Genomic DNA, 123016 nt, shown 5'->3' with positions numbered 1-123016 from the left:
ACTCTGAGATCCCGGAAGAAAGGCAGATACAAATTTTAACAAATGAATAAATCATGGATAAATGTCAAAAATGCTGAGAAGAATGGTGAGCCGAAGAGGGTGTGCTTTATCACAGAACAGTAATGCTTTACCTCATAAAGTATTAAACTGAGAAAAATAAAGTTCCAGCCAATTGTAGAAGAAATGATAAAAGTCCTTCCCTTTCAAAGTCATTTTTTAAAAATATTTTTATTACTGTTTAAAAATACAAAGATAAAAATCCTAATAAAAATGTTTTAAAAAATAAAAGTACAGAGGAAAAAGGAAGAGAAAAATATAATGAAAAAAGAAATATGAAGAAATAGCTTCCTCCTCCAAGACAAATGCAAACAATTTCAGTATCACTGCCTCTTGACATTTCAATCAAAAAAATCTCTTCATCCCATGTCTTTAATCTACTAGCAAACAATAAAGTGCTTTTAAAGCCTTTTAATGGCTGTGAGTCATGCCAATATTATATTTTGGTTTCTAAACCTGTGTTTTTATTTTTTTATAAATGAAGACTGCCTGGTGCAATCCATTACAGAATTGGTTTGTATTATATTAATGGGCACTATCAATGTCATTTATTTCTCTTTCATTAGTAGGATTCATGTATTTAACTTTCTTTTTCTTTTTACAACACTGTCATCCCTTAATTCAGGGGAGAGTCGGGGTGACTGAATGAAGCTGAGAGTTTACTGGCCGGATGCCCTTCCTGACACCTATGCTGAGTTCACAGCAGATATTTTCTCTTTGTGCCCTGAGATAGAAACATCTGCTGCTCCTAGGATCAAACTCTCAACATCCTGAATAGAAGATGAGGGTCTTCACTACTAGGCCACCATACCTCTCATTATTCACATATTTAACAATGAAAATATCAAACTCCAGCAATCTCTCTCTCCATCTCTCTCTCTCTCTCTCTCTCTCTTTCCCTCCCTCCCTCCCTCCCTCCTAGAATAAAATCAGCAGATGTCTAAACGTAAAAAATACCTGGCAGAGGGGAAAAACCCATTTGCTGGCACAGGGAGAACCATGTTTGCATAAACAGAGCATCCAAGTTGGTAACATAGTGTTTCTAAAACAGCTGTGCCACATCTGGTGCCCTCCGGATGGAAGTGGAATTTCCAATTCCTGCCTTTCTGCCTGTAGGCAGAACTGAACTCTTCAAAGATACTTGTAGGAGATCAGACTGGGGAGGCCAGCAAAGATATTACTGAGGTAATATTCTGTGGCAGATTGGAAGATGTGTAATTCTTTGTTTTCATGCAAGGGCAGGTAAGCAGGATCGTGTCCAATTTTTTTAAACCTCCTTGTTTCTGTCAAGATGGAATTTCTTAGATTACTGCAAGAGATTATTTCAATATGCAAAAGGATGAGCAATACCAAGCCCATCATCTTGGATATGATGACACCTACACCTACACCCCAGCTGATCTGTAGTTTGTGGAGCAGGTGCTCAAGGAAGGGAAGAAGTAATGTGTAAGGAAAGATTCTGAATGCCGATATTCTCTGGTTAGATTTAGGAATCATTTAACATAACATAATAACAGAGTTGGAAGGGACCTTGGAGGTCTTCTAGTCCAACCCCCTGCCCAGGCAGGAAACCCTACACCATTTCAGACAAATGGCTATCCAACATTTTCTTAAAAATTTCCAGTGTTGGAGCATTCACAACATCTGCAGGCAAGTTGTTCCACTTATTGATTGTTCTAACTGTCAGGAAATTTCTCCTTAGTTCTAAGTTGCTTCTCCTTGATTAGTTTCCACCCACTGCTTCTTGTCCTGCCTTCAGGTGCTTTGGAGAACAGCCCGACTCCCTCTTCTTTGTGGCAGCCCCTGAGATATTGGAAGACTGCTATCATGTCTCCCCTAGTCCTTCTTTTCATTAAACTAGACATACCCAGTTCCTGCAACCGTTCTTCATATGTTTTATTCTCCAGTCCCCTAATCATCTTTGTTGCTCTTCTCTGCACTCTTTCTAGAGTCTCAACATCTTTTTTACATTGTGGTGACCAAAATTAATGCAATATTCCAAGTGTGGCCTTACCAAGGCATTATAAAGTGGTATTCTATCCCTCTGTTTATGCAGCCCAGAACTGTGTTGGCTTTTTTGGCAGCTGCTGCACACTGCTGGCTCATATCTAAATGGTTGTCCACTAGGACTCCAAGATCCCTCTCACAGGTACTACTATTGAGCAAAATACCACAAATACGGTACCTGTGCATTTTGGTGTTGTTTTTTTTTTTGCCTAAATATAGAACCTTACTTTTTTCACTGTTGAATTTCATTTTGTTAGATAGCGCCCAATGTTCAAGTCTGTCAAGATCCTTCTGTATCTTGAGCCTATCTTCTGGAGTGTTGGCTATTCCTGCCAGCTTGGTGTCATCTGCAAATTTGATGAGTTCCCCATCTATCCCTTTGTCCAAGTCATTGATGAAGATGTTGAATAGTTCTGGGCCTAAAATAGAGCCTTGGGGTACTCCACTTCCCTCCATGTGGACGAGTTCACATGGAGGACCACACGTTGAGTGCGGTTGGTCAGCCAGTTATGAATCCATCTGGTGATGGTGCTGTCTAACCCACATTTTTCGACTTTATCTAGTAGTAGGTTATGGTCTACTTTATCAAATGCTTTATTGAAGTCCAAGTAAATTATATCAACAGCATTCTTCTGGTCCACTAATTTTGTCATTTTGTCAAAGAATGCAATGAGATTAGTCTGGCATGATCTGTTTTTGACAAACCCATGTTGGCTTTTGGTTATTACTTGTTTGCTTCTAGGTGTTCAATGATTCGTTGATTATCTTTTCCAGAATCTTCCTTGGTATAGAGGTCAGGCTGATAGGTCTGTAGTTTCCTGGATCTGTTTCCCCCCCCCTTTTTTTGAAGATGGGAACTACATCAACTCTTTTCCAGTCCTCTGGCAGCTCCCCTGTGCTCCAGGATCTTTGAAAGATATAGTTCAGTGGTTCTGAGATCTCATCTGCCAGTTCCTTCAGAACCTTGGGGTATAATCCATCCGGTCCTGGTGATTTGAACTCGTCTAGGGTAGACAGGTGTTCACTTACCATTTTTTCCCCTATTTTAACTTGTGTTCCTAATCTGTTTTCTGTGGTGCTGTTTTTGATAGGTTGGATTGTTTTTTCCTTTTGTGTAAAGACAGATGCAAAAAATGAGTTAAGTAGATCTGCTTTCTCTTGGTTGTTTGTCACCTTCTTGCCACTTTCTTCCAGCAATGGGCCAATTGTTTCCTTGACTTTTTTCTTGTTTTTAACATGTTTTGATCAAAGGGACTTTCCAAGGAGAATCGCCTTGGCATATCTGGCCAACCCATATCCTTTCAGCATGGCTTGTGATCACCCACATGCTTCAAATGCAGAGAACACCAACTTCTTTTTAGCTGACAATAAGAAAGCATTAAAAAATTGAAGAACTTGTCTTCATTCTCAACTCATGTTGGCTGGGTTTTCCCAAACTCTGTCTTACACATTGGCAAAAAGAACCAGAACACAAAATACAAGCTGAGTGGACACGACCTTGTAGATGACCCTTACTCTGTCAAGGACCTTGGAGTACTCATAACTATGATCTAAATGCCAAAGCCCACTGTAACAACATTGCCAAAAAGGCATTAGGTGTTGGAAATATAATCTTACATAGCTTCTTCTCCAGTAATATCACACTACTAACCAGAGCATACAAAACATTTCTAGACCAATTCTCAAATATAGCTCATCTGTCTGGAACCCGCACTGCATATTGGATATTAATACAATTGAACATGTCCAGAAATATTTCACAAGAAGAGTCCTCCACTCCTCTGCTCGCAACAAAATACCTTATGCCACCAGACTCAAAATTCTGGGCTTAGAAAACTTAGAACTACTCCGCCTTTGGTATGACCTAAGCGTAGCTCATAAAATTATCTGCTACAATGTCCTACCTGTCAATGACTACTTCAGCTTCAACCACAACAATACATGAGCACACAATAGATACAAACTTAAAGTGAACCTCTCCAAACTCAATTGCAGAAAATATGACTTCAGCAACAGAGTGGTCAATGCCTAAAATGCACTACCTGACTCTGTGGTTTCATCCCAAAACTGCCCAAATTTTAACCTCAGACTATCTACTGTTGACCTCACCCTATTCCTAAGAGAACTGTAAGGGGCATGCATAAGAGCACCAACGTGCCTACCGTTCCTGTCCTAATGTTTCTCTATTTGTATCTATTTTATGTTTTCAATTCATGCTTATATATATTACCTAATACATTCTTGACAAATAAATAAATACAAATAAATACAAACTGGAATGAGACTGTTCTGACCCAGCTCCCTGAGCACGACAAACCCTCTGAAGTGAACTCAAAGATTTCTTTAATTAGGAGTGCCAGCAGCCCAGCAAAAAGTTTCTCTCTCATAACAGGCTAACAAATCTGTCCGACTGGAAGATGAATAGTTGTCTGCTACATCTATTCATCTCCACCCCCTGCCTTTTATCCCCAGAGCTAGGGTGGGGCTTCACTAGCAGCAGGGGCTCTTCCATCCCAAGGATCAGCCCATAGATTTCCACTGCTGTCCTCTCCTCTGCCTTCTGCGCATCTGCGGGTCAGGCACTGGACCCAGCTGTTCCTCCTCTTCTTCATCAGCCATCTCCAGATCTGGAGACTGAGGGCTGACAGACGGTCCAGGCTGTGCCTCTGCCTCTGTCTCTCTCTCTCTGCCAGCTCCGTTCCCTCTTCCCCCTCGGAGCTCTCAGGCTGCCCTGCTGCTGAACCTAACTCCCACTCCCATACTACCTCCTCGGATTCAGCAGCTGGAGGGGCCGGTGGCCGATAGGCCGTAACAGAGACAACGTGCCACAGCCAACTTGCTGTGAGATAACTCACTGCGGTGAGATAACTCACTGTAGCCAACTCGCTGTGGAACAACCAACCTGTCAGCTTTGGAAGCCATACTAGGCCGAAGGCTCCCACACTGCCACATTCTAATGTGTGGGAAAGTAGGATGGGGGAGGAGGTTGGCACAAAGGGCCATTAGACATAATAACATTCTTGTTGTGCCTCGCCCGCCCCCCTCTCCTCAGCCGGGCCCCTCCCATCTCCTGTTATCTGAGCCAGAGACTGATAGTGAAGAAGAATGGCCTGGCATGCCTCCAGCCCACAGCCTTGGCACCATGCCCAGACAGATTGAACAAATAAACCTCCCTCCTACAGCGTGTGAGCAAGAAGCCAGCCACGAGCTAGAATTGCCGGCAGCTGAGCAGGAGGATAAAACGTGGACAGATCCCCGCTTCTGGAGAATGGAGAGGCGACGTCAGCAAAAGGAAGAGAGGGGCAGGCCTGGATAAGTGCTGAGTCATGGAGCCACACCCCATGGCCTATATAAAGGATCTGCTTTTTGGCATTCCTTGAGTCAGGCAAAGTCTCATCTGGTTGCTGAAGTCACACCTTGGATTCCTGCCTGCCCTGAGAACTCTGCAGAGAGTTCTGCAGAGGCTTCATGGCCACGCTTGATACAGACTTCCCAGACCCGGCTGTCAGAGGAGGAGTGGGACACGACAATTCTTCCTGGCGGTCAAGGACAGGGCGAGCCTACATCTGGAGAAGGGGTGGCCGGGGTGATGTCTCGGGATGGGACGGTTGGTGATTGGAGCACGTGATCGGCAGAGGGATCAAGAGGGTGGGGATTTTGGAGTTTGTCTTCCTGAGGAAAAACCCAGATCCCCAGATTCGGATTATATCCAGTTGTGCCAGGTTACCTATGCTAGTAAAAGAACTTTGAAAGATGTTTGCTTCGGAATCTTTTCTGCAGGAAGGGGTTTTCTGGAACGCTGATACAACCGTTCAATTGAATTATTTAAAAATAATGTTTAAATATTTTAGTTTCGACATTGACATTTCATTTTGTCCTTTTGCATCCTTTCCAGGTACCACCTATTCTATACCTGTGCATTTGCTTTTTTTCTTGCCTATTTGAAGGGACCTTACTTTTCTCATCCCTGAATTGCATTGTTTCCCCAGCTTCGCTAGCCTGAGTTTTGAAATTTGGGATTTACCATTGTAGATGACTGTGGTTTGAGTGCCTGGCCTGTTTTACCCAAGACAAGGTGATAGCCTGTATTTTCTTTGCAATGTGCTAATGAAGTCTATGCATTTTGTGAGTTCCAGCTTCAGAGCAAGTTAAATATGGTAGCAATGATTCCCAGAACATCTTTGAGCTTGGAGATTGAGAGATACATCTTCTCGGTTGTGATCATGGTTGGATTTTTGAGGACAAGACTGAGAAGAAGGAAAAGACCATTTGTTGTGTCTGCCCACCTGAGCTGGGCCCCCTGCCAGAAAGTGACTTGGAAAGTGAGGGGGAAGGGCCATCAGGACTTACCTCGGGAGCACCGGCTTCCCTGGTTCAGCTCCAGGAGCCAGAAGCAGGCCAGGTGGAGGAGATAACGAGGCCTCCATCCCCTGACTCTTTCGCCCCCAGGCCATGCCTCCAGACCCAGCTGATGGCAATCAGGCCTGGCTGGACCCTAGGTTTCATAGGCAGGAGAGGCGGGAACAACAGAAGCAGGGGTGGGGCAGGCCTAGGAAGTGCATGGAACCACATCCCACAGGATATAAAAGCAGCAAGAGCTGCTATGCCTCTTCATAGCAGGCAAATCAACTACTTGACTAGAGCTGAAGTGCTGTTTGTTGACTCATCGGCATCAAGGGAGATAACAGAGACACTTGGCAGATGCTCCCTGGTTTGCTGCCAGAGCTGATAGTGCTGGCTAATTAAGCCATCGCTCGGACTGAGGCGAGGGGGACAGAACACCATTCTTTTCAGACAAATTGGATCCAGGGGTGGGATTCTATTGGTTTGGACCGGTTTGGATGAATTGGTAGTTCCGACGATCAGCTGGGAGCAAACTGGTTCACTCTGACGATCAGCTGGGCCCACCCTCCTGCCCCTGCAGTTTACTTACCTTTATCTTCACAGCTGATTAGCGAAGCAGAGCAGATTGCCGCACCTCAGCTGTTATAATTCCCAAGCACTAACGCGGAAGGTGATTTTTTGTTGAACTGCGCACACGCATGCAGCGAAGCGCGCGATCATCGAACCGGTTGCTAAACCAGAAGGATCCCACCGCTGATTGGATCTTTATAAAACCAAAAATATAGACTCTTCCCTTATCTAGAATCTATAAGAGTGGCTAAGGATTTCTCAGGAGCCTAACGAAGCTACTCTTTGGTCACTTTATATCCTGTGGGATGGCATAAGAAAAATGATTTTAAAAGGTCAGGGGTGCACTTTTAAAACTACTGTTTTGGTGTGGTTAAGAAGAAATAAATAACATTATCTCCAGTCCAAAGCAAACATATTTTTTCCATTTCTTCATTTCCTTTCCTCTCCTCTGAAGTTGGTGCAACATAATACAAAGTTCATATCAGGATACAGTTGTTGTTGTTTAAAAAAATGTATTTCTTCCAACTCTTAAATTGGAACGGTCTTAATATGCTTACTTAGGTGAAGAGCCCTTTTTTGTTTTTGTTTTTGCAAATAGTTGCCTTGCCAGTTTGCATTTATATCTAGAGCAAGATAAGAATGTTTGTTAGAAGACCTCATTTTGACTTCTTCTTGAAATACTGGTACAATTTTAGGTGCTCTAACACTGGAGATTTTTAAGAAGACCATTTGTCTGAAATGGCATAGGGTCTCCTGCTTGAGTAAGAAACAATGGTTGGAAGCTAATCAAGGAGAGGAGCAACCTGGAATTAAGGAGAAACTTCCTAACAGTGAGGACAATTGATCATTGGAACAGCTTGCCTTCAGAAGTTGTAGGTGCTTCATCACGGGAGGTCTTTAAGAAGAGACTGGACAGTCACTTGTCTGAAATGGTTTAGGGTCTCCTGCTTGGGATTGGCCTAGAAGACCTCCAAGTTCCCTTCCAGCTCTATTCTGATTGATATTTAGGGCTGAATCTCTCCTAGGTTCTGCTGCTTGATCAGGGGGCTGGACTAGAAGACCTCCAAGGTCCCTTCCAGATTCTATTCTATCAGTGGTGGGTTTCAAAATGTTTTACTACCAGTTCTGTGGGCGTGGCTTGGTGGGCGTGGCTTGGTGGGCGTGGCAAGGGAAGGATACTGTAAAATCTCCATATCCTCTCCACTCCAGGGGAAGGATACTGTAAAACCTCCATTCCCACCCCACTCCAGGGGAAGGTTACTGCAAAATCCCCATTTCTTCCTGATCAGCTGGGACTCAGGAGGCAGAGAATAGATGGAGGTGGGGCCAGTCAGAAGTGGTATTTGCCGGTTCTCTGAACTACTCAAAATTTCTGCTACCGGTTCTCCAGAACTAGTCAGAGCCTGCTGAAACCCACCTCACTATTCTATTCTATTCTATTCTATTCTATTCTATTCTATTCTATTCTATTCTATTCTATTCTATTCTATTCTATTCTATTCTATTCTATTCTATTCTATTCTATTCTATTCTACTCTACTCTAAAGGAGTTAGACTAGAAGCCCTATAAGGTCCTTCCAACTATGTTATTCTGTTATTCTGTTTTGTAGGGAAAAAAATATTCAATCCCTTCTAGATTTTTTTTAAAAAAAATTCTCTGTCATGGGCCATGATCAGAATTTTCTTAGTTTTGGGTGATCTATAAAAGCAGTCTGTGAACCAACAGCTAGTTGCTATTAGACACTGGTTTCCCTTAAGTATTTCAACGTACCATGTGCAAATTCAGTCCATCCAGTTCACAAGATAATTAAGACCAGTTAATTAAACAGTCAGGGAAGATTTGGGACCTGCGTATCTTCCTTTATTATATTAACATTCTCTCCAAGTAGTTTCTATAAGAATGTCATTCCCTATTCAATTTTTTTTTCCTGAAGGCTCCTGTAAAATAGTTGTTGGTACCTATCCAGCTGGAAACTATTATAAAACTCTGTCTAAATCATTGAGGTTGTATCATCCCAGAGACTTGAAAAGATTTTGGAGAATATTGAATCTTGTCAACTGTAGCTATTATTGAAGGAAAGGTTTCAATATTCAATTGGATCAGGTGGGTTATTAGAGATTCTGGAAAGTCAACTTTTTTTTTAATTTAGGAAGATCGTTTCTGAGATTCAAATTTTGTTGGATGGATAAGGTTTTTTTTGTTGGATGGATAAGGTTTTTTTAAAAAATTCATTTCTCTGCTGTCTCCAAGCACATATAAATATTTGCACATGCATTCTGCTTGGATTCACACTTCTTGCTAAGTCATAATGTTTGTTCATTCTGTACTGAAGAAACCAATCACCGGAGTTAGTAAACTGCAATGATTTTGTGTATTGAATACATTAAGCCACTGTTTCTTAAAATATAGTCCAAGAACCTCTGGGAATCCCTGGAGAACTTCTCAGGGGGTCTGTGAAATCAAATTTATTTCCAGCCTATTAATAATACAAGATTAAAATCCCATCAAACAACCCTGAGATGAAACAGCAAATGTGCCAATTTTAATTTTCAGTATGGTAAATGTTGATCTACAAACAAAAGTTGTTTTGGGATCCTCTATATTTTTTTAAAGTAGGAAGTGGTCCTGAGTGATTTTTTTAAAAAAAAGAAAAACGCATTAAAGCAGGAGTGTCAAACTGGATTTCATTGAGGGCCGCAGCAGAGTTGTGTTTGACCTTGGGGGGGGAGTGGGTGTGACCAGAGTGGGTGTGGCCAGCTTGACATCACTCGAATCGGGGGAACCTGTGGTGGGCCGAGCGCTCTGCCAGAGAAAACTGTTTCCTGAGCTCCGTTTTCAGCTGCAACGGCTTCCTGCAACTGTCTGCCAGTGAAAATGGAGGTCTGGGGAGGGAGGGGGCTGCGTGTGGCCCTCCCGAGCTCCATTTTCACTGGCAAAGGCACCGCCGGCCAGTCTTTCAGGGTTTCCAATGCAGCCTCCCCAGACAAGATCTAAGCACCCCGTGGACTGGATTCAGTCCCCCGGGCCTTGAGTTTGACACTCCTGCATTAAAGCAATAGTGCATTACATCAATACCAACCCAACAATAAACCATGTAGCAGGTTAGTAGACTAAAAGGTAAAGGTTCCCTTCACACATACATGCTAGTCGTTGCCGATTCTAGGGAGCGGTGCTCATCTCCGTTTTAAAGCTGAAGAGCCAGCACTATCCAAAGACATCTCTGTGGTCATGTGGCTGGCATAACTCAACACCAAAGGCGCACGGAACGCTGTTCCCTTCCCACCAAAGGTGGTCCCTACTTTTTCTACTTGCATTTTTACGTGCTTTCGAAACTGCTAGGTTGGCAGAAGCTGGGACAAGTAGACTAGGTGAAGCCAAAGGAACTAAATAGCTTTGTTAAAATGACTTTGGAATGAAAATACAGGTAGTCATCAACTTACAACCAATGGTGGGATTCAGCCAGTTCACACCATTTCGGGAGAACCGGTTGTTAACTTTCTGAGCAGTTTGGCAAACTGGTTGTTGGAAGAAATCATTAGGGCAGAGAACCGGTTGTTAAATTACTTGAATCCCACCACTGCTTACCACCATTCGTTTAGTGACAATTCAAAGTTATCACGGTGCTGAAAAAAGCAACTTACAGTGAGTCCTCACACTTATGACTCTTGTAGCATCCCCATGGTGGCTTAATCAAGATTTGGGTGCTTGGCAACTGCCCTTATTTATGACGGTTGCAGCATCCCATGGTCATGTGATAGCTGCTTATGACCTTCCCAGGATGCATTTAACAATTGCATAATTGACTTGATGACTGTGGCAAAAAAAAGTTTTGTCAAATTGGCCATGACTCACTGAACGACGGCCTTACCTAGTGACAGGAATTCTGGGCCTAATTTGTGGTCATAAGTCAAGGATAGGAGGTGAATGTGGAGTCAGTATGAATCATGTTCTTTCTTTCCCATCACCAATCTCTTTCCACTTATGACTGTATGACTATAACTTGTTGCTGGCAATCCTTATGATTTATATTGATATATTGATCATCAATTGTGTTTCTTTTATGTACACTGAGAGCATATGCACCAAGACAAATTCCTTGTGTGTCCAATCACACTTGGCCAATAAAAATTCTATTCTATTCTATTCTATTCTATTTTAAGCATTGTTTCCCTGTCTTCAAATATTTTTAGGAAGTAAAACCTGTTTTAAGTCTAGATTGGTCTTGTGCTTTTCTTTCTTTGCTTTGCTCTCTTCCCTGTGACAAAATATTTGCCAGGTCCATTCCTCTCTACAACTTGAAACCATTCTGGAGGTTGTTTTCTCTGCCTGTGACTGTTTTTGCTCCTTTTCTTTGACCCTGACCCTTCGTATCTTTGGCCTTATTAAACATCCAAAGCTGGACATAATGTTCTAGATGAGATCTGACTAGTGACATTACTTATTCATTTCAACATATGCCTTGATCAGGCTGCTTGCAAGTACAGTATTTTGTGTTGTCTTCTCTTTGATCCTTCAGTATATTCATTTATAGTCACTTTCTGCTTCGTTGGCGAGCCAATTATAGGCACAGTTTGTAGATAAGTCACAAATGCTTGGTTTCACACCCTGTGCTAAGATACCCACTATGGTTTACAGAGGCTGGGGTTGTTGATCTACCTGGTTAGATCATTAGATGGCCGTTTTGCTTTAAAATGTTAGGCCAGTGGAGCAGATTAAATCTTTGATCTTGATCTGATTAACCGATTGAGTTGGAAGGGACCTTATAGGTCATCTAGTCCAACCCCCCGCCCAAGCAGGAGACCCCTACACCATTTCTGACAGATGGCAGTCCAGTCTCTTCTTGAAAGCCTCCAGGGATGGAGCTCCCACAACTTCCGAAGGCAACTTCTGTTCCATTGGTTGATTGTTTTCAGTGTCAGAAAATTTCTCCTTATTTCCAGGTTGAATCTCTCCTTGTTCAATTTGGTAAGGCCACACTTGGAATACTGCATCCAGTTTTGGTCACCACATTATTAAAAAAAAAAAAGATGCTGAAATTCTGGAAAAAGTGCAGGGAAGAGCAAAAACGTTATTAGGGGGCTGTAAGGTAAAGGTAAAGGTTCCCCTCGCACATACGTGTTAGTCGTTGCCGACTCTAGGGGGCAGTGCTCATCTCTGTTTCAAAGCCGAAGAGCCAGTGCTGTCCAAAGACGTCTCCGTGCTCATGTGGCCAGCATGACTAAATGCCAAAGGCACACGGAACGCTGTTGCCTTCCCACCAAAGGTGGCCTCTATTTTTTCTACTTGCATTTTTACATGCTTTTGAAACTGCTAGGTTGGCAGAAGCTGGGACAAGTAATGGGAGCTCACCCCGTTACACTGCAGCATTAGGGATTCGAACCGCTGAACTGCCGACCTTTCGATCGACAAGCTCAACGTCCTAGCCCCTGAGCCACCTACTGGCCGTAGGCTAAAACATATGAACAGTTGCAGGAATTGGGTATGTCTTGTCTAGTGAAAAGAAGGCCTAGGGATGACATGGTACCAGTTTTCCAGTATTTGAGGGGCTGCCATCAAGAACTGGGTGATCAGCCTACTTCTCCAAAGCACCAGAAGTCAGATCAAGAAGTAACGGATGGAAACTAATCAAGGAGAGAACCAACTGAGAAATTAGGAGAAATTTCCTGACAGTTAGAACAATTAAGCATTCTAAATGCTTGCCTTTAGAAGTTGCTCCATCACTGGTGATTTGCAAGAAGACATTGGACAGAATGGTATGAGGTCTTCTGCTTGTGCAGGGGGTTGGACTAGAACAGGGGTCTCCAACCTTGGTCCCTTTAAGACTTGTGGACTTCAACTCCCAGAGTTCCTCAGCCAGCTTTGCTGGCTGAGGGACTCTGGGAGTTGAAGTCCACAAGTCTTAAAGGGACCAAGGTTGGAGACCCCTGGACTAGAAGATCTCCAAGATCCCTTCCAACTTGGTTATTCTGTTCGGTTATAAAATAGCTGAGCTGGAGACAATCCCATCGGTAGCAAAAAAATGTCTTCCTATTGTGAGAAGGGCTGTTTTTGTCCCAGTGTGCAATGTTTCTTTTATCTAAGATTTCAAGAGTTCACAGCGGTGCCTAAAATAAAGTGCTCTCGTTGAGAATGATTTAATGCACAGGCTTGCTAGGCAATTCAGCAAAACAAAAATCACCTCACATTCAATTTAGCAGCCCGTCTGGAAGCAAAAATTAAACAACAAAGGAAAAGAGCAATATTGTGAATGCCAAGCTAGACCTATGAAATGAAGGACTAATGGTTATCAAAAGCCCTCCTCTGAATATTGCTGCAGGATTCAGGCTATTAATTGCTCCCCAAAATATATCGCAGAGAGGAATTCAAAGGAATGCTATAAATGTAAGCATCCAAGAGGGAAAACAACAGAATAACAGAGTTGGAAGGGACCTTGGAGGTCTTCTAGTTCAATCCTCTGCTCAGGCAGAAGACCTTATACCGCTTCAGACAAATGATTCTCCAGTCCCCTCTTAAAAGCCTCTAGTGTTGGAACACCCAAAACTTCTGAAGGCAATTGTTCCACTGTTCTCACTGTTCTCACTGTCAGGAAATTTCCACTTAGCTCTCAGTTGGATCCCTCTTGGATGATCTTCCATCCATTTCTTCTTGTCTTGCCTTCTGGTACTTTGGAGAATAGGTTGAGCCCCCTCTTCTTTGTGGCAGCCCCTCAAATATTGGAACACTATCATGTCACCCCATAGTTCTTCTTTTCACTAGACTAGACAATTTCTGCAAACCTTCATATGTTTTAGCCTTTAGCTCCGCCCCCCTCCAATCATCTTTGTCGCCTTTCTCTTCACTCTTGTCAGAGTCGTGATGGATTGGAAATAAAAATACTTTGAGCATCCTGGGAAATTGTGAGCTGCACATGTGGAGTAGTGGTGGGTTTCAAAAATGTTCGCTATTGGTTCGGTGGGTGTGGCTAGGTGGGAGGCATGAGACTGAGTGGGCGTTGCCAACTTGATGTCACTCACAGCCACGCCCACTCAGTCACATGAATCCCCCACCTAGCCACGCCCACAGAAAAAGGTAAAAAAAATTGGAATTTCCACCTATCTACCCCCACCCCCACTTCGCCAGTCACCCCCATTTCCTCTCCTTTAGCGCCCCCTGCCCTACCCCTGCTTCCTCCCCCACCACCGCCTCTTTCTTCAGGCTGCTTACCTTCCACAGCGGCTAATCCAAAGTCCAGAAGGCAAGCTGACCAGAGTTTTGGACGGTCCCCAGCCGCAGGCCGCCAAAAGGTACCAGAGGTCACATAAAAAGCTGCTACCGTCACCATGTTCTTTGTGCATGCACATCCCGTTGGACTTGCATGAACATGGTGGGTGGGGCGAGCAAGCGGTGACCGGAGGACTGGTTCGGGGGCATGACCAGCCAGCCGTCGCTACCGGTTCGGCAACCTTGGCCAAATTTCTGTCAACAATTCACGCGAACTGGTGTGAACCGGCTGAATGCCACCTCTGAAGTGGAGGGTATAATGAGAGAACTCTGTATGGATGTTGTTGTTTTTTACACAGAGGCTCTATGGCTGGACAAAATGTGTGGATGAAGATGGCTTCTTTGCCAAGCAATAAGAATTCCCTCATTTTTACTTCACCACAGAGAAAACAAGAAGAGCGAATCCAGAAATTACAGAGGGAAGACTTTGTTAATTGTGGCTCAGAAGTCATTTGGCTGAATTCCAAGAGGGTACAAGAGGTGAAAAGGAAAAAAAATAGAAAGTGCTTTATGCAAAAAATATTTAAGATGCAAATATTAAGGAAACTAGAAGCTTTTCTTTTTGGTATGATGGACAAGCCAATTGAAAAACAATTTGGAGTGCTATCCCTTCGCATGGAGACAGCTGCGAGGACTGACCTGAGATCGAGCAACAAGAATTCAAGTACAAAATTAAGAACATGAAAATATAGAAACATACAATAAAATGAAATATACCCATAATGACAACATAGCAAGACCTGTAGATAGCAGATTAAATAATATGAATACTTTAGAATTTTTATTTTTCCAAATTGCCTATTCTTATTTATGGTATAGGAAGGATAAATACAAGAGCATTAGATGTATTGTAGTAAGGGCTTGTTACTTGTTACTTGTCCCAGCTTCTGCTAACCTAGCAGTTTCGAAAGCATGTAAAAATGCAAGTAGGAAAAATAGGGACCACCTTTGGTGGGAAGGGAACAGCGTTCTGTGCGCCTTTGGCGTTGAGTCATGCCGGCCACATGACCACGGAGACATCTTCGGACAGCGCTGGCTCTTCGGCTTTGAAACGGAGATGAGTACCGCCCCCCTAGAGTCAGGAACGACTAGCACATATGTGCGAGGGGAACCTCTACCTTTACTTTTAGTAAGGGCTATAAATAGTTAATGTCCTAATAAAAATAATAATAATTGCACTGATGAAGTTGGCTATCTTCCTAGATATTCCAGAATCTGTGTCAGCCAAGAGAATTTAAGTGAGGGGTGTCCAATCTTGACCTGAAGATCTGTGAACTTCAACTCCCAGAATTCCCTAGCCAGTGCTAGATAGGGAATTCTGGGGGTTGAAGCCTAGGTGGATGGGGAATTCCACATGCTGGATGGGGAATTCTAGGAGCTGAAATCCACGGGGTAAAGTTGACAGTCCTCACTTAGGTTTGCTCCTGATTAGCAATAACCACCTTAACTACCAAGGCTTTATCAAATCAGAAGGTGTGGCAGCTGCTTCTTCTAAGTTCTGAAATTGTTTCATTGAAATTGAAATTGTTTCATTCAACTGCAGAAAAAAACAATTACTACCAACCTGCCTTCCATTGAGCACCTGCACAAGTCAAAAAGAGGGCTATGAAAATATTTATAGACCCCTTGCATCCTGGACATAAATTGTTTCAACTCCTACCCTCAAAATGACGCTATAGATCAGGGGTCCCCAACCTTTTGGACCTCAGGGACCACTAAATTTATAATTTTAAATCCTGCGGACCACTAATATGATCTGCCTGATGACTGGCTGGGTGAGCATGGCTAGGTGGGCATGTGAGTGGGTGGGCATGGCCAGCCTCTCTACTCATCCCTCCCCTCCCAGCCATTCCTTGCCTCCCCGCTTGGGCCCCAACAGGAAGCAGTTGTTGGAACTAAGCAGCCACCATGAGTAAGAGTTGGCAAAACAGCTCAGTTCAAATTGGATCTGACCGAGGAAGCTCAGCAGAAGCACCTCACTGAGGACTAGGAGCATAGGCTTTCCAAGCAGAGGGAAGACCTGCAGGAGTGCAAGGCCAGGTACAGGCGCCTGGAGGCTCAACGGGCTGAGATGGTCAACCAGTTCCAGGCCATAATGCAGTCCCACTGGAATGAGGTCCTCCAGCTCTTCCCCACCAGCGGCACTTCCCTCCAGACGTCGCCCAAGCCCCGCACCAGGAGGCTGAAGCAGACCCCAAGTCAGAATTTCTGTCCCCCTCTGACCCACACAAGAAGACCCCAAAGGGAGAGACTCTCTGCAGCAACACAAATGTTCATTGCACGTATCTGTCCCAAGGGCTGTAGTTTGAGGACCCCTGATTTAGTGCAATATAAAAAATGCAAATAATTTTTCTGGGGGCCACCAAAATTTTCTCACAGACCACTAGTGGTCTACAGACCACCTGTTGGTGATCGCTGCTATAGAGCTCTGCACCCAGAACAACTAGACACAAGTATAGTTTTTTCCCAAATGCCATCTCTATGCTGAAAAAATAATTCCCTGAACACTGTCAAAATATTCACTAAATCTGCATTACTATTACTATTGATCTTCTCATTGTTGCTATCACCCATCTCCTCCCTCATATGACTGCATGACTAACTTGTTGCTGTATCCTTACGATTTATATTGATTGTTTCCTAGTATGAGATGATTGCTTATTTGTACCCTATGACTATCATGAAGGGTTGTACTTTATGATTCTTGATGAATGTATCTTTTCTTTTTATGTACACTGAGAGTGTATGCACCAAAGAAAAAATCCTTGTGCGTCCAATCACACTTGGCCAATAAAGAATCCTAAATCTAACCACTTCCTCAGCAGGAATTCAATGCAACCACCACATGTGTATTGCCTTTTAAACTATCCTAGTCTGGAATCATGTCCACTGACTGTATTTACTGCTATCCAGCATTGCAGTTCCATCTGGTTTCTTCCCAGTTCCTTCCAGCTGACAAATGTCATGGAGGTGCCTGTGAAGTTAGCTGACTAATCCCTGCTGGTTTGCTTTGTCGGGTCAATGAGTAACTATACCGGTTCAGAAACTATACCGCTTTGAAGGTGTCTAGCATCTAAGACAGAAAGCAAACACAAGAGCGGTAATCCTCACCAACAGACATAAGACAAAAGGAGGAAGAAGGCCCATTACAAAATGTGACATGCGGTATTACATAGCAAAGAGGAGTCATTCACCAGCTTGAGTTAATGTTAATAGAAAATGGCTAAACCTGAGGACCACGATCCCTCGTGGTCTGCTCCCTTCAATGACCGCTTGAAAAAGTCCGTTAATTCCAGCAACTATTACAACAGGTTGATTCCTTCCAGGTAAGTAGCATTTACTGCTTTGAGGTTTTTTTTTCTGAGCAAGGATTTGTCAATTTTCCTAACAAATATACGCTCACTTGCAAATAAGATGGATGAAATACTCCTCTTAAACAAATACTATTACCATCAATTGTGTTGTAAATGTTGTACCTTGATGAAGGTATCTTTTCTTTTATGTACACTGAGAGCATATGTACCAAGACAAATTCCTTGTGTGTCCAATCACACTTGGCCAATAAAAAATTCTATTCTATTCTATTCTATTCTATTCTATTCTATTCTATTCTATTCTATTCTATTCTATTCTATTCTATTCTATCCCATACCTTGATGAATGTTATCTTTTCTTTTATGTACACTGAGAGCTTATGCACCAAAGACAAATTCCTTGTGTGTCCAATCACACTTGGACAATAAAGAATTCTATTCTATTCTATTCTATTCTATTCTATTCTATTCTATTCTATTCTATTCTATTCTATTCTATATATTATTCTATTCTAAATATTATTCTATTCTATTCTATTCTATTCTATTCTATTCTATCCCATACCTTGATGAACGTTATCTTTTCTTTTATGTACACTGAGAGCTTATGCACCAAAGACAAATTCCTTGTGTGTCCAATCACACTTGGACAATAAAAAATTCTATTCTATTCTATTCTATTCTATTCTATTCTATTCTATTCTATTCTATTCTATAAGAGTCTATGCCAGCGATGGCGAACCTTTTCAGCACCAAGTGCCCAAACCCGAACGCATGTGCATGGGCGTGCATGTATGCCCACTGGAGTGCTAGAGACCCAAAGACCAGTTGGATGGCACACACATGCCTGTTTTCAGACCATTTTTCGGGCCATTTTCAGACTGTTTTTCAGGCCATTTTTGGACATTTTTTGGGCTGTTTTTCAGAAACCAGAAGAGCAGCTGGCGATGGTATGCATGCCCACAGAGAGGGCTCTGCGTGCCATCTCTGGGACAAGTTCCATAGGTTCGCCATCACGGGTCTATGAGGCTGGTGACATCATCATTGGAGGCGTCTTTCCAAGGCCTTTAAGACAAAAAAAAAAGAAGAGGTGACAATGAAAGGCAGTCCTCAATTTACAACCAGAATTGGGTCCAAAATTTTCATTGCTGGGCAAGTCACATATACAAAACTGTTTTTCACACTTTACGACCGTTGCAGCATCCCCAGGGTCACGTGACCAAAATTTGGATGCTTGGCAGCCGACTCATATTTATGCAGCATCCTATGGTCAAGTCATCCCCTTTTGAGACTTCCTTGATCAGCAAAGTCAATGGGAAAACCAGATTCACTTAACAACCAGGTTACCAACTTATCAACTGCAGTGATTCACTTAGCAAGTGTAGCCCTGGTAAAACGCGGCTAAATTCACTTAAAAACTCCTTATAATCCCTTAATTTGGGGGTAGAGCTGGTGCGACTGTTTAATTTTGAGCTCAACTGTGATCCTAAATTGAAGACTACCGTCTATCAGTTCCCAAACCATAATGGACTTGACTTAGGTTTGTGGCTTCCCATCCATGTCAGCTACTTTGCAAAACATGGCTTAACACAAGCAGGATCCTGGTGCATTATGAGAGATATCCCAAAGATGCTTTTTCAGCAGGCAACTGGACTTTCTTGTTTTTTTTCCTTTTGAAGACTTTCGCTTCTCATCCAAGAAGCAAAGCCTTCTCCTCCATTAGGAGAGATCATTTGCTGCTGTCGCTTGGCAAACCACAGGCTCAGTATAGTCCCCGAGCGCAGCCAGGCTGCTGCAGAAACCATCATAGTGGTGTGTGGTGCGACCGGAACAATCTGGAACTGAACACACTCAAAACCGTAGAAATGGTGGTAGACTTTAGGAGAAACCCTTCCTTACTTCCACCTCTCACAATACTAGACAACACAGTATCAACAATAGAGACTTCCCAAGGAGCTGCTGATCCAGTTCTACAGAGGAATGATTGAGTCTGTCATTTGCACCTCTATAACTGTCTGGTTTGGTTCTGCAACCCAACAAGAAAGACACAGACTTCAGAGGATAATTAGAACTGCAGAAAAAATAATTGCTACCAACCTGCCTTCCATTGAGGACCTGTATACTGCACGAATCAAGAAGAGGGCTGTGAAAATATTTACAGATCCCTCACATCCTGGACATAAACTGTTTCAACTCCTACCCTCAAAACGACGCTATAGAGCACTGCACACCAGAACACAAAAACAGTTTTTTTCCCCCGAACGCCCTCACTCTGCTAAACAAATAATTCCCTCAACACTGTCAAACTATTCACTAAATCTGCACTACTTCTTCTATCTTCTCATCATGACTGCATGACTGTAACTTTGTTGCTTGTATCCTTAGATTTATATTGATATTGTTTCCTGATGGCTTATTTGTATCCTATGTGTAATGTATCTTTAAATGGTTTTGGCGGGAAACAAGCACGTTGCTGATTGGTTAAAGCCGCCGGTTGAACTGTATATAAGGAGAGGTTTTTCCCCAGCCCGGTTGCTGGGTTCACCATATATTTTCTGTTCTGTTCTGTTCTGTTCTGTTCTGTTCTATTCTATTCTATTCTATTCTATCATTCGGGGCTTAAGGGAGCAACCTGGTTTATTGCCCAAACCAACCAATCCAGGCTACCCACCCCTCACCTCCCGCTGCTGCCAGGCGATCTGAAGGCCACGCGTGGCCGCAGCCACCTCCATCCCCGCTCGGCTAATCTCCGCTCAGACAAACCAGCGTCCAGCGGAGACAAAGCGCTTCCCCGCTGCAAGCAGGGGCGGGGCTCGGGGGGGGGGACGGGGCACGCCCCCACCGGGGGGGGGGAAGGCGGAGCCAGCGGGGCTGTCCGGCTGGGCGGAAAAAAAAGGAAGGCAGCGGGCAAGGCGCCGCCGCTGTTACTTTGCCGCCCGGCGTCGGTGGCGGCAGGTCGGAGGCGGATTAGCCGGCCGGCCGTCCTGGAGGGCGGCTGGCTGGCTGGAGGGAGGGAGGCGCCGACGCCGCCGGAGCAGCAACAGCAGCAGCAGCAGCAGCATCCCTCGGGAGCCGGGAGGTGAGGACACCGGCCAGGTGCGGGGATGGGTGGATGGATGGATTCCGGGCTAAATGTCCCCTTGGCTGGTTTGGCCAATAAACCTGGCTTGTTCCTTTAAAGCCCCGAATGATGGTTTCATGCAGCAGCCTGCCTGCCTGCCTGCCTGGGCTCCGGTACAACGCAGAGGCTGCCGTTTGCAAAGAGACAAGAGCAAAGGATCCCTCTGGCCTTCCTCTCTCCCAACCCGGCGGGCTCAGCTCCGTCCGTGGCCCCGGAGAGGGGAGGGGCAGCGCCGGGCCGGCCTTGGGCAGGGCGGAGGGTGAGGGAGCGCCCGGGGGTCCCCTAAGCCAGCGGTGGGCGGAACGGGCGGTGGTTGTCTCGGTGCAAGGAGGGGCTTCGCGGTGGTCGCCGACCCTGGAAAGGGGCCTCCTGCTTCTGCCTTTTTTTTGGGTGCTTCGGATTGTTGCAGTCCCCCCCAAATCACTGCGAGTTGAGAGATCGGAGTTGGGGGGGGCTTAGGCAGGAGAGCTGTGCCTGGTTTTGGGGGTTCCTGCAGTTAAAAGTCACCCAGAGCATCGCCTTGCAAAGGGGGAGCAGTTCAAGACTGCCCTGATTTTTTCAATACACACACCCCTCTGGTTGGGGAGGGGGGGGAAGATTTTTTGCCTTCTCTTCCTGCTCTTGGTGCCTTTTGCACCACAATGCCCATCCTCCCCTGCCGGACCAAACTTCGCCTCCCCCTGCCTTTCAGAGGAAGGCTTGAGAGCTTTTTGAGAGGTCATCATTTCTTGTTTACTCTTGTTGTTTGTGGGGGGGGAAAAAGTTCGGGGATTTCCCCCCTAGACTGCCCTTTGAAATCATCGCTGTGTTTGATTGCTGTGACTTTTTAACTTTTCTGAAAGGTGGTTTTTTATTATAATTTTTTTTTTATTTTCTTTTAAGACAAAACAAACACAAAAACATTTTCAATCCCAATATTGTGTATTGGCAGGGTGATTACAAATCTCTTGTGCCTTCATAATTTACAAATATCCTTAATTTATCTAAATTTATATCATCATCATCTTGTATCCAGAACTTTAAATTAACCAATGGCTATAACCTTGAAAGGTGGTTTTATGGCTGGCTTAGCTGTTGTTTTTAAAAAAGTTGTGAATTGCTTTGGGAACCTTGTGGTAGCAAATCATAAATAAAAGGGCTTCTTCATTTTTGCTGTGAGAGAGTAGAAACATACATGAGCCTTGGATTTTTAGTGGCTTTGTTTGCAACTGAGGACTTACATTACTCCTTTTAGTATTTCAGGTGGATATGGGAAAAGTCTTGTGGGGGGGATGAGGGTGGAAATCGGTTCTCTTAGTAGGAGCAGTTTGGTCTAATGGTTAAGGCACCAGGCTAGAAACCAGAATGTCGTGAGTTCTGGTCTTCCAGTATTTGATGCGCTGTCCCACAGAGAAGAAGGGATTGGTGTATTCTCCAAGGCACCTGAAGGCAGGACAAGAAGCAATGGGTGGAAGATCATTAATGAGAGAGACAACCTAGAACAGTGATGGTGAACCTTTTTTGGCACCAAGTGCCCAAACCAGAATGTGTGTGCGCTGGAGCTCCAGAAACTTGAAGGCCAACTGTGCGCCGGCCAGCTGGTCTTGGTGCGTGCTAGAGTCATGGAAACTTGAAGACCAGCTGGCTGGTGCAAATGCACATGCCAGCCACTTGATTTTCGGGTTTCTGGCACATGCATGCTAGAGCCCCGGAAACACGAAAGCCAGCTGGTCTTTGGGTTTCCGGGGCTCTGGTACATGCAAAGATCAGCTGGCTGGTGTGCATGCGCGTGCCAGCAACTGGAAGAGTAGCTGGCAACAGCGCGCGTGCCCACAGAGAAAGCTCTGTGTTCCACCTCTGGCACACGTGGCATAGGTTTGCCATCACAGACCTAGAACTAAGGAGAAATTTCCTGATAGTGAGACAATTAATCAGTGGAATGGCTTGCCTTCAGAAGTTGCGGGTGCTCCATCACTCACAAAAAGAGACTAGACAGCCATTTGTCTGGAACTGTATAGGATCTTCTTGAGTAGCGGGTTGGACTAGAATAGGGGTCTCCAACCTTGGCAATTTTAAGCCTGGAGGACTTCTACTTCCAGAATTCCCCAGCCAGCAAAGGTCCTTTCCAACCTTCTTGGGCTAGTCATTCTCTCAGCCTTAGAAAGATGATTACGGCAAAGCACTTCTTAACTCTTGCCACAAACAGGCAGTTGCCAGGAATTGAACAATGACTCAAAGCCACTAAAAAGTTGCCTTTTACTAAATCAGCATTTAAATCTCCCTTGTTTGAATGTGTCATGCTGTAATGAATGACACAGCATGACAATTTTCTCAGCTATTTAAAGATGCTGGTACCCTTCATTTGCAAAACGTCTAGACCAGCTTTTTGGTATTTTAGATCTTGGCAGCTTTAAGATGTGGGGACTTCAACTCCCAGAATTCCCCTGAATGCCCAACAGGGAGTTTTTGGCAAAACAGGGAGTTTTGGGCATTGAAGTCCATCCATCGTAATCAAGGTTAAGAATCACTGGTCTAAGTCATGGTTTGCATAACCAGAGTTGTTAAAATAAAATCCAAGTAGTTGGATTCGCATAACCTATTCAAACAAACCTTGCTTCCAGTTTATTTATTTTTGAAAAAAAAAATTATATGGCTGCCCCCTCACTCTCAATGACTCTGGACGGCTTTCAATTAATACATGCCTTATTAAGCAATGTTAAGAATTCCCTTAATAATTATTAAGGGTTCAGCACACAGCCAGATGTTCAGATAGGAGTTAACCTTTTTATCCACCTCTCAAGTTCTTCGCAAGGAGCTGAGATTGGCAGATGTTGATGTTTTATGGTGTTGGAGGTGCCATCGGATGATGTAAGCCAGGAGTGTCAAACTCACGTCACCACAGCGTTGTCACGTGATATATCAAGACTTTTCTCCCCTTTGCTAAACTGGGCGTGGGTCAGGAGTTTTGACAGCCCTGACGTAAGCTATTCTGAATAAAGCTACCTTTTGCAATAATATTAAGAGAATTCTGGGAGTTGAAGTAGCAGTGTTTAAGATTTAAATGATGCCAAGTTTGAGAAACACTGATTGTCCCGAGTCTCGCCCTCTTTTCAGAGCAAACATTGCTGGGTGCCCATAGGTGCTCTTTCGATTCAGCTGCATGAGTTTGTCAGGAATTCTGGGAGTTGAAGTCCATACCCCTTAAAGCTGCCAAGGTTAAGATTGGTCTAGATTGGCTGTACCTAATGCTTACCTTAGTCTCTTTGTAACGAAGTTTTAGAACAAGTTAACTAAACTTACTGAGGAAATACTGTATTTTTCAGAGTATAAGATGCACCAGAGTGTAAGACGCACCTTAGTTTTTGGGGAGGAAAAGAGGTGGGGGAAATTTGGTTTACCAGGTGTTTATCTGACTAGTCCCAGCACATTAGTTCGCTTGCTGGTTTTGAGGTTGGGGCTGGTTGGGGCTGTGCTTCTAAAGCACAGCTGATTGTTGGAGGGAGCAGCAATTAGAAAAGCAGGCAAAGCGCGGAAGATCACTTTCGCTTTCGTTGGGGCTGAAAAACAGCTTCAAAAGCACAGCTGATCCTCAAAGGAAGCTCCAGTGACTAAAGCAGGCAAAGCGCAGAAGGGGTAAGAGAAGGCAGTAGCTGTTCCAGGTAGACATTTTGGGCAACTGCGTGGGATTACGTTTGAATTATAAGATGCACCCAAATTTTCAGCCTCTTTTAGGAGGGAAAAAGGGGCGTCTTATACTCCCAAAAATACATTACATAATTTGGATCCGATGGGATGTGTGTTGAGTTCTCGGAAGAGGACGGTGTTTGTGATGTCACAATCACTCTTAATACAGGTAGTCCTCGAGTTATGACCACAATTGAGCCCAACATTTCTGTTGTTAACCGAGAAATTTGTTAAGTGAGTTTTGTCCCATTTCATGACTTTTCTTGCCAAAGTTAAGCCAATCACTGCAGCCATTAAGTTAGTCACCCAGTTGTTAAGTGAATCTGGCTTCCCCTTTGACTTTGCTTGTCAGGAGGTCGCGAAAGGGGATCACCTGACCCCAGGACGCTGCAACCGTCATAAGTATGAACCAGTTGCCAAGCATCTGAATTTTGATCACATGATTGTCGGAATGCTGCATCGGTCATAAGTGTGAAAAACGCTCATAAGCTGCTTCTTTCAGTGCCGTTGTAAGTTTGAATGGTCACTAAATGAACTGTTGTAAGTCGAGGACTCTGTATACATTCAGCAGCAGAGGGCCTGTTTCTTTAAAGCTCACCTAGGATCCTTATTTTCAGGTTTTGTTCCTGTTACATCTTAACTCTCCCATGGCCTATTTTTCTTTCAAATATTTAAAAAAGGAATATGAGAATTCCTGTAATTCTGGCCCTTTGAAAAAGGTTATATTGATTGGTAGAGGGTGAGGCTAAGTAACCAGCTCAGCTCTTGTTACTTAATAGATAAACACTTCCTTAAAAAGCAAATACTTTCTTACCCTCCAGCATTTCCTTTTGCATGACTGGTTTAAAAAAAGAACAATGCGGTGTTAACTTATTTGTCTGGAACTGCTCTTTGTTATTGTTAACAAAGCCAAGTTTTTAAAGAAGCAGTCAAAAACAATTTTTTCTTAAGCTAGGCCCAGAAAAAGATCTTCAAGTTGTTTCCAATGTCTTACTTGCAAAATTTCTGGGAAACTGAAGAATTAAAGTTTATAGAATGCACTTAAAATTAAACACGGTATGTAGGTAATTCTCGATTTACAACAATTCGGTTAGTGACCGTTCAAAGTTACGGCCCTCTTTTAAAATGAGGGATAGTCCTCATTTTATGGTTGGAGTGGAGATATGCCATGGTGTGTTCGGGGGGGAGGAACACCCCCCCGCAAGATTTTATGAATATTGATTAAAGTTGAGTCCTAAGTATCAGTCAGAATAGAGTTGGAAGGGACCTTGGCGGTCTTCTAATCCAGCCCCCTGCTCTGGCAGGAGACCCTACATCATTTCAGACAAGTGATTGCCCAGTCTCTTCTTAAAAACCTCCAGTGACCTACAACTTCTGAAGGCAAAGCTGTTGCACTGGTTAATTATCCTCACTATTAGGAAGTTTAGGACTCCAGAGGATGGTAGAGGACAGGAAGGCCTGGAGGAATATTGTACATGGGGTCGCGATGGGTCGGACACGACTTCGCAACTAACAACAACATTAGGAAGTTTCTCTTTAATTCCAGATTGCTTCTCTCTTTGATTAGTTTCCATCCCTTGTTTCTTGTCTTTCCTTCTGGTGCCTTGGAAAATAAGTTGACCCCCTCTTCTTTCTGGCAGCCGCTCAAATATTGGAATAATGCTGTCATGTCGTATCATGAAACATTGCATCTGGTGCAAGGAGCAAGCTGTTTTCTCTTGTATTCCTCAATAATTTTCTTTTCTATAAGAAAAGAGCCATTTGGATCCATTTCCCACAGAAAAGAAAACACCGGGAGCCACAAAACCTGGGTGGGCGTGGCCAACTCCACATCACTCACTTCCACCAGTCATATGACGCCCCCCAGCCATGCCTACCCAACTGGTCATTAGGGCAGAGAACCACTTGTTAAAAAACACCGGGAACCACAAAACCCTTTTGACATTTCTCTCTCTCCCTCCCTCTCCCCTCTCTCTGTATGTCTCTATGTCTCTCTCTCTTCACCGCTCTCTGTATCTCTCTGTCTCTGCCCTGGCTGCTTCTCCATCCCCCGCCATCACTCTTACCTTCTCAGGCCAGGTGAGGAATAATTGGGAGGAAAGGGCAGGGCCAGCCAGTGGTGGGATCACCTGACAGCCACAGCAGAGAGGCCAAAGAGCTACATGCAGCTCTGGAGCCGCAGGTTGCTGACACCCACCCTAGGTCTTCCTACTAAAGTAGAACCATTGTGAGGTTTTGCAAAGTTCTCTTACCAGGGACAGAAGATCTGTGGTCCTGTCCTATTCAATCTAATTCTTCACACACATGGTTCCTCAGCACTCAAAAATCCCGCCTAATCTATCCGTGATGGGGATTGTCTTCATAAGGTGGTACAAACCTTGTTGGTGTGGTTTTGCACATCAACAGTTATGATTCATGCAGTGGACTTAGCCAGCTGCATTCGGAAATCATGATTAAGCAAATCCCAGTTTAGCATGATATTTTGACAAGCAATTGCCTCCCTTGGAGATTAAGTGAGAGTTGATTATTTCCTACTGTTTAAGAAAAAGACCAGACAGCAATTGGATCCCAAACAATAACTGCCTGGTTTCTTGTCTGAAAAAATATATATGATAGGAACAACTTCCGTTGTTGCAAATTGTGTAGGCATTGTTATGTTTGGGACATAATTTCCCCCAGCCTGGTAATCTCTAGATTTGTTGGATTAAAACAGTGTCATCCTTCTTAAGCTCTTCCAATGGAAGTTTTACACCAGGGTCCAAATTTAACAACTTTTTTAAAAAGTTTTTTTTTTTACAAACATATCAATGCATGAACAGTGGCACCTAAGTGACATACAATCTAATATGAATAAAACTAGTAAAGTTAATCAGAGTTATTACATTCAATCAACTTATATATTTCTATTAATAATACACATTTGGTAAGTTGCAGTCTATCATCCAATTATTCCTTGTTTTTTTCATTATTGCTTTTATTTTATTATATAAAAGTGTGTACACTAATATTCCCACTTCTCTTATTTCTATCTCTTATTCTAACTTTTAATCATGTCACCCTTATATTAAAAAACATCTCCTTTCTATCCTACTTAACTTCTAGTCATGTCACCTACCAGCAAAAGAAAAGAAAAGAAAAAGAAAAGCAAATCAGAACCACAACATAAAAGAGAAATTATCTATCCATCATCTCTTGCCCACTTCAATACTTTAATTGCTATTCTTTTTTTTTCTTGCTTCCCATATTCCTCTCTTGGATCTTTATCTCTGTCTGCATCTACTTCTTGGCTGTTCAATCTAGATATATTAAAAGACGTTTTCTTTCTATCCTACCTAACTTCTAGTTGTGTCATCTACCTAAAAAAAGAAGAAAATGAACGAGAAAAGGGAAGGCAAGCTTAGCAACTTTAAGACTTGTGAAATTCAACTCCCAGAACTGGGAGCATGGCTGGCTGAGGAATTCCTGGAGTTGAATTCCACCAGTCTTGAAATTGCCAAGTTTGGAGACCCCTGTTTCACACTGAAACATCCCCAGATCAGAACAGGCAGTGATAGTTTGCTATACGATAACCATTGCAGAATTTGCTTGCTATAAAATAAATAACTGGTTTTTGTTTATGTATCCATCCATAGCATTTGCTGAATATGAGTGGCTCTACCTGTTGGCATTTTTTCACCTAACAGTATCTCCTCTGTGTTTTTTGACAAATCTGTGCTGTAGGGCTAAATTATACTTGGCTGCATTTGCACACATTAAACTGTTAAACTATGTTTATGAGATACAGTATTTATGTAATATATAAAGCTGGAGCTTTTGTGGTTTGCGATTTATGGGATATATTACTTCAGTCAACAATGGTTACGAAGCTAAATTCAGGATTTCTTTCTCCCTCGTTTTAAACTTAAGTAGAAGGCTGACCCATTTCCAAGAAACTCAAGATGCTATAATTGGAATATTGTGTTTTTCTTATAGTTTTATTTATATAAGAACACTGCGTAGGTTAAGGCGAGAGTGAACTGCTTGTACAAAACCATCTAATCAGTTTCATTGCAAGGTGCACTCAGTGAAAGAATTCCCAAGACAGAGGCTGGTATTAAATAATTGATGTAGAGTACATGAAGTTCCTTTTGAGTTAGGGTGGTGCTTCCCGGAATGGAGTCCCAATTTTCTGAGAAATCTCCCTTAAAATATTCCTGTAAAGAATAAAAACATGTTTGAACACTGAAAAGTTTTGGCTTAGAAGTGAATTTTTGTAAAACACAAAATATTTGGCTATAAAACAATGAAAATCCTTGGAAAAACATGAACAGCATAAATTTTTAGATTTGCTGAGTGATCATTCAGGATAAAAGCAGTAAGTTGTGTTTGAAAATAGTTCTTGCTTCTTCTATATTTCTCTTTAATAACCTAATGATTCCTTCCGTCAATATAATTATTTGGCTCACAAAGGAAATACAGATTTTAATATAGATATTTGTCTTTCCTCCCCCAGTTTCTGAGCCTCAGATGGTGTAGGTATACTCTTCCAGCCATTAAACTAGTCTAAAAAATAAGAAAGAAACCAGAAGTAAAATAAATTGTAACAGATGAACTGTCAACTACTATTATTTAGTATTGAGGAAGGTGGTTATTTATTTATATTCAGCAGTGAGTTCAAACAATATTATTACTACTATACTTTAAACAAGCTTAATTAAACCAGGTTGTTCCTGTTCCTAGTGAATACATTTTTTGCTATTTAATAACAGAATAAGAGAGTTGGAAGGGACCTTGGAGGTCTTCTAGTCGAGCCCCCTGCCTAAGCAGGAAACCCTATACCATTCTGGACAAATGCCTATCCAGTCTCTTCTTGAAAACCTTCTGTTTTCACAACTTCTGAAGGCAAACTGTTCTAACTGGTGAATTGTTCTCACTGTCAGGAAATTTCTCCTTTGTTCTAGGCTACTTTTCTCCTTAATGGGTTTCTATCCATTCTTTCTTATCTTGGCTTCTGGTGCTTTGGAGAACAGTTTGAGGCAGTCCCCCCCCCCCAAAATATTGGAATACTGCTATTGTGTCACCCTAATCCTTTTCACTAGACTAAAGGTAAAGGTTCCTCTCGCACATATGTGCTAGTCGTTCCCGACTCTAGGGGGCGGCGCTCATCTCCGTTTCAAAGCCGAAGAGCCAGCACTGTCTGAAGACATTTCCATGGTCATGTGGCCGGCATGACTCAACGCCAAAGGCGCACGGAACGCTGTTACCTTCCCACCAAAGGTGGTACCTATTTTTCTACTTGTGTTTTTTACTTGCTTTCAAACTGCTAGGTTTAGCAGAAGTTCACTAGACTAGATATACCCAATTCCTGTAACTGTTCTTCATACATTTTAGCCTCCAGCTCCCTAATTGTCTTTGTTCCTCTTCTCTGCACTCTTTCCAGAGTCTCAACAACTTTTTTATATTGTGGCAACCAAAACCAGATGCAATATTTCAAGTGTGGTCTTACCAAGGGCCTTATAAAGCAGTCTTAATGCTTCATGTGATCTTAATTCTATCCCTTTGTTAATGCAGCCTAGGATTGCATTGGGGTTGGTGTTTTTTTATTTTTGTTTGCTTTTTAATAGAAATTGGCAACACTCTACAGGATTGGTTTTCTGGTCAGCTAAAACAAGATTTGGAAACAAGATTCGGTAGTGTTTGATATTGAGGTGGTAAAGATTTTAATAGGTTTATGCTCTTGGTAAGATTGACAGTGAAGAAGCCCATGGCCTGTTGTTTTATTTTGAGGCATTGCATATAAATTAACTGTGTCCTTAATAAAAAAAAACATTTTTTACTGGTATAATTCATCTTATTTACGTATTGTATGTAAATCATATTCCTCTGTTTCGGTTCCTTAAAATGTAAATAGTAAAAAAGTTTGAAGTGCCTGGGCTAAAACTGGGCTAAAGGTAAAGATAAATACACCCTTGAGTTAAAGTTTGTGACTTCATGCCTGGCTCTATGCAATTTCCCTGGCAGTATGGCAAGGATGAGCTATTGTTTTTAACTTCAATTTCCTTGTTTACTCTTTAGCCTGAGCTTACCTGCTCCTATTCAAACCTGGCACTGCTTAGCTTTGCAACACAACTAAACTTGGCCAGGTATTGTTTCCCAGGGAGATCTAGGTAAACTTCTTGCTCTAATGAACTTGTTTTGTTGCAATAGAAATATCCATGACCACCAGTCCAGGGCAGGTTATCAATCTGTAGAATTTATTGTATTTGTAGTTAGCAGTGCATTGGTTGTCTGGAATGTGGCAAAAAGAAAAATAAGAAGGTAGGTATTCATGACCTGACTATTTAATGTAGAGACCTTGGCTCTCTGAGCTTTGTTGATTGCTTACAGAGTTTTTATGGCCCAACTAGGGAACATCATCTGTGCAAATGAGTAGGGATTGTTCCCTGTTTATTATAGGTAGGTTTTTTTTTTAATTTCATTTTGTCACAACAGTATACACAAACATCGACATAAAACAACAACACATCATAAAAGAAATATATATATATAAGCAAAAGTATACAATAACTATGTTAATTTGATATAATGAAAGGGAACAATAGGACAGGAACGGTAGGCACATTTGTGCTCTTATGCACGCCCCTTATAGTCCTTTTAGGACTATAACGTATGACCGTAATTGAGCCTTAGAATGACAGCTGTAGGTTGTGCTGGTTGTTAAACAGGTTATCTTGTGACTGATCTGATTTTACAACATTTTTTTTGTGGCAATTGTTAAGTAAATCATGATATTGTCAAATGAACCCATTGTCCATAATGTTTCTGCCAGGCACTGTAAGTAAACACCACTTTCTAGCAAAAAAACTCCCATCATAAATTGTAGCCCTATGATTGCTGGACCCTGCAAACGGTTTTAAATATGGGCCAGTTGCTGAACAACCAAAAAGCAATTACACAGATGTGGAGGCATTTTTGGAATTTCAAATCTGGCTCATATGGATCTTTTTTTTGGGTCCGTTATAACTTTGAATTGTTACAAACCAACCAGTCATAAGTCGAGGAGTTATAAGCCCTCTCAGTGTTGGTGGGTTTATGGTTTTCTCCATGTCGTTATGTAATGTAGCCTGAAATGAATAGATTGCAAAAGAGTTTACGTTGTAGTCAGGGCTGTCAAACTGCAAAGGAACATTCTAAAAATCTGTGAAATATAATTAAATAGGTTGTTCGTTATGCTTTTTTTTTTTTTGCTGCCTTTTGCTACTCCAGAACATACCAACTTATGCAGATATGAGCAGATAAATTAATTCCTCTCCTGTTGTTTTGTGCATGCATGCTACTATAATTAAATAAATGTTTTTTCCCCAAATGACAATATTGGCAATGACATTTCCCCTCCTGAGATGATGACTGTGTCAGAAGGAGTTATGTAGTTCATGCCTCCTTGAGATGCTACTGTGTGACATGGTGTTCATAAGTTTTTTAGGACCCATTAATGTCTATTCTGATTAGCAGTGACTTTCCAAGTTGCTGGATTAGAATTCTTGGGATTCTTTAATAAAGCATCTCTGAATGAAACTAGTACAGGAATTAAATTCAAAATAGTAGCTTTCTAACTAACTAACTAGCTAACTAGCTAACTAACTAACTTAACTAACATCAGCTGTGGCCTTGGCCAGGTCTTACCTTGAAGCAAGCTTTTGCTTAACATGGACATGATTGTAACTTCAAGTTACTCTACTAAAACAATTTATTCAGTTCAATCATGTCCAATTCTCAGATGCTGCCTGGAAAAGTCCCTCCGGTTTTCTTGGCAAAGTTTTTTTCAGAAGTGGTTTGTCATTGCCTCCTTCCTAGGGCTGAGAGAAAATGACTGGCCCAAGGTCACTTTGTGCCTTAGGCAGGACTAGAACTCATGGTTTTCCAGTTTCTAGTAGATGTCTTCACCTCCACACCAAAACAGGCTCCTCTACTAAGATTTACTATGACTTGTTGTAATTATATTCAATTTCTAATACAAAATTGTACTTATTTTTCTAAAACATAACATCCCACAAAGACAGTAAATGCACCATGAATATAAGGGTTGGACCCTGAGTAACATCTATAGATTTTCTTATACCAATTGGAAATATTCCCAGATCCATCCACTTATCAACATATGTTCCAAAGAAAAAGCATGCACTCGTAAGATCCATTCAATCTGCTGCAGAGCATCTATGGAGATTCTCCATCATCCAAGTCATGGTTGTCCCAAAGGTGCTTTTTCAAGAGGCAACTGGGCTTTCTGGTTTCTCTTTGAAGACGTTTAGCTTCTCATCCGAGAAGCTTCTTCAGATCTGACTAGATGGCGGGGAATGGAAGAGCTGAAGAAGCTTCTTGGATGAGAAGCAAAACTGAAGTACTAATAATACCACTCTATAAAGCCTTAGTAAGACCACACCTAGAATACTGCATCCAGTTTTAGTCACCACACTATAAAAAAGATGTTGAGACTCTAGAAAAAGTTCAGAGAAGAGCAACCAGAATGATTAGGGTACTGGAGGCTAAAACATATGAAGAACAATTACGGGAACTGGGCCTGGCTAGTCTAGTGAAGAAAAGAACCAGAGGAGACACGATAGCAGTCTTCCAATATTTGAGGGGCTGCCACAGAGAGGAGAGGGTCAAGCTATTTTCCAAAGCACTGGAAGACCTCCCAGCTGGCTCCATATCTGCCTCCGATGCAGAGCCCTCGTCCGAGCCTTCCCCAGACTCCAGGACTGGCCCATGTTCCTCCCAGCCTCCTCACTGTCCAACTCTGCTGCCAGCTCCGCAGGCCGCTGGCAGACCACAACAGCTAGAACAAGGAATTAATGGATGGAAATCGATCAAGGAGAGATTCAACCTGGAAATAAGGAAAATATTCCTGACAGTGAGAGCAACCCACCAATGGAACAGAAGTTGCCTTTGGAAGTTGTGGGAGCTTCATCACTGGAGGTTTTCAAGAAGAGACTGGACAGCCATCTCTCAGAAATGGTGTAGGGTTTCCTGCTTGGACGGGAGGGGGGGTTGGACTAGATGACGTACAAGGTCCCTTCCAGTCCAGTTGCCTCTTGAAAAAGCACCTTTGGGACAACCATGACCTGGATGACCGAGAATCTCCATAGACACTCTCCACCACCATCATTTTAAATCAAAAACTTGATTTCAGTCCTTACGGAAAATGACAGATAAACACATACACATGTGGAGATACTAGCCTACTTGTCCATGCTTCTTAGCTATGTCATATTAGAGCTGAATAGCTCTGTCTCTGCACTAGCTGTGTTCACACATTATACAAAGTCATAATGAGACAAGTGAGCTTTTCTGTGGCTTTCAACTTGTTTAGTGTGATAGGAGAATCTATTCTGCATGCATTGAAGTAAGCTTGCATCCTGACATCAAGTAAATCTCCTTGTAGAGGCGATCCATTTTAACTGTGGACACCTCCATGCCAACGAGATTCTCAGAATGTTCTACGCTGTAAGTGGGAAATCAAAGGAAAAGTTATTTAACATGTATTTAAATCAGAGCTCACTAGCCAGATCCCACTCGTGTATTTATTATTAACTTTGAACCAGGAATAGATCTATTGAAATGGTTTGTTCCCAGCACAGAAATCTTTAAGTACCACCTTCATAAAAACAGTGCAGCTTTAAATAAGGCTCCCTTAACATTTACGTAGCTTTTAGACATCTTGAAAATTGATGCAAGCTTTGGTGTGGAGATTTCCTGAATTAGCTCCTAGGGTTAATGGACACAATAATATGTATATTCCATTTTGTTCCATTTCTTACATTTAAAATATAACTGAGAAAATTAGTCTCCCTCTAATTCAATGTTTGTCAACTTTGGCAGCTTTAAGATGTGTGGACTTTAACTCCCCGGATGAGTGATGCTAAACCGGCTGGAGAATTCTGGGAGTTGAAGTCTATATGTCTTAAAGTTGTTAAGGCTGTGACCAATACTTCACTGGAATACTTGCCCAATGTTTTAGTCGCAGTTGAATTTCACCTTTCACATTAGTAACCTGTGTGGTGAGAAACTGTCAGGCAGGCTGCAAGGAAGAGTCAAGCAGGGAATTAGCCTTGTGCAGCCATGAGAGATATAAGCCAGACTTCAGCTCCGCCACCCTTGAGATCCATGAAGCTTTTTCTGCTTTCTCCCTGGAGAAGGAAAGCAGTCTTGGGAGATTCTTGTAGTGCAGGAAGAGGTTAATAAAGTTGCTTATTCAAGCTATTCACGAGAGGCTCTAGTTGCTTGAACCTGACATCGTATGTCTAAAATATCCATCCTTAATCCTGCTTTCTTTTTGACTTTAGTTTGGCATCGGCATTGGCAGAGGGCACCTTGTGGATGTCACCATGGAGAAGAAGGAGAACTTTCCACCTCTTAATTCCCTGAATGAGTACCAGCCAATCGTGACAGCTGATAAAACTGATCAGAGCGGTGACGCTCAAAAGAATGGTGGAAACCAAAGAACCATGCAGCTGAAAAAGGAAATCTCCCTCCTTAACGGCATTTGCCTAATTGTAGGAAATATGATTGGATCCGGGATATTCGTGTCTCCCAAAGGAGTACTTAACTACAGTTCATCCTATGGATTGTCCCTAGTCATTTGGGCCTTGGGGGGGATGTTCTCCGTGATCGGAGCTCTCTGCTACGCTGAACTGGGCACCACCATCACCAAGTCAGGAGCCAGTTATGCATATATCTTGGAGGCCTTTGGAGGCTTCATTGCCTTTATACGTCTGTGGACATCGTTGTTGATCATTGAACCAACTAGCCAGGCTATCATCGCAATAACGTTTGCCAACTATATCGTGCAGCCAGTCTTCCCTTCTTGCCAGCCTCCGTACATTGCTTGCCGACTTATCGCCGCTGCTTGTGTATGTGAGTATTCCCCACAGATCCTCAGGACTGAATTTGCTTCCATCAGAGCTGAGGTGGGGGGGGGAAAGGAGAGTCAGAAGTGGATGTCCTGTGTTGTGGTCTGCTGTGCCTTTAAAAATTGGATTTGCTTAGCAGCTAGTGTGGAAGCAGAGTGCATATGGTAGCGATACAAGAGGTATCTTCGTTTTTGCACAGAGAAGGGTGTAAAGCAAGTGTGCACTGTGGTTCTACAATGGGACGCGGAGGCTCAGTGGCTAAGCTTGTCGATCAAAAGGTCGGCAATTCAGCGGTTCGAATCCCTATTGCCATGTAACAGGGTGAGCTCCCGTTACTTGTCCCAGATTCTACCAACCTAGCAATTCGAAAGCACGTAAAAAATGCAAGTAGAAAAATAGGGACCACCTTTGGGGGGAAGGTAACAGCATTCCATGCACCTTTGGCATTTAATCATGCTGGCCACATGACCACAGAGACGTCTTCGGACAGCGCTGGCAATTAGCACATATGTGTGAAGGGACATTTTACCTTTACCTTACTATGGATCTACTGAAGTGAGGGACAAGTCTATCCTTCAGAAGCTTAAGGTGGGATCCATGGTGGTCCTTGACCTTCTGGAGTAAACTCAGACCAGAGTCAACCAGAAAGTTTCATGATTGATTATGGACTTGAACTTGGGTCTCCTAGCTGCTTGTTCAATGACTTGAACCATCACACTATGTTGCCTCTCTAAGATTCAGTTCTTATGGCTTGAAAAGACAGATTTAACATTATTCTGGGTTTTTTTTCTGGAGAAGCATGCACAAAAATAGCTGTCTACACAGTGTAAATACATAGCTGGTCCTTGACTCATGATCGTAATTGAAACCAACATTTCATTATTGCTAAATCAGACATTTGTTAAGTGAATTTCACCCCATTTTACAACCTTTCCGGCCACATTTGTTAAGTGAATCATTGCCATTGTTAAGTTAGTCACACGGTTGTTAAGTGAATCCAACTTCCCAATTGATTTTGTTCATCAGAAGGGTCTCAAAAGGGGATCATGTGATCATGGGACACTGCAACGGTCATAAATATGAACCGGTTGCCAAGTGGCTGAATTTTGATCATGTGACCATGGAGATGGTGCCATGGTCATAAGTGTGAAAAAAAAACACACCAGTGCTGTTGTAACTTTGAACAGTCACTAAAGAAAGGTTGTAAATTGATGACTTACCTGTGTAATAATTTATGACTTAATAGAGCATTTTGGAGCACAGGAGATAAATGGACACTCTGGGTGTTTTGCTTGAAGACGCCTTGATCTTTCCACTTTCCATCCACCCTTGGACAAGAGGCAGGAGGAAAAGGTGTCGCAGACATGGAATTTGCACACTCCAAAGCTTCCTTTTCAAGATTAAAAAGAAGGCACCACGGAGCCATAGCGAGCAGTCCATTTCCTGTTTTTACAAACTTGACTGAATGCAGGATAATCGGAAGTCGTCCTAGGGTGCGTTTCCAGACTGATAAGATTCATCTGGTGGCCGTCCAATGGAAGCCTTTCTCTGTGGCAGTGTTTCTCAACCTTGGCAACTTGAGGACCTGTGGACTTCAACTCCCAGAAGTCCCCAGCCAGCATGCTTGGCTGGGGAACTCTGGGAGTTGAAATCCACATATCTTAAAAAGAGGTGAAATCAGTGATGGGATTCAGCCAGTTCGCACCACTCCGGGAGAACCGGTTGTTAACTTTCTGAGCAGTTTGGCAAACTGGTTGTTGGAAGAAATCATTAGGGCAGAGAACCGGTTGTTAAATTAGTTGAATCCCACCACTGGGTGAAATTCACTTACATTTTTTTTTTGTTTACATTTATACCCCGCCCTTCTCTGAAGACTCAGGGCGGCTTACAATGTATAAGGCAATAGTCTCATTCTATTTGTATATTTTTTACAAAGTCAACTTATTGCCCCCCCAACAATCTGGGTCCTCATTTTACCTACCTTATAAAGGGTGGAAGGCTGAGTCAACCTTGGGCCGGGCTCGAACCTGCAGTAATTGCAGGCTTTGTGTTCTAATAACAGGCTTCTCTATTGCCTGAGCTATCCCGGCCCCTTACCGGTTCGCAAATGTATGCGTGCAAAGCCTTCTGCGCGTGCGCAGAGGCTGAAAATCATTGCAAAAAAGGGACTTCATGACGTCCATGCGGGTGAACGGGGCTTTGCACAATTGGCCCTACCGTATTGCGCGATCCGGATAGAACCGGCTGAATTTCACCCCTGATCTTAAAGTTGAGAAACACTGCTCTATGGATTTCCTCCATGCTAACAGTGGTCACCGCCAGGAATCCCCAAAGGCCTGAAATCTTGTAGGCATCTGTTACAAATATTTCTTCTTTCCTATAAAAAGGCTCAATGTTTGGTTTGTTTTTTCGTCTCTCTCTCTCTCTCCCACCTCCCAACCGAGAATGTGTTTTTACACTGTTTTGATTTATTGTTTCCATGATTGCATGTTAATAGCTGTTGTTTTTATTAAACAGTTCACAATTCAACTCTATGGGAATCATACGGAAACGTATTCATTAAGCCGGTGTTTCTCAGTAAGGGATCAAAGGAAAAGAGACTTACTAATTGGAAACTTACAAAAAATTATTGAGACATTCTAGAGAGAGGGCAAAGCTTGTTTATGACTATGTTGAGCCAAAAGATCTGCTCCTCATTGATGAGTACAATAATAAACCAGACTATTATTCATCCTGGGTGGATACTCTTGGGGTGTGTAAAGACCTTTTCTTTTAGGGTAATAATAAGTTATCTCAGCAGAGATAATTGGGTTACAGCTGCAATAGATGGAAACATTACGCAACAGCCACCAGACAAAATACCCTGTGAGTCTATGGAGGAAAAGGGATTTCATCACATTTGTGTTTACCGAGCAGGGTCCTTGAGTGGCTCAGACTGCTAAAACAGTCTGTTATTAACAGCAGCTGCTTGCAATTACTGCAGGTTCAAGCCCCACTAGGCCCAAGGTTGACTCAGCCTTCCATCCTTTTATCCTAGGTAAAATGAGGACCCAGATTGTTGGGGGCAATAAGTTGACTTTGTATATAATATACAAATGGATGAAGACTATTGCTTGACATAGTGTAAGCCGCCCTGAGTCTTCGGAGAAGGGTGGGATATAAATGCAAATTTAAAAAAAAAAGGGTCCTGACAAGATACTGAGTTTCATCGCGAGCTTAAAACGCATTTATTCATCTGCGCAGGACTGGGTTAGTTTTTTAAATTTATGGGTTTTAATTGGGGGTTTTAAATGGGGTTTTAAATTGTATCTAAATTTTTAGGCCGTTATTGAATCAGTTTTTTATATAGTTTTTAATTTGTATTCTATGTATTGTGTTTTTTATTGGCTGTGAACCGCCCTGAGTCCTTCGGGAGAAGGGCGGTATACAAATATAAATAATAATAATAATAATAATAATAAGTTTGAGTCTAGTGGGTTGAGTTGCTGTGGGTGAAGAGAAACAACTTCTGCATTATGGAAGGACAGTAGTTAAGTAACTTTTGAAAAGGTTATTAAGCTGGGGTGCCCTTTGAGAAACTGATGCGGAAAAGCAAACTGAAAAGCATGAGGGGTCAAATTATTATCCAAAGCACCAGAGGGCAGGGCAAGAAAACAATAATCAAAGAGCGAAGCAACCTGCAGAATTAAGGAGAAACTACCTAACAGTGAGAACAATTCGCCAGTGGAACAGCTTGCCACCAGAAATTGTGGGTGCTCCATCACTGGAGGTTTTCAGGAAGAGACTGGACAGCATTTTGTCTGAAATGGTATAGGTCAGGGGTCTGCAAATTTGGCTCTTTTAAGACTTGTGGACTTCAACTCAGAGTTCCTCAGCCAGAGCCAAGTTTGTAGACCCCGGTGTAGGTTCTCCTGCTTGAGCAGGGGGCTAGATGTGATGTATGAATCTACTCACTGTTATCTCCAAATCATGGTTTATTCCATATAGATGTGACACAGGCTACTATGATATTTAGCAACCTATGGTTTCATATATATAAATCCTACCTATTTACTGATTTTACACTGCAGATTTTTATAAGAAATTCTTTAGAAATATATAAATATATATATTTATATATGTTTTCTGAGGTTTTCGCGGGTGTTTGTATGTAGGTCTTTGGTTTTTCGGGTTTTCTCCCGCGTAAAATTGGAAGTGTCTTGGTGACGTTTCAACGAAGTCTCATTCGTCATCTTCAGGCTTCAGCTTCGTGCTTCTGGGAGCAATGTGTGATTGCAGCTGTTTCTTCCTTTTTAACTGCTAGTGGGGGTTTAAACTGATTGGGTGGGAGCTTGGCTGTGCTCTGATTGGATGGGGTTTTTTTTTATTGGGTGGGGGCTTGTGCACAACCAAGCCCCCACCCAAACAGGACACACCCCCATCCAATCAGCGCACAAAAAAACCCAGGAGTGGGATGGGAATGGGGATTTTGCAGTATCCTTCCCCTGCCAAGCCCACCAAGCCACGCTCACCAAGCCAAGCCAAGCCCAGCCCACCAAGCCAAGCCCACAGAACCAGTATTAAAAAAAATTGAATTTTACCACTGGGTTAAACCAATTTTGTTGTATACATGATGTACAGTGACAATAAAGGCTTTGACTTGACTTAACACAATCTTCTTAGCTCGTTTACTAATATGGCGTTTTGACCATTAACTTTGGCATGGAAGACTTCACATCAGGGCTTGCTTTAATACAACCAATGTCACCATCGCTTTCTAATGTCTTCCTTTGCTTCCCTTTTTTGTCTTGTAGGTCTTCTAACGTTTATAAATTGTGCCTATGTTAAATGGGGAACAAGGGTGCAGGATGCATTCACCTATGCCAAAGTCATTGCTCTAATTGTCATCATCGTTACAGGAATTGTTAAACTATGCCAGGGTAAGATGAATAGCTGAACATACAGAGGTTTGTATCGATTGTTTTGCATTGAGAGCCAGTTGGGTTCTAGTGATTAAAAGGCACCAGGTTAAAATCTGGGAGTTCTAGTACTGTCTTGGGCATGAAGCAGGGTGCTATTCAGCAAGTCTTTTCCAAAAACTCTACACTACTAACCAGAGCATACAAAACATTTGCCAGACCTATTCTTGAATACAGCTCATCCGTCTGGAACCCATACCACATCTCTGACATTAATACTATCGAACGCGTCCAGAAATATTTTACTAGAAGAGTTCTTCGCTCCTCCGAAAACAACAAAATACCTTATACCACCAGGCTTGAAACCCTGGGATTAGAAAACTTAGAACTCCGCCGACTCCGACATGATCTGTGTTTAACACACAGAATCATCTATTGTAATATCCTTCCTGTAAAAGACTACTTCAACTTCAATCGCAACAATACAAGAGCAAACAATAGATTCAAACTTAATGTCAACCGATTCAAACTTGATTGCAGAAAATATGACTTTTGTAACAGAGTTGTTAACGCTTGGAGCTCACTACCTGACTCTATAGTCTCTACTCAAAACCCCAAAATCTTCAACCAAAAACTGTCTACTATTGACCTCACCCCATTCCTAAGAGGACTATAAGGGGTGTGCATAAGAACACAAAAGTGCCTACGGTTCCTGTCCTATTGTTCCCTTCATCATATCAAATTAACATAGTTGTTGCATACTTTTACTTATATATACTTTTTTTCCTCTCATGATGGGTTATTGTTTATGTTGATGATTGTATATACTGTTGTGACAAAATTAAATAATAATAAAAAAAGTTCTGATAGGTTGTGGCTGTAAACCGCCCTGAGTCCTTCGGGAGAAGGGCGGTATACAAATTAAAATATTATTATTATTATTATTATTATTATTATTATTATTATTATTATTATTATTATTATTATTATTATTATTATTATTATTATTATTATTATTATTGAGAACCGGTAGTGTAAATTTTGCGTAATTCGGAGAACCGGCAAATACCACCTCTGGCTGACCCCAGAGTGGGGTGGAAATGGAGATTTTGCAATATCCTTCTCCCAGGAGTGGGGTGGGAATGGAGATTTTGCCGTATTCTTCCCCTGCTATGCCCACCAAGCCACACCATGCCCACTAAGCCACGCCCACAGAACCAGTAGTAAAAAAAATTGAATTCCACCACAGGCATGAAGCCAGCAGGAAGGTGACCTTGGTCCAGTATTTCTTTCTGGGAAGAAGAAGAAGAAGGGAACCAATCAACTTATGCAGCAACTTATTCATGTAGTCAATCAGGAGTCAAGACTAACTAAAATAAGAGTTTGATGTAGTGGTGAAGACATCAGGCTAGAAACCGGGAGACTGGGAATTCTAATCCTGCCTTAGGTGCAAAGCCAGCTGGGGGACTTTGGGCTAGTCCTTCTCTCTCAACTCTAACAAGGAGACAATGGCAAATCATTTTGAAAATCTTTGCGAAGAAAACAGCAGGAACTAGTCTAGGCAAACACCAGGAGTCAATACTGCACGAAGCACAAAACAATAAAGATAAAAATTGAGCAGCAAAACCATATGTTGAGCAAGCATCCATTTGGGTTATTTTTCATAAGAAGGTATAACACTTGTTGGTCCCCTCAGTAGCTGGGCTGACCCAAGAGGATATGTTAAAGAAGTGGTCCCCAACCTTTGCGCCTTGGTGGCCCTACTGGGGAGGGGGGTTAGGAAGTGTGGAACCGGGCCGCGGGAGTGTTGGGCTGACATGCGCGCACGTGCACAGCTCAACTTGCACAAATTGAGCTTTGTGCATGTTTGGGCCAGCGAATTGCTCATGTCAGTTGAGTTACTCACGCGGACCAGTTTTGAATAGACCATGGTGTGGTAGTGGGTCGCAGCCCAGAAGTTGGGGATCCCTATGTTCAAGAGGTCCCTAACGTGAACAATTTCTCTTTATGAAAAATAGATCTTTTCATCTCAATGAATTTCTGGGTAGGTGTGAATGAGAAATTGTGATATAAGCTGAACTGGAACTAAAAGGTTTAGTGTTATTTTCAATAGATTTAACGGAGAGAAAAGGTCTGACTGAGCTACAGCATTAATCCGTTTAGCAATGCATGGATTTATGCTATACCCAACAAATATTTTAAGAACATTCACTACTTAATTAGCACTGCCAAGCTCTTCCACAATTCATTTTCCTCTTATCCCCCTTGTAAACATTTTTGTAGTTGCGTGTATGCTGTTCTTTTGGGAAACTGCTCCCTGAGTTGGGTAAAAGGAACTGTAATCCACAAAAGTTTACCGTATTCCATAGTAAATTGGTTACCTTTAATCCTTGATTTATGACCATAATGAAGCCCAGAATTGCTGTCATGTGTAAGGCAGTGCACCCACGTTACAGATCCAATTTTATGACTTTTTTTTTTGTGGTGGTCCTAAAACATGCTGCAGTCGTTAAGCAAACCCATAGAATGCAATGGGCATTTTTTTTTTGGCCAGGAACTGGAAGTAAATGCCCCTAATGTCCCTAGCAAAAAAAAATCAAAAGAAAAGGTCATTTAGCCACAGGATACTGCAAACAGCTGTAAAGCCAGTCCATTGCCGAGTGCCCCCAAATGCAATCATGTGACCAGGAAGGTAGCTGTCAGAACTTTGAATCCAGGTTGTTTAGGGGAGATCCATCACAACTTTGGATGATTGCTAAGCAATCTGGGCCTCTGGTGGCTCAACAGGCTAATGCAGCCTGTTATTAACATCAGCTGCTTGCAATTATTGCAGGTTCAAGTCCCACCAGGCCCAAGGTTGACTCAGCCTTCCATCCTTTATAAGGTAGGTAAAATGAGGACCCAGATTGTTGGGGGCAATAAGTTGACTCTGTATATAATATACAAATGGATGAAGACTATTGCTTGACATAGTGTAAGCCGCCCTGAGTCTTCGGAGAAGGGCGGGATATAAATGCAAATAAAAAACAAACAAACAAAAAACCCAGTCATAAATAGAAGAATAACCGCACAACTTTGCCTTCCTGCAGGAGATATAAATGACCTCCTCTTTGGAATACCTTTACAAAGTAATGTGAAGCTGTGAGCAAGCTGTGAGCTTGTGAATATTGTGATCTGAGCTGAAATTTTCTTGGGAAAAGGGGGAGATAAGGCTGTCTGAGGAATCAGTTTACCCTGAAGGGATTAGCCCACCCCACCCATGGGGCAAAGGGACCTTCTGTGGACCCTGTCAGCCAAGGAAGTTTGACTGGTGAGGTCCAGGAGAAGAGACTTTTCTGCTGTGGCTCCTGCTCTGTGGAACACCTTGTCCCCCCAAAGGTCAGATCTGTTCCCATTCTTTTGGCCTCTAAAATGCCTTGAAGACATGACTGTGCCAACTAGCCTGAGTTCCCAATGGGTATGTGGTACGTTGGGAGTGGCTGATGGAGTAGAGCAGGGGTCTCCAACCTTGGTCCCTTTAAGACTTGTGGACTTCAACTCCCAGAGTCCCTCAGCCAGCAAAGCTGGCTGAGGAACTCTGGGAGTTGAAGTCCACAAGTCTTAAAGGGACCAAGGTTGGAGACCCCTGGAGTAGAGAACACCCTACCTCCTCCCTATGGGCACTTTGCTCCCTCCCTCTCCATCCTGCTTATTTTAATTTTAATTGAACTTTAAAATAAGACCTTTATTGTTTTAATGTTTTATACTGCATTTTATTCAACGCCTGTAAGCCACCTAGAGCAGCAAAGCTGGTTGAGGAACTCTGGGAGTTGAAGTCCACAAGCCTTAAAGTTATTAAGGTTGGAGACCCCTGACCTAGACTCTCCTTTTCCTTCCTTCCTTCCTTCCTTCCTTCCTTCCTTCCTTCCTTCCTTCCTTCCTTCCCACCCCTCTCACCATGAAGCAACTCTGAGTGATTATTATATTTCTTAAGAGCCTAAATGAAGACTTCACATATATCTGGATCGATAAATCAGTTTCCTTCAAGTTTGGGAACTTCATAATAAAGCCGTGACTTCTTCATGGCTTTTCAAATCTTGCAGAGTCACTTATGGATTTACTTTAATATCTACTGTAGATGATGTCTTGTTCAAACTTCTCCGCAATGGGTGTTCACATGGATAAGAGCCTGTTATTAACTCATCCAGTTAATACCACATTTTAATTTGATGCAGAAATTTGTAATGTACTTAAATTATATTACTGTTTGAACATACTTTTGGCCTATAAACCAATAATGGAAATGACCTTAAAAAGCTGTTTTGCTAACCCTTGTGTGCATATTGCTGACAAGGTTGCTTGTATTTTGAAGCCAAGATCTCCCGAGTCTCTTTCCTTTAGTCATTTGTGTGTTTTTCCTTTGTTATTTGTCTATTTTCAGTTTCGGCCACCTGGCCTTGCTAATCTGTTTTTCTTATGAGCTGCAGTATCTGAGCTGTGGTAGGTTTATCACAATACTCAGTTTAAAAAAACCTCACTTCTTTATTCCTGTTTGGCTTGGAAATTTCAATCATACACTAGTACGAGAAAAAGTAGGAAGTCTGTACTTCCATTGTGCTGAAAATGCATTTATACCTTCAGTACATTGTTTATTCACCAATGGGGCCTATGAAGAATCATGCATTATCATAATAAGGCATGTGTATCCTTTCTCATATTACGTTAGCCACCATCCTTTCTTCCTTAGGAGGCAAGATGTGGAAATTGTTTTAAGGTGATTTAGATAGTTTTGTATTCATCACTTTAAACATTGCAGAGGATTCTAGATAAGCGTCTATAAAACAACTTTGCAGTTTGTTTTCTAAGTGACACTGAATAAAAACAACTACTGGTTGTAATTTTATTTTATTTTTAAATTTACAATTTATCCACTGTTCAAAAAACAAAACAAAACTCCAACAACTTGGAAAAATAGTGTGTGTGCTGAACGATGAAGAATGGGCATGGCTTAGTAAAAATGACACTCTTTTCAGTATACCTGAAATTAAAGCTGGTTCTACAGCTTTAACATTAAGCCGTGTCCTTTTCTTTGTTTAACATCCAGCTGGATGAAACTTCAAAATAGATTTTAAGTTGCTAGTGTTTTGCTGAACGATTGAGGGAACACAGTATTTCCAGTCTAACAAAGAGAAGTACTAGAGGTAATATTGCATTCAGTTTTGGTTGCCACAATGTAAAAAAGATATTGAGACTCTAGAAAGAGTGCCGAGAAGAGCAACAAAGACGATTAGGGCACTGGGGGCTAAAACATATGAAGAACAGCTGCAGGAATTGGGTATGTCTAGTTTGATGAAAAGAGGGACTAGAGGGGTGATGTGATAGCAGTGTTCCAATATCTCAGGGGTTGCCACAAAGAAGAAGGAGTCAACCTATTCTCCAAAGCACCTGAAGGCAATACAATAATGGATGGAAAGTAATCAAGGAGAGAAGCAACCTAGAACTAAGGAGAAATTTCCTGACAGTTAAAACCATAAGTGGAACAATTTGCCTCCAGAAGTTGTAAATGCTCCAACACTGGAAGTTTTTAAGAGATTAGATAACCATTTGTCTGAAGTGGTGTAGGGTTACCTTCTTCTCTTCTCTTCTCTTCTCTTCTCTTCTCTTCTCTTCTCTTCTCTTCTTTCTAGAGGAAATGGCACATGGGTTTAAAAATTTTCGTAGGAGGGTTTATTTTCAGGGGAGGTCTTATTTTTTGGGGAAACACAGTAACAGTTGCTCTAGTAATGGACAATTTGATCTCATTGGAGTAGCTTCAAAATTATTTCCCAGGGGCTGAGGCTAAATAAAGAAATAAGAGTAAGTCTTGATAGCTACATGTACTTTTGAAACTTCTTCCCTAAATGGTGTCTATTGGGTGGTTTAATATGTGCTTGGTCTAAAATGTTTATTTTTGTACAGACCCCAAATAAGGGAGGTAGCACTTGAAAGAGAAGACATCTACAATCCTAGCACTGATAGGGACATTTAAGACATGAATCTGAAATTAAGACACTTACTCCAAACTCCCCTGCTCTAGATTAAAGCAAAGAGGGTGTTGTTTTTTTTTGCATTTCCCCTCCAAAAAAAGAGAGAGATGAAAACGGGTGCTTAAAGAATGGGCATTTTGAATTTCTGGGAATTGCTGAGAACATAGATGTCTTTGAGTTGATGTTTTATGGAATCAAGCTTCAACAGCAACCAGTTTGTGCTTCTTGCTATGATTTAATATGGAATCTTCCTAAATTTCTGGTGGGATTACCAAACGTTTGCCAGATTCAGCAATCTTGTTGTCAGTTCAGCGATTCGAATCCCTAGTGCCACGTAACAGGGTGAGCTCCCATTACTTGTCCCAGCTTCTGCCAACCTAGCAGTTCAAAAGTATGTAAAAAATGCAAGTAGAAAAATAGGGACCACCTTTGGTGGGAAGGGAACAGCGTTTCAGGTGCCTTTGGCATTGAGTCATGCCGGCCACATGACCACAGAGACATCTTGGCACAGTGCTGGCTCTTTGGCTTTGAAACTGAGATGAGCACTGCCCCCTAGAGTCGGAAACGGCTAGCACATATGTGCGAGGGGAACCTTTACCTTTACCTAGATATCAGAGGTTCTGTATAGTTGACATTTTTCTTATTATGTTGTTCTAAAAAAACAACTGCTTCATTGTGTATTTTCCAAGGTTGCATTTATTTCTGTATTTTTCTTTTATATCCAGGATACTCAGAACATTTTCAGGACTCTTTTGAGGGGTCATCTTGGAACCTCGGAGGAATTTCTCTTGCACTTTATTCTGCCTTGTTCTCATACTCAGGTTGGGACACCCTGAATTTTGTAACTGAAGAAATAAAAAATCCAGAAAGGTAAGAGCTTCTTGGAGCTTTTATTTTTAACGACAAGTAAAAACCCTCACAAAGTTTAAAAGACCCTCACCTAGTTTTAAAACTGACAAGGAGTTTGATCCCATAGAATAGAATAGAATTTTTATTGGCCAAGTGTGATTGGAAACACAAGGAATTTGTCTTGGTGCATATGCTCTCAGTCTATATAAAAGAAAAGATACATTTGTCAAGAATCATAAGGTATAACACTTAATGATAGTCATAGGAAAATTAGAATATAGAATAGAATAGAATAGAATTCATTATTGGCCAAGTGTGATAGGACACACAAGGAATTTGTCTTGGTGCATATGCTCTCAGTGTACATAAAAGAAAAGATACCTTTATCAAGGTACAACCCTTACAATATTTAATGTAATAGGGTACAAATTTAATACTTAATGATACAACACTTAATGATAGTGATAGGGTACAAATAAGCAATCGGGAGACAATCAATATCAATATAAATCCTAAGGATACAAGCAACAAAGTTACAGTCATACAGTTATAAGTCATAAACGAAGGAAAAAGTTTGCATTAATATCAGTATTTTTGAATCCGGCAAATAGAAGGGGAAAAGGAAAGAATTATGGAGTTGATGAGATTCCTTAAAGCAAATTTTGTTTGCTGTAGACAACATAGAACGTTGCTTGGTGAATTGATTCAATTGAGCATACCTGCTTTTTACAGGTTTGAATTCCATGTCTTGGAGGAAGAAGTTTCAATCTAATTTTTTGTTGTTGATATATTGACTTTTGAGGGGTCCTTAGTGCTCACTGAGCTTGGTTATTTTCCTTGCAAACATTTCATTACCCAAACTGGATAATATCATCAGTAGTGCTTCTAGCTTCTAGCACTGATAAAGTTACTTAGTTGGGTAATGAAAACCACCAAACTCAGAGAGCCCCAAGGAGCTCACCTTTCAGCCCTGTGAAATATTTTCCTTTTTCGATGTGTGGACTTTTCATATACGGTGACTGGGAAGGAATACAGAATGTGAGTTTCTGATCTGATCCTCCCATCATGTGAACCTCTGCTGTGCTATAATCCGGACGCATTTACAGCCTCTGGAACAGATGGGGTGCCAGGATAATGTAAATAAAGCACTTTTTGAAAAACCTAATGTGCTTTAATGCATTTCTTAAACTTTCCCATGGTTCTCTAATCACTGCAAATATGAACAGACGATATTCCAGGTTTCAAGCTGGTGTTTGTCAGGGGGTGGAAAAAAGGTTCCTACAGTGACTCATACTGAAGTATTTTCTTTTCGTTTGGTTTGACCAGGAATTTGCCTCTCGCTATTGCGATTTCTATGCCGATTGTGACAATTATCTACATCTTGACCAATATAGCTTACTATACCGTGCTGGATATTAATGCTATCCTTTCCAGCGATGCGGTTGCGGTGGTAAGTCTGTCCTTGCTATTTTATTTTATTTTATTTTATTTTATTTTATTTTATTTTATTTTATTTTATTTTATTTTATTTTATTATTTTATTTTATTTTATTTTATTTTATTTTATTTTATTTTATTTATTGTTAGATTTGGCTCTTGAGTCCCTGCTTCCGCCTGAAAAAAAAATTATATTGGACTAGGGTTGCAATGACCTCATTTCTATTTTTTTTCCCCCAGTTGTTAATAGCTCGATAACTGTTTGACTTTTCCGCTTGAAAGAAGAGAGAAGGCCGAGTTATGCCTTTTATCCCCGAGTGATTTGGCAGTCATTCAAGGTTTAGAAATATTGTTGGAGCTTCATATACCTGGTGACTAATCGGTGAAATTGCATTTCCTCTGGATTTGATGTTAATCAGGAGGCCGAGTTGAAATACGTACTAAACTAAGTGAAGATTTATTGGATTAAATCATCAGTTACCCTTAGCTGTGATTTATTAATATAAAGCCCTTTTGATTTTGAAAGGAGGAAAATGGAATTAATGTAATTTGGATGTTGTTCTCCCCATAGGTGATTTCCGCCTGAGAGGCTGGGGAACTGTTAGGAACTACTTTCCTAACACCTCAGGATAGCTTAGCGATCCGAGAACCTTAAAAATGTGGCTAAAATTGCAGTGAAATGAGGAGTGTTTCTGCTTTTAGCAGGCTGGAAGTGATCTCTGTGGGTTCGTTGCTGATGAGCCCTTGTAAAGAGCAAAAATGAACATTTCATGTTTCATCTTAGACTCATGGGGCTAGAAGGGACCCTGGAGGTCTTCTAGCCTGACTCCCTGATTGAGCACAAAGTAAAGCAGGACAAAAAAAAATAATGCTGAAAAATTACAGATAGACTTCACTTAAGCGTTGTATCCCCGAGGACTCTACAGGGCGCATGGGGGGCATTGCATTATAGCTGTGGCCGCACGTGGCCCCGTCCTTCTCCCGTTTTTGGCACGTGATGGCAAAAAGGTTAGCCATTACTGCCCAACACTATTTCTGACATACAAGCCATTCATTCCACCAACGAACTATCATTTTCCTGTTCTTATTTTAACTTCTGAATTTCTTCTGTTTTTAAGGATAAAACTGTGTCATTAGAAGCCGGCTTGTTTCTCTGTTCGAAAGCATGTAAATAATTTTTTTTTCTCGTAATGTTTAATTACAAGCTGAAACTGGAAATGAGATGAGTTTTGAGCAAGATTCCACTTGCATGCGTTGTGTTTATTTGGCTGAGAAATCTTGGCCAAGCTTAATGCGGAAACAAATAAGCCAAGCAATTTCAGTGTACAAGTTACAATCTGATAAACAAGTAATTGCTTTGCTTACTCATCTACATTTGCTTCACTGGGCAAGCCTGTAGTTGTGATATATTAATACATTTATGGTTCTGCAATAACGGTACTGTTGAATCTGTTTCTTAAGCTTGTGGCTTCCTCTGAGCTACACCTTTAAATTCCATGTTGAGGAATTTAATATTAATGTATTAAGAAGTATTCATTTCTATTTTGAGTCTCCCTTTTTTTACTCCCGGACAAGGGAGCAGAGAGGCTTTGGTAACCGTCAAAAATTAGAATTTGTATTTCGATATGAAATGCGTCTCATGCAGAATAAAATTGGTCAGCTTGACTGCTCAAAGGCATTGGATGAACAAAAGTTTCCTGAAAAAGATAGAGGTTACAAGCAGCTAACTTTTTAGTATGATAAATAAAGAATAACAGTGTTGGGAAGGGACCTTGGAGGTCTTCTAATCCAACCCCTCTAACCCTCTAACGTTCCAGACAAATGGATATCCAGTCTCTTCTTTAAAAAAATCTCCAATGATGGAGCACCCACAACTTCAGAAGGCACCTCGTTCCACTGGTTAATTATTCTCACTGTCAGGAAATTCCTCCTTATTTCCAAGTTGGATCTCTCTTTGATGTTCTTCCATCCATTACATTTTATCCTGTCCTCAGTTGCCTTGGAGATTAAATTGACACCCTCTTTTCTGTGTCAGCCCCTCAAGTACTGGAAGACCACTATCATGTGACACACACCTCCTTCGTTCTTCTCTTCATTAGACTAGACATTCCCAGTTCCTGCAACCGTTCATCCTAGGGTTTAGCCTCCAGTCACCACCATGAAAATTGGAATAGCAATATCACTTAGACTTATGTACTGCTTCACAGTGCTTCACAGCCCTCTCTGAGCAGTTCACAGAGTCAGCCTCTTGCCCCCGACAATCTGGGTCCACATTTTACCAAAGGATGGAAGGCTGAGTCAACCTTGAGCCAGTCAGGATCAAACTCCTGGCCTGTGGGCAGATTTAGCCTGCAATACTGCATTCTAACCACTGCAAATCATGGATGTATGGATGTAAGGATGGACGGATGGACGGATGGAAGGAAGGAAGGAAGGAAGGAAGGAAGGAAGGAAGGAAGGAAGGAAGGAAAATAACACTAGCATTTAGACTTATATACTGCTTTACAGTGCTTTACAGCAGGGGTCTGAGGAACTCTGGGAGTTGAAGTCCACAAGTCTTAAAGGGACCAAGATTGGAGACCCCTGCTTTACAGTCCTCTCTAAGCGGTTTATAGAGTCAGTCTATTGCCCCCAACAATTTTGGATCCTCGTTTTACCCACCTCGGAAGGACAAAAGGCTGCGTCAACCTTGAGCCTGGTGAGATTGAAACTGCCAAATTGCAGGCAGCCGGCAGGCAGCAGAAGTCGCCTGCGGTACTGCACTCTAACCACAGGTCCTACAGATATGGAGACCCATCTGTCATACTGCCAACGGATAGGCCTCTGATCAGCACCAATGTATTATTTACCGCACCTAAGAATTCTTCGTAGGTTATCAGTGATTCATCTACCTGCAGGAAAAAACAAACAAACCCAAAGCCTGCGTGGGTGGAACAGCTGTGGGAGAGATGGCCAGGTGCTGATTACGAGCTCAGAAAGGTTTAGATCACGGATGATAGCATTCATCTCCACCCTGTGGCCACTCCTAGTTCTGAATAGAATAGAATAGAATAGAATTTTTATTGGCCAAGTGTGATTGGACACACAAGTTTTAGTTTAGTTTTTAGTTTTATTAAATTTTTATACCGCCCTTCTCCCGAGGGACTCAGGGCGGTGCACAGCCAAAGGATAAAAAATATAAAAAATATACAATTAAAACAACAATTTAAAACCGAGCAAATTAGAGTCTCCGAAGACTCAGGGCGGCTTACACTATGTCAAGCAATAGTCTTCATCCATTTGTATATTATATACAAAGTCAACTTATTGCCCCCAACAATCTGGGTCCTCATTTTACCTACCTTATAAAGGATGGAAGGCTGAGTCAACCTTGGGCCTGGTGGGACTCGAACCTGCAGTAATTGCAAGCAGCTGCTGTTAATAACAGACTGTCTTAGCAGTCTGAGCCAGCAGAGGCCCTTTGTTTGCGGCGGTCATTAAGTGAATGCTGCAGTTAAGCGACCCCACAGTCGTTAAGCAAACCCATTGTTTGCTATGGGCCGGGGTTTTGCCAGAAACCCAAAATAAAGGCTGACTTCTGGCAAAACATCATAAATTGTGGTCACATGACCACAAACGGCTGCAAGCAATCACATTGATACTGTGTGTGTGTGTGTGTGTGTGTGACACTTGGAATTTTGAAACCGGGTTATAAATTCCATTTGGGGGATCCATCATAACTTCAAACAGTTGCTCAGCAACGAGTTGTAAGTGAAGGATACTACCTGCAGTTTTCTCTATATACATTGTTATTCTAGGACAGTATTTTCTGTAATTCTCTCCATTTAATTTAGCAAGAGCCACGTGTTTTCAGTAATTCACTGAATACTTCTTGTTTTGTGGGTTCTGGTATGTACATATTTTGCCCATTCATACATTGAGATGGGGGAGGGGGAGCACAATGGCTCGGTGGTTAAAGACTCTGAGCTTGTCAGCTAGAGATCTAACAGCCTGGGTTTGAACCCCGAGCTCCGCACAAAGGGGTGAGCGTAAGCTCCTGTTCCTTGCTCCAGCTCCTGCCCACCTAGCAGTTCAAAAGCAGGCAAATGCGATTAGATAAATAGGTACCACTTTATGGGGAAGGTAACAGAGTTCCATGCTCCTTTGGCGTATACCCATGCTGACCACATGACCAGGGAAATTGTCTCCAGACAACACTGGTTCTCTCAGCCAAGAAACAGAGACCAGCATTGTAAAGTTGGTGATGTGTCTGCACCCCCCAAGCAGGGCCCCCTGCCAGAAAGTGACTTGGAAAGTGAGGGGGAAGGGCCATCAGGACTTACCTCAGGAGCGCCGGCTTCCCTGGCTCAGCTCCAGAAGCAGAGGCAGGCCTGGTGGAGGAGTTAACGAGGTCTCTGTCCCCTGACTCTTCCCCCCCCGGCCACGCCTCCAGACCCAGCTGATGGCAATCAGGCCTGGCTGGACCCTAGGTTTCGTAGGCGGGAGAGGCGGGAACAACAGAAACAGGGGTAGGGCAGGCCTAGGAAGTGCTGAGTCATGGAGCCACACCCCACAGGATATAAAACCAGCGAGGGCTGCTATGCCTCTTCGTAGCAGGCAAATTAACTGCTTAACTAAGAGCTGAAGTTTGACTCATCGGTGTCGACGGAGATAACAGAGTCACTTGGCATACGCTCACTATTTTGCTGCCAGAGCTGATAGTGCCGGCTGATTAAGCCATCGCTCGGACGGAGGCGAAGAGGGACAGAACAGTTGGACACAGCGTTTTCCCTTGTGCCATCACTCTGCTGAACACCTAATTCCAACAGCACTACATGTAGTAGGACTGAATTACTATTATCCTTCTCAGCTTTCCTTGAACTAGAACTAAGGAGAAATTTCCTGTCATTGTGAACAATTAATCAGTGGAACGGCTTGCCTCCAGAAGTTGTGAGTGCTCCAGCACTGGTGGCTTTTAAGAAGAGATTGGAAGCCATTTGTCTGAAACGGTATAGGGTGTAGGACATCCTGTCTGAACAGGAGGTTGGACTAGAGAAGACTACCAAGGTCCCTTCCAACTCTGTTGTTCTGTATTCCTACTATCTTCTCCTATTGGTATTGTATGACTATATTACTGCATTGTTTATATGTACACTGAGAGCTTATGCACCGGAGACAAATTCCTTGTGTGTCCAATCACACATGGCCAATAAAGAATATTCTACTCTATTCTGCCGAGTCCTTACCTCCTGTTGTGAAAATCAGGTTTATTTGCCGTTGTACTTTGCCAGGTTTGTTGACGTACTAAATTTACAGTTGGTCCCATTTATCATTTGTGCTCTATTCTGTTTTAGAGTGAGCAGGTTTAAGCAAGTGAAGGCAATTAACTTTGGCAATCCTCCCCATACTGTAAGCATCTTAACTTTTTCAGTCTTCTCCCCGATAACTGCACCTTGAGTGCCAGCTAAATTAAGTGAAATTAATCACTCTGCAAGGGTTGAAAAATTTGAAGGGTGGTTGAACTACTCCTTTTTCCAAAGATCTTTCTTGACCACATTTTTCATCCGTGCAACATCTGTTTCAGGGACATTCTTTCTTGACATATCCTCTTTGTCACATGGCAATAATCAGATGGATGCCTTTTTCTTAATTTTGGCATACCTTCTTTCTTGGTGTTTTGCCCAGTGAACCCCAGATCTTTCTCTCAAATGCCTAAAATCACAAAATCCCTAAGTGAAAAAACTTGGTTATTCTCATTCTGGGATGTTCTAGAGATTGCAGAAAACAAAATTATTGGGCACTATTTATGGTGGGAAAGTTGTTTGTGGCAGTGTGCTAGTCGTTGCGTTATGGATAAGGTGTATATGTTGGATGGCAGTCATGGGATGACAGTATATCTGCGTAAATTGAGATTTAAAGTTTGTTAGGCCTAGGAGTGACATGAAAAAAAAATATCAGATCTGCAGACGTAGGTACCAAATGCTGCTGCTGTGTAAATTCATACATTTGTGAGAGGCTGGGAACAGTCTACTTTTCAGCTCATCATGATAGGGAAAACCTTCAAGATATGTCTTGTGTAGGGTTAAGAAAGGTAGAACAAAATAAGAAAGATTAGGAAAGTATAAACAATTTAGGTATATCTATCTATCTGCCTGCCTCCCTGCCCCCTCCTCCTTCCCCTCCCTCTATCGAATCTCTCCCTCTCTCTTCTTTCCTTCCTTCCTTCCTTCCTTCCTTCCTTCCTTCCTTCCTTCCTTCCTTCCTTCCTTCCTTCTTTCTTTCTTTCTTTCTTTCTTTCTTTTCTTTCTATCTTTCTACCTTTCTATCTATCCTTCTATCTGTCTGTCTGTCTGTCTGTCTATCTATCTATCTATCTATCTATCTATCTATCTATCTATCTATCTATCTATCTATCTATCTATCTATCTATCTATCTATCTATCTGCCTACCTACCTACCTACCTACCTAATCTATCTATCGTCTATATCCATATCATCTATACCTATATATATTATACAGAGTTTACGCCAAATACCTGACCTTCGGACATTCCGTCGCGAACTGAAGACACATCTTTTCATTGAATTTTATTAATTTTAAATTTTTATTAATTAATTTTAAATGGGGTTTTTAGTTTATTGTATATTTTTACTTCTCAGGCTAATTTTAAAATAAGTTTTTTAATTACATTTTAAATTGTACATTGTATTATCTGTTTTATTTTTGCCTGTACACCGCCCTGAGTCCTTCGGGAGAAGGGCGGTATAAAAATCAAATAAATAAATAAATAAATAAATAAGAGTATATCTGAGCAGTGTGGTGGCCTAATTGAGCAGGTGCTCACCTCCCACTCGGAAGGTTGAGAGTTCAATGCTAGGTAGCAGCAGATATTTCTCTCCTAGGGCACAAAGAAAAAGTATCTGCTGTGAACTCCGGATGGTGTCGGGAAGGGCATCCGGCTAGTAAATGCTCAGCTCCATCCAGTTGCCCCGACTCTACCTTAAATTAAGGGATTACAGGGTCGTAAAAAGGGAGTTTTATACAGAGTAAATCTCTCTGAAAAAGATTAACTGTTCTCTCTCTCCAAGCAAGGTATTAGAAAATTGATCTCGTATATTATTTAACTTAGTGTGGTTCGAGGGCAAATGGATAATTTAAAATATTGCTTAAGAGCAAAGAGAAGTTGAATAGTATACTGTAGCAATCTAATCTGCACAGATTGCGTGCAATGATTCTATGCATCGGCGTTCCCAACAATAAATTCAGATTGACATGTATTTCCGAAATTGTTTGACCACAGCTGAATTTCAGTGCCAGACCTACACAGATAAGAGAAGCACTAGATATTTATTTACTCGCTAAGACTGGCTGTGAACTTCCTGAACTTTTTAACATTTGGAAATCACTGTTCTAGTGCATGTTAAATGCATTCTAATTTTTCCTTCCTTTTCTCTTCTATATTGTTAGACGTTTGCTGACCAAGTATTTGGGATTTTCAGCTGGACCATTCCAATAGCTGTCGCTTTGTCCTGTTTTGGGGGACTGAATGCCTCTATTTTAGCATCATCCAGGTAAAAGAACAACAATTAATTTTGCTTTATCGTCCTTAAAACTGTGTACCGCTAACCACAAGAATGTGGTGCGTGCACTTCCGAACCGGTAGGTAAGTAGATTTCACTCCGTATCATCCCTGTCATTGTATTTTTATTCTCTTATTCTTCTTCTCATTTTTGTTCGACAAATTCCAATAAATAAATAAAATAATACAATATGACAGGATGCTTTTGATCATCATATCATTTGCCATTTGTTCACTTACTTACTTTGTATCCCATTCTCAGTAACGCTGATTCTAAACATCTGAGATACCAGTCATATGTAACCAGGGTCAAAACCATAAGAATTAGCAATAAAACAAGCAAGCAAAGAAACAAACAAATGGTTTTTAATTATCTCCTCCAGCAATAGGATTCTCTGCTTAATCCCACAAAAGAAAGGCAGAAGGAAATAACCATCACAATCCCTAAGGCCTGCTGGAATAGCAATTTGTGGTTGTCTATTATTACTCTCTATAAAATGCCTCTTGTGCCGAGAATCACAAAATGTTTTGGGGCACAACCTGTGTTTTGTTTCTATTCCATATTCTCAATGCCATTTCCCTCACTTTCAGTTCTTCTCCTGACTGCTGCCACTACCCAGCCTAAATTTGTTGTTTCAAATAAAGGTAGCTAGGGAATTCTGGGTGTTGAAGTCCACACATCTTTAAGCTGCGAAGGTTGAGAAACAATGTTCTAAATCAAGGGTCTCCAACCTTGGCAACTTTAAGACTTGTGGACTTCGACTCCTAGAATTCTTCAGCCACCTTTGCTGGCTGAGGAATTCTGGAAGTCGAAGTCCACAAGTCTTAAAGTTGCCAAGGTTGGAGACCCCTGTTCTAAATGGAATTTTCTGACTGTTTACAGATAATTCTCACTTCATTTAATACAAACCATGGAGAGAGAGTCGGGGAACTGTTCTTAGATTTATACTGCCTAGGGTATTAAGCATGCTGTCTCTTTTTTTCCCAGGCTCTTCTTTGTAGGATCTCGGGAAGGCCATCTACCTGACCTCTTATCCATGATCCACATTGGAAGGTTTACACCTGTCCCAGCTCTTCTCTTCAATGTAAGCCAATTTATTGTGATTATTCAGGTAGAGATCTCACTTCACAATCAGGAGGCTGTGAGTTCGATCCTAGGCAGTGGCAGATATTTATCTCTGGGCGCAATGAGTTATTGAACTCCACATAGGCTTCAGGACGGGCATCCGGCCAGTAAACGCTGATGCTCTATTCAGTCCCTCCTACTCCATCCTGATGCAAGGGATTACAGGGCTGTTAAAAGAACAAAAAATTCAGTCTGTTACACTCATTCTGCACTGCAGATCTATCCACTGAGAAGACAAATAGACTTTTAGGTGACAGAGTTTGATGCCAGAAAACTACTAAAGCTTCTGACAAGCAAAGTCAATGAGTTTACAGTAGTGACCAGAATTGTGGAAACCTTTTGGGAAAAGTGTATTTTGATGACTAATAACACCACTTTTTTCTTTGGAGATTCAAAGAATAATCATATTCCACTTGCTGGAATGGCCTGGGAATAGTCCAGACCTTAACCCAATTGTAATTTGATGGAGCCAACTAAAGAAACTTGTTAGTCAGAAGCGACCCAGCAGTAAAACCCAGTTAATAGAAGCAGTCATTCAATCTTGGTTTCACATGATAACACATGAAACTTGGTTCACTCCATGGGAAGACGTTGTAAGGCTGTAATTCATGCTAAAGGTTACCCAACAAAGTATTAACTGACATGATGGTAATTTTTGTATATCTTGTTTTTTCTATGGTGGTCATTTTTGTATGTCTCGTTTTTCCTACATATTTCACTTTTCTTCTTTATACTGTAACTGCTATTCTAATAGCAAATCCTTCATAAAAGTTATTGCATTACATTCTTGATTAAATTATCTTTCCATTGATGTATAATTTTATGATACTGCTCTGAAAAAATTAGCTAGTTTTAGAAAATACACTTTTCCCAAAAGGTTTCCACAGGGTTGGCCACTACTGTATATAGAACTCAGAAAACGCTGTGCTTGGAATTTTTCATGCCTTTCTCTTATCTTCTCTAACAGTGTACGATGAGCCTCATCTACTTGACTGTCGAAGATGTCTTTCTGCTTATTAACTACTTCAGTTTCAGCTATTGGTTCTTTGTCGGGTTGTCCATTGCTGGACAGCTCTACCTCCGTTGGAAACAACCAGATCGGCATCGACCACTCAAGGTAGGAATGAACAAAACATTAAACCATCATTTATATAAAAGCAATCACTGATTTTTTTTGCAAAGGGATTCTACAGTGGTACCTTAGTACTCATTATTAATTGGTTTGGTGAGATGTGACGAGTACCAAAAATTCGGGGTGAGTTATCATCTGTACGCTGATGATACGCAGCTGTACTTTTCCACCCCGGACCACCCCAACGAAGCTGTCGAAGTGCTGTCCCGGTGTCTGGAAGCCGTACGGGTCTGGATGGGGAGAACAGACTCAAGCTCAATCCCTCCAAGACGGAGTGGCTGTGGATGCCGGCATCCTGGTACAGTCAGCTGCAGCCGCAGCTGGCTGTGGGGGGCGAGTTATTGGCCCCGACGGATAGGGTGCGCAACTTGGGTGTCCTCTTGGATGGGCGGCTGTCGTTTGACGATCATTTGGCGGCCGTCTCCAAGAGGGCCTTCCACCAAGTACGATTGGTGCTCCAGTTGCGCCCCTTCCTTGACCGGGATGCCTTATGCACGGTCACTCATGCCCTTGTCACTTCCCGCTTGGATTATTGCAATGCTCTCTACATGGGGCTGCCCTTGAAGTGCACCTGGAGGCTGCAGCTAGTCCAGAACGCAGCTGCGCAGGTAGTAACACCACTCCTGCGCAGTTTGCACTGGCTCCCTGTGGTCTTTCAGGTGCGCTTTAAGATTCTGGTTACCACCTTTAAAGCGCTCCATGGCTTAGGACCCGGGTACTTACGAGACTGCCTGCTGTTACCTTTTGCCTCCCACCGACCCGTACGCTCACACAGAGAGGGCCTTCTCAGGATGCCGTCCGCCGAACAATGTCGGCTGGCGGCCCCCAGGGGCAGGGCCTTCTCTGTTGGAGCTCCTACGCTCTGGAACGAGCTTCCCCCTGGTTTACGTCAAGTGCCTGATCTTCGGACTTTTCGCCGTGAGCTGAAAACGTACCTATTTATTCAAGCGGGACTGGCCTAAAATTTTATTGGGGTTATTTATTTTTAATGTTTTAAACTGTTTTAAATTTGGCCACTTAGAATATGTTTGTTTTAATTTCTTTTAATGTTTATACTGTGATTTTTACTTGGCTGTACACCGCCCTGAGTCCTTCGGGAGAAGGGCGGTATAAAAATTCAATAAAATAAATAAATAAATAAATAAATAAATGATGAGTCCAAACAAACTGGAAAGGGCAGTGAGTCATGAAGCAGCCAACACTGACAAGTTCTAGCTTGTGCGTTGAGTACCAAACAAATAATGAGTACTGGGACAAAATTTCTGCATTAGAATGCATTGAATACCAAATTCAATGACTTTCAAAGCAGTCGAGTACTGAGTACTCTACTTTGGTGTGTTATGGATGATCCTAGTGTTTTTTTGTATGGATGTATTAGCAAATTCACTGCCCTTTCCAATTCCTGGATGGGTGAAAGGTAGTTTCTGGAGAAAGAACAGCTAGTCCTTAACTTACAACCACAATTTGGGGCCAGAATTTCTATTCCTAAACAAGTTGGTTGCTAAATGAGTCAGGCCTGATTTTATTATCTTTTTGCTGCGGTTATTAAGTTTGAGCAAATCTGGCTTCCCCTATTGCAGGGGTGTCAAACTCGATTTAATTGAGGGCTGCATCGGGGTTGTGTTTGACTTCGGAGGGGCCACGGGGTGTGGTCATGGTGGGCATGGCAGCTTGACGTCACTTGTGTGGGGGTGCCTGTGATGGCCCGAGCGCTCTGCCAGTGAAAACAGAGTTTCTGAGGGCTGCACAGAGCCCTTTCGAGCAGAGGCACCACAGGCACCTTTGCTGTTTCCAGCATGGCCCTGTGGGCCAGATCCAGCCCCCGGGCCTTGATTTTGACACACCTGCCCAGGGGTGGGCTTCAAAATTTTTACAAAGGGGTTCTCTGCCCAGTTGCTGGGTGGGTGTGGCCATGGTGGGTGTGTTCTAGTAGGTAGAGGGGCATTTTTGCCCTCCCCAGGCTCCAGAGGCGTTTCTTGAGCCTCCAGGAGGGTGAAAGCGGCCTCCCCAGGCTCTGGAGGCTCTCTGGAGGCCGGAAACGGGCCCGTTTCCAGCCTTCCTGAACTTCTGGTAGGCCTGTTTTTCACCCTCCCCGAGCCTCTGCATATGCCCTGCACTTACCTGCATCCAAAATGGGCCGCGTGGGGACTCCTAGGAGTGGGGAAGGGTGGGATGGGCCAACCAGGAGTTGGATTTGGAGGTTCTCCGAACTGCACAGAATCTTAGCTAGAGGTTCTCCCGAACCCATGCGAACCCCCAGCAGCTCACTCCTGCCCCTGCCCCTGCCCTCTTGGCTTTCTTGTGGAAGCTGGCTGGGAAGTTTGCAAATGGCAATCACATGCAGCCTTTATAAATGTTTGATCGCACGGCCATGGTGAGGCTGCGATGGTTGTAGGTGCAAGGGCCAGTTGTAAGTTACTTTTTTCACTGCCATTCTAACTTCACGTGGTTGCTACATGAACTGTTGTATGCCGAAGACTATCTCTAATGAGTATGGGAAAAAATTGTAAATTGGAACTTGACTTCTCACTCTGCCTCCTCCTCCTCCTCCTTATTCAGTGCTGTATTTTCTGTTTTCCAGCTGAGCCTGTTTTTCCCAATCATCTTCTGTATGTGCTCGATTTTTTTAGTGGTTGTGCCACTCTACAGTGACACCGTTAATTCTCTGATTGGCATTGGAATTGCACTCTCTGGAATTCCAGTCTACTTCATGGGGGTCTACTTGCCTGTATCCAAAAGGCCACCTTTGGTCAGCAAAGTCTTAGGTAAGGATCAGTTTCATAGAGCATAGAATAATTGGCTGGAAGGGACCTTGGCGGTCTTCTACTCCAACCCCTTGTTGATGATCTTTTATGAAGGTCTTAGTGAACTGCACTGAACGATGGGATATTCCACATGCCATCCTTTCCATCCCATCCCATGCCTTACAGGTGTTCACTCTTGTTTCAGTAAATGTGAACAAGGGTATTGTTGTGTCTGCGCCCCCCGAGCCGGGTCCCCTGCCAGAAAGTGACTTGGAAAGTGAGGGGGAAGGGCCATCAGGACTTACCTCGGGAGCACCGGCTTCCCTGGCTCAGCTCCAGGAGCCAGAAACAGGCCAAATGGAAGAGATAACGGGGCCTCCATCCCCCCAGGCCACGCCTCCAGACCCGGCTAATGGCAATCAGGCCTGGCTGGACCCTAGGTTTCGTAGGCAGGAGAGGCGGGAACAACAGAAGCAGGGGTGGGGCAGGCCTAGGAAGTGCTGAGTCATGGGGCCACACCTCACAGGATATAAAACCAGCGAGGGCTGCTATGCCTCTTCGTAGCAGGCAAATCAACTGCTTAACTAGAGCTGAAGTACTGTTTGTTCCTGGGTGACTCATCGGCATCAAGGGAGATAACAGAGTCACTTGGCAGACGCTCGCTAGTTTGCTGCCAGAGCTGATAGTGCCGGCTAATTAAGCCATCGCTCGGACAGAGGCGAGGGGGGACAGAACAGGTATTTTAGCTTCTTCCTAGCTTCCAGGCAACTATAAAAATAGAAAAACTCTGGAGAAGAGTAGATATGGGTTGGGTTTACACTTTACACTTATTTACACTTATTCGTAAACGTCTTCAGCTTAAATTTGCCATTTATGTCAGGTGCAGGCAGAGCCAGTTGTGAACAGCTAATGTAAGCAGCTTTATTACTTTCTACCTCTGTTACAAGAATCTTCCCAAGCTGCTTGCCTAGCCCTGGAAATGACCAGATGCCTTCCTGGAACTTGCGGGGAGGTCAAGCTTATTACACTTGCAACTGCGTAAGAATTCTAAGCTAGTTCTTGGCTTGACCCCTCCTTCCAGAGTAACTGGCAGTTTCCCAAATTTTAATCTGGCTAAGATGGGATGCTCTACATTTAAATTGTCCTGGAAATGCTAAATTGGAAGATTAGATCTTGACTTTCAGCAGACTTCCCCTGCATTTTTGACAAAGAGAAGAAAGGAAGAAACAGTATGGTTGGGTCCATAGATTTTTGTGTAGATGGGAACATCATGTTCACCATTAAATTTAGCGCCAGCAGAGGAAGGAATAATGTTAATCTCAGGGGAATTTGCGCTGGTGGTAGATTACAGAGAAATCCTGCCCTTTTTGCAAGCAGTTAATGTTTGACTATTGTAACATCTGCTCGACAGATAAGCAGGCATTGTTACTAAAGGAAACATTACAGCATCCACAACTTATGGAAAAATTAAACAGGGTGATTGGATTTGCAGTAGATGCATAAAAACAGAAGCATCCTCTGTTCTAAGATGTTCTAGATCAGCGGTTCTCAACCTGTGGGTCGCGACCCCGTTGGGGGTCGAATGACGATTTGCCAGGGGTCGCCTAAGACCATCGGAAATATGGGAAGTATACTTGCGAGTCGAAGAATCGCGCTCCAATGGTTGACTCCACAAGCAATCACTCCCAATCGCTAGCCTAATCTGGCTTCAGGCACGATAAACTTAATAGGGGAGGAGTCTCCGCTTTAATGCCTCTGTCCTCAAGGCAATCGCAGGCAGTTCAGATCGCTAGCCAATACGGCTTCAGGCGCGATAAATTCAAAAAAACAGTTTGCTGCTCTTTTTCCCCTTCTGCGGCTGCTGAGGCTAATTTTACGGTTGGGGTCGCCACATCATGGGGAATTGTATTAAAGGGGTCGCAGCACTATAAAGGTTGAGAACCACTGTTCTAGATCAATCTTGGTTTAGCGATCAACTCGATTTTGAAGTAATCGTCCATAATTACATGGTTCAGTCTCAAATCTTCTCCTTCTCCAGGTGCCGTCACTCAGTCCACGCAGTTGCTTTGTTACTGTGTTCTGACAGAAATGGATGCTGTTGAAGAAAAAGAAGAAAGCAAATCTAATTAAACCTGGAAAAAAGGAAGTAGATCAACCAGCTGCTTGGATGAAAGTCTGGACATGCCAGTGAAGTCCGGATCTTCTCTCTGGATTTGGAGACTCTATCCGGTTGACTTAATTTGGTTGCCTTTTTTGCTTGTTAAGTTTTGTAAAAACGAGAACGCTCACCAGGATTCTCAGGCATAAATTCACCACGGTTTTTAATCCGATGTTTTTAAAGCAGCAAAATCAAAGGTCTTTAATGAAAGTGCCCGAAGATGAGACTATATGGACATTAGACAATTAAAAAAAACAATCTTGTCCAACTTACTAGAATTGAAAAGCTTTGTCAGGTCTACCAAGCAATCGGTTGTTTATTCCTGCACTAATGATTGTGATCAGCTATTCCACTCAAGTGATTGAATATGCTAAGGAGGTTATCTGCCTTCTGATCTTTAGAAGTAGTTTATCTCCATCCTTCATCCACGTACATAGCCTCAAGACGTTCAGAAACCGTTGGTGATCTCTTCTCAGCTTCAATTGCTTTGATCAAAGTAGAGGTTTAGATGGAAGTGTATTTTGAGTAGATCAAATTGGAGTCAATTCAACACAGTAGGGTACTAAGTCCAGGGCTTCAAAGCCAACATTTTTAACCAGTTGAGCATAATAAGCACCACAATTGTTCATTTGGTTCTCTGTCAACATTGGGCATTGGACACGTCAAATTCACGCTGCTTCAGCTCTCTGATATTTTAAGGATTTTTATACAGAACCGTTTTTAGTGTAATAGTTGGACTTGGCCTGAGGATCTATCAAAACGTTATTACTGAGTTCATAGGGTTAAAAATGCACATTTGAAAGGCACTTTCTTTAATGCAAGTAGAAAAAAAGTTTGTGTAAATGATATAGGAAGAAACTGTGAAGCTATTTTTTGGGGAAAATGCAGTTATCTTGTTTATGCTTTTTTAGTATAAACAAGAGAACAGGGATTCAGCCCAATGTAGTCCAGCAGTCCACTTGACTTTATCAGTTGTCTTGATTGTCCATTTATATCTCCTCACTCTGGGACCACGTTTCCACCATTATCAGTTGCAAATCAATAGCGATGATTTTTTTTTTTATTAGAAAAGGTTGCTTGGGCCTCATTAAGGAAAAGCACCCTCAATTCTGAACGCGCATCTTGTTCACCTCCCAAGCAAACTATCTCTTCAGAAGTGTGTCATGTTGTGTCTTTCTGTGGCTCTTGGTTGTTTCTAGAGGCACAGACCTTGCAAAGAGGCAAAATGTTAGATATGCCCGTCTCTTTCTCCTTTGTATGCAATTTGGTAAAACTGATGGGTGCTAAAGAATAAAAATGTAAGTACTCTCACAATAGATTACATCTGAGAAGATGCTCCTTTATCAGTTGTGAGTTTTGCTCACTTTTAATTACCTAGTCTATGTGCATGTGTAAATTTCCAGAGCTTAATTGTCAAAATCATTGGTACTGTGTTCTTGAATCCATGTTATAAATGGAAGGTAGTTAAAAAAATACAGATCTATACACGAAATTATTCTTTTTTTTAAAATCAAACAAAAATTGGATTTGCTTTCAGATTTGAATCCAGTTATAATCAATTCTGTCTGTCTAGAAAGAGGTGTCCTATTTATTGTATTGGTGAAGAACCCAGAAAGCAACAGTTTGAAGCTTTGTTTCTCAGTCTTTATGAAAACCAAATGATTTGAATCCACTGCATTAGATCAAAAATGTCTTGAAAATGTGCTACATCCATTTATCTTGGTGCTTTTTAATTAGGTTTCAGTCTCATAGTGCAATAGAAATGTGGCCAATAAATGTTTTTATTTAGTTTAACAGGATGGCATTAAAATTTTAAACTATACCCTGGATTGTTTTTATACTCCATTCTGCTGTTAAAAAGTATTTTGTTTTATAGAAGGACTGAACTGTTTATCTCCTGACCAGATCAGTTAGTTGTCACAACAGCAAATTTTGTAGTTCCTGTATGTACAAGAACTTTAAAGGAGGGAAATTAAAATTCCACCATGTGGAAATAAAAAAAAAATGAGAACATGAATCAGCTTGTGAAGGAAAACTTGTATTTCATTAATGTGTGAGACTCTGACCTTATTTGGAAGCTAAGCTAGACACTCCATTTAAGCAGTCTTGTAAGAAAATTGCACAGATGTATCCAGGTCACCCAAGGCAAACTCAAATTGAAAGAGTAGAGCATCTCTACTGTTTTACCTGTAGTCAATAATTGCAAAGAGTCCAAGTACCATTCTATTAGAGATATTGTAGAGTTTGAACCCATAATTCTGTAATGCTAAAGCCATCAGTTTCCATCTAGGGGCTGGCACAGATCAGCTTCTCTGGTTTGCTTCTGCCAAAATGCCAGTTAAACTGTTGAAGCGAAGATGATAGTGATAGCTAGTTTTTGGGTTACAAGGTCATGTGATTGCATAGCGTAGCGAAAACAATCTTCAACAGTCCCAGTTGTGATTCCAAGACAGGGGTTAAATGAGAAGTGGCAAGAGTAAGGAGCGTAGGGGTGCTGCAGGGGAATGGGGTAAGGCCCTTAGGTACCCTAGAATTAGGTAAACAATAATCCAATGAAGGAACTATCAAGACCATGCCCATCAACATTGACAGGGCAATGAGAGCAAATCCCACTTCCTATTAGCATTGATGATGTTACCTAGTTGGGTGATGAAAGGTCTGCAAGAAAGCAACCAAGCTTGGAGAATACCAAAGTTCCCACAATTAGGTTTTGCATAACAAAGGGATGGAAATAATCAATATACTATGCTTGATAGTTTATATTAAAAAAATTCTTATGTAATTGAAGGTACTTTTTTGTTGGCATTGTCTCTTTCTATATAATGGAGCAAAAGCTATATTTTTCCATTTTCCCCCCATATAGGATTAGTATAAGGGGATGGACTAGAGATGTTTATCTATGAATTGTAAGCACTTCACTCAGAACAAATTGGCTAATTTGATAAACTCATTGAACATAGAATAATAGGGTTGGAGGGGATCTTGGAGGTCTTCTAGTCCAACCCCCTGCTCAAGCAAGAAACACTATACCATTCCAAACAAATGTTTGTCTAGTCTCTTCTTGAAAACCTCCAATGATGGAACACCGCAATTAACACCTAAGGAATACAAGAAAGCATCAGCTAAATAATAATGGCTAGAAAAAGAATATTTTCCTTCACAGAACTTCTACAGGGAAAACAAGGTCAGGCAAACTTCAAATTCTATATATTTTAACTACTACATTTGTAAAGGATGCAAAGAGAAACAGGAATTGTCATATATCACTAACTCCTAAAGGGAAGTGTCAAGGCTGATATCTTAATGAAGGTATACAACAATAAAAAGGGATAAATTACTGTTTTTATTATGTAAAGTTTATCAACTATATATATGCAACAACTGGGAATATTAGGGTGCAGAGATTTCCAATCTGAACAATCCTTTTTAAGTACTGATCTATCTACAGGTAGTGATCCAACAATACTTGCAAAAGAACCAACTGTTTACTTCAATAAGATAACTACAACATTTCCAATCTTGTAGTAAAGGTGATCTATTTAGGCATCCCAAAATGGCCTCATCTATCTGTCAATTTCAGGCTTTTCTTGCACAAATGCCATGGTTGAGATCAAAAAATGGCAAACGTCACTTGGATCACTTCATTTTTAGAAGACGCTGTACACTAAGGCAATCTGCTTCTCTCGATTTGAAGATGCTCTGGCCAAAACAGCATGACAAGGGAGGGTTGTGTGGTGCCACGATTTGCTAAGGCCACATCATACACGGGAGGTCTCATGAATATGAAAGATCCTGCAAGCTACTCGGAGTCCAGTTCCTTGACTCCATCATACTCAAACTCCTGCAGGACTTCAGATTCATACTTCTCCCATGATCGCCTGATATATCCACAATCTTCATCACTGGTGTCCCCACTGTTTTTTTCTGATTCTGGAAGAAAACACAAAAACAAACTGATGCCGGATGCTGGAATGATTTTGGAGGTCTTTTTTTTCCTGGTTATTTACTGATATCTCTTTAACGTGGTATCTCAAATCCTTTCTTCTACTTGCTTCAAAACAACTTAAAGATTAAGTTTATTACTGTTTCATTTATTTTAAGGATCTTTTTTTAACCTTCCCGTAGAATGACTGATGGCAGAAATTAAAACTGGGAAAGGACAAAAACCCTGGGCCCTTAAAAGATTTTATTGGATCGATTCAAGTTTTTCCTACTTTTGAGTGATGCAGTGGCCTAGAGGTGGAGCTCTTGCCTCACAATCAGGAGGCTGTGAGTTCAATCCTAGGTAGAGGCAGATATTTCTCTCTCTCGGCACACTGAGAATATATCTGCTGAAAGAAACTCGGCATTGGCAACAGGAAGGGCATTTGGCCAGTAAACACTCAGCTCCATTCGGCTGCCCAGACTCCAACCCACAAGGGATTATTGTTAAAGAGGATGATGATGATGATTAAAGTTTTTCCTACTGATTATTCCCTAGGTAAAACACCACTGAGATAAAACTGGGCCATACATTACTATTTCTGGCATGTTACGAAGGAGCTTCCCTCATTCAAATTTCTTTGCCGGAAGCTGGAGATCACATGATGAGGATGCTGCCACCTTTGTTGGTTGGCAAGCACACAAATTTTGATAACATGACTCGAGATGATAACAGTAATTTTTAGAGTGAGGACTGGTTTAAATCATTTGTTTCAATGCAGTTGTAACTTCAAATTGTCACTAAACAAATGGTTCTAGGTCAAGGACTACCTGCGTACAAATACGATTATCAACAAATGCCACCTTCACCTTCATCAAGAAATTCATCTTCATCTGGATAGTCATTACGCCAGTTGTTCTCATTATTCTCATCATCTTCATCTTCATAGATTTCTTCGGTGAAATGTTCTTCATCCATCTGCATGTCAACACACAATTCTATTGTCACTGAGAAAAAAAACGCACTACAAGCACCTAACCTGGATCAGCCTGACCGAATGCAAAATAGGATATATGAGGGGAAAGCAATTAGCATCGGTAACCTTGACGGTAGACGCTCAAGAGTGGGAAAAACATGCAATTTAAGCTTGAAAGGCAATGATATGCAGGAACCACTTGTATTTTATAGGTTGAATCACTTCTAAGTTATGAAATATGGCACATTTTACAAGGAGGAAAAGAAACAAGCCTCGCTCTGTTTTATATCCCTTTAGAAGATGCTATTTTTGATTTACTTACCAAGTCAAACTCTTGGGTGTAAGGTTGTACAGAGAGAATGTTCTCAATCCACCCCGATGCAGCTGTTTCCGTACAGTAGATATCATAGACGTATTCTTCTTTATTTAAGCAATCCTCTGCTTCTTTACTGTTGTCAGATACTGTTAAACGCTCACGAATCATCTCTACGGCATTGCAAAGAATCACATCTGGATGTGATTTCTGTTAAGATTTACATATTTTTTTAGCCAATAGAGAACATTTTTTTTAAAAAAATGAGAACTTATTATTAGAATGTTACCTTGCCTTTATTTTTGGTTAACTCACAATGGCATGCATACCTTATCCAATATCTCAGCCTGCTAACTCCCCCTCTCTCCCTCATATACACACACTATATATGGAATCATATATACCAGGGGTCTCCAACCTTGGTCCCTTGCTCCCAGAGGAACTCTGGGAGTTGAAGTCCACAGTCTTAAAGGGACCAAGGTTGGAGACCCCTGATATATACAACCTCAACTCTGTTAATACAAGGTTTCCAAATTATTAAATCCTTTCCTCCAAATTAGCCTTTTCACACAATTGCATCAAAGAGTGTTTAAATATTTAATATTTAAAGCAGGGGTCTCCAACCTTGGCAATTTTAAGACTTGTGGATTTCAACTCTGGGAGTTAAAGTCCACAAGTCTTAAAGTTGCCAAGGTTGGAGACCCCTGCTTTAAAGTACACTATATTTCTTGACTTAAAACTAAGTTGGACAAAAGGCAACATTAAAAATAAACTATTTGTTTTTTCCCCCTACTCATGAACAAATATTTAATGCAACGCTGTTTAACTGGGCAAGTTTCTTTCTTGTCATTGAATCTCTTAACAAAAAGTTACAAAGTTCAATGTTCTCCTGAGTTCTCAAGAACTAATTCATTTGTTACCATTTTGTGTTAAGTGAAGCCAATTTTGATAAAAGGACCCAAGAGAATATAATGCTTCATTTTTAATGTGAGATTTAATGCCAATATAGGTACAGTTTGCAATTCATAAGAAGGGGGAGGGGAGGGGAGGAACCTGTGGTACCAAAAGCTGCAATCCTTGTATTACATGATCTTTTGATCTCATATTTATTATATTTTTGTCATCTCCAAACATGAACTTGCCAAGAAGGAGCCTTTTTTAGAAAAATTTCTTCACTCTTTATGACTGTTATTATTTAGTTACATGTAAGGCTAGAATTACATAATTGTAAGGACCAACAATCAGGTGTCCACGAACTACAGTATTTGATATTTTAATAATACCAGAAGCTCAGTAAAATGTCCTTTTAAAAAACGGAACACAGAGATAATATTTTAAGTAACTGATCAATGAAAAGTTGCCATCTCTTGTCCAAATTACCAGGCATATTGGGATCCAACCCGATGGTTTAGAAAGTTTAAATACCAGGGTTCGTGGACAACATCTAAATTAATGTCACAATTATAACAGCTTCTTTCTCCTTGAAGTCATTGCATGAACAGAAACGAGTCCACAGACACTGCAGAATTTTAGCCAGGTTTTCCCTGTGTTGATGCTCTCTACATCAGGGGTCTCCAACCTTGGCAACTTTTAAGACTTGTGGACTTCAACTCCCAGCAAAGCTGGCTGAGGAATTCTGGGAGTTGAAGTCCACAAGTCTTAAAGTTGCCAAGGTTGGGGACTCTTGATCTAGATAACGTGGAACTGTCCCTTGCTTGCTTTCCAAGTTGCTGAAGAGGCTGTTGTGGCTGGAGGATGCTGCACATCATAAACATGGCATAATGTCAAGAAGTATTTTAGCCCAGGGCTATTTGAACTCAAAGGGCAGTTGACTATTGCAACACAATCAATCCCTGGTTCACACACTGCACTTTGTTCTGGGTTAATCTGGCTATTTTTAGAACTTGCTTTTAAACCATAAAATCTGACCTTGTTGTGACTGGAAATGTGGACAACCTATGGAAACTTCTTTCACCGATCAGTTACGGGAAATTTTATCTGTGACTTTTGTAATAGCTGGATTCACAATGGAGCCCAAGCCAAACAAATCATATTCATTGATAATATTTGTATAGTATCCACTCCCTTAACAGCTCAGGAAAGCTTATTAAATGCAGTTGAAATAGAATGTAATTAAAGTAACACTTAAAATATTATTAATACATTAATACATTTTTGACTAATGGAATAAAAAAACCCATAAAGAAACAGAAAGAAAAAGGAAGGAATACATACATGCATATATAAAAAACAATGGACTTCCTAACACGATTTTGTTATCTATAATTAATACTATTGCTATCACAAAGGTTTTACATAGAGGTTAGGGTTGAAATAAAAAAATAATGAGATTTGATTTGGTGATAAAAATAAAAGACAAAAAAGTAATCAAATATCCCTTTTTTCTTCCCTTTCTTCCCCTCAACTGCTACTAAAATATTTTATATTATACTTTAAATTTCTGCAATTATTCTCCGTTTCAGTTTAAATTATTTTTTAATGTTTTTTAAAAATGTCTTCTTCAAAATACAATTAAAATGTTGATGCAATGAAAACCATTAAAAAGTGTGTTTGAAGAATGTTTTGAGCCTGTCTTCCACCGTAATGAGGAAATTGGCTTCAATTCTTACAGTAAATATTCCAGAATCCGAATCCTGCTATAAAAACAGGTGTGACCACATAATGTCCAATGCATTTACAGTAGGACTCACAAACAACTCCAAAAACAATCTAAGATTATGAGATAGACTGTACAGGAGTAAGAGGCCCTGGTGAAAAACATTATTCTAAACCTAAGATCAGGGGTGAAATGCTACTGGTTTGCTCCGGTTCGTGCAAACCGGTAGCGATAAAAACTACCGGTTTGGGCAAACCGGTAATTTAAAAAGCTACTGGTTCCTCCAAACCGGTATTTCCGACATTAGCTTTCTAGCAAAGCTAATCTATGCTGCACAACTGATCCCCCCCCCACCTGTTCTACTTACCTTCCCAAGCCTCTTTTTGGTGCGCACTGAGCATGTGCATGCAGTGCATGTTTGGCGGTCTGGTTTGGTAGCAAACCAGTTCGGATTTCATCACTGTCTAAGATTCATTATAGTTGGGGTTGTGTCACTCTGTTTGCATCAGTGGCTCTTATCCTATTTTAATAGGGTTTTTGATGATCCGTGACTTAGTACTAACCTGTAAATGAGAAGGAGGTGTATCATTTTCCACGTCCTCCTCCTGTATAATATCAAAGAACTGAAAGTCTCTACAGCAGCCTGAGGTGCTGTCATTTTTGTCTTTCTCAGAGATGGAAGACTGTTTCTTTTCATCAGATTCTTTCTCATTTTCTCCGAGAGCAGCATTTTCTCCATCGCTGATATTTGGGCGGAGGCTAGTGATCAGGCGGTAGCGGCTTTCCTGCCTTTTGGCTTGCTTTGAAGAACGAAGATCCTGAATTATTCTTTGAGCGCTCCCTCGAGCAGGTCGCAGGATCTGGCCTCTTTTCTGTTGGGTAAAAGCTTCTTGTATGTATTTGTCAACAGGTTCGGCCTGAAAGACATTTTAAATAAATTCAGTTAGCACCTAGGATTATAGCAGCATTTCTCAACCTTAGCAACCTATAGGTGCATGGACATCAACTCACAGAATTCCCCCACTCAGCATTATCTCTCCTCTTTCTCCCCTTTAGGGTTTTCCAATAGAAAAAGACATCTATTCAAAATAAAAAACTATATTAAATCTTGACACATAATTCCGGGATGTGCAAAATAAGTGTATTTGGAACGGGGCAGGTGTCCCGGGGCAAGATCCTTACAGGTTGCTGAGAACATTCTGGATCTGAATGTTCTAATCTACAATATAAATAAACTGTTTCAACTCCTGCCCTCAAAATGATGCTATAGAGCACTGCTCACAGAACAACTAGACACAAGAACAGTTTCTTCCCGAAGGCCATCACTCTGCTAAACAAATAATTCCCTCAACACTGTCAAACTGTTACTAAATCTGCACTACTATTAATCTTCTCATTGTTCCCATCACCAATCTCTTTCCACTTATGACTGAATGACTGTAACTTTGTTGCTTGTATCCTTACGATTTATATTGATATTGTTTGTTTCCTGATGGCTTATTGTACCATATGACTGTCACTGGGTCTTCTGCCTCGTAATTCTTGATGAGTGTATCTTGTCTTTTTATGTGCACTGACAGCATATGCTCCAAGACAAATTCCTTGTGTGTCGAATCACACTTGGCCAATAAAAATTCAATTCAATTCAATTCAATTCAATTCAATTCAATTCAATTCTATTTTCTATTCTTTTCTACTCTATTCTTTTCTATTCTTTTCTATTCTATATTCTATTCTATATTCTATTCTATTCTATATTTGGTACACCAAACCTACTTTCTGCCCTAAAACAAAGTAGGATGTTCAAATGCAGTCCGAGATATTCTAATGACCTTCCCCCCAAATAGGGCAGGAGGCAGGGAATCTGGCTTCCCCTCTTGACTTTGTTTGTCAGAAGGACACAAAAGGGGATCAAATGACCCCCGGGATGCTGCAACCGTCATAAATATGAGAATTTTGATCACGTGACCATGGGGAATGCTGCAACGGTCGTAAATGTGAAAAAAACGGTCATAATAAGTCACTTTTTTCCAGTGCCGTTGGAACTTCGAATGGTCACTAAACGGAACTGTTGTAAACTGAGGACTACCTGTTGTTTAGATCAGCGTTACTTCAATCTTCGCCCTTTGAAGATGTATGGACTTCAACTCCCAGAATCCCCCAGCCAGCCCCGCTTTTAAACCCATTGCATATTAACTAAAGATTTAACAGTAACAGAGTTGGAAGGGACCTTGGAGGTCATCTAGTCCACCCCTGCTCACGCAGGAGACCTGTACTAGGGATTCGAACCGCCGACGTTTCTGATTGACAAGCTCAGTGTTTTAGCCACTGAGCCACCTAGTCAGATAATTAAATGACTTTTAATCTCCTGGCTAACGATCCCAGCCAAAACACGCGAAGCCTCACCTCCGAGTTTACGGTGGCTACCAACTTGAAGAGAGTCTTCTCCACCTCGCCCTCTCCGGGCGAGGAGGAGGCCTCGGCGGCAGCCCCAGCCTCAGTACGGAAGCGCTTGCAGGCAAGGACTAGCGCTTCGGCCGGCAAAGACCCTCCGCGCTTTCTCTTCACGCGCAGCACGGCGGCTGTCTCCATGGCAACCGGACCAGGCCGCTCTGGCGCGCAAGGGACTATGGGAACTTCTGTCGCCTCGCCTGCCTGCCAGTCTCGGACAGTCCCTCGGCGCGTATTCGCAGCTTGATGTCGAGCTCCGCGGCCCCGTTTGATGACGCCATCCGCCGTTTCCTGGAGGGGGGGGCTGAGGTCTAAATGATTCCCTAGCACGATGTCCGGTTCTTCCAGGGAGCAGCAATAGTTTTAAATATTATTATTAATTTCAACGGGGCGGCTTTGCCCTGCCTTCTTGAAGGACTTCGACACAGCTAACAAGAAAATAATAATAATAACAACAACAACAACAACCCTTATCAGTTACTTAAGAATAAACAAAACTACCTGACTTTGTGGTCTCTTCCCCAAATCCCCAAAGTTTTAACCAAAGACTATCTACTATTGACCTCACCCCATTCCTAAGAGGTCTGTAAGGGGCGTGCATAAGAGCACCAACGTGCCTACCATTCCTGTCCTAATGTTCCCTTTGACTGTATACAATTCATATCGTTATTATATATGCTTATATATATGATTATATATCGTACAGTTATTTCTTGCTTATGCTTATGCTTATGCTTATACTGTTGTGACAAATAAATAAAATAAATAAATAAAAAATAAAAATAAAAACCTGTTGGCCCCTCTTTGACTGCCCTTGGAAGCCAAGCAGGGTCAGTCCTGGTTAGTAAAAAGGGAGATCAGTAGAAAATCCCAGGGCTGAAAATAGAAGGAAAAGCTGAAAAGCATTCCAGGCGATGAGAACTTTGGCAACTTGAAGACTTGTAGACTTTAACTTCAAGTTGGAGTCCATAAGTCTTCAAGTTGCCAAGGTTGGAGACCCCTGCTCCAAAGTACCCTAAAGCAGGGCAAGAAGCTACTTAATGGAAACTAATCAAGGAGAGAAGCAACCTAGAACTAGGGAGAAATTTCCTGATAGGTAGAGGAATTAATCAGAGGAAGGACTTGCCTCCAGAAGTTGTAGATGCTCCAACACTGGAAGTTTTTAAGAAGAGATTGGATAACCATTTGTCTGACATGATACTACAGCAAAGCTGCCTGAGGAATTCTGAGACTTGGAGTCCACAAGTCTTAAAGTTGCCAAGGTTGGAGACCCCTGCTATAGGGCTCCTGCCTGAGCAGGGGGGGTTGGACTAGAAGACCTCCAAGGTCCCTTCCAATTCTTTGCACCAGACTGGGGTTCCTGTACTTTATCTCCGGCTTTAGCCAATTTCTAAATCTCTGTACTTGAAGGGATGCTGACAATCTCCTTCCCTTCCAGAGCATCAGTTAACAGGAAGGCAACTGTGCCACGATTTCCACCCCTCTTGCCCCGCTTGGGCAGAGGTCCACCTCTAACCGCAAGTGTGATTGGAACGGTGTCGTTCCGTAACTCTTTGGTCCCACAACTCTCCAGCTTCGGCAAGGAGATTCGTTTCCCAACCAGGAAGGAAGCTCCGCGCGTTGCATCCTGGGAAGATGGCGGCGCCCGGTGAGTTGAAGCGCAGGCGGTTGAGCTCGTGGGTGGGACGAGTGGGGGGGGTCTCCCGTGGGAAATGTTGCTCCCCCTTCTCCCCCCCCGCCCACACGCCCCGGGCAGGGCAGTTAAGCATTTCGGTTCACCAGGGGATGAGAAGGAAGCTCGGTACGCGGCCTGCCCCATTTTTGCTTCCCCTCGTGCCTCTGAGCATGTGTGGAGTTCATTCATCAGGCTCCCTGACCCAGGAAAGCAGGGTTCATGAGCATGGGCAGAATTCCTCACCCTCAGACAAGATTAAATGAAACTACGGAATCTGTAAAGTTTAGTTTTTCTTTGTGTGTGTGTGTGTGTTTTCTTAGGTTTTCACGGGTATAGGTATGTAGATCTTGGCATTTTCAGGTCTTTTCCCGTGTAAGGTTGAGAGTTGTTGCTCGAGAAGCACGAAGCCGAAGACACCAGCCTAAAGATGATGAGCAAGACCTCTTCGAAACGTCACCAAGATACTCTCAACCTTACATGGGAAAAGACCCAAAAATGCCAAGACCTACATATAGAATAGAATAGAATAGAATTTTATTGGCCAAGTGTGATTGGACACACAAGGAATTTGTCTTGGTGCATATGCTCTCAGTGTACATAAAACAAAAGATACGTTCATCAAGGTACAACATTTACAACACAATTGATGATCGATATATCAATATAAATAATAAGGATTGCCAGCAACAAGTTATAGTCATACAGTCATAAGTGGAAAGAGATTGGTGATGGGAACTATGAAACGATTAATAGTAGTGCAGATTCAGTAAATAGTCTGACAGTGTTGAGGGAATTATTTGTTTAGCAGAGTGATGGCCTTCGGGGAAAAACTGTTCTTGTGTCTAGTTGTTCTGGTGTGCAGTGCTCTATAGCGTCGTTTTGAGGGTAGGAGTTGAAACAGTTTATGTCCAGGATCACGAGGATCTGCAAATATTTTCACGGCCCTCTTCTTGATTCGTGCAGTATACAGGTCCTCAATGGAAGGCAAGTTGGTAGCAATTATTTTTTCTGCAGTTCTAATTATCCTCTGACGTCTGTGTTTTTGTTGTTGGGTTGCAGAACCGAACCAGACAGTTATAGAGGTGCAAATATATACACACACACACACACACACACACACACACACACACACACACACACACACACACATATACACACACACAAACACACATACATATACATGGTATATGTATATATACATATATAAAGGTAAAAATAAAGGTTCCCCTCGCACATATGTGCTAGTCGTTGCCGACTCTAGGGGGTGGTGCTCATCTCCGTTTCAAAGCCGAAGAGCCAGCGCTGTCCAAAGACGTCTCCGTGGTCATGTGACCGGCATGACTCAATGCCAAAGGCGCAAAGAACACTGTTACCTTCCTACCAAAGGTGGTCCCTATTTTTCTACTTGCACTTTTTACGTGCTTTCGAAACTGCTAGGTTGGCAGAAGCTGGGACAAGTAGCGGGAGCTCATCCCATTACGCGGCACACACATATATACACACACATATATACACATATGTATATAAATACACACACACACACATATGCTTTTATCAACAATTCATTTCAGTAAAAGATCCCGCACCACCACTACCAAAAGTGACATATGACCGTTTTTGCACTTATGACCGTTGCCGCATCCCCATGGTCAACAACAACAACAACAAAAAAGAAAAAAAAAGATTGGTGTGTACAGAAAAGGGGGGGAAAATGACCCATATATCAAATAAATTTAACATTAAACATGAACATTAAAATAAACAATGAACATAAACACCATAGCTGGAGCTGGAAAAAAAAAATTCTCCTCCTCTTTTACATAGTGGGTCTACCAATAGTTGTAAGCTTTTCCATCCCTACTTAATGAGAATACGATATTAAATAAACAAAGGCAGGCTGTCCTTGATTTATAACAGTTCATTTAGTGACCGTTTGAAGTTACGATATCACTGAAAAAAGTGACATGACCATTTGTGGTCAACCTTATGACCATTGCAGCAGCATCCTCATGGTCACGTGACCAAGATTTGGATGCTTGGCAACTGGTTCATGGTTATGACAATTGCAGGGTTCCCTGGGGTCAACCTGCTGACAAGCAAAGTCAATGGAGTTGACCCAGTTTAAGATGCATCATTTTGGATCACGTGACCATGGGGATGCTGCAATGATCGGAAGTGTGAAAAATGGTCATATGTCACTTTTTCCAGTGCTGTTCTAACTTCCATCGGTCACTAAACAAACTTATAAGTCAAGGACTACTTGTAAAAGGCAGCCCCACCTTATATGCATATAAATGTGGCTGCCGATCCATTCTTTTCAGTTCTTAGATTGAATCTCATCCCAGAAGACCAGAAGGCTTTGTTTTGACGCGAAAATGGCATTACGGTTGTACACAGTTCATTTCCTAAACTGCAATTTCTTTTCTGTTACAGGTTTTAGCTTATGTATCCAAAGATAGGATGTTGCACTAAACAGAACTTTTCTCACAAATAACAAAACAAGAGAGACGGTGATGAAGGTTTTCTGTGGAAGAGCCAATCCGACTACTGGAGCCATGGAGTGGTTAGAGGAAGATGAAACCTATGATTACCACCAAGAAATAGCAAGGTCTGTTGAATAGAATTTTTTTTTTATTGGCCAAATGTGATTGGACACAGAAGGAATTTGTCTTGGTGCATATGCTCTCTGTACATAAAAAGACAAATACACTCATCAAGAACCATAAGGCACAACACCCAGTGACAGTCATATGATACAATAAGCAATCAGAAAACAATATCAATATAAATCGTAAGGATACAAGCAACAAAGTCACAGTCATACAGTCATATGTGGAAGGAGATGGGTGATGGGAAGATGAGAAAATTAATAGTAGTACAGACTTAGTGAATAGTTTGACAGTGTTGAGGAAATTATTTGTTTAGCAGAGTGATGGCATTAGGGAAGAAACTGTTCTTGTGTCTATATTGACTCTTGGGATATATATATATATAAAATTATATATAAAATTATTATATATATATATATATATATATATATAAAATATATAAAATTAATATAGCATAGTGGCAGCTTTGTTTCAGGCCAGGATATAGCACAGAAACAGTGTTGAACTTCTTGACAGCTTTTGGAGAGAGATTTGGCAGCACATAATCTTAACTGCCCTCCTTGATTTCTCAGCAACATTTGATACCTTCATTCATGGTTTCCTTCTAGATCAAGGGTATCCAGCGTTGGCAACTTGGAGACTTCTGGCTTTCAACTGCCAGAAATTCCCCAGCCAGTGTGACTGGGAAATCTTCAAGTTGCCATGATTTTTGCACAAATTTCAACCATTCCTGAACAAACAAGTCTTACTCATGGTCATCGAAGACTTGACCTATCTTTCATCTGGACTTCTGTGATACAGTCTAGGTGTGCTGCTCTTGAAAAGCATTCAGAAATTACACCTCATGCAAATTGAGGTGGTCTAGAGACAATGATGGGTACATCTGGATAATAGTGGGTGAACCGGGTCATTTATTTACCTCTTTTCTGATAATTTGTGGCACTCCTTGGCAACTTGCTTTGTGTTTGATCTGAAAACTGAATTTTATTTACAGGTCCTGCTATGCAGACATGTTGAATGACAAGGACCGAGTAAGTTATTTATTTGTTCTAGCCATGTTTTATTAGGTGTTGGAATTCCTTATGTAGCTCCATGAACTCCCACTCTGTAGTGTCTTAAATTGTGAGGCAAAAAACAAATTGTCTAAATGACATTGATAATTTCTAATAAAAAAGTATTGAGTATTTGTTTTTTGCCTTATTTTTAGTTGTCTGGGTGCAATTATTAGTAACTTTGAATTTCAGATATTTTGGGTAGTTTTTGTACTGTAGGCCTGGTACAGCCACATCTAGAACTATATAGAGCATCTTTCATAAAGTTTACCTTTTAATCCATTGTTTTGCAAGTGCTCACAGATCCCACAAGATCCCTTGTGGTAGGGTACATTTTTTTTTTTATTGAAAAAGTGTTACAAATTTTTCCCCTTCCCCCTCCCCTCTTTCCCCCTCCCCCCTCCCTTCCCAAACCCCCTTCCCCCGACTTCCTGGAACAAACACAAGGTATAGTAAAAATAAAGCAAACATATACTAAAAATTTTTCCTTCCTAACTAAATTATAATCCTTCAATTCTCATCAATTCCTAACTTCCCCCAAAACAATCAAAAATAATACATCCTAATCATTCAAAGGCAGTCTGATAACTCTTAGTCTGATATCTGTTTTGAATATAGTCAATCCATTTTTTCCATTCACTTAAATATCTTTCTTGCGTATTGTCTTTCAAAAAGGCTGAGAGTGGTAGGGTATATTTGTCTAGGCCTAGGAAATAGGAATACAGTGGAATAAAATGGGTCCTTCTTTCATTTAACAGAACACCAAGTATTTTCAAGGTATTCGTGCTGCAGTTAGCAGAGTGAAAGAGAGAGGAGAAAAAGCCATTGTCCTGGACATTGGGACTGGCACTGGACTCTTGTCCATGATGGCCGTGACAGCAGGGGCTGACTTCTGCTATGGCATTGAGGTGAGCATCTTTTTCCCTTGTCTGTGAGTAACGTACGCGGATCAATTGAGTAGGAGACTCAGTAGGAGTTGTTAGTTCTGTGAATGAAAAAAAAAATGTTCTATCCTGTTCCATATTAAGCTCAGAAAGGTTCTTTTCTCTGGTTATTCTATATTCCTGAATGTTTTCTGAGGTATGATTGTTAACAGGGTTTACATCCCTGCTTTATTGTTGCTAGTATAGTGCTTGAGAGAATTCTTTGCCATGTTTCCAGGGATACATATTGGAGCAAAACCCCTGCAAATTCTGACCATGTTGAACTCTTAACTCTAATTCAAAGGAAGCCATTAGCATTCTCCCTCCCTCTCTCTCTCTCTCTCTTGCTCTTGTCATTCGAGCCTCAGATTGTAGCCTTCCTATTCCTTCATAGTCATAAGATGAGACTACCTGTATAGGAGCATCATCTTCTGAAACAGGGGTCTCCAACCTTGACAACTTTAAGCCTGGCGGACTTCAACTCCCAGAATTCCCCAGCCAGCTTCGCTTAAAGCCAGGCTTAAAGTTGCCAAGGTTGGAGACCCCTGTTCTGAACTATTCAGAAGATGACTCTCCTATACAGGCACTCCTATACAGGCACTCCTCGATTAATGACAATTTAATGACATTTTTCTAGTCCAATGGTAGTATATATGTGTGTATAAATATATGTAAATAATGTAGCCAGAAAGGACTAAGCTAAAATCATCTTCTGTTCCTGACAGCTTTCTAAAAACCCCAGCTGATTCCAACAGATGCTGAAATACCATTTTTTATTGGGAGACTACCCAATCTATAATTTCCTCTGGTGAGCTCTCCAAGGTCCTGAAGGTGCTTTCTTAATGCTCTCTTTTCCAGAGCATTCTTTGTGAATCTCAGCGTTTTAATTTATTTTCTTGAGGTCCTCGACTAGGGCAGCCTCACTTCGGATGTGAATTGATTTTCAAACTTCAAAGGCGGAATGCTGTGCTGACTTTTGAAGAAAGATAATCGCATTCTAGTCTGAAAAATGTGATTCTTCAAATATGCTACTCTTACAAACAGTAAAAAGGAGACAGCGTTGGAGAGTCTCTGCAGTAGATGGGAAAGACCTACTGTTCAGGAGCTCTTGCCAATCAGGATATAAAAGGAATATGTGGGATAGTGAAAGCTGCTGTAGCTTCTAGTTTCTTTGGTGCAGGGTCACCAACTTGGGGGGTGGTTTGATGAGCAACAACAGAGGTCTGCAAACTTGGCTCTTTTAAGACTTGTGGACTTCAACTCCTAGAGTTCCTCAGCCAGCTTTGCTGTCTGAGGAACTCTGGGAGTTGAAGTCCATAAGTTTCAAAAGAGCCAAGTTTGCAGACCCTGACTTACAAGATCCCTTCCAACTCTGTTAATCCAAAAAATAATAATATTATTTTCTAGTCATGCAATAATAATTCCTTATTCTTTAAAAATAATAATCTGGTGGTTCCATTGGATGGCTAAGCCCCAGGTTTTCAAAGACCTCATTCTGCTTTGCTTACTGCTCCTATTTTAAAATAATAATAATAGCAATAACACTTAGACTTATATATTGCTTCATAGTGCTTTACAACATTCTCTAAGCAGTTTACAGTGTCAGCCTCTTGCCCCCAACAATCATTTTACCAACCTCGGAAGGATGGTAGGCTGAGTCAACCTTGAGCCAGTCATGATCAAACTGCTGGCAGCAGGCAGAGTCAGCTTGCAATACTGCATTCTAACTACTGTGCCACCAATAGCTTCACTTATTTTATTTTTGAGAAGTTAATTTAAACATTCCACCTAACTTGCATCCCTTACTATTGTCCAGAAGGAAGATGTCACATAAGGACCCATTTTTAAGCAGGAGATCAACTACTTAAGATGATAAACTCCTGAACTAAGGAGCTAGAGGGGTTAAAAATAGAAAGCAATTCTATTCTCCTTCCCAATATTTTCTCAAGCAATCTTTATCCAAAGGTATACACAATTCCTTTTACAAAATCCATGCCAGGGTTTTTATGCGAAAGTTTGCACAGTGGGATCAGAGAATATCTGAATTAAGACTTTGTGCATGCGAACTTCAGTATCTCAAAGTTCCTCTGTTTTTACAGCTGATAAATTGCATGTATTTAGCTGAACCTCCTATGCAGAGCTTGCTTTGTCTTATAAGTTAACAAAGACACATTTGTATGTGTAAGAAATCTATACTTGCATCCAAGAGAATGGATTGTAAACTTTAGAATAGAATAGAATAGAATTTTATTGGAATAGAATAGAATAGAATAGAATAGAATAGAATTTTATTGGCCAAGTGTGATTGGACACACAAGGAATTTGTCTTGGTGCATATGCTCTCAGTGTACATAAAAGAAAAGATACGTTCATCAACGTATGATAGATGTGTATTGTGGAACACCAGCTTCTTCCTTCTGCATGTAAAAAAAATAAACAAACTATAGGGTTTCAAAAATGCCTGAAACTGTACAAATTGTTTCCCCACTTTAGAGTCTGCTTATTAGCATGCAGACACTTAGTTTCTGCTTGGGTAGCTTCCAAGAAAACCTTTGTGTTTTGATGACTCTGAAATAACAATAAGGCTCTGATTAGGTAGGAAATTTTGTATTTTGAGGAGCTAGGGACAAAGTCAGGTTGGGTTAGTTTTTATATTAAACCATTGACTAATGAAAGACTTTTTGGCCAGCAGTGGTCTGTAGCCATCTGTGCTTTTCCTAAACTTTTAGTTTCACATTTACATTTTGGCAGGAAAGAAAGCATTTTTGACAACTTGGAATGTGGCAGGCATTTTATTTTTGTCAGGATTCATTCATTAATTAGATTGCATGCTTTAATATAAACAGAAGCTTTGTGGCCTTGAGAACACAAAGTCAGAACACTTCGTTAAGTTGTTATAATTTGCCTTGTTTTGACAAAATTGTTTGGCAAAAATTTAACCCAGGTTTGCCAGTTGGCAAAGAGGAATAACTGATCAACCCTTTCCAATGTAAAAAAGAAGAATAAGTAGAATGATTTATTGTTAAAGTGGCATGAAGCTACTTTGGAAAAGCTGGGTGTTTATTGGAAGTTGTACACTGTTTGTGCTTAGCTATGTTGCTTTGCAATAACTGATGTTCAAAACTGGCTGTAGTAATTTTCTGATAGTATTTTGAACCCGGAAAGTAGATCCTGTTGACTTCTTTTTTGGAGGAGAGTTTGGAATAGTGCAAGGGTTCTCCAAATTTGGCAATATAAGACTCGTGGACCTCAACTCCCAGAATTCCCCAGCCAGGCTGTCTGAGAAATTCTGGGAATTGAAATCTACAAGTCTTAAAATTGCTAAATTTGGAGACCCTGGTATAACGGCATGGGTATATAATGGGAACTGTGTCAAAGAAGATTCTGGTTCCATTCTGAGCAGTGAATTTGTAAGATGTTCTTAAAAGCAGAAACTCGCCCACTTTTCTCAACCAACCTAAATCCTATTCTGCTCAATTATGGTTCTTCTGTAATAAGAAACGTTAAAAAAAATAATCATAGAATTTCTACTAGGATCAAATTTTTATGGTCTCAGATCAATCAAATGCAGTTTCCCCAGTGTCTCCTTCCTCTTTGCGTGCCCCAAGAATGAAAGTAGTGAAAATACTTTAAGACATCTAATTATTAGGGCTAGATAGGCAACTTCCTGTTCATCCAGCTCAGCCTTTACCAACTGGATGCCCTCCAGATTTATTAGACCTCTGTACAGCTCTCAAATCAGTGGTGGGTTTCAAATTTTTTTACTACCGGTTCTGTGGATGTGGCTTAGTGGGCGTGGCTTGGTGGGCGTGGCAGGGGAAGGATAATGCAAAATCCCCATTTCCTTCCAATCAGCTGGGACTCAGGAGGCAGAGAATAGATGGGGGTGGGGCCAGTCAGAATTTTTACTACCGGTTCTCCAAACTACTCCAAATTTCTGCTACCGGTTCTCCAGAACTGGTCAGAACCTGCTGAAACCCACCTCTGTCTCAAATCCTCATCTAGCTTGGTCTTTAGTGGCCTGGGGGAATCTGGGAGTTGTAGTCTGAGCCAGGAATGAGAAAGGTGGAAGTGAAGCTCAGAAGCTAAAAATGAAAAACAATTGCATTAGAGCTGGGTTCTTCAAATTTGGCAACTTTAAGAGTTGTGGACTTCAATTCCCAGAATTCTTGAAGTCCACAAGTCTTAAAGTGGGGAAATTTGGAGACCCCTGCATTAGAGCAATGAACTTCTAAGGTGTTCACAGAAGGCAAGCAGCAAAATCCCATCCTTGTCTCAAAACTCGGGAATTTACATGATAAAAACTGCTTCCTCCTGCCCTCAATTTTTGTCATGGACAACTCGACTCCAAATGACAGCTCTACACTGGAGAGCTTTTAAAAATTAATGAGGTAATATAGATGGCATATTTAAATGTATTATGGATGCCCAGAGTCTACTGGAGGAGGTGGCCTTTACTGATTTAAATAAATAGTGTTTTGACCCATTGAAATACACTGTATAAATACCAAGGTTGATTACGTTGCAGGTCTTTAAACCAATGGCCAATACAGCTGTGAAGATAGTGGAAAAGAATGGCTTTGGTGACAAAATAAAGATAATTAACAAGCATTCTACCGAAGTTACTGTGGGATCAGGTAAGGTTTCTGCCTTGATTTACGAAGAACAGAATATTTTTAATATACAGGTATATATCCTCAGCTCACAACTACAATTGCGTCCAAGATTTTCCTTGCTAAGCAAGACAGTTGATAAGTGAGTTTTTGCTCCATTTTACGACCTTTCTCACCACAAATGTTGAGTGAGTCGCTGCAGTTGTTAAGATTGTAACCTGGTTGTTGAGTGAATCTGGCTTCCTTCCTTGACTTTGCTTGTCAGAAGGTGGCAAAACGAGGATCATGCGACCCCAAGACACAGCAAATTATAATTTTATAATTTTATGGGGGAGTATGTTATTTTAACATTTGGGCAAATTTAAATTAGTTTTTTAAGGGATGTTTTTAATTATTGTGTGTATCTGTATTTTATCTGCCTGTTCACCGCCCTGAGTCCTTCGGGAGAAGGGCGGTATACAAATTAAAATATTATTATTATTATTATTATTATTATTAAATGTAAGTCAGTTGTTAAGCATCTTGAATTTTGATCATGTGACCATGGAGATGCTGCAACGGTCATAAGAGTGAAAAATGGTCATAAGTTACTTTTTTTTTCAGGGTTGTAACTTCAGAAGGTCACTATCTGGATGGTTGCAAGTCAAGGACTACTTGTTCTGTTTTTAAAAAGAAAGGATGCGTGAAAAGCAGAATGTAATTATCCAAATGCCAAACTACAATCCAAGAATTTTTTTAAAAAAAAATGCAACTAAATTAGAGGACTACTTAATCAAAATGTTCAGGGAGAAGATAAATCTCTCATCCTAGAACTAATCGGATTGCTGTGTTGGCACTGTGCACCTCAGCGGAGTGCCATACCTAAGGAATATTTTACTTTTCTCTCTCTCTGATTGCCAGTTGCTGATTGATAGAATTGCATCTTTTTTTCCTGGGCCTTCTGCTGCAAAAATGCACATTATGTTGTATCTGCATTTTAGCTCATAATCTGGTAGCTGTGAAGGAAAGTTTTCAAATTTGTCCAAAGGAGATTAAGAAGAGGAAGTTACAGGATTTTAGTTTAGCATTTCATAGCTTTTTTCCAAGCAAAGCATTTTCTGCTTAGGAAACTTTCCAACAGAGTTAATCAAGTTGCAGTTTCTTCACTGATGTGTGCTCCAAAACCTTTGTGCTTTTCTCCCTCTCTCCATCCATCCATCTATCTTGAAAAAGCTTTGATTCTGATGTTTTCAAACATCCCATGCAAAAACTACTACACCATGGTTTACTTGAGGTGTGAAATTTTGTTGTGAATGGATAGAATATTCACAGTTAGTTTCGCCTTTGCTCTTGCTCGTTTGTGAAGAAATTTAGCTGCTTTTTAGCTCTGCACCAGTATTTTCGCTTAAGATATGCTGAAAACTAGCATTTTGTGATATAGTAGAACAGCTTTTTCCCCTTTTGAAACATATCCCAGTGTATTTTGGGGAATAGGAATATGATTTTCCCCTACCCGGTCTATTTTTATCTCCTGAGCCTTCCTAATAACAACCAGGAAGACAACTTCTTGTAAAATTGCAAATCCTGTGAAAAATAAATAGGCTCATTGGAAAAAGTTCTGCTAGAGCCCTTCTGTATCAACAGGGAGAATTGTCGCCATGCTTATATTATACCTGCCCTCTGCTATAACATTTAGGCTAGGCTCATACCATGGCTTGTTTCACCAAGATGTTAAAATTGGCTAGATTCAGTCAGTGGCTAAGTAAAAACCGGACTAACCACATCGCAGTTTAATAGATTGTGCAGGTCCAGCCTCTGTTTACTCTTTGGAGAGACTGCACAATATATTTGGGAAAACTGGATCTTTCCTTCTCCCAAATCCAATATTGACTTTTTGTGGTGTGCTGTATGTGCAGTAAGAATATCTTGAGAGCCTTGACAACTTAACAGAGTTGGAAGGGAGTTTGGAAGTCCTCTAGTACAGGGGTCTCCAACCTTGGCAACTTTATGCCCGGAGGACTTCAACTCCCAGAAGCTTTGCTGGCTGGGGGAATTCTGGGAGTTGAAGTCCTTCGGGCTTAAAGTTGTCAAGGTTGGAGACCCCTGCTCTGGTACAACCCCCTGCTTGAGCACCTATGCCCCTTCAGACAAATGGCAGTCCAGTCTCTTCTTGAAAGCTTCCAGTGATGGGGCACCCACAATCTCTGAAGGCAAGTTGTTCCATTGGTTGATTGTTCTTACCATTGGGAAATTTCTCCTTAGTTCTAGTTCTAAGTACTAGACAAGGTTTTTCTTTAGCAGATTTCTCAAGGCCTTCAACAATTCCAGAGCTTCTGATGTCCTGCCTTCACTTGGAAAGTTGGAATGGGAGTTTATGGATAGTTAGCATATTTTAGCTTATGATTTTTAGATGTTATATCCTGTATTTTGTTCTGGGAAGTCCGGGGGGGGGGGTGAGGGGATTGGGAGGGAGGGAGGTGGGAAAGGTTGGGGGGGGTTGAGGGAGAAGGAGGGGAAATATTTGTAAAAACTTTATAAAACTTTTTAATTAAAAAAAAAGTTAGGATGCCTATTCGGAGATGTCTTTGCTTTGAAAATAACCCATAAGGAACTATATAGTATAGTCAAACAACAGCACAGGAGGTGTTTTGCAACATTCTATATTGTTTGTATTAGTTCTAGGTTGCTTCTGTCCTTGATTAGTTTCCATCCATTGTTTCTTGTCTTGCCTTCTGATGCTTTGGAGAAGAGATTGACCCCCTCTTCTTTGTGGCAGCTCCTTAAACAGTGGAAGAATCCCATTATCTCTCCCCTAGTCCTTCTTTTTACTAGACTAAAAGGTAAAGGTTCCCCCGCACATGCGTGCTAGTCGTTCCCGACTCTAGGGGATGGTGTTCATCTCCGTTTCAAGGCCGAAGAGCCAGCGCTGTCCAAAGACGTCTCCGTGGTCATGTGGTCGGCATGACTAAATGCCAAAGGCACACGGAATGCTGTTACCTTCCCACCAAAGGTGGTCCCTATTTTTCTACTTGCATTTTTTACATGCTTTCGAACTGCTAGGTTGACAGAAACTGGGACAAGTAATGGGAGCTCACCCCGTTACGTGGCACTATGGATTCAAACCACCTTTCGATCAACAAGCTCAGCGTCTTAGCCACTGAGCCCCTTCACTAGACTAGACAGACCTAATTTCCTGCAACCATTTGTTCTTCCCTTGGGCCAGCCACAGAAGCTAGTGTTCAAAGTCAAAAGGTCGGCCAGAGGAGGGGAATGGAAAAGAAACAGGAGACAATTTCATGAAAGATAAAATAAATCATTCTCATTGCATCTCCTTCTCCTAACCCTATTTCTTATGACAGGGGGGCTGTTGGTTAGATATCTTAAAAAGAAGATGCTGCCCATATAGGTAGCCCTCAACTTACAACTGTAATTGAGCCCACAATTTCGAGTATAATTCATGATGATCATAATGTGGGTTGGCATGTGACTATGCCTGCCTGATTTTTTTTTTACAGCAGTTAAGCGAATGTTGCAGTTGTTAAGCAAACCCATTCTTTGCTATGGGGTAGTTTTTGCCAGAAACTGGAAGTAAAGACCAATTTCCAGCAAAAATGTTGTAAGTCACCCAGAGCACAGCTGCAAAAGTGGGCTGTATTCTGAGAGCCTGAAAGTGGTTCCTTGACTCGGGGGGGTGGGGGGGGGCAGACTTCAACATTTCAAATCTTGGACTTTAAAAGTCCCATTTTCAGGGTCAAGGACCATCTGTGTGCTTTGAGACCAAACACATTTAGTAGAAAAGTGTAAAGCAAGTTTATTTGGGAACATTCCAAACTGAATTCCAGGGTCACTTGTCACTGTCGGTTTTATATGATGCTTTCCAGACGGAGACATGGAATCGCGTGCAAACATCCTGATCACGGAGCTCTTTGACACCGAACTGATTGGGGAAGGGGCCTTGCCCTCTTACGAACATGCTCACAAGCATCTCGTACAGGTAAGGAGTGAACTAGGCCAGAGAAGATAAATTCACCTGTGTTCTTTGGTGGGTAGACAGTCAACCTCCAAATTTCTCACCATGAAACATTTCCCGATTCCTAGCTGATCAGTTTTGTTCGGTAGCTTGCAACTCTCAAAATAGGGCCTCTGTGGCTCAGACTGGTAAGACAGTCTGTTATTAACACAGCTGCCTGCAATTACTGCAGGTTCAAGTCCCACCAGGCCCAAGGTTGACTCAGCCTTCCATCCTTTATAAGGTAGGTAAAATGGGGACCTAGATTGTTGGGGGCAATAAGTTGACTTTGTATATAAATATACAAATAGGATGAAGACTATTGCTAACATAGTGTAAGCCGCCCTGAGTCTTCGGAGAAAAAATATAAATAAAATAAAAATGATGAAACGGATATTCAGCCTGTCATTACTGTGATCTCTGCCTTACATTTAAGGAGCTTTTGAGAAAATGGTCTTGCTTTTAGAGACCAGCACAGAGATATGGTGAATATGTAGAAAAGTTATATGGAGACGTTTTCTGACAACATCCAGTTCCCTGAGATAAAACAGCTTAACAATTTCCAAGAGATCTGTGAGGAATGTTTGAGGTTCTAGAAGATTCCGAACGGAATGGGACAACTTCTTGTGGTCATCTCAGCATGGGACAATTTCACACGGGATAACTCAGTGCAATAAATATTTATCCACCATTGTTCTTTTGACTTTATTTCCATTGACAAAAATGGAGATAAGGTTGAAGAAACAGTGGCGGATAACATTTGTCGCACTGAGTTATCCCATATGGATTGTCCTGTGGTGAGTTGGCTGCGATTATACAGGTAGTCTTCGACTTACAGCAGTTCAGTTAGTGACCATTCACTAACTTCACTGAGAAGCCTCGGTGGTGCAGTGGTTAGAGTGCAGGACTGCAGGCTACTTCTGCTGACTGCCGGCTGGTTGCAACTTGGCAGTTCGAATCTCACCAGGCTCAAGGTTGACTCAGCCTTCCATCCTTCCGAGGTGGGTAAAATGAGGACCCAGATTGTTGGGGGCAAGAGGCTGACTCTGTAAACCGCTTAGAGAGGGTTGTAAAGCGATATATAAGTGCTATTGCATGTCATTGTTTCTTTTTCTCCCAAAGCACATGAACCGTATTTGATTTCTTTCCTATTCATCCTTCAATGAGCAGGAGGGATGTGAGGCAGTGCCTCACAGAGCCACCATTTATGCCCAGTTGGTGGAGTCCAAACGCATGTGGTCGTGGAACAAGCTGTCTCCCATCCATATCCAAGCAGAAGGTGTCCAGAAGACCATTGTCTTCCCACCAGAAATGGATGTTTGTCCTGGTGCACCTTCCGTCTGTGACATCCAACTGAATCAGGTGCCCACCCGTGACTTTGTGCCGCTCAGTGAAGTCATCACTATGTTCAGGTGAGGTCTATCTTGTAGTGCTTCTTTTTAGGGATTTGTTGTGTCTGCGCCCCCCGAGCCGGGCCTCCTGCCAGAAAGTGACTTCGAAAGTGAGGGGGAAGGGCCGTCAGGACTTACCTCGGGAGCACCGGCTTCCCTGGCTCAGCTCTAGGAGCCAGAGGCAGGCCAGGTGGAAGAGATAACGAGGCCTCCGTCCCCTGACTCTTCCCCCCCCCCAAGGCCACACCTCCAGACCCAGCTGATGACAATCAGGCCTGGCTGGACCCTAGGTTTCATAGGCAGGAGAGGCGGGAACAACAGAAGCAGGGGTGGGGCAGGCCTAGGAAGTGCTGAGTCATGGAGCCACACCCCACAGGATATAAAGGCAGCAAGAGCTGCTGTGCCTCTTCATAGCAGGCAAATCAACTGATTAACTAAGAGCTGAAGTTTGTTCCTGGTTGACTCATCGGCGTCGAGGGAGATAACGGAGACACCTGGCATACGCTCACTATTTTGCTGCCAGAGCTGATAGTGCCGGTTAATTAAGCCATCACTCGGATGGAGGCGAAGGGGGACAGAGCAGGATGTGTGTATTTTTCCTGATGCAGATAATGCTCAACTTACAACCACAATTGTGACCAAAATTTATGTTGCTAACAGAAATTTGTTAAGCGAGCTTCGCCCCATCTTATGACTTTTCTTGCCACGTTTGTTAAGTGAATGCCTGCAGTTGTTAAATTAATAACCCGGTTGTTAAGTGAATCTGGCTTCTGCATTGATTTTGCTTGTCAGAAGGTTGCAAAAGGGGATCACATGACCCCGGGATACTGCAACCATCATAAATATGAACCAGTTGTCAAGCATCCGAATGTAAATCACATGACCATGGAGATGCTGCAGTGGCCATCAGGGTGAAAAAGGGTCATAAGTCACTTTTTGTCAGTGCTGGTGTAACTTTGAATAGCAATAGTCCTTAGACTTATATACCGCTTCACAGTGCCTTTACAGCCCTCTCTAAGCGGTTTACAGAGTCAGCCCGTTGCCCCCCCAACAATCTGGGTCCTCATTTTACCCACCTCGGAAGGATGGAAGGCTGAGTCAACCTTGAGCCTGGTGAGATTCGATCTGCCAAATTGCAGTCAGCAGAAGTCGCCTGCGGTACTGCACTCCAACCACTGCGCCACTGAGGCTTCTCTGTGAATTTAGTGAATGGTCACTAACTGTTGTAAGTCGAGGACTACCTGTATATCTTGTGAGTTTATTTTGTGTGTCTGTGTACATAAATGCTGCTTAACATTTAACCAGCTAGGTGAAAAACTGCCATTTAAAAGGAGCTGATTTCACTTCGCTGTTTCCCACAGTATAGATTTCAGTAAGCCGGTCAGCAGAGCTGCTGCATCCTACACAGTGAAGCTGAAACCCATCAAGTCTGGCAAAGCCCAAGTGGTCCTTTCCTGGTGGGAGATTGACATGGATCCTGCTGGGTCCATCAAATGTTCGCTGGCCCCATACTGGGTACAAAGCGCTTTTGAAGAGAACCCGGTAAGCTTTCTAACACTTGGTTGCCTTACCAAGAATTTCATGTTAAGAAGGATACTTACATGAGGGATGCAGTGGCTCAGTGGCTTAGATGCTGAGCTTGTCGATCTTAAGGTCGGCAGTTCAGTGGTTCGAATCCCTAGTGCTGCGTAACTGGGTGAGCTCCCATTAACTTGTCCCAGCTTCTGCCAATCTAGCAGTTCAAAAGCACGTAAAAATTGCAAGTAGAAAAATTGGGACCACCTTTGGTGGGAAGGGAACAGCGTTCCGTGTGCCTTTTGACATTGAGTCATGCCGGCCATGTGACCACAGAGACATCTTTGGACAGTGCTGGCTCTTAGGCTTTGAAACGTAGATGAGCATCGCCCCCTAGAGTCGGGAATGATTAGCACATATGTGCAAGGGGAACCTTTACCTTTTACCTTAAGGATACTTACATGAAACCAATGAGTGAAATGTTTGGGTTTTTGATATCATCAATATGCTGATGAAACCCAACTCATGTCCTTCAACTCTGGGCCACCCAGGTGAGGCTGTTGAGCTTCTGTCCCAGTGCCTGGAGATTCTACGAGTTTGGATGGGGAGCAACCAACACTCACTCAGTAACGCTGAGTGGCTGTGATTGTTTGAACTGCCCAGATCTGGAGATAATCTATCTTTGACCTTGGATGGCATTGCACTTTGGGGATCTCACAGCCCCTGCTTGAGGAGAAAATGGCAGCTATGGTTTGGAAGGCCTTTGCACGGCTTCACCTGGTGTGCCAGATGCACTCTTTCCTGGAATGGGAGGCCTTCAAAATTTCATTCATGCCTTGGTCGTTTCACAGCTTGTGTATTGCATTCTACATGGAGCTGTCTTGAAGACTTCCCAGAAGGTTTAACTGCTCCAGAATGCAGCCGTGTGGGCAGGGATGGGCATGCCTCACTTTGCAAGATGCACTGGTTGCCAGTTTGCTTCCGGACACAATTCAAGATGCCGGTTGCTACCTAATAAACCTCTGCATGACTTAAGGCCTGGTTTCTTTACAAGATCGCCTGTCTCCCATAGTATCTGCCTGGCCGATCTGATCTGGCAAGGCTGACATGTTCTGGATTGCTTCAATTAAACCATGCCATCCATTATCAGGATCCTGGAGACACAGCTGTGTAGCAGCACCTGACCTCTGGAGTGAGGCTTTCCCTTAGATGCAGGGGTGCTATTCATCAGGTTCTGACAGGTTCTGGAGAACTGGTAGCAGAAATTTTGAGTAGTTCGGAGAACCAGCAAACACCACCTCTGGCTGGGGTTGGGAGGGAATGCGGATTTTGCAATATCCTTCCCCCAGGAGTGGGATGAGAATGGGGATTTTGCAGTATCCTTAACCCTGGAGTGGGGAGGGAATGGAGATTTTGCAGTATCTTTCGCCCACCAAGCCACGCCCACGGAACCGGTAGTTAAAAAATAAATTGAATTCCACCACTGCTCAGATGGTGTTTCAAAAGGCCCTGCAAACCTATCTCTTCACCCAAGAACAACAACACAAACAGTTCACGGGGGCCTCTTCTTGATTCGTGCAGTGGGCCGTGAAAATATTTACAGATCCCTCACATCCAGGACATAAACTGTTTCAACTCCTACCCTCAAAACGACGCTATAGAGCACTGCACACCAGAACAACTAGACACAAGAACAGTTTTACCCCGAAGGCCATCACTCTGCTAAACAAATAATTCCCTCAACACTGTCAAACTATTTACTAAATCTGCACTACTATTAATCTTCTCATAGTTCCTCCCATCACCAATCTCTTTCCACTTATTACTGTATGACTATAATTTGTTGCTGGCAATCCTTATGATTTATATTGATATATTGACCATCAATTGTGTTGTAAATGTTGTATCTTGATGAACGTATCTTTTCTTTTATGTGCACTGAGAGCATATGCACCAAGATAAATTCCTCATGTGTCCAATCACACTTGGGCAATAAAAATTCTATTCTATTCTATTCTATTCTATTCTATTCTATTCTATTCTATTCTATTCTATTCTATTCTATTCTATTCTATTCTATTCTAACAAATGCACAGGTGTGCTTATGTGTGATATCTGCCCTAATGACACTGCTATAGCAAATGCAAAATGACAACCGGAAAATGAATGCTAAAGCAATCCTCTTGCCAACATGCTATCAGAAAGAATAATCTTGCTGTTTGCGGCTGGAGTTCCCTCTTTTTTGCTCAATTCCCCAACGGAAGCCTTTTGCGACATTGCTGAAGTTAATAGGCAATTAATTTTGCTCTGCTTTTTCAAACGATTCCTTTATCCCATTGTTTGCAGTGGAGAGACCACTGGATGCAGTGTGTTTATTTCCTTCCAAATGAGGAACCGGTGAGGCAAGGCCAGAGCGTGGACTTGACGGCTTTTCACGATGATTACTCTGTGTGGTACAAGCTTCAAAAAAGCAGGTAACTCAAGATGGGGAGTGGAAAGAAGAGCCGTTGACCAAATGAAGTGGGTTGGACTGGAAAGGCTTACTTTCTCGATCTCTGAAAGCTGGGAGATTATTACGGGTTTACGCCAAATACCTGACCTTCGGACCTTCTGCCGCGAATTGAAAACACATCTATTTATTCGCGCGGGGCTGGCTTAAATTTTATTGGTTTTAAATTTTCTATTATTTATTTTAAGGGTTTTTTTAGTTTTATATATTTTAAAGTTTTTAGGCCAACTATATAATAAGTTTTTTAATCTGTAGTTTAATTGTATATTGTATCGTTTGTTTTACTTTGGCTGTACACCGCCCTGAGTCCTTCGGGAGAAGGGCAGTATAAAAATCGAATAAATAATAATAATAATAATAATAATTAGGGAACATTGGACAACAATCTAGGAATTCTGGGTGTCCTGTAAAACAGGGGTCTCCAACCTTGGCAACTTTAAGCCTGGAGGACTTCAACTCCCAGAATTTGCTGGCTGGGGTATTCTGGGAGTTGAAGTCCTCCAGGCTTAAAGTTGTCAAGGTTGGAGACCCCTGCTGTAAAACATCCCTTTGCTCCATAATTTTGGCATGAATCAGAGCTGGTGTGAGAGGTAGGACTCATTTTGATAATAATAATGAATCCTATTGAATTGCCACGGTCAAATAGGCAGCAATATAAATTTAATAATGAATGAATAAATAAACAATAAATCCTGCGGTTTTAGAAATGAAGAATCAAAGACTTCTAAACAGACCGAGAGGCCCGTGTGCGTGTGTCAGGCCCACCTGTTATGGAACCGACCCCGGTTTGGAGAACAGAATGACTGGGACCGCACATTGTGCTATTTGCAAGCTCTGAAGAAGGTAAGTTTTACAGGATCACCTGTGACGACTTCCTGCCTTGATGCCTGGGTTGCTTTGTTCACTAGGGAAATTATCCCTATATAACTCTTTATTTAGTCTTCCATTGCGAACAATACCAGTAACTTGTTTTTCTAGGTCTCTGTAAAACATTGTTTCCCAAGCTGGCATCTTTCAGATGTGTTAAGATTGCAGTCTTCCGAATCTTCAGCTGATATGACAGGTGCTAAAAGCCTTTGACGTACAGTAAAATAAAAATTAAGAAATCAAAGGTTATGAATCTGCATGCTTATTACAACAATCAGAGTTTTGCAAACCACTAACCTTATTAAACATGTACTTAAATACTGTATGATTGTTGAGTTTATTCTGAACCAAAACAATAACTTCTATAATGTTGACAAGCTAGATTAAATTCTCTGATTGAATTCTGTAATGCTAATTCTGTGAAACACCTTTTACTAAGGAACTGTAATCAGATTTGTCTTCCCTTTAGACCTGTAGTCCCTAACCTCTAAGATTTAATAATAATAATAATAATAATAATAATAATAATAATAATAATAATAATAATAATAATAATAATTTAATTTGTATACCGCCCTTCTCCCGAAGGACTCAGGGCGGTGCACAGCCAGAATAAAATACAAAGAGAACAATACATATAATATTAAGAACATCCCTTAAAAAACTTATTCAATTGGCCAAAAATTTTAAAATACAATAACACCCTATAAAAATTTACAAAAATTTAAAACCCATAAAAGCAAATTAAAATTTTAAAATCAAGCCAGTCCAGCTAGACGGAATAAATAGGTTTTAAGTTCGCGGCGAAAGGTCCGAAGGTCGGATAGTTAAGTAAAGTTTACTCAGATATTTCTGGGGCTACTTTATTTCTGAGTTTCTAAGGTCTGAAATATGATGACTCATTAATACAACTTCATAGCCCTGCTACTCAGTCGTATTTATTGTGATTTTTCACATTACCTTGCTAGGACAATAAGCTATTATTCGTGCAAGTGTAAAAAAAAAAGCAGATCTTATATTTTTATGACAAAATGTTTCAAACTTGCAGAAATTTGAAAGTCTAATTAGTAAAAATTGATCCTAATTTGTCAAGCACCAAGGATCATTTGAACAAAAAATATATCCACTGACATAAGAACTTACTGGATAGAGTTTGTCTTGTTAGGGTCTCGTGGTAGAATTCCCCAGAAATAGAAGCAAACTAGATTTTTAAAAAAACCTTTTAGTCCTTGTGTCTTTGAATAAGTAATGACTCCTGGAGATTGTCTGACGTGTCCTTGTAGTTTTCGTGGCAAAATTTCAGAAGTGGTTTTCCATTGTTGTTGTGGCCCACCAGTGGCCAGCAAAGCTGGCAGCAGAGTCAGACAGTGAGGAGGTTGGGGAGGAACTTGGGCCAGTCTTGGGGTCTGGGAAAAGCTCAGACGAGGGCTCTGAGTTGGAGGCAGAGAGGGAGATAGACAGCGGCGAAGCAGAGGAACAGCTGGAATCCGTTCCCAGTGTGCGCGTGCGCAGAGCTGCCAGAAAACAAGAACAATTTAAAAAGCAGGGTCAACTCGGGAGTAAGGCCACACCTTGGAGATAATTGGCCTCTCTCATAGGACATAAACGAGGAGCGAAAGGGACGTGGGCTTTTGCAGGAAGCAATTAGTTCATTTGGTCGATTCAAGCTTGAAAAGTTCTGTTCATGGCTCTAATAGAATCTGTGCCAAGTTTGGCCTTGCCCTGCATTTGGAAATTGGTTCTCTGGCAGCGTTCCAAGTGAGATACGGTGGGTGTTGATAAACATTCCTCTGAAAGACTGTTTGCCAAAGCCTTGTTGACTGTGAATGACAGTAATTCAGTCATTTAAATAAAAGAGGTTTGGCCAGAATTAAGAATTTGCTTCACGCTTTCTAAGGAAGCCTAGGTCAGAACAATTGTCACCTTCCTAGGGCTGAGAGAGAGTGACTGGCCCAAGGTCACCCAGTTGGCTTTGTGCCTAAGGCAGGATTAGAACTCACGGTCTCCCAGTTTCTAGCTTGATGCCAATCTGCCTCTTAGAAATCTACCTGCTTATTTACTTGGGAGGGGCAATTGTTTGAATGAATGGTCAATCTTGTTTTGCAAAAAGTTAATGGGTCAAATCCTCAAGACAAAAAAAAAAGTTTCTGAAGTTGGCTCTCAAGATGCTGTATGTGGATTTCTCTTGCAGGTAGTTGCCTGCTTACTGTAAGTAATGCATTTGTTTGTTTCCTTGAAATACCTTAAGTGCTGCTTGATGGATGAAAGCTTTAGACAGCCATCAGATAAGAGCCACCTGTAGTCTTACATATCAATGCTGCAGTCTTTCCCTTGGGTTGAAACAATTAAGATGTTCCTGTTTTCTTGGAAGGTTCTTAAGCCGAAGAGCGTCTGCTTGAGCATGAGTGATGGTAGCCTTCTCCCTATCTTAGTTCATCACCTTGGAGCAGAAAAGGTACAAAGTTGTCCTGTTTAATTTTCTTTTTAAAGTATCAATATAAAGTAAAGGTAAAGGTTCCCCTCGCGTATATGTGCTAGTCATTCCGGACTTTAGGGGACGGTGCTCATCTCCGTTTCAAAGCCAAAGCTGTCCGAAGTCGTCTCCGTGATCATCTAGCTGGCATGACTCAACACCAAAGGCGCACGGAACGCTGTTACCTTCCCACCAAAGGTGGTCCCTATTTTTCTACTTGCATTTTTTATGTGCTTTCGAACTGCTAGGTTAGCAGTACAAGTAACGGGAGCTCACCCCGTTATGCAGCACTAGGGATTCGAACCGCTGAACTGCCGACCTTTCGATCGACAAGCTCAGCATCTTAGCCACTGAGCCACCGTGTCCCTTATAGTATCAGTATAGTATACAGGTAATCCTTGACTTACAGCAGTTCATCTAGTGGCTGTTTGATGTGAGAACAGCACTGAAAAAAGTGAGTTATGACTGTTTTTCAGACTTAGATATAGATAGATAAATGGATATAGAAATAGGTATATATCTATAGATAGAGGGAAAGAGAGAGAGAGATATAGATCGATTGATCTAGATACCACCCACACACACATCTATATATATTCATATTCTTGACGTGTGCGTATGCCAACCATGACACAAAGCCACAGCTATCCAGAGAGCATCTTTCACTACATTCTCAGTTCTAAATGCAGTGACACAGTCTTATTGGTTTAATTAATCAGCTCCTGTGAAGCAGATGCTTATGCCTGAACGGGGGGAGCTCACAGCTGGTGTTCTTTGTGAGGTTTCTCAGAGGACATGGCAGTCTTGGAAAATGTGTCCCAGCCCAGAAACAGCCGTTTGCTCTGCACAAAACTCAGTGTCCTGAAAGATGTTCTCCGGAGAGCTGTGACTTTGTGTCATGGTTGTTTCCCAACCTGAGAACAGTTGAGGATACTGTTATATGCACAGCCAGCTGGAAGCTTCTTTGCAACCAGTGAAAAGACTGGTGGAACACGGGAAACCGCTAGGAAGAGTATCAGAATGTCTCCACCATAATGTAGAAGGGAATAAATCATTTCTGTTGCAATATAGTTCATTTGCTGTCACCTGGTCTTTTTCAAACTTGGCAGCTTTAAGATACGTGGACTTTAACTGCCAGAATTCCCTAGCCATGTTGGTCAAAGCACTCTAATCCCATCCCAGGTCTTCTGAACTGGTTTAGAATAATGAAGCTAACCTCACCATCTTCTTTTAGGTGTTTACGCTGGAGTCTTCTTCACTTTCTCGCTCACTCATGCAGAAAGTAAGTAATACGTTTTTTTTGTCAATACTTTGCAAACATAGTGTGTTGTTTCTCAAAGTCACTGTGTCTTCTGTACCGTACTTTTTGAAGTATAAGACACGCTCTCTCCCCTCCTCCAATGGGTGGACATGTCAGTGCGTCTTGTACACCGAATATGGCCATTTTTAGCCTTCTGAAACCCCGTGCCACGCATCCCATTTTCACAAAAATAAGACATGCAGAAGGTTTGGGAGGCCTGCAGAGTGGTCCTGGGGGCTAGGGAGGAAAAAAAACGGACGCAAAGAGGCCAAAAACTTTTTTTCTTGTTTTTCTCTTCAAAACTTTGATGCGCCTTATAATCCAGTGTGTCTTATAGTCCAAAAAATACGGTATACTGTTCTCTCCTAGGTGAACTCCCATTGACTCATTATTTTTCCCACCATGGCTTGGTCACGAAACATTAGCAACCTATACTTATTTTCCATGCTGGGCTTAACTTCTTGCTGTTCCTAGCAGCAAGAAGTGTCCACTGTCCAGTTGGCAAATCCAGAAAAAGAAACTCCTGGGACTGCTATCTTATCAAGAATAATGGACTGTGGGTGGCCCGTGGCGAAAGGGGTAATGAACCACGCGTGCATTTGCATGGGAAGCTTAGAGCTGGTTTAATGTCAACTGTCCAGTTGGCGAATCCGGAAAAAGAAATTCCTGGGACGTTATTTTTACCAAGATTATAAACTTTACTGAATAAATCCACATTGGCACAGAAGAAACAAAACCAGCTCTGAGGTTCCCACGCAAACACACGCATAGGTCATCCCCCCTTTTCCTCACGGGCTACCCACAGTCCATTATGTCCACCAATCACTTCTGTTCATCCTGTTTTGGGAACCAAAACAGATCACACTGTGGCGTCTGCCCTGGGTGACCTTGAGGGGGGAGCAATATTTCACAGGAACCAACGATGCTGTGAGACTGTTCGCTCCATCTTTGCATTCCAATACACACACACACACACACACACACACACACACACACACACACACACACACACCTTATTCTTTGTCAAGTTGTGAGCCAAGCAGAATATAAGGTGACTGTTTGAGCCAGTCTTGACAGTCAGATCCCAAAATAATCAATAGTGGTAGTCCTGGACTTTTGACCTCAAATGAGATCAGAATTTCCATTGCCAAACAAAGCGATTGTTAAGTGAGTTGCAGCTGGTTTTGGGCACAGTTGTTAAGCAGATCACTGCAGCAGTTTAAGTGAATAACACAGTTCTTAAGTGAATCTCCCTTCCCCGTTGACTGTGTCTGTCAGAAGCTTGAACTCAGGGCCTCGCAGCTCTCATAAATACATGCTGGGTGCCACGCGCCTGAATTTTGTTCATGAGATTGTAGTGCTGGGACGGTTATAAATTTGAGGACCCAGCTGTGAGTTGCTTTTCCGGTGCCTTTGTAACTTCAAATGGTTGCTAAGCAAATGGCTGTGTAAATTAAGGACTACCTGTAATATTCCAAGAATAAAAGTCACCTGACCTCACCTGAAAACTGCAACACTTTTCATTGGAAATTGCATTCCAGGCGACAGAATTCTCCCATTGCCAGGGAAATGATTTGTTGCTCCTACTGATTTACAACAACAAAGGATATTCAATCCTGTATCGTCCTTATGTTTTATATAAATATCAAATCTATTTATATTATATAGTAGATATGTATATTTTATAAAAATCAAAACTGAGTGACATGTTGTTAATTGCGAAGTCATGTCCGACCCATCGTGACCCCATGAACAACGTTCCTCCAGGCCTTCCTGTCCTCTACCATCCTCCGGAATCCATTTAAACTCACGCCGACTGCTTCAGTGACTCCATCCAGCCACCTCATTCTCTGTCGTCCCCTTTCTTCTTTTGCCCTCAATCTTTCCCAGCATTAGGCTCTTCTCCAGGGAGTCCTTCCTTCTCATTAGGTGGCCAAAATATTTAAGTTTCATCTTCAGGTTCTGGCCTTCTAAAGAGCAGTTAGGGTTGATCTCCTGTAAAACTTACCAGTTTGATCGCCTTGCAGTCCAAGGGACTCGCAAGGAGTCTTCTCCAGCACCAGAGTTCAAGGGCCTCAATTCTCTTGATGCTCAGTCTTCCTTATGGTCCAACTTTCACAGCCATCCATTGCAACTGGGAAAACCATAGCCCTGACTATACGCACTTTTGTTGGCAGGGTGATGTCTCTGCTTTTTAGTATGCTGTTTAGATTTGCCATAGCTTTCCTCCCCAGGAGCAAGCGTCTTTTAATTTCTTGGCTGCAATCCCCATCTGTGGTGATCTTGGAGCCCAGGAAAATAAAATCTGTCACTACCTCCATTTCTTCCCCATCTATTGAGTGACATGGGTAGTATCAAAATTTGATAAGTGTCAATATTTACTGTCAATGCTTTTCCTGCCTCCAATGATTTTTTTTAAAAAAATTATCCACAAAAGCATTAACAGTTTTTCTTTTGTTTTTCTTCCCCCTCCCCCTAAAGATTTTTAGGGCCAACCGTTTGGAAGATAAAATTACAATTCTAGAGAAACACCCGGAATTGTTAACCTCCTCCGATTTTGAAGACAGAAAGGTAAGACATCTGATCAGGCAATTCCGGTTGGGGAATGGAGGTGCTAATGACGTGCTTTCCCAGTCATTAGGGACCAGGGTGTGGAGGGATCCTTTTGATCTTCAGCCCAGCAATTTAGGGATTTTCCTAAATTTGGATTTCCCAGACTTGGAAAATGTGAGCCAAAGAGGCTTTCTGGGAGAATTGGTTAAAATCTCGGTCTCCGATTGCATTTCCTTCCCCTGAAGATCATTTCTGTGTTCTGCAAGAAGTGATTGCAGGGGCCATAATTCAATTCAAGACAATGAATGAATGAATGAATGAATGAATGAATGAATGAATGAATGAATGAATGAATGAGACTGCAGCCACAGTTCTTGTTTTAGCCACAAGGAGAATATTTAAAATTGTGCTGCTTTGCAGAGTAGGAAGAGATTGACCAAGTAATAGTTGATTCACACATTGAAAGATGGCTGGGGTTGATGATAAAAATGGAGGTTTTTCTACCCACATAAGCCTGGTTCAAATATTCATGTCCTTTCCCCCTCCCCTTTTCTCTTTCCCTGAGATATCCCTTTTAATTGCTGAGCCCTTTTTCTCTACGAGCTTGCTGCCGTGGCATAATCTATTTTTCTGGTACGCCCGGACAGCATTGGAGAGTCATCTCACCAGTGATGTGACTGTCCTTCCCCAGTCGGCTTCTCTCCACCTGATGACTGTGGAATTCAAGGTGAGGACGTGTTGTCGTTTAGGTTTCCAGTAATAATTTGTTTTGGTTTCAAACTTCTTTTGTCTGAGGAATGTATTTTATCCCTCCGCGAACATTTTGCTGAGCTCTTTGATTGTCCTATGGGGTCGGAATGTAGAGGGTTATTGCTCAGATTAATACCTACGAACTTCTATGTCCTCTCCCTCTCTCTCTCTTCTATCTATCCATCCATCCATCCATCCATCTATCCATCTTCTATCTATCTCTATCTATCTATGAAGTTATAAGTAGCTCTCGACTTATGACTACAATTTAACCTAAAATTTCCACTGCTAAGGAGAGCTAGCTTCCTTCCTTCCTTCCTTCCTTCCTTCCTTCCTTCCTTCCTTCCTTCCTTCCTTCCTTCCTTCCTTCCTTCCTTCCTTCCTTCCTTCCTTTCTCCAAGTTACCAGAAATCTCCCCTAAATAAATTGCCTCTTCTTACGTATCTGAAGTCATTTCATTACAGACTTTTCCACTCCATTTACATGTGTTGTATAATTATAGAAATCTTTCAATGTATTTATGCAAACCTACTCTTCTCCTCAGTTATATAACTAGTCACACTATGGCCGAGAACTTCTGCCAAATATAAAGTTTCTCGTATATGATTTGACACTGCAGACTTCTAATGCTATGAACTAAGAATTAGTTCACAGTATTAGAAGCCTGCAGTGTCAAATCATATACTAGAATTTACAATACTGAGAAAGGTTTCTTGTTTCTTCCTCCACTAGGATTTGTGGCGAATCCGAAGCCCTTGTGGCACCTGTGAAGGTTTTGATATGCGCATCATGGATGACATGATAAAGGTGAGTTATCACCTGGTGAAAGGCCAAATGAATCATCACGTGTAGGGTCTCCTGCTTGAGCAGCAGGGGGTTGGACTAGATGACCTACAAGTTCTCTTCCAACTCTGTTAATCTGTATCTGAAACAAAAATCAAATTGAGAACTTGGTTGATGTGGGCTTACGCTGACCCAACTTTGTCTCTCTGGGAAGTCTCTGTGCTGAAGTAGAGAGTGAAGCAACCTGCCTTACAGGGTTAGCTGTTGCAAAAGTACGCTATACGTATACAGCTAATCCTCCACTTACTGGGTGTATACAGGTAATCCACAACTTGCAGTTGTGACCAGAATTGCCAAGTAAGGCTTTTGTTATGTGAGTTGTCCCTGATTTTATGACCTATTTTGCCATGGGTGTTAAATTGAGCCATGCTGCCCTATTCACACAATTCTCAATTTACGTGGCCAATGGGAAGCAAAATTGAGCAATCCCAATGCAGGAGGGAGGGGAAGAGAGCTTACCTGGGTAATGTTCATTTCTTGTGAGATATCAGATGCACTGATGAGGTTACCTAGTTTGGAAATGAAATGTCTGTAAGAAAACCATCGATCTCATAGAGCATCAAGGACCCCATCAATGTTGGATCTGGCTTTGGTGTATAATTAGAATAGAACAGAATAATAGAGTTGGAAGGGACCTTGGAGGTCTTCTAGTCCAACCCCCTGCTTAGGCAGGAAACCCTACACCACTTCAGACAAATGGTTGTCCAGTCTCCTCTTAAAAACTTCCAGTGTTGGAGCATTCACAACTTCTGGAGGCAAGTTGTTCCACTGGTTAATTGTTCTAACTTTCAGGAAATTTCTCCTTAGTTCTAAGTTGCTTCTGTCCTTGATTAGTTTCCACCCATTGCTTCTTATCCTGCCCTCAGGGGCTTTGGAGAATAGCTTGACTCCCTCTTCTTTGTGGCAGCCCCTCAAATATTGGAAGACTGCTATCATGTCACTCCAGTCCTTCTTTCCATTAAACTAGACATATCCAATTCCAGCAACTTTTCTTTATATGTTTTAGCCACCAGTCCCCTAATCATCTTTGTGGCTCTTCTCTGCACTCTTTCTAGAGTCTCAACAACAAAAAAATAGAAAAAGTCTAATAATGTAAGAACAGCAACACTTCCATGCCTTTAAAAATAGTACTAATCTATTAAAAATAATTATGAAACTCTGCCCCATCTGCAGTGTGGCAATTGTATAACAATCCCAAACAAACAATACAAAGCATCCACGGTAATCGAAATCTTTGCCGCAGCCAAAAGTCTAAGCCAAGAAACGAAAGTTCAGCGATGTTGCTTAAAATACTGAGTTACTCCCACAAGGACCTTTGTGCCACATCCTTTTCGTGATAATGAGGGGTTTGCAAGTTCTCAACCCTCATTGTTGGAGAGCATAGGGCCAATTAACTTAATTGCAAAAATGTGTAGTTATTGGAAAGTACTACTTAGAAATGTCTGCGATGATGGCTTTAATGAGTCACATTAGCAGCTGTGAGGCTGTAGCAAAATCTGTGAAAAGGGCACAAACACGGAGCCCTTCCCTAATTAATGAAGACAAATCCTTTCCGGGTTTTCTCATAATGCCCTCTGCTTTGGACCTGTGCCTATGCCACAGGTTCACTGGGGTTGCATATTAGGTCCAACCTGGATTGTACATTTTTTTAAAGGTTGCATTCGACCAAAATTAAACAAACCACAGGATCCCTGAGGTCTGACCCAATGTGTGAACCCAGCCCATCGATTTTTGTCTTCCTGGCTTTAGAGGAGGAGCAGGTAACATCAACCTGTCCCATTGGCATTCACAGGAATAGAATAGAATAGAATAGAATAGAATAGAATAGAATAGAATAGAATAGAATAGAATAGAATAGAATGGAATGGAATGGAATGGAATGGAATGGAATGGAATGGAAGGGAAGGGAAGGGAAGGGAATGGAATGGAATGGAATGGAATGGAATGGAATAGAATAAACAGAGTTGGAAGGGACCTTGGAGATCTTCTAGTCCAACCCCCTGCTTAGGCAGTTAACCCTATACCATTTCAGACCAATGGTTATCTTCTTAAAAACTTCCAGTGTTGGAGCATTCACAACTTCTGGTGGCAAATTGTTCCACCGATTAATTGTTCTCACGGTCAGGAAATTTTTCCTTAGTTCTAAGTTGCTTCTCTCTTTGATTAGTTTCCACCCATTGCTTCTTGTCCTGCTCTCAGGACAAGAAACTCCTGGGACATTCTTTATTACCAAGAGTAAAACTTTACTGACAGATCCATACAGGCACAGAAGAAGCAAAGCCAATTTTGAGGTTTTGGTGTGAAGTGCAGTATAACGAAACCCTGTTTTCCTTTCCCCGGGCTACCCAGTGTCCATTGTCCACCAATCCAGGTTAAGCATTTTATTTTGGGAAAACAGTCTGCACCTTTCGAAAGTCTTCAGCTCTTGACCTTGGGGTTGCAAGATTTTCTCAAGCTGCCAACAGCTCATGTAAATTCCTTCTCTCTTTCCCAGCTTCCCACCCATTACAATTATACCCCTTCCCCCTCCCTTGCTTCATTGTCAAGCTGCGAGCAGAAAGAGCTGTTTTGTGAATGCCAATTGTTATGAAACAACAGTAGTAAAAGACACATCTCATTTGAATTAAGGTCAAATCCCCTTGATTTTGTGAATGTGCCGATGCAGTTTTCTTGGCGATAGCCGAACAAGACTTTGCCGTATCCATTTTCTGGCATCTTTGACTTTTCTGTCTAGCCTAGAGCTGTGAGATCTCTTAGTGGTCCGTGTAGTAACCAATAAAAAGCTGCTTAGCCTTTTATACATCAACCCAGGAAGAGGCTCTTGTTTTCCTGTTCTGACAGGCATCTGACCAATTGCTATATTACTGGGTTTCTCAACCTTGAAAACTTCAAAATCTGTGGATTTCAACTCCTAGAATTCCCTAGCCAGCATAGCTGGCTCGGCAGTTCTGAGAGTTGAAATCCACATGTCTTGAAGTTGGCATGGTTGAGAAACTCTGATCCTGGATCAGGGCTGATGCAAGAGAGATGGAAACTAAACTTGCAAATACTGTAGTCTTTACGCTTTTGAATAGGGCTGATATTTTGCATATATTTTACAGGTTGGGAATTTTAATTGCTAGAGCTACGTTTAAAGTATTATGTATCTGTTGTTTTATGTGCTTATCATTTCAAAATGGTTGCAACCTAGCAGAACAGTCAAGAATGATGGTCAGGCCAACCGAAGTCTCATATTGTCCAAACTGGATCTGGAATAGTTCCCTTCGTGGCCGCTTAACAGTGAATTGGGGTTTACGGTAACCAATCCATAAATTCAGAATCTGAAACAAAAAGTAAAAACTCGCTTCCGCATTAAAACTATTCTCACTCTTTCTGTTTTATGAAAAAAGTTTCAGTCTTGTGTCATTCATCACTCATCTTAGCAAGCTACCTAGTTGTCTATAGTAGTGGCCAAAATTGTGGAAACCTTTTGAGATAAGTGTATTTTCTAAAACTAGCTAATAACACCGCCTTTTTTGGCAATAGTACCATAATATTATATATCCATGGAAAGATAATTTAATCAAGAATGGAATGCAATGACTTTTATGAAGGATGTGCTATTAGAATAGCAGTTACAGTATAAAGAAGAAAAGTGAAAACACGTAGAAAAAATGACGTATACAAAAATGATCACCATAAAAAAAAGGAGATATACAAAAATGATCACCATGTCAGTTAATACTTAGTTGGGTAACCTTTAGCATGAACCTTTAGCCTTACAACATCTTCCCATGGAGTGAACCAAGTCTTTCAGTTCGGCAGCTCTTATAAAGTGAAACCAAGATTGAAGGATTGCTTCTATTAAGTGGGTTTTATTGCTGCGTTGCTTCTGGCTCACAGGTTTCTTTAGTCGGATCCATATATTTTCAATTGGGTTAAGGTCTGGGCTATTCCCAGGCCATTCCAGCAGTGGAATAGGATTATCTTGAAACTCACCAAAAAAAAGTGGTGTTATTAACCATCAAACCTCAAAGTACACTTTCCCCAAAAGGTTTCCACAATTTTGGCCACTATTGTACTTCCTCAAAACTTTGGAATTTCAAAGAAGTGCTTCTTTCTAAATTCTGCAGCGCTGACCCAATTTTTCTTGCCACGTCTTTTAGAATTCCTTAGACTTCCGAGAATCAAGGGAAGCCGAGCCCCATCCACTTTGGGAATACCCATGCAGATCCACCTCTGATCCCCTCACGGTTCTGACGTTTGACTTCCAACAAGCTTTACCAGAACATCCTCTCAGGGAAGAAGGCATCCTAAACCTGTCACGGTCAGTATCCTGGGGGGGGAGGAAAACTAAACTGCAATATTTAATGTTTTACAGGATGCTCCACAAGGCACTGTTTCCGAACTGGGATGACTTCCACTGATGTGGATTTCAACTCCTAGAGTTTCTCACTCATGGTGGCCTTTGCTGAGAATTCTGGGAGTTGAAGTCCAGCCAGCTGGGATTTTCACAGTTTGGGAAACCCTGCTCTAAGTTATATTCCAAGTTATAGCCCTGCCTTTTACTAGCAGTTCGTAGCTGCCATTGATTATAGTAACCTTAACATACAGTAACATAGAATAACTGGTTTGGAAGGGATCTGGGAGATCTTCTAGTCCACCCCACCCCCCACCCCACCCCCTTCCTCAAGCAGGAAACCTTATACTATTCCAGACAAATGGTTTTCCAGCCTATTCTTGAAAATCTCCAGTGGTGGAGCACCCACAACTTCCAGAGGTAAGCTGTTCCACAGGCTAATTGTTCTCACTGTCAGGAAGTTTCTCCTTAGTTCTAGGTTGGATCTCTCTTTGATAATCCTCTATTAGCTACCTCTTTTCCTGCTCTCAGGTGTTTTGGAGAATAGGTGGACTCCCTCTTCTCTGTGACAGCCCCCCAATTACTGGAAGACAGTTCTCATGTCACCCCAATCCTTCTCTTCAATAGACTAATACCTAGTTCCCGAACCATTCATTGTACAGTTTAGCTTCCAGTTAATCGATCAATCAAATCTTGATTGACATGGGATTCTTTAAGGCTGGGGCTTATTGGGTGGGGGGGTGGGGGGTTTCATGGTGATAGTGAATATAATATGTTATTGATAAAATGACACCTTAACATAAAAACATAAATCAGCATCTTCTCATTTGGTCTTCTTGGAGTGATATGGAATGAAAACCTGTTTTAGACTTAACCGGATTAGAAGATTACAGGTTACATATTAACGAAGTTGGAAGGGACCTTATAGGTCATCTAGTCCAACCCCCACCCAAACAGGAGACCCTACACCAGCGGTCTGCAACCTAAATACTCAGAGCTATTTGGACCCGTTTCCCACAGAAAAGAAAACACCAGGAGCCACAAAATCCTTCCTGAGCCTGACTATTTCTTGAGCAGCCACAAAACTAGCATATGTAGTTGAATTAAACATTCTGTTTTCTTCTGAAACTTTTCTTTTCTTGGATTTAGCCATGATTGGCCGACTGGGGGTTGAAAAGCTCAGTAAATTGCATGCCGGCGGGTGTTGCACATTGGCGGTATCTGATTCATATTTTGAGTGATAGGGAGCCACAGCAGAGGGATGAAAGAGCCACCTGTGGGTCCAGAGCCGCAGGTTGCTGACCCCTGCCCTACACCATCTCTAACAGAGGGCAGTCCAGTCTCTTCTTGAAAGCCTCCAGTGATGAAGCTGCCACAACTTCCAAGCAGTTTCTGTTCCATTGGTCGATCGTTGTCATCAGAAAATTTCTCCTTATTTCCAGGTTGAATCTATCCATGTTCGGTTTCCATCCATTATGGAAGATGGAAGATCTTAAGATGCTAGAGAAGAATCAAAAAAGCATAACTAGTAAATTTAGTAACAGCGGCAAGACTATTGATAGGACAGTATTGGAAGAAAAAAGAACTACCTACAATAGAAGAATGGATATTTAAAGTTGCTAATTTGGCTGAGATGGCAAAAATCTCAGCCTTTTTGAAAGACAATACACAAGAAAGATACTTAAATGAATGGAAAAAATGGATTGACTATATCCAAAATAGATATCAGACTAAGAGATATCAGGCTACCTTTGATGATTAAGATGTATTATTTCTGACTGCTATGGGGGAGGTTAGGATTTGATGAGAATTGCAGGAGTATAACTGTGTTAGGAGGGAAAATTTTTAGCATATGCTTGTTTTATTTTTAAACTATACCTCGTGTTTGTTCTGGGAAGTCGGGGGGGGGGAGGTTTTTTTTGAAGGGGGGTAGAGGGGGGAGGGGGGAAAGGGGGAGAAAGCTTTTTTTTTTTGTAAAAACTTTTTCAATTAAAAAAACAGTATAACTAGTTTGTTCTCTCAACGAGGTTTGATATCATCAATCAAAGTATTCTGTTGGCATATTTCAGGCTTTCCCAGCACACTTCCGAGAACATGCCTTGTTTGGGGCAGAATAACTTAAATATGGTTTATGCTTAGTAAAACTTCATTAGAGCTCATTAGATGTCCTCATTGAACCTCGAATAAAGGACAGATGAGAGAGAGAGAGAGCATTTTAATCACAGCAATCTGGTCCTGGAACAATCTTCCAAAGGGGATGGTGGTAGTTCCTTCCGCTAGCTACTTTGTAGTTTCAATACATTCAGGATGACTTATAATTTTTCTAAAAAGATTGCAGTCTTTCCTTCCTAATCAAGGAGAGAAGCAACCTAGAGCTAAGGAGAAATTTCCTGACAGTGAGAACGATTAATCAGTGGAACCACTTGCCTCCAGAAGCTGTGAATGAGCCGTTGCCCCAGCTCAGCTCCACCACGCATGTGCGCGTGCCTCCCAGCCAGCCAGCTGATTTTCGGGTCTTTGCCACGCACGTGTGGGGGGGAGGGCACATGCGGGAGACATGCACGCATGCACAGGGTCGCGCACACATGCGCGGGGGCGGGGCGCACAGGGTGTGTGTCGTATGTGCATTGCATTGTGGGTGCTTTCGGCACGCGACGACAAAAAGGTTAGCCATCACTGGTATAGGGTTTCTTGCCTAAGCAGGGGGTTGGACTAGAAGACCTCCAAGGTCCCTGTTGTGTCTTGCCCGCCCTCAGAGCAGCCGGGGCCTTCTTACCTGCTCCCCAACACTGAGGAATGTATGCCTTCCGGCCCAAGTCCTGGCTCCATGCCCCCACAAACTGCAGAAGAAGGAGCATCTCCCTGCCCCAGCCCTGACTCCATGCCCAGGCAAACGGAGCAGCTAGACCCCTCCCCCTCATCCACAGCAGGTGAGCCTGAGGAGGGTTTACTCCCAAGAACAGCTGATTGGAGTAACCCTCGCATCAGAAGATTGGAGAGGCGGAGGCAACAGAGGGAAGGGAGGGGCAGGCCTTAATGAGTGCTGAGTCATGGAGCCACACCCCATGGCCTATATAAAGGACCTGCTTTCTGGCAGTCTCTGAGTCAGGCAAAGTCGAACTTATCTTGCTGAAGTCACTTATTGGTCTCCTACCTGCTCTGAGGACTTTGCTAGGACTTTGGGCAGAGCTGCAGAGGCAAGCCTGATTCGGATTTCCCTGACCCGGCCGTCAGCGGAGGAGTGGGACACGACAGTCCCTCCCATCTTCTCTCCCCTCCCCTCCCTTCTCTTTTCTTCTCCATTCCACTCCACTCCTTGTTTGCTCTTTGTTTTAAAACAGATTTTATGTACATTTGAGTTACAAACAGTTCTCGACTTAACAACAGTTCATTTAGTGACTTTGAAGCTAAAACGGCACTGGGGAAAAAAGTGACCATTTATCACATTTACGACTGCTGCAGCATTCCCATGGTCACGTGATCAAAATTCATATGCTTGGCAGCTGACTCACATTTATGACGGTTGCAGTGTCCCAGGATCATGGGATCCCCTTTTTGCAATCTTCTGACAAGCAAAATCAATGGGGAAGCCAGGTTCACTTAACAACCCGTGTTGTTAACTTGACAACTGCAGTGGTTCACTTAACAACTGTGGCAGGAAAGGTCGTAAAATGGGACAAAACCAGGGGTGAAATGCTACCGGTTCGCTCCGGTTCGGGAAAACTGGTAGTGATAAAAACTACCGGTTCAGGCGAACTGGCAGTAAAAAAAAAAGCTACCAGTTCAGTCAAACTGGTAGTTAAAAAAAGCTACCGGTTCCTCTGAACCGGTATTTTTGATGATCAGCTGTGCTGCGCGGTTTAGCACTGTTGATTTCCTCCCCACGCGCCCCCCCCGGCTGTTCTACTTACCTTCCCAAGCCTCCTTTTGGCATGTACTGTGCATGCGCGCTTGGCACACAGCGTGCATGTGCGGCCAGCAAACCGGTAGCAAACCAGTTCAGATTTCACCACCGTACAAAACTCACTTAACAACGCTCTTGCTTAGTAGCAGAAATTTTGGGCTTCATTGTGGTTGTTAAGTTGAAAACTACCTGTAATAATGTTATTCTGTGTCCTGGTAAGTACCTACTAGGCCAGTGGTCTCCAACCTTGGCAACTTTAAGCCTGGAGGACTTCAACTCCCAGAATTCCTCAGCCAGCAAAATCCGCCAGATTTAAAGTTGTCAAGGCTGGAGACGGCTGTATTAGGCAGAGGACGAAATGTTTGGGAACTGAAATAAAAAGGGACTTTGAGCCTTTAGAGCAGGGGTCTCCAACCTTGGTCCCTTTAAGACTTGTGGACTTCAACTCTGGGAGTTGAAGTCCACAAGTCTTAAAGGGACCAAGATTGGAGACCTCTGCTTTAGAGGAACTGTTCCTTAAAAATAGACTAGTTTTGCAGTGTCATAGCTTAATGAAAACCATCTCTCACATCTGAGGTAACATATTGTTCTTAATGAATAATGTATAAATTATCTGGTACCATATGAATGATTTGATTTATAACGATGTTTATTTCTCCTTTCCAAATACAGCCATCTGTTGCCTGGCTGAACATTCCTTCCTCAAACATATACAGAGTCTGAGGGGTTATCATTGCACCCAATTATGGTGTTATTGCTGTAGCGGCTGTAAAACGGTGGAATATGCCGTAAAGAATCAATATTTGCCTGCAGGGTGATCCTTATTTAAACATCAAATGTACTTTTTTTTTGGAGAAAATATCCCGTAAATTCATCAATGGCAAAAAGTTGGGCGTTTTAAGATTCTTTTTTTAGATTCTTTTTCCTTGAAATCAGACGAGGAAGAATTTCCTTTTGGTAGTCCAACCACTTTATCTGGAAACAACCAAGCATTTCATGCAAAGTCGGAGGAGTGCAAACCTCTTGTGGAGATTCTCAGTCATCCATCCAGGTCATGGTTTTTCCTGAACGTGCTTTTCCAAAAAGCAACTAGACTTTCTTGGTTTTTTTTTTTTAATGTTTCGCTTTTCATCCAAGAAGCTTGTTCAGTTCTGAACTGAAGTTCAGTTCTTCAGAACTGAAGAAGTTTCTTGGATGAGAAGTGAAATGTTTTCAAAGGGAAAAAAAAACCCCAAGAAAGTCCAGTTGCCTTTTGGAAAAGCTTCTTTGGGATAAGGAGTGCCAATGTTTTAGGAAATCCCAAATCATCCTAACAATATTAAAATCAGACAGTATGCAGCAAATTGTCTTCTGGAGATTCTCAATCATCCAGGTCACGGTTGTCCGAATGGTGCTCTTTTTCAAAGAGACAACTGGGCTTTCTTTGTTTTTTTTTCTTGAAGTCATTTCACTTCTCATCCAAGAAGCTTCTTCTGCTCTGACCGAATGAACCATTCAATTAGAATGGAAGAAGCTTCTTGGATGAGAAGTGAAATGTCTTCAAAGTAAAAACAAAGTCCAGTTGTCTTTTAGTAAAAAAAAAAAAAGCACCTTTGAGAAAGTACTTTTGATTTCTTTCACAAAACCAAAAGGAAGAAGGAGGAGCCACCCTTACCTTTTGATGATTCCAGTCCTCATATTTTGGGAGAAGAATGTGCCAAGTAGCATGTAGCAAATTTATAATTTGAACATTGTCAATGCAAAGATCCTGATTTCCTTTACCCCTGGATCCCTTCCTCAGATTCCTTGACTCCTAGCCTGCTGAAATGCCTTATTCTTGGTTATTTTGCATCATCCAGTAATCCTTAAACTTCAGTCCCAAGATCAGTGATGGCTAATCTTTTTCTCGTCATGTGCTGAAAGTGTGTGCACGCCAGCACGCCCACACACCGTCACACGCACGCGCCAGCACCCATAATGCAATACGCACCTCCCCTGCACATGCATGCACGACCCACCCCCACCTTCTGCCCTGTACATGCGCATGTGACCCGCCCACCTGCCCCCCGTTTTTGGCCTAGCAGGCCTCCCTGCAGCCTTCTGGCCTCAAAAATGGGCTGTGGGGAGGCACACCGCACCCCCCCCCCCATGCTCCACCCCTGCCACATGCTCGTGCGACCCCTGCTTCCCCTGCGTATGCACGCGACCCCACTGCGCATCCTGAAAATCAGCTGGCCGGTGTGTGCACAGTGGAGCTGAGCTGGGCAACGGATCGCGGGCCTGCATAGAGGGCTCTGCGAAATCTGCTTTTAAGTTTGGACTTGCAATCAGTCTTCTTGGTAACATCCCCTGAAGGCATTGTGAATTCAAACTTTGAAGCAATAGTTTGAATTTCTCTCTCTCTCTCTCATCCAATATACATTCTGAAAATATCAGAGACATATGAAAGCTCTGGTACCTTTGCTATTTTTAAGAAAAGTAACAAAGAAGAAGGACTATTTATTAGTTTCTCCGGCTGGCTGATAGATTATTTTCTGTTTGGTTCTGAGCTGTTGTCTTCCAACAATACTTCATTTTCCAAAGAGCTGTTATTTAGATCTGAATGTCCTGAAGTGTTCAACCAGAAACAGCATTGTTTGGAGAACTATATTACTCTCCATCCTGGAGAACAGAACTTTCTAATGTTAATTATCTGTTAATTATCCTTGCCTTGTTCCTTTCCATGCTGTTTTTTTCTACTTTCTGATTATTTTAAATTCTTTTTTTCCCCCCCTTCATCAAGATTTCTCTGGAACTTTCTCTTCAGCTCTGAAAACTAGACAGTTTGTTTTTCTGGCAAAGTGCGTACAGTGTTTGGTCTTGATTAAGACTTAGTATTTCACATAATGGGAAAGTAAACCATAAGTCCGTGATGGTGAACCTTTGACATGCCCATATGCCGGCCTGTGTGCCGGAAGTGGCACGCGAAACCATCCCGTGAGGTATGCGCGGCCCCGCTGGCCTTCACGTGCGATACCCGGAAGAGCGGGTGGTCCATCGCACATGGCGTGAGCCGGCACCCAAATACCCAGATACCAGCATGGAAGCGCGCCCGACGAACAGCTGGCCATTGCGCATGCGCCCAACGTCAACCTAGAAGGTCGGGTGCTGGCCTGCGCATGTGTGCTGGAACGCCACTCTTCCGGGTTCCGATGCTCCTGCGCGTGTGACAGCCAGCTGACCGGTGCGCGTGTGATCACAGGAACCTGGAAGAGAAGCCAGCGAGGCCACGCATTCTTTTTTTTTTTTAATTAAAAAAGTTTTAAAAAAACAAAAACATTTTCCCCCTTTTTCCCCTCCTCCCAGAAAACCCCTTCCCCTCCTTCCCCGGCTTCCCGGGTCAATCACAAGGTATTGTTATACATAAACCAAACATAGAGTAAAATTTTTCCCTTCTAATCCAATTAACCTCATCCAAATCTTTTCATCTTCCAACCCCCTCCCCATTACATAAAATAATACTTCCTAATTATTCAAAGGCAATCTGATATTTCTTAATTTGATATCTATTTTGTAGATAATCAATCCATTTTTTCCATTCAATTAAATATCTTTCCTGCGTATTGTCTTTTAAAAAAGGTGAGATTTTAGCCATCTCAGCCAAATTAATGACTTTCAATATCCATTCTTCTATTGTAGGTACTTCTTCTTTCTTCCAGTATTGTCCAAATCTTGCTGCTGTTATTAAATTCAGAATCAATTTAGTCTCAATCCCTGTACAATCCGTTATAGAAGCCACGCATTCTTTGCGGGATGGTTTCACATACCACTTCTGGCACATGTGCCAGAGGTTCGCCAACACTGTTATAAGTCATTTTAAATCAGGGGTCTCCAACCTTGGCAACTTTAAGACTTGTGGACTTCAACCCCCAGAATTCCTCAGCCAGCTTTGCTGGGAGTTGAAGTCCACAAGTCTTAAAGTTGCCAAGGTTGGAGACCCCTGATTTAAATGGTTCTTTCAGCATGTGTTTGCCCTCAAAAGTAGGCTCATCTTTGCCCTTTTATCTAGATTTCTAATAAAGGAAAATACTGTTCATATTTCAAAAGGAGTTTGTGCACTACATAATGCATGTGTTGGTCTATCGGTATTCTTCAGGATTTGCAGGAAATCGATATTTAAGGAGATATCTCTCTATATATTTGCAGGTGTGCGAAGAGTCACGGAGCGGTTCTCTGGATGGAATATCATCTGGCCCCTAACATTTCCATCAGCACAGGACTTGTGCAGGATTCCAATGAAAAGGTTTGTTATGCTCTGTTTCAACTCCGCTGCACAAGGAGTTGGCGAGCTGGGACAGCCATCATATTGAATTGCTTCTCTAAAAAAAGAAAAGGGGAAAAAAAAAAAGGCCATCAATTCTACTCGGTTCCAGTGCCTAATTTCGAGCACTTTTGGAATGAATTCAGTTGTAGTAGTTGCCGGAAATAACGCAGGAGACAGATTTAATAATTAATGGTGGAGAATCTGCCGTTATAATTAAATGGAATGCATGTGATTGGAAGCTTCTGCAGAGCATATTGTGCAGCGTGGTTTGGATGGACAGGCTTACTAAGGGCCTACAACAGAGAACAGGATTTACTACAAATGTAGATTGGAGTTGATGGAACGTAAAGTTGAATTGGGACTCATTTCGATCGAACTGCTTGGAGGCTTCACGAGCAGTTCCGGGATTTAAAGTGAACCAAAAATACCTTTATGCTCTAAACGTGCTATGCAAAACATAGTAAGTTGCAATAGAATCTTGGCATTTAAAATATAATGCAAAGAAAGTGGGAAAGAAAAAAAGCTGACTTAATACTATAGTAGACCCAAAAAAAGATTATATGAGTAGACTTTTAATTACAAACAATTGAGCCTGGAATTTTCGTTATAAGTCATTGCAGTCAACAAGTCAAGTTATACTGTAACATCTTCAACCTATAACCATTCATTTAGCGATCATTCACTAAATGACAGCACTGACCAAACTGACTTTAACAGGTTAACAGGGTTGGAAGGGACCTTGTAGGTCATCTAGTCCAACCCTCTGAGCAAGCAGGAGACCCTACACCATTTCTGATAAATGACAGTCCAGTCTCTTCTTGAAAGCTTCCAGTGATGAAGATCCCACAACTTCTGAAGGCAAACTATGGTTTGGTTGATTGTTCTCATTGTCAGAAAATTTCTCCTTATTTCCAGGTTGAATCTCTCCCTGATCAGCATCCATCCATTATTCCTTGTCTGGCCTTCAGGTGCTTTGGAAGATAGGTTGACACCCCCCCCTCCTCTCTGTGGCAGCCCCTCAAATATTGAAAGACTGCTATCCTGTCTCCCCTAGTCCTTCTCTTCACTAGACTAGCCATGCCCAGTTCCTGCAACCGTTCATTGTATGTTTTAGCATTCAGTCCCCTAAACATCTTGGTTGCTCTTCGCACTTTTTCTAGAGTCTCAACATCTTTTTATAGTGTGATGAACAAAACTGAATGCAGTATTCTAGGTATGATCTTACTAAAGCTTTATAGAGTGTATTAGTATTTCCCTTGATCTTGATTTTATCCCTCTGTTAATGCAGTTTAGGATTGCATTGGCTTTTATGGCTGCCACGGCACCCTGCTGGCTCATCTCTAGCTGGTTGTCCACTAAGACTCCGAGATAACTCTCACAGTTACTGACTTAGGACTGGTCCTCACATTTAAGAAGCATTGCAGCATCCCCATGGTCACATGCTCAAAATTCCATTGCTTGGCAACTGGGTCTGTAATTTACAACAGTCGCCACATCTCAAAGGCTACATGACTGCCATCTGCAACCTTCCCAACTGGCTCCCAACAAGCCTAATTCAATGAAGGACGCCGCATTCACTGAACAGCGATGACCCATTTAACTATCATGGCAACCTGCCCAGGTTTGTTGGATACAAGATGGCGGCAAATGAATCAAAATTCAGATGCCTGGCAACTGACTCACATTTATGACCGTTGCAGTGCCCCAGGGTCATGTGATCCCTTTTTTGCAACCATCTGACAAGCAAAATCAATGGGGAAGCCGGATTCAGTTAACAACTGTGGTGAGAAAGGTCACAAAATGGGACAGACCTCCCTTCACAAATGTCTCACTTAGCAACATAAATTTTGGGCTCAATTTCGGTTGTAAATTCAAGGTCTGCTTCTACTTTAATATATTTGCTTGTCATCCAGAAGTAAATTCTGCTGGTTATTTCCACCGTGGTTGGATTTTCCACTTTGAATATAGCTTTTTTTTTTTTAAAAGAACTGTATAACATTCTCTCCTAGCTCTTGTTTGCTAAAGAAGTGGCAACATTTGTGCATAAGTTGGAATTCAATCCCGGGTCCCTAGATATGAATTCCTTCTGCTTTATATGCATGTGCTGCCTTGGCTGCTTCATAATTGAGAACAGCGTCCTTAGAAGTCTTGTAGATAATCAAATAATTGAGAATCCCACTTTAGAATTTCTACGGACGGTGCTGTTGATCAAAGGTAAAAATGATTAGATGATTAGGGGACTGAAGGCTAAAACATATGAAGAACGATTGCAGGAACTGGGTATGTCTAGTTTAATGAAAAGAAGGACTAGGGGAGACATGATAGAAGTCTTCCAATATCTCAGGGGTTGCCACAAAGATGAGGGAGTCAGGCTGTTCTCCAAAGCCCCCGAAGGCAGGACAAGGACCAAAGGATGGAAACTAAATCAAGGAGAGAAGCAACTTAGAACTAAGGAGAAATTTCCTGACAGTGAGAACAATTAATCAGTGGAACAATTTGCCTCCAGAAGTTGTGAATGCTCCAACACTGGAAGTTTTTAAGAAGATGTTGGATAACTATTTGTCTGAAGTGGTGTAGGGTTTCCTGCCTAAGCAGAGGGTTGGACTAGAAGACCTCCAAGGTCCCTTCCAACTCTGTTATTCTATTCTATTCCATTCCATTCCATTCTGTTATTTTCAAACTGGAAATAGCCACTCCTCTCTTTGTTGAAGCAAGAAATGTTGACAAACAGAAGAAGAAAAACGATACCTGTAGATGTTTGACACCTTCACTTACTTTCCCACCTGATTGTTCTTGCTTCTTTTCTATTCAGGACTATTGTCAATGGACTTCTCACTGCAAGCAGGCTGTGTATTTCTTCAATTCGGCTCTTGAACCAAATTCTCCTGTCAGCGCCGCCTCAGCAGTTGCATATGCTGTAAGCTTCAACCCAGCGACAGGAGAGGTCAACATGTACTTTAAACATTTAATTTAATATAGTAACCTCTTGTCGGGATATGAAAAAAAAACATTTGTTTCCCTTTTAGCTTGATCAATAAATACATCCACAGACAGATTTAAAAAATGTGCAGCTTTGTGAAGGAGTGGGCTCCAGGGGTATCTATGGTTTTAAGAAGTGGGCCACTGTTGAGTTAGGTCATGGGTCTGCAAACCTGGCTCTTTTAAGACTTGTGGACTTCAACTCCCAGAGCTTTGCTGGCTGAGGAACTCTGGGAGTTGAAGTCCACAAGTCTTAAAAGAGCCAAGTTTGCAGACCCATGAGTTAGGTGACTTAAGCCCCTTCAGAGTTTTAGATTGCAACTTCCCAACTCCTTTGCCCATCAGCCATTTAGTTTAAAGATCAGTCAGAAATGATTTAAGGCATTTGACACACCGATCCTGTTGGAAATGATCTTACTGTGTTCTGCTGAGTTGAGAGAAATCAGACCAACTAAGCTGTCCAATTTCAGAGCCAGAGAAAAAAGATAGGCCTAGTTCATCAGACTTACGGATTTATTGGGCAGGGTGGGATTGAACACATTTCAAGCACAACTTGGCGAAGAGAATTATTTAACAACATTTAATTTGCCCCAAACCTGATAGATTCTGGGTGGCAGAACACAAATAGTTCACGGAGCCATAAGGTCATTTTCAAAATTCCTGTGATGATTGCTCAGAATCAACCAGAGACAAAGTCATGCTGGGATCCTTCCCATTTTATTGCTTGCAGAACACCAGGAAGGTTGGGGTTGAATGGTCTCTCTTGGGAAGGTGTTGCAAAGAGAAGGTTTATCATCTGTTTCACACTCCTTGTAAATCTTGAGGGAGAAAATTCTTCAACACCCACCCACCCTTCTGGTAATCAGGAGTGGAAAGCTGGACTGAAGGTTGCTACTCATCACAAAACACCCATTTATTAATAGGCCAACCTTGTTTATTAGCAATAGTGCTCTGAACCGAAGAAACTTCTTGGATGACAAGATAGTCCTTCACTTATGGCCATGATTGATCCCCAGTTTTCTGTTGCTAAGTAAGACAGCTAAGTGAATTTCCCCCCATTTTATCACCTTACTTGCCAGTGTTTTTAAGTGAATCACTACACTTGTTAAGTTAGTAACACAGTTAGTAAACGAATCTGGCTTCCCCATTAACTTTGCTTGCCAGAAGGTCACAAACATAACCCTGGGACACTGCAACCTTCATAAATATGAGTCATTTGCCAAGCATCTGAATTTTGATTGACAGTCAGCAATCTAAGATAGATCCTTCACTGAGCCAGTTGGCAGTTGCAGCTGCTAGGCAAAGGTTATCCGAAGCCTATAGCAATAGCATACATACCGCTTCACAGTGCTTTTACAGCCCTTTCTAAGCGGTTTACAGATTCAGCCTCTTGTCCCCAACAATCTGGGTCCTCATTTTACCCACCTTGGAAGGATGGAAGGCTAAGTCATCCTTGAGCCGGTGAGAATTGAACCTCTGGCAGTCGACAGAGTCGGCCTGCAATACTGCATTCTAACCATTGCATATCATGGATGGATGGGTGGACAATAGCACTTAGACTTATATACCACTTTATAGTGCTTTTACAGCCCTCTCTAAGCGGTTTACAGAGTCAGCCTATTTGCTCCCAACAACCTGTGTCCTCACTTTACCAACTTTGGAAGAATGAATGGCTGAGTCAGCCCATCAGGATCAAACTCCAGGCTGTGGACAGAGTTAGCCTGCAATGCTGCCTTCCAACCACTGTGCTACCAGGACTAGTTGACATTTTTTTAATTTTGGACCTCAGCAGAATGTTGGAAAGAAATTACCCAAAGGTGCTTAGGGGCTCTACCTGTCTGTCTTTTCACATCATCAGATAGGAATAACTCTCCAAAATCTGAAAGGAATGAAATCTGACCCAGTGAAAATAGCCAGCAAAAGAAAAATTGAATTGGTTCAGGAAAAAAAAAATCCAGTGGGAAGTCAATGACTCGGGTTCATACCTACTCCATTCCATTTCCAGTCTTATGACCCTTTTTGTGATCGTAACCGTAGCCCGCTCCCAATATTTCAATATGCTTCTTTTCCCAAAAGGTTTACCTATCCCTGCTACACATAAAGGAATAATTTTCTACCTTTCCAGGATTGGTTTACAAAGTATATGACAATATAGCATCCTGCAAACATTCCGCCTTTGCCTTCACACAGCCCCAAACTCAATTCTTAGTATGTTCAGGTGACATGTATGCATGTTACAAAGAAGAGAGGACTCCCTGCAAGCAGAGAGATATTGGGAGAGCATGCCGGCCTGACAGCCGCAGATAGAAAAAGATAGAAAAAGAGGGTAGTGAGCACAGCACAAAACATCGTGAGCTGTCCCCTGATACCAACTAGATGAGATCGCTAGGGCTCACTGCCTTAGAAGAGTGAGGAAAATCCTCAGGGACGACTCACACCCTGGTCCTACCATCAGGAAGGAGATATAGAAGTATAGCCAGCTGCACAAAGCTGTCGAAGTGCTGTCCCGGTGTCTGGAAGCCGTACGGGTCTGGATGGAGAGAAACAGACTCAAGCTCAATCCCTCCAAGACGGAGTGACTGTGGATGCCGGCACCCCGGTACAGTCAGCTGCAGCCGCAGCTGGCTGTGGGGGGCGAGTTATTGGCCCCAAGGGAGGGGGTACGCAACTTGGGTGTCCTCTTGGATGGGCGACTGTCGTTTGACGATCATTTGGCGGCCGTCTCCAAGAGGGCCTTCCACCAAGTACACTTGGTGCGCCAGTTGCGCCCCTTTCTTGACCGGGATGCCTTATGCACGGTCACTCATGCCCTTGTCACTTCCCGCTTGGACTATTGCAATGCTCTCTACATGGGGCTGCCCCTGAAGTGCACCCGGAGGCTGCAGTTAGTCCAGAATGCAGCTGCGCGGGTAATAGTGGGAGCAACTCGTTGCTCCCATGTAACAGCAATCCTGCGCAGTTTGCACTGGCTTCCTGTGGTCTTTCGGGTGCGCTTCAAGATTCTGGTTACCACCTTTAAAGCGCTCCATGGCTTAGGACCCGGGTACTTACGGGACCGCCTGCTGTTACCTTTTGCCTCCCACCGACCCGTACGCTCACACAGAGAGGGTCTTCTCAGGGTGCCGTCCGCCAAGCAATGTCGGCTGGCGGCCCCCAGGGGAAGGGCCTTCTCTGTAGGAGCTCCTACGCTTTGGAATGAACTTCCCCCTGATTTACGTCAAGTGCCTGATCTTCGGACTTTTCGCCGTGAGCTGAAAACGCACCTATTTATTCAAGCGGGACTGGATTGAAATTTTATTGGGGTTATTTATATTTTAAGATTTTAAATTGTTTTAATATTTCGGCCACATTATAATATGTTTTTTTAATTTCTTTTAATGTTTATATAGTATTTTTACTTGGCTGTATACCGCCCTGAGTCCTTCGGGAGAAGGGCGGTATAAAAATCGAAATAAATAAATAAATAAATAAACAGGCTGAAGAACAGTTTTTATCCGTGGGGCTGTCAGACTCCTGAATGCGAAATAACATCATAACTACGTAGTTTGATGGACTTGCAGGGCCGGCGCAACATGTAACATGTTCACACTGGTGCAATAGGACTGGGTGCTCGTTAATATGATTGATTAAGTTAGGGATTTCTGTTTCCACTGAGTTGTATTGTGTTGGGGGTGCGTGCACTGAGGGAGCTCCACCAATCTCTTTGTACATGTGTTGTGCAGTGACAATAAAGGTTATTATTCTTAGCCGAAACGCAAGAAGGAAACCAAGGTATGCAAAACTTCCTTGGAGCTGCCTGTTGCGGAAAGAGATCATATAGGACGACAGGTTATTTTCCCCAAAATCTTTCCCTTCTTTCTGCTTCTTCCAAGAAGCCTGAGAAATCACTAACTAAGCCGGGACTGGAACCAAACATGGACAGCAGCTAAGAGACGAGCGTTGAGCTCAAAAATCCACAAGGGGGTACTGAAGTATTTTTCCCCCTCTTCCTTGGCATTTGAGCAGTTTTGTAATCAGGTGGCTGAGAAATGGCCAAGAGCCACTTTGGGGCCACTTTCTGCATAGAACAAGCACATTGTTTTGCCCTGACTGCTAAGAACGAATGCATTTTCTCAACACCTTCCTGCATTGCAGAATTTACAGCAGGTTTTGCAGAAGACGTCCATTAGTTTAAGCATGCAGGCAGTCCTCGACTTACAACCACAATTGAGCCCCACACTTCTGTTGCTAAGCGAGACCTTCATTAAGTGAATTTTTGCCCCATTTTACGACCTCTCTTGCCACAGTTGTTAAGCAAATCGTGGCAGTCCTTAAGTTAGTGATAACAATCATTAAGTGGATCTGGCTTTCCCCATTGACTTTGCTTGTCAGAAGGTCGCAAAAGGGGATCACGTGACCCGGGGACACAACAACCGTCATAAATACGAACCAGTTGCCAAGTGCCTGAAGTCAAGGACTACCTGTATTCGATGCCTACAGCTGGGGAAACCTGAACAATTCTTTAAATTTCTGGGTTCTATCATATCGCAAGATCTCAAATGGACAGCTAACATCAAAAACATCATTAAAAAAGGACAACAAAGAATGTTCTTTCTGCGCCAACTCAGAAAGCTCAAACTGCCCAAGGAGCTGCTGATCCAATTCTACAGAGGAATTATTGAGTCTGTCATTTGCACCTCTATAACTGTCTGGTTCGGTTCTGCAACCCAACAAGAAAAACACAGACTTCAGAGGATAATTAGAACTGCAGAAAAAATAATTGCTACCAACCTGCCTTCCATTGAGGACCTGTATAATGCACGAATCAAGAAGAGGGCGGTGAAAATATTTACAGATCCCTCGCATCCTGGACATAAACTGTTTCAACTCCTACCCTCAAAACGACGCTATAGAGCACTGCACAACAGAACAACTAGACACAAGAACAGTTTTTTCCCGAAGGCCGTCACTCTGCTAAACAAATAATTCCATCAACACTGTCAGACTATTTACTGAATCTGCACTACTATTAATCGTTTCATAGTTCCCACCACCAATC

At 42.0% G+C, this 123016-nt stretch overlaps 3 protein-coding genes across 6 annotated transcripts; 2 read left to right on the top strand and 1 right to left on the bottom strand.

Moving 5' to 3' along the window:
- The first annotated feature begins 20439 nt into the window (after positions 1-20439).
- Positions 20440-65151, top strand: SLC7A6 (solute carrier family 7 member 6). Of its 3 annotated transcripts, none has more exons than XM_058155577.1 (10): positions 20442-20632; positions 34660-35230; positions 40020-40145; positions 46855-46999; positions 48305-48428; positions 55863-55966; positions 56963-57059; positions 58068-58217; positions 60814-60997; positions 63015-65151. In XM_058155577.1, exons 2-10 carry the CDS (start codon positions 34702-34704, stop codon positions 63104-63106), a joined length of 1551 nt encoding a protein of 516 aa, XP_058011560.1. In that variant the 5' UTR covers positions 20442-20632; positions 34660-34701; the 3' UTR covers positions 63107-65151. The 3 variants fall into 3 exon arrangements, with proteins under 3 accessions (XP_058011562.1, XP_058011560.1, XP_058011561.1); XM_058155578.1 differs by having other exon boundaries at positions 20442-20649; XM_058155579.1 differs by lacking the exon at positions 60814-60997 and having other exon boundaries at positions 20440-20632.
- A 1306-nt stretch (positions 65152-66457) lies between these two features.
- On the bottom strand, positions 66458-73679 carry SLC7A6OS (solute carrier family 7 member 6 opposite strand). Its single transcript, XM_058155580.1, has 5 exons — positions 73369-73679; positions 71526-71879; positions 68355-68555; positions 67926-68034; positions 66458-67064 (listed from the first exon to the last, which is right to left on the bottom strand). The coding sequence occupies exons 1-5, from the start codon at positions 73552-73554 to the stop codon at positions 66934-66936; spliced, it is 981 nt and encodes a 326-aa protein (XP_058011563.1). The 5' UTR covers positions 73555-73679; the 3' UTR covers positions 66458-66933.
- A 1272-nt stretch (positions 73680-74951) lies between these two features.
- On the top strand, positions 74952-118103 carry PRMT7 (protein arginine methyltransferase 7). Of its 2 annotated transcripts, none has more exons than XM_058155573.1 (18): positions 74952-75061; positions 77522-77696; positions 78692-78728; positions 79508-79657; positions 84201-84309; positions 88146-88258; positions 89444-89685; positions 91026-91206; positions 93526-93653; positions 94393-94531; positions 96927-97010; positions 98263-98310; positions 100810-100899; positions 101447-101608; positions 102364-102438; positions 106620-106780; positions 114882-114978; positions 117812-118103. In XM_058155573.1, the coding sequence occupies exons 2-18, from the start codon at positions 77602-77604 to the stop codon at positions 117971-117973; spliced, it is 2073 nt and encodes a 690-aa protein (XP_058011556.1). In that variant the 5' UTR covers positions 74952-75061; positions 77522-77601; the 3' UTR covers positions 117974-118103. The 2 variants fall into 2 exon arrangements, with proteins under 2 accessions (XP_058011556.1, XP_058011555.1); XM_058155572.1 differs by lacking the exon at positions 74952-75061 and adding an exon at positions 78306-78503 and having other exon boundaries at positions 77558-77696; positions 117812-118102.
- The last annotated feature ends 4913 nt before the right edge of the window (positions 118104-123016 follow it).

Source organism: Ahaetulla prasina, chromosome 12 (genome assembly GCF_028640845.1).
Source record: "Ahaetulla prasina isolate Xishuangbanna chromosome 12, ASM2864084v1, whole genome shotgun sequence".
Lineage (NCBI taxonomy): Eukaryota > Metazoa > Chordata > Lepidosauria > Squamata > Colubridae > Ahaetulla > Ahaetulla prasina.
Note: the sequence above shows the minus strand (reverse complement) of the source record. Positions and strands in the feature narration are given on the sequence as shown.

Bases quoted from the DNA above. Each gene is read 5' to 3' on its own strand.
- SLC7A6 (XM_058155577.1), top strand. From the start codon at position 34,702: ATGGAGAAGAAGGAGAACTTTCCACCTCTTAATTCCCTGAATGAGTAC. The intron at 58,218-60,813 runs GTAGGAATGAAC...TCTGTTTTCCAG, and splicing joins ATCGGCATCGACCACTCAAG to CTGAGCCTGTTTTTCCCAAT. The intron at 60,998-63,014 runs GTAAGGATCAGT...CTCCTTCTCCAG, and splicing joins TTTGGTCAGCAAAGTCTTAG to GTGCCGTCACTCAGTCCACG.
- SLC7A6OS (XM_058155580.1), bottom strand. From the start codon at position 73,554: ATGGAGACAGCCGCCGTGCTGCGCGTGAAGAGAAAGCGCGGAGGGTCT. The intron at 68,556-71,525 runs GTTAGTACTAAG...AAATCTTAACAG, and splicing joins CACCTCCTTCTCATTTACAG to AAATCACATCCAGATGTGAT. The intron at 67,065-67,925 runs GTGAAGGTGGCA...GTTTTCTTCCAG, and splicing joins AGATGAATTTCTTGATGAAG to AATCAGAAAAAAACAGTGGG.
- PRMT7 (XM_058155572.1), top strand. From the start codon at position 78,400: ATGATTTTTGCACAAATTTCAACCATTCCTGAACAAACAAGTCTTACT. The intron at 94,532-96,926 runs GTAAGTTTTACA...TTTTCTTGGAAG, and splicing joins ATTTGCAAGCTCTGAAGAAG to GTTCTTAAGCCGAAGAGCGT. The intron at 97,011-98,262 runs GTACAAAGTTGT...ATCTTCTTTTAG, and splicing joins ATCACCTTGGAGCAGAAAAG to GTGTTTACGCTGGAGTCTTC.